The sequence below is a fragment of the Eucalyptus grandis genome, chromosome 8 (assembly GCF_016545825.1).
Source record: "Eucalyptus grandis isolate ANBG69807.140 chromosome 8, ASM1654582v1, whole genome shotgun sequence".
NCBI lineage: Eukaryota > Viridiplantae > Streptophyta > Magnoliopsida > Myrtales > Myrtaceae > Eucalyptus > Eucalyptus grandis.
In genome coordinates, this window is record NC_052619.1 from 16,786,930 (window position 1) to 16,931,108 (window position 144,179).

The 144,179-nt window shown below is 40.2% G+C and overlaps 6 protein-coding genes and 2 pseudogenes across 7 annotated transcripts; 5 read left to right on the forward strand and 3 right to left on the reverse strand.

The window, feature by feature from the left end:
• Positions 1 to 11,643: 11,643 nt before the first annotated feature.
• LOC104457071 (autophagy-related protein 18g) lies at positions 11,644 to 19,059 on the reverse strand. Of its 2 annotated transcripts, none has more exons than XM_018861569.2 (9): positions 18,870 to 19,059; positions 16,687 to 17,127; positions 15,891 to 16,325; positions 15,005 to 15,250; positions 14,061 to 14,900; positions 13,818 to 13,975; positions 13,033 to 13,166; positions 12,279 to 12,848; positions 11,644 to 12,136 (listed from the first exon to the last, which is right to left on the reverse strand). In XM_018861569.2, the coding sequence occupies exons 1-9, from the start codon at positions 19,041 to 19,043 to the stop codon at positions 12,132 to 12,134; spliced, it is 3,003 nt and encodes a 1,000-aa protein (XP_018717114.2). In that variant the 5' UTR covers positions 19,044 to 19,059; the 3' UTR covers positions 11,644 to 12,131. The 2 variants fall into 2 exon arrangements, with proteins under 2 accessions (XP_018717114.2, XP_010070318.2); XM_010072016.3 differs by having other exon boundaries at positions 11,644 to 12,187.
• Positions 19,060 to 24,293: 5,234 nt separating this feature from the next.
• LOC104457070 (receptor-like cytosolic serine/threonine-protein kinase RBK2) lies at positions 24,294 to 27,769 on the reverse strand. The gene is made up of 9 exons (XM_010072013.3): positions 27,478 to 27,769; positions 26,965 to 27,038; positions 26,417 to 26,860; positions 26,065 to 26,316; positions 25,823 to 25,977; positions 25,555 to 25,634; positions 25,324 to 25,459; positions 25,040 to 25,189; positions 24,294 to 24,882 (listed from the first exon to the last, which is right to left on the reverse strand). The coding sequence occupies exons 3-9, from the start codon at positions 26,754 to 26,756 to the stop codon at positions 24,742 to 24,744; spliced, it is 1,254 nt and encodes a 417-aa protein (XP_010070315.2). The 5' UTR covers positions 26,757 to 26,860; positions 26,965 to 27,038; positions 27,478 to 27,769; the 3' UTR covers positions 24,294 to 24,741.
• Positions 27,770 to 38,742: 10,973 nt separating this feature from the next.
• Positions 38,743 to 41,550, forward strand: LOC104457069 (probable LRR receptor-like serine/threonine-protein kinase RKF3). Its single transcript, XM_010072012.3, has one exon. The coding sequence runs from the start codon at positions 39,020 to 39,022 to the stop codon at positions 40,943 to 40,945; it is 1,926 nt and encodes a 641-aa protein (XP_010070314.2). The 5' UTR covers positions 38,743 to 39,019; the 3' UTR covers positions 40,946 to 41,550.
• A 6,812-nt stretch (positions 41,551 to 48,362) lies between these two features.
• LOC104457068 (sugar transporter ERD6-like 7) lies at positions 48,363 to 53,527 on the forward strand. Its single transcript, XM_039301015.1, is given in 19 exon segments — positions 48,363 to 49,072; positions 49,186 to 49,248; positions 49,795 to 49,884; positions 50,021 to 50,080; positions 50,190 to 50,255; positions 50,361 to 50,426; positions 50,585 to 50,660; positions 50,758 to 50,822; positions 50,918 to 51,010; positions 51,107 to 51,187; positions 51,349 to 51,376; positions 51,379 to 51,432; positions 51,707 to 51,750; positions 51,828 to 51,890; positions 52,022 to 52,081; positions 52,164 to 52,217; positions 52,321 to 52,380; positions 52,503 to 52,617; positions 53,047 to 53,527. Coding segments are annotated over 19 exon segments (1,440 nt in total). The 5' UTR covers positions 48,363 to 48,889; the 3' UTR covers positions 53,166 to 53,527.
• Positions 53,528 to 54,523: 996 nt separating this feature from the next.
• LOC104416600 lies at positions 54,524 to 56,819 on the forward strand. Its single transcript, XM_039301016.1, has 2 exons — positions 54,524 to 55,344; positions 56,623 to 56,819. Exons 1-2 carry the CDS (start codon positions 54,573 to 54,575, stop codon positions 56,736 to 56,738), a joined length of 888 nt encoding a protein of 295 aa, XP_039156950.1. The 5' UTR covers positions 54,524 to 54,572; the 3' UTR covers positions 56,739 to 56,819.
• LOC120287017 lies at positions 56,797 to 57,951 on the forward strand (annotated as a pseudogene).
• Positions 57,952 to 80,879: 22,928 nt separating this feature from the next.
• On the forward strand, positions 80,880 to 83,709 carry LOC120287018 (rust resistance kinase Lr10-like). The gene is made up of 3 exons (XM_039299656.1): positions 80,880 to 81,687; positions 82,346 to 82,417; positions 82,541 to 83,709. Exons 1-3 carry the CDS (start codon positions 80,880 to 80,882, stop codon positions 83,707 to 83,709), a joined length of 2,049 nt encoding a protein of 682 aa, XP_039155590.1.
• Positions 83,710 to 90,369: 6,660 nt separating this feature from the next.
• LOC104416596 lies at positions 90,370 to 97,316 on the reverse strand (annotated as a pseudogene).
• Between the last annotated feature and the right edge of the window lie 46,863 nt (positions 97,317 to 144,179).

The window sequence follows — 144,179 nt, forward strand, 5'->3', positions numbered from 1 at the left end:
GCAAAAAAAAATATTGTAATTCTCCTTCAATAATACTTATTCAAGAAAAAAACCAAAGCCTATTTAAAAAAATATAAAAATTGTCCACTAGATTCGTGAAAGTATTTTAGCAATACCATTCAAAAATCATAAAAAATAAGCATTTTTAAATTTAGTTAAATGGGTTGACTATGGATTGAGAATGGGTCGGATCAAGAATTTTGTATTACAATAAATGGGTCATAAACATGTTAAATGAGTCGATTTGAGTTGGACCCAACCCACCTGTTTGACTAATCTAGTGGTGAGTTTGGAGATAAGTTGTCCATTTTCGTACATCAATATGCACTTGCATACTCAACAAAAAAATTCATGTTCCACCATCAAGAAAAGTCAAAGTTATGCACTTTCAAGGCCAGAAAACCAAGTAAAAACCAATAGACACTGAAAAAAAATGGCCTTTTGTCCGAGAAATCCTCGATGAACCTGTCCTTCCCACTAAAAGAATAGTCCACAGTATGAGGAATATTAGGTGAAACCGTGGCGAAACGGCGAAAACGGCGAAGAAAGGGTTCTGTTCGAGCGAGGAAGAAGGCGCGTGGATCCCACGCGCGCGCTGCGGTTGCAGGCGCGTGGAATACACGCGCCACGCGCTCTCACGCGCGCGGCAGTTGACAGGCGCGTGCGTTGCACGCGCCCGCGCGGATTCTGGCGCGTGCCGAGCACGCGCCTGTGCGCTGAACGCGCACGTGCTCGGCACGCGCCCGTCGTCTCCCACCTGCGGCTTCTTTTTGCACTTTTGCCCCAAATTTTTCATGTTTTTGCAATCTTGCCCTTGGCCAATTTATTTATTTACTGTTCTGCCCTTTGATGTATTTATTTATTATGTTATTTTTTACATGAAATTAAATGTCCAATGGTCCATATATTTAATTAATTAGGAGTGGCCACAGCATCTTTAATTAATTAAATTATATATTAAAAGCCTCTAGATCATATTTAGAAATGGACATTGATTGTAATTAATTATATTAATATGATGAATTTTATCCCACAGAATTTTCATTATATAAATATGATTAATTAGGGATGAAATATCATATTATTTTTCTTAATTTACCCACAGGGATTAAGAAAATGCATATAATATGGTAGTTTCTTCATGAAGTAATTATGAATCTATTTAAATTAAAAACTTAGCCTACAGGTGTAGTTTTATGTTATGTGATTCATATTGTGACATGCTTACATTGGTAAAACATGATTTATTTATATTTGCCTCAAATTTTGTGACATAAGCATGATTATTTGATATGCAGCCGCAACCTGTGAATTTCTCCGAATTTAAGTTTGATGTTCCTATACCGAATGGTGAGAACTATAAAGTTTGGAAATGAGCCGTTCTTCTTCAATTGGGGTGGATGGACATTGACTATGCTATAAGGAAAGACGAACCACCGCTCCTACCGATTCGAGCACCTGTTTGAGATAACTCTTTATAACCAATGGGAGCCGGTCCAACCGCGTTTGTGCCATGTTTATAAGAGCTAAGATATCTCCTAGTATTCGTGGTTCGTTCTGCTCAAAGATAACAATGCTAAGGCTTTTATTGAAGCCATAGATGCGCAATTTGAAAGTCTCGAGAAGGCGCATGCTATGACCATAATTATGAAGTTTTCATCATTGAAGCTCATTAGTGTTAGAGGTGTGCGTGAGCACATCATGCAAATGAGGAACATTGCAGCTCAGCTTAAGAACCTTGAGGTTGAGATATCTGAATCATTCCTTGTGTATTATATTCGAACACTCTTCCACAACAAAAATGCACCTTTCAAGATCTCTTATAACACACATAAGAATAAATGGTCTATTAATGAACTCATGACCATGTGTGTTCAAGAGGAAGAAAGATTGGTTATGGAATTGGGAGAAAGTGCTCATTTGGCAACACAAGGAAAGAATAAGGGCTATGGCAAGCATAAGGGAAAAGGTAAAATACCTCCCCAAGCTGACATTAAGAAAGAATCCAAATGCTTCTTTTGTAAAATGTAGGGCATATAAGGAAGGATTGTGTCAAATTTAAGGCCCGTTTCGAGAAGAAAGGTAATCCAATCTCTTGTGTTTGTTATGAATCTAATATGACTGATGTAAGTCACAACACTTGGTGGATTGATTCTCGATCTACAATCCATATTTCGAACCCTTGTAGGGTTTTCAAAATCACCGAAGCCAAAGTGGGAAGTGAACAAAGCATCTATTCAGAAACAAGATGCATTCGCATGTGGAAGCTATTGGGACATATAGACTAGTTCTCAATAGTGGTTTTGTTTTAGATTTGGAAAAGACCTTTTATGTTCCTAGTTTTTCTAGAAACTTAATTTCAGTTTTAAGACTTGTACCTTGGGATACTTTTTAACTTTTCAGATTTAAACTTTTGTTTATCATTTAAATCTGAAATTGTTGGGAGTGGTATTTTGTCTGATGGTCTTTTTCGAATTAATTTACAAGACAATGCCTATTATGATGCGATGCATGTTCATGATAAAGCTGGTATGAAACGATGTGTTGTGAAAGAATATTCTTCTATGTTGTGGCATTGGAGATTGGGACATATCTCCATAGAAAGAATTAATCGATTTGTAAATGATGGAGTACTCGGTACTTTAGATTTTACTGATTGTGATACTTATGTGGACTGCATAAAGGGAAAGCAGACTAACAAGACAAAGAAAGGTGCCAAGAGGAGTACAGAAATATTAGAAATCATATACACGATATTTGTAGTCCTGGGATATGGACTCATGTGGTCGAAATACTTCATCTCCTTCATAGATGATTATTCACGTTATATGTATCTCTACTTGATTCATAATAAGTATGAAGCATTAGATGCCTTTAAGGTATTTAAGGCGGAAGTAGAGAAACAATGCGATAAGCAAATTAAGATCGTGAGATCGATAGAGGTGGAGAATTTATGGTAGATACATCAAGATGGACAAGCACGGTCCATTTGCAAGATTTCTTCAAGAGCATGGGATAGTTGCCCAATATACTATGCCCTGGTTCTCCGACCAAAATGGCGTAGCGGAAAGAAGAAATCGGACCTTATTAGACATGGTGCGTAGTATGCTTAACAGCTCCAAACTTCCTAAATTCTTATGGACTGAAGCACTGGAAGACGGCAAAGGTACATATTAAACCGAGTTCGACCAAGGCTGTCCCAAAGACACCTTTGAGTTATTTAAAGGTTGGAAACCGAGTTTGCATCATGTGCGCGTTTGGGGATGCCCGTCTCTAAGTGAGAGTTTATAATCCACAAGAAAAGAAGTTGGACCCAAGGACCATAAGTGGGTATTTCATTGGATATGCCGAAGGTCTAAGGGATACAGGTTTTATTGTCCATCTCACACCGCTAGATTGTGGAATCAAGAAATGCTAAATTTCTTGAAAATGACTTGATCAGTGGGAGCGATCGATCGAAGGACCTTGATCCTAAGAAAGATCATACAGATACTCAACCTTCCACCTCAAGTTTAAGATTGGTTGTTGCTTATAATGCCTTCAGCTCAGCCCGGCTATTGAACAACCAATCGTTGAAGTTCCACAACCTGCCGATATTGATCTAGTAGATCCAGTTGTTCAGCAATTGCCGTAAACCTGTTGAACAACCGGTTGAACAACACGCTCCTCAAGAGAATGTTGATGCAACATTGAGAAGATCTTCTAGAATAAAGAAATCGGCTATTCCTAGTGATTATATTGTGTATTTACAAGAGTCTGACTACAATATTGGAGCTGAGAATGATCCCGAAATGTTTTCACAAGCCATGGATAGTGATAAATCCAATTTGTGGTACAATGCCATGAAGGAAGAGATAAGTTCAATGGCATCTAATAAAGTCTGGGATTTGGTTGAGTTACCTAATGGTGCGAAGGCCATTGGTTGTAAATGGGTCTTCAAAACTAAGAAGGATTCATTAGGTAACATTGAAAGATATAAAGCTAGACTTGTTGCCAAAGGATTCACTCAAAAGGAAGGAATCGATTACACGGAGACTTTTCTCCGTATCCAAGAAAGATTCCTTCGTATTGTTTTGGCATTGGTTGCCCATTTTGATATGGAATTACATCGGATGGATGTGAAAACGGCGTTCCTCAATGGAGAACTAGAGGAGGAGGTTTACATGAAACAACCTGAAGGATTCTCCTCTAGTAAAGGTGAGCATTTGGTGTGCAAGCTTAAGAAGTCTATATATGGCTTGAAACAAGCATCCGCCAATGGTACTTAAGGTTCCATGAAGTCATATCTTCATTCGGTTTTGTAGAGAATGTCATGGATCAATGTATATATTTAAGGTTAGTGGGAGCAAAATTTGTTTCCTTGTCTTTGTATGTGGATGATATACTACTTGCAACCAATGATAGGGGTTGCTACATGAGGTGAAACAATTTCTCTCTAAGAGTTTTGATATGAAGGATATGGGTGAGGCATCTTATGTCATTGGCATTAAGATCCATAGAGATAGACCTCGAGGCATTTTAGGACTATCTCAAGAAACCTATATCAATAAAGTCCTAGAGAGATTTCGGATGAAAGATTGTTCACAAGTATAGCACCCATTGTGAAGGGTGACAGGTTCAATTTGAACCAATGCCCAAGAACAATCTAGAAAGGGAACAAATGTACAACATTCCATATGCTTCGCTGTTGGAAGCTTGATGTATGCTCATTTGCACTCGACCTGACATCGCTTTTGCTGTTGGAATGTTGGGAAGATATCAGAGTAATCCAGGTTTAGACCACTAGAGAGCTGCAAAGAAAGTGATGAGATACCTTCAAGGTACCAAAGACTATATGCTTATGTATAGACGGACTAACAACTTGGAAGTGGTCGGTTATTCAGATGCGGACTTCGCGGGTTGCGTTGATTCACGAAAATCAACATCTGGATACATTTTCATGTTAGCTGGCGGAGCCGTGTCATGGAGAAGTGCCAAACAGACTTTGACTGCTACTTCCACTATGGAGGCTGAGTTCGTTTCTTGTTTTGAGGCTACCTCGCATGGTGTATGGTTGAAGAGTTTCATTGCTGGGCTTAGAATTGTTGATTCTATTTCTAGGCCATTAAGAATATATTGTGACAATTCAGCTGCGGTTTTTATGGCTAAAAATGCCAAAAGTGGCAGTCGGAAGTAAGCATATCGACATTAAGTATTTAGCCATAAGGGAACGTGTTAAGGAGAATAAAGTGGTCATTGAACACGTTAGCACTGAATTGATGATAGCCGATCCTTTAACTAAAGGCATGCCACCAATGAAGTATAAGGATCATGTAACTAGTATGGGAATAGGTCCCATCATGTAATTTGTCGTCATATGAACGATTTTGTTGTATGAAACTCTTATTCAGTTGTAATGTTGATTCTCAATTTTTGTGTACACATTTTGTTGTTTATGAGAATAACATTTATCCTTGGTTTTGGAATAAACATGGGGTTTATTCATTAAGATATGTTGTCACATATAGGCTGACATTAAAGCAATAAGATGCATTGTGATACATGGAAGATATTACTCACTCTTAGAGGACATGTCGCCATGATTCATGTGTTTTGTTTCTTTTCTTTAAGCATAAAGTTTTCGTGGAATTAGTTGGACAATTCGTATGATGAAAATGATGGGATCAAGTGGGAGAATGTTATTTATTTTTTGTGATCCCACATTTTAGACCTGCATTTTCTCTTAAAGTTGGGATTCGTTCGATCCACGCCGTACCCTTTCGTGACAACCGCCCGTCTTGATGGGAGACGATGTTTAAATAGGAACGTACGTTCATTTCGACGGGTGATGACAAAGTCTAACTCAAACTCTCTCATTCGAATACACCATCGACGAGAGTGAATTGGGTAGTAGAGTGTCACCAATTTTGTTTGATTTCAGGTTTTCTGACGAACAAGAACAATGGCTGGAGGTTTGTCTTCGATTGATCCTGGCTTCTGCATATGAATTATTTTGTCTTACAACATCACCACAAGCCATCCCCTCTAAATAATAATTTTACGCCAGTTTTACCATGCTATTAAATGAGGAAACCACCTAAAAGTCGAGATAATTAGCTAGCGATCTCTGTGATTCCACCTTGCACAAGAATTTGCCCCCAAATAAAAACCAGAAACAAAGCAGAATCGCCCCCACAACTTCAACAGTCTGGAACAGAGAGCAGAGACTAGTCTGGCCATGATAAACGAACGGACCCTATGCCGCCGCAAAAAGCTCGATGACCACAGCCCCAAGAGCCAAAGCCAGACCTAAACCTCTCGCGAACCTGTCTCCGAAGCAACGCATCAACTGGTTCACTAAGTAAACCGGCGCAGCTTTAGCAAACAAGTGCTCAAAGCACAACACGAACAAGATCACGAACAAACAGCCGGCTGCCAAGTCCTTCCCTTCACCCAAGTACGAAAGCGACAGCACCAATCACCCATTATACTCAAAATGCACGTGGTCCACGGCGGCGTTCACGGTGATTCTCTTGTATAATGTAGAGATAATAACACAAATGTTTCATGAAATTTTTAATTTTTTCAATATAATCCATAAAATTTTAGTATATTAAATGTAGCCCTTAAACTATATGTAGTTATTCCACTAATTCAATATCAGGAATAACGTTGAACATTTTTATATAGTTTAGGAACTAATTGAATATATAACATAAATTCAAGACTACATTGAACAAATTAAAAATTCAGCGGCCACATTATATATTGAGCAAAAGTTGATGAATTATTCATACCATCATTATCTAAAATGGAATAAGATGAGTATAGTGAGTTTGAGGTTATAAGGGGGTACGAGGTACTTTACATGTCCCATCTATGCTATGTTCACGTCAATTGAGTTTCCATGCTAGTGCAATTCTTTTTTCTTTTATATTATTCGTCTGTGGTCCAATAGTCGCAAATGAAAAATAAGAAAGTCTATTTATATTGCTACCTGAGGAGTGAAGTTCATTTAAGGCCATTTGCAATAGGCGCAAATTACCGAAACATTTTCAGCAAATTAAACAGAAAAAGAAAACACACATACACACACAAATGTCAGATTGTTGTAGAGAAATGACATGAAAAATAAGGGAAGAGATAAAAGGGTAGAGAGAATATCATGCAATAATGACACTAAGATTGTTTATTCTTTGATGACACAATACTTCGTTCGGACTATGAATAAAATCCCTTTATCTACCTAGCAAGAACAATATCTGAATATTGCATTCAACAGGAATGTTCACAAAATATACTTTTATTTTTATATTTTTATAAATTAACTAAATTAATTGATAGTCGACGTGTATAATGTATGTCTAAAACAGGGTAACATACAGATAGTGAGTTAGAGGTTTTAGGGGTTTGAGGTATTTACATGTGCCTATGCTATGTTCACGTCTATTGAGTTTCCATGCTAGCGTAATTCTTTTGGATTGTATTTTATTCGTTTGTGGTGTTGAAGAGCAGGGGAACAGAACAGAGCAGAGCTTCAGTGACAAGGAGGAGCAATTACGGAGGCACAATCGGCGGAAAAACACAAATGTCGGTTTCTGATTACAGCCAAATCGGGAGCGATAGTTCTTCCAATCACGTGATTAATGTTGAAATGATGGAGAATGGCGGCGCAGTATCAGCCGATGAGATAAACATCAGCATCTTTAGACCGCCTCCATCCCTGTCAGAGCAATCAGATGGCGCACCAGCCCGACACGGTCCCCAGCCAGCTCCTACCACCATGGAAAGCCACAGTTTCAAAAAATTCAAGAGGCCGATTTTCAATCGATCTGCTCAGTCGAACAAACCAAAGAAGGGACAAGCTAAGGCACTTCGCCGAGGCTTTAAAACCAATGGAGGAGAAGATAAGAAGGTGTTATTCCGAAGCCTTAGTTTTCGATAGCGATGAGCTCATCAAGATGATGGTAGTGGATGGTTGCTTCATCATCGAGCTGTTCTGCAAGTACCACCAGCGATTGGCAGGTCACACTGATCCAGGGCATGACCCCTTATTGAGCAAGCCTTGGGTGTTCCCTTCACTCGCGCAGGATCTCACCAAACTCGAAAACCAGATTCCTTGGTTCGTTCTCAAGTTTCTGTTTGATATGATGCTGGGTTGCTAGAATGAGAGCCATCCTTCTCTATCCAATCCATTCTCGCCTTGAGTTTCTTCAACTACATGCTTCAAAGACCAGAAGATGTCTTGAGGAAGTATTCGGATTGGGAAGGAGAACATCTCCTTTATTTCCTCTGTATGACTAACATACCTGATTCTCCAGAAACAGAACAAAGACAAAGACAAATAAATCCCATCACCTGATCTGATCTGGTCCGCAACTAAGCTTTACCGAGCAAGCATTTACTTCAGGCTGACTCCTTGTGAAAGCTTCATGGACATCAAATTCAGCAACAGGGTCATGCAAATTCCAGTGATAAGATACAATCACTTCTTGGGTTCTTTGTTCCTCAATTTCGTTGCATTTGAGCAATGCCACAGGGGCTCCTCCAAGCATGCCTCAGCTTATGCCACTTTCATGACTTGTCTCCTTAACGGACCGGAAGATGCTAAGTTCCTGTGCGACTGCAACATCATATAAAAATATCTTGGGACGGATGAGAAAATTGTCCATTTGTTCGGCAGCATCGGGCAAGATGTCATGTTCAACTTCCATCGAAACCATTTAAGCAAGGTTTTCCAGGATGTAAACGCGTACAGCGAGGATGGGCGAGTGCATTGGGCCAGCATCAAGAACGCCTATTTCAGCAAATGGTGGTCTATCATATCAGCTGTAGCATCATTCAGATTTCTTGCTCTTGTGGCAATTCAGACTTTCTTTGCCGTGTATGCTTATTACCGAGATTCCAATCCATAGTGACGTGTAGTGTACGATCTTCATCTACTACTCATATAGATGTTGGTCATTAGTGCATATTTCCGACCTCCTTTTCAATCATTAGTAATGTTACCCTATATTTTTATTTTGATGTTTAAGAGGTGAAACTGTGTCTTGGCTTCTTAGAGTTTATGAGAGTAGAATGAGTTGCAGCTCAATAACATGCTTTTACATCACCAAGCAAAGTAAGCATGTAGTTCCTGGAATGAACAGCAGAATTTGAGTAATTACTTGAAGAATGAAAATCATAGCATTGGAAGAAGTATTATCACCCATCGTTCCAGCTGGATTTGATGCTATGAAAGTGATCAAAAACAGGCAATAACTCCTTCCTCTTTATTTCGATAAAAAACAGGCAGTATCCCATGTCACCCAAATTCATGATACCGGCAGCCAAATACCTACTAGATTCCATTGCATAGCGGGCCATCAAACTCCTGCTGCCTGGAGAAGTAGATGGACTAACACCAGGAGAAGTGAGATTTTGACGGCTTAAACGGCCTGTGCTTGACATTAGCAGACTATTGGAAGCATTAGGGGTGAGCATTGGTCTAGGGTCAATCCTGGACTGACCCCGGATCGGCGTGACCCTATCGATCTTGGTTTGGTTCCCAAGGAAACTCGATATCTTCTCAATTTAAATTTAGGCTTGTCAATACATGACTCAACAAATGTTTTATTTTTTCTTTTTTAACCCAATTAAGCGTAGGATTTATGCACTTCTAAAATATTTGGCATCACATCATGAAGACGATTTTCTCTCAACTCAAAATTAGCAGATTCGGATTTATTTTAATTGTATTTATGTAAAAAACCAAAAGTATGTTGATTTGATGTGGTGGTGCTTAGGACAGTTATTTCTTCCAACGTAGTTCAAGGGCCCCAAGGTGGCCTCTAACTTTGATGCGGTGGTTCGAGGACCCCATAGTGGATCTTAATAGTCACTTCTTTTGACACATATGTGTTGGCCGGATAGCCAGCACCAGCTAGTGTTTACATCAATGCTGACCGGCCAAAATTAGACGAATTAACTGAATTAATACCAATGTAAAAGACCGGCCAAAATTCACTTTTGCCCTACCTCTTGGCGTGGGACGAATTAACTGAATTAATACCAATGTAAAGAGATTTAGGTTCGAATTGGTTCAATTAAAATGTTTAGAACTTAATTGGTAATAATACAATAGATTTATGATACTTTTTGTACTTTTTTCTAAAATTGGGTCCACGACTGTTTTGATGCCAAAATCAATTTATATTTGCAATTTAATCTATATGCTTTGAAATCAATCTCATTTAACTACGCCAGATGGTATGTAGAATAATGTGCATTAGTATATTATACTCAATTTACGCTAATTTGATTCTCTATAAATTATATATATGTATATATATGTATGTTAGAGTTAGGACCTAACTATCAGATTTATTGTGAAAAAGGGGATATTACTAATGATAGAAATACAGACCGTTAAATTTCAAATAAATGCAATCTTTATATACATAAAAGAGAACAAGAGCATGACGAAAAATGCTTTTTTGCTCGTCATCTTCTTGATTGAGACTGAGAGGCAAATGAAACTTTCATAAATAACTAATTGATTCCTTTCCTAGTTTATTAATAACAAAACCGATTCTTCCAAGAAGAGGCCAGAGTATTCCTCCGTTGAGATTTAGCAGCCCAATCGGCTACTAAATTTGCGGACCTTCCAAGTCCATAAAGGTGCAAATTCTCTACCTTCCCTTTCCAATAACACATAATACCATATTTTAATGGCTGTTTGGCATGTAGCTGTAGGATATTGAGGCTTTTTGAGGGTGAGTGGCGTCCGTGATTTGCGAATGCAATGGCTGTTTGGCATTTAGCTGTTCGCCGTAAATTATTGCGTAACTTATTATCAAATCTCGAAAGCTACCTTATACCCCTAAAACCTCAAACTCACCATCCACATATTACCCCCATTTCAGATAGTATTTAGCATAATTTTCTGTGACCGTTACAGTAATATTAGTTGGATTAATATGCTCTGAATTTCATGTTTCATGATATTCAAGTTTCAAATTTACTGAATTGAGATTTTTCTGATTTTGATATCTTTCATCGACGATTTTGGTAATTCAAAATATTTTTAGACTCACCAATGTCTAGAATGAATATTGTTTCATTAATTTTTCCCGATATTGATTCTTTTTTTAATGTGGTATAGTTCAGAGAAAGAAAGCACTGGAAAAATAATCTAGCCTCGGCCGATGTGTTAGGACACTCACTGATCTTAGGGAAAAGGTCCATTGTCTCTCTCTATTGAGGATGCATGAATCGCCGGGACGGCAACGATATGCTGGGCAAGGGGCGATGCTGCTTAGAATTAGTACCACCATCCTTACATTAAGATATGTGTCAATCCATGGCGGACCAATATACTCATGGACCTCTCTTAGGACTCTTTCACGGAAATGCAAGGGAGGAAGGAGAATAGAGGACTGGAACTGTGCTATGTGGTGGGACAAGCCCCCAATCATCAGATTTCAAATGCCAAAAGGTATCGGAAACTGTACTAAGTAAAGAGCTTAAGAAGCATACCTGAAATGTAAAGGCTGGAGGAAACATTCTGCGCTAAGTTTAGGCCGCCACCACTAGATACTTTTCGTTTTTAACAAAGGGTGTCTGAACTCTAAGGTATTGCCAATTGTTATTCTCAGCATCAAATCAAAAGACGAGAAAACATAATTGATCACAATATCTTTTTCCACTTAGATGTCATTCCTTTCCATCGTTGCAAGAAGACAATACATAATTATACAGCTTGCAAAAGAACACTTGTTCAAACCCAATTATCTGTACAGGGAGCCTTTGTACAAAGCTACACGCAGGGAAAGCAGCCCCAACTACTCCTCGCGAGAGCTTTTTTAACTCATCCCTTGCCCCAAAGCAACCACCCCTCATAAATTTAAGAATTTCATCTGCACAAAATGTACATAACAAAGATTTCACTATCCCTTCAAACCAATTATCTCGTCTTTTTTTCCTTCACTTTTATCTGTTGGGGTCGTAGAGCAAGAGACATACTGTGGCAGAATGCTTAAGCCACCAAGGTGGACTCTAACCGTGAGCATTAGGATCAGAATACATACTGCTTGATCTAAAGCAAGTCCTTAACGAGATAATCCACTACTCCCTGACTCACTGAATTCATGTGGAATCATGGGAAAGCGAAGTCAACTACTCCCTGACTCACTGAATTCATGTGGAATCATGGGAAAGCGAAGTCAACCTGCAGAACCAAAGGATTGATTGCTGATTAAGCTAAAGCAAATTGAAAGAATCGAGTCATGTAGAGACTTCCACAAAGACAATGAACTTACCATCTTCAGAAAAGGCAAATACACCACCAAGCATTTCATCCTCTTCTCCATCTGCAAGTTTGTCCTTCTCATGGTGGCTACTGCTGTCAACATCATCAGATACAACTTCAGTTAACCCGTGGCATCCATCAAGCTCTAAAGCCTCACAATATCCCTCTTCAAATAACTGCCCAAGCTCTACGTGATCATTTGTGGATCCAGGTACAACTGCCTCCTTAAGGATGTCATTAGCTGAACCCAAACTAGCAGAGCTAGTTGCAGAAACCTCGCTTACAATTACAGTGTTTGAACTTGAAGAGGCTGGACCATCTGATGTTTTCTCCATTGAAGGAATATTATTCTTTAAAAAGGGCTCAAGGTGTGCGCCATACTTATTCATGTGTTCCCTGGATCTTTTTACATTTTCAGCTGCAACAAGTACAGCAGACTCTTTCAGCATGGAGGGCTCAACAAAGCAGTTTTCCCTTCTTTCTGGGTAAAACTCATCCATAGACTGACAAGTTGTTAAATAATGCTTCTCAGTATTCACTTGATCCAAATCAGGTAAATTTTCAATCCTCCTTGATGAACCTGAGAATAATTGAAAGAGACCAGGTAAATTCAATCAGTACAGAAGCTCTCCAGATGTTGTAATGGAATGAAAAGCACATGAGAGATTGCTGGATCTACAAGAGACACATGTAGACAATAGTACCATGACATTGTTTTTTAACTGCAAAAAGAATCAAGATCTATAACACTTGCAAAATCTTACCACCATCTGAGCTTTCTGTAGAACTAAGAGATGACGGTTTTGAGTGGCATATAACAGTCTCTTCAGCAGGCTTGAGTTTGACTTGGTGCAGATCTGAAGATGCAAAACTAGAATATCTTCCCATAGTCGAAGCTCTGCAGAAAACAGTAAAACAAATGAGCAGAAATAACATATCCAATAAATAAAAGAAGTTCCTTCACAGATGCGCATGCGAGAGAGAGAGAGAGAGAGAGAGAGAGAGAGAGAGAGAGTCTTAATAAAAAACCACTATGTTGCATCTAGACAATGAAATGATCTACAATGGGGCATTTAAAATCAGTGGCTCTATTTCAAGCCAAATCATAGAACCTGTGGGTTGTATGAGAAAGTATATGGTGAGGTAATCACAATGACTTTCAAAAAGAAATCAATCAAAAGAGGTGATATCTCAACTAGAAACAATAATATTCAAGGCTCAAGTTGACAAAGTAAAGTTTACCACTTAATTCAAAGACCAAATATAACACTCATTTGCATGCAGCCATGAACACATGGTGTTGAAACTAACCAAATTTATGGCAACATGGAAAAACAGAAAGCAGAAGAACACCGGATAAAATGACATCAATAGCAGTAGCAACTAAGTAAGCTATACATCAGAACAGATTAGGGATTGATTAAGTACAAGCTTTAAATAAATATGAGAAGACTTGCATTTACATCTGAAGTAATACAATTCAAGAAAAATCTTAACCTAACGGGAATTTGAAGAATAAAAATCATAGCATCAGAAGAAGTGTTATCACCTATCATTCCAGCTGGATTTGGTGCTATGAAAGTGATCAAAAACAGGCAATAACTCCTTCCTCTTTATTTCAATTTCATGAATTGGCAACTTCTCAATTTCAAGCTCTCCAGCCAAGCGAGCACTAATCGATGGGGAACCCATTGTATGGAGACATATCTAACCAAGAGAAGAAAAGGAACAAATGAATAGCAAGCTGATGAGTCATAGATAACCAACATATCCGTATTTTGAATTAATTTACCTCTGGTTTGTGCCAGACTGGCAACCTTCTAGAACTTACTTGCACTTCTGCATTAGATAGGTACCAATGAGACCTCTCATGGGACTTTGTTATGCCACCCTTCAAAGGCTTCTTACCACCAACGATTCTAATCATGTCCGGACAATCCACTTCACAATTGCTTTCATTATCTAATACGTTAACACTCAACTTTATAGCATCTTGTTTTTCAGAAGTGATAGAGATGCTGCATTCATCTCTTTCTGGCCAATCTAACCGCCTACATACGTCCCACCATTGAACAGGTTCAACTTTTACTCTAAGCTCATCCTCCTGTATTTGCAAAAAGGAACCAGGCCGAGGCTTAGAACCAGCATCCCCAGTTTCCACTCCAAGTGAAGGGAGAAGTTTGTGCTGGATTACATGCCCTGATGGAGTGTAGACTAACAAATGTTCAAGTGGATTGATCCTAGAATTGGCATGCTGAAGACTGTGAGACATTGAATTGTGAAAAACAGCAGCAACAGCTCCAGATGGCACAAAGACCTTCCCCGTAGCAGAAGCAGCAGCATTGCTAACAGTAGTAAGCCATCCAGAATCATTGTATTTTATCCTGCTTACCACCGAAAGAGTAACAGGTGGAGGCGGTGGGAAACATTGTTGGTTACTCAAAGATGATGGATTACTCCACCAAGGGATAGAATGAACTGAAAAAACAGAAGCTTCTTGACTCTGAGAACTGTGATTCTGGAATCCCGGGTCCCCACCGAAAGGGGATAGAACAAAAACATGGCAAGTTCCCTTGGATGAGACAATACCGACCCATTGACTATAAGGACTAAAGCATATGTCTTGGATAATCTGCCGAAAACGCACACAGAAGGAGCAGCCATAAGAGAAATGGATGAACATCAAATTCATACACAAAATTGACAAGAAGTCTGAGAAAACAAAATAATACTCACTGCTGAGGTTATTCCGCGATGCAGCCTGTAAAGATGCACATGGGCAGAACTCCAACTATAAGCTTGACTATCTGATCCACCTCGTGTGCAAGATGGCATGATACGAAATACATTGATTGTGTTGCCATAGACTGAGGCAGTGACCAGAAGAGTTCCACTAGGATCAAAACATAACGCAGAGATTGGACTTGTGTGGGCTTTGAATTGTGATATAACAACTCGAGAAACAAAATCCTTGATTACAACCTGAAATTACCAATAGGTTTTTGGCGTCAAGGAATTTCAAATTCTACATTTGTGATGATCACCAAATGTCTAGGAAGAAGTGATTTGTAACTGTTTAATGATGGGACAAACTAGCTATTAGTCAACTCAAAACATGCAAATCCTTCAGACTTCTACCCATTTCACTAGGATATCGTCTTGAATTCATAACTCTCAACACTTACATGTGATAGTACATGAAAGATAAGACCTTCCTTCACAACTCCATCATAAACATGTGAAGAACAGAAGTTTGTCACTGGGGACAATATTGCCAATACGAGGTCAATCACTTAGAAAGATCTAAATTAGATAACAAATAAAATTTATAACTCTCGACCTATATGTAATAGTATACTATAGATAAGACCTTCACTGCTCCATCATGAACACGTGAAGAAACGAAGTTCGCAGCTGGGGACCATATTGACGATATGAGGTCAATCAATTAGAAAGATCTAAATTAGGTAATAAATAAACCACATATTTGCTGAACCACAAAAGTAGAATTATATAAACAAAAATGAAAAATCCCGTAACTTTCAGTGAATGCCAATGCAATCGCAGGATTTCTGCAGCAATGTTTTTGACAACCATTTTTGAGGTTTAATACAATACTAACCATCCCAGCATTATCTGATTCTGATCCCGTAGCCCTACCAACCTTCCAACCTGAATTTGAAGATACAGGAGAGTTGGATCCATCTGGAAGCAGCTCCTGACAGTATTTTGACAAGGTTTTGTATCCCATGTCACCCAAATTCACGATACCGGCAGCCAAATGTCTACTAGATTCCATTGCATAGCGTGCCATCAAACTGCTGCTGCCTGGAGAAGTAGATGGACTAACACCAGGAGAACTGAGATTTTGAGGGCTTAAACGGCCTGTGTTTGACATTAGCGGACTATTGGAAGCATATGCCAACCACCTTGGCCCAACAGCCATTGGGCCATAACCAAAGTTAACCCCAATCGGCCCTTGCCCTACCAGCTGAGGAACAGGATATGTGAGAACGCTGAACTTGGTCTCAAGCGTGACCGCGTCAAAGCAGTAGATCTGCCATTACATTGTTGGTGTCAGTCTAGTCCCTCAGTAAAACGTGTTACCACTTGATAACCAAATCATGCAACAAGTCAAATCACCAACTTTCAGTCAAAACACTAGAGGGAATAAAATGATTAAGAGTTCCTACTATTTAAATCAGTTAAACTGAAAACTTTCTTGCAAGGTAAAACAAAAACTGTAAGAGAAAACATAGTCAACCAGCCACTCTGCATGAAATCAATCTCAAGTTGAAATGGCATGGCTTTCCATGCTCCACATGCACATTTTCAATGTTAAAAACGTTCCATCTTAATATCATTTAACTGCCTGCTCATAAAGTCATGCAATTGCTAAAGAATTAGCTAGTGCTTACTTGAGCAGCAAGACCCACAGCTACAACCCGAGGACTGCATCTAACCATACAGACTGCCGATCTAAACCGCAAAACATGTACATAACAGTGAGTCTTTAGCGAATAAAACTGAACAGCTGTTGGAGAGTGTACAAATTGCCCAGAATCAGACTCCATATGACCATCTTGACTGTGTACAGGGTTTGGGCTTTTGGCATTTTCCCCAGAAACAACCAGCAGCAGAGGGTGTGATGCCCTGAATCCTTGAGGACCATTACAGTCTATTGGAAATGGCTGCATTTGCAAGAATGTAACTGGACCGTCACGCTTTGAGACTAGCTCAGTAAAGTTAGAAGCATCCTCCACGTCAAGAACTTGAAAACCATTCTGATAGCCAAGTAAGAGAACATGCTTGATGATGGATGGACCAAGCTCAAGTCTGTCAAATCCAGCCCAGGTAACCTACAGACAACCGGAACTTAGATATGTGCCTATGCAATTGACATTTACAATGTCTAGAAACCAACAAGAAGTTCCATGGTAGGCTTCAAAGCTAAGGAAGGGAAGAGCCACTGTATGAAGCACATTAAAGTACAAAAGCAACATATGTATATTGGCAGATGCAGTGGACGGGACATATAAAGACAATATACAATACAACCCAACAAAGTGTAAACAGCAACAGGAAGCACATACTTCAAAGTTCAGCTGGCGACTTGGATAACTTCATTGGTGATGATTGACAGAAGACAAGATTGCAAGTACAAATGATAGAAGAGCAACAAAAGCAAAATGAATGGATAGAAAGAAGGGTTCGTCAAGAAGTGGCAAAAATCAGGGTGCTAATGCAATGTATATTTATTGGTGGATGCAGGTGATGAGAGATAAAAAGACAAACAATAACATGACCAAACAAGGCCAGCATATACTTCAAAAAGTTAAGCCGACTTTGATAACTTCATCGATGATGATTAACAAAAAAGCAACTTACAGCAAGTACCTTTGATGAAAGAGCAACAAAAGCAATAAGACAGGATAGAAATAGGGTCTATTCCAACTAGAAGAGGTAAGCAACACTTCATGGAGCATGATACAGAGGCTTTAAAGCGAAACGATACTAATTGAGATTTGCCCTGGCCAAATCAATCCAATGTCACAAAAAATTGTTGAAAAAATTCTCCACCGTCCACTGCATACTCTCCCATGTTACCAAATACTATAAATAACCATACTTTCTTTTTCAAATAAGAAGTTCTGACTCCTCTTTGGATTAAGCCTAGAAGCCAATTAAGACCCTCTAACCAAGTTTTGATCTTTAATGTGGCGTTCTAAGTAACATATAGTATGAGTTGATATATGGCAATGTAGCACAAAAGTCCCCTGAAAAATGATGCCCTCTCAGGTAAGTCTAGTGATTAATCAAATAACAATATTTATTTGCATAAAATTCTCCAAATCAAATGAAAATAGATGTCAAACTTGAAAAGGTTTTTAGCATTAATGACCTGCTTTGGTTTGTGTAAAAAACATGCCCATATAAATTACGAATTCAAAGAAATTCACGTTTTTAGAAAGTTTTAAAACTTGCATCACGACGACCAATCTGGAAAAATTAAGCAAGACTTGCGCACGTCTGATATTCCATATACCTGGAACTGCAAATTAGGCTTCTTAAAAAACAAGGAAAAAAGAAAAAAGGAACTTTGCACGGCATTGAACCTATTTTTTACAGCACTCATCCTACTAACAAAATCTACAGAGCTCTCAACACAACTAGCTCAACTTGAAGCAAAGTTACTGCGATGATGCTGGTGGAAGTACAATCAAGTTCACTACTTCACCCCACACAGCAAAACTAGAAGCTACTTCATTAGAGCAATGTCCATGAACTACGGGAGATACACTTGTATTGCGTCAGAAATCACTAGAGCAACTTGGCCATCTAAACATTAGGGACAGCAAAGCAGACACGGCCACGGAAGTATAATCAAAACAGCCTGCGGTCATGAACCCACAGAAATACACCTCCTACGATATAAGGAAAACTCTTGGCGCGCCTTCCAAAATCCAAAATTTCACATCTTAGAAAGCTTCCCCAAACGAAAAGATCGCCGACTCGACAAAAAACAACTAATCCGCAGACGCCAGCTTTTACAAAGCCAAGAAAACAGTACGCGCGCGCCCGAAGAGAGAGAGAGAAAAACCTGATCCTTGTGCTCCTCGGACGAAGCGGAGATCGAGGCCGCGACCGACGCGCCGGCGGAGCGGACGGTGGTCGCGACGGTGCTGGCGTTGGAGGACACGGTCTTGAGACAGGAAGAGATGATCCTGAGAGAATTCGGCAGCAACCCATTGTTCCTCCCCTTGCTCTTCTTCATTCCTCCCCTCCTTCCTCCCTCCCTCCCCCTCCCTCCCACTCAATCTCCGCCTCCACCGCCGCCGCCGACCTCACCACCGAAGCGATTCCCCCACCGCCACCCCTCGCCGGCGCCACCGGCACCGCGACCGCCTCCGCGCCCGAGGAACATCTCCGATCACCGCCGATCGGAAATATCATCCGATTGCGCGATCCCCCCGAGCTAAGCAACAACGACAACAACACCCACTTCAATCCTCCACACGGAAGAGCTTCAGCAACAAGCTCGTGCTCGTGCTCGTGCTCGTGCTCGAGCTTTGACTCCCGAAGGCCTTCGCGACAAGGCCCCAAAAGCTACCCTTTCTGCTCTTCTCCTCTTCTCCACCCTCTACTCTCTCTCTCCCACCTCCATCATCAACTCCATCATCATCTTTCTCTCTCTCTCTCTCTCTCTCGTTCTCTCGCTATCTGTCGCTCTCCCTCTCTTTCAAGGCCTCTCTCTCTCTCTGCTGAACATATATATATATATATATATATATATATATATATATATATATATATATATATATTTTTTTTTTTAATGCTTTTTTTTTATTATTGTTATTATTATTGTTGTTATTATTATTATTTCTATTTTTGAGTTGGGCTCTGCTGCTCTCGCCATTTGAAAAATATATTTTAATTCGATGAATGGTTTATTTAGAAAATTGAAATGGTGGGCGTGTGTTTATCTTTCGGTGAGGGAGCGGCGGATCAGCTGTGGGCCGCGGGGTACTGGATGATTGGACTTTTATAAACAATGCGCAAATTGAAATTAAATTTCGAAATTGAATTTTTTCTTTTTTTTTTTTGGGGAGCGGTGGAGAGAATATCTTAATGCGATCCCTCTGTGCTAAGTTTTAAATTATTGATTTCCTCTCACTGATGTAACCATCCATTTCCCATTAATCTCCCTGGTTTTTTTTTTTTTTACTAAATCCCAATTCTGCCCTTGGGGACATGACCATTCTATGTCTGGGCCCCTTTAGAATTAAATTTTTCTGTCGCTCGTGCATTTGATTTTCTTTAAAAATGGGCCTACGGCTGTGGATTATTGAGGACGTTTAGGTTTTTGCTGTTGGTGAAGGTTTAGGCCGTGATTGGGACGTGCTAAAGAGGGCTTTGTCGTCAAAAGCCCGATTCAATTTCACCCTCGGATTGTTTAATCTTATTTAGCATATAAATCTCGCATAAACCGACTATAATTTCGCATCTTGATTAAATGAAATCTTCAATTATCTACCATGGTCTCTTTAGGTCAAATGATAACCATCTATATATTTTGTTGTCAATTTTCTGTCTCGACATGAATGACTTGTCTTTAGTTGGATCAAAAAAGGTTGGATTCAAGTCATAAGCTATGTTGTTGATTCAGCAAACTTGTACCCATTTCAACCTCAATCTTTCAAAGGAAAATTCCATAAAAACCCTTGCGTGTTATCATAGATACCCTAGGACCTTACATAATTCATTGCAAACGTGTTCCCACTATAATAATTCTAATGAGCGTATTTATCAAATACGTCATGCCAAATCATTAGTAATTTTAGCATACTTCCTCCTCCTTTATCATCATCATATTATATTTCTTTTGAAATTTATGGATTTCAAATCATGATCGAAGAACACTTTCTTTTTAGTTGGAGAACACCTTGAAGTGCATCAATATGGCTTTTTTTATGGACACATCATATTATTGAATTAATATTTTCCTTGAAGTCGTTTGCACCATAGCAAGAAAATAATTATCTTGAAAAAAGATTCTTGAGAGCACATTGTCTCAATCGAAATTTCTCCTATTTCTTCTTCCAATTCGATCTTCTTCGTTTTCTACTTTAATTTCAATCCACATTTCGAATTCATAGCCTCATCACACAACAAAAGTATTTGAGATTAGGCACATGAGCTGCATCAAACGAGTATAATGAAGCTTGAGCTTGAGCTCGAGCTCTATTCTAGGAAGAATTGAATTGAGTTTGTGTGACTAAGGGCGTGTTTGGTAACAATTATGTTCTCGGAAACAATTTTTGATTAGAAATAATTTTTTTTTATTCCACTCTCGAAAACAATTTTTAAGAAAAAGAATATGCTTGGTAACTGTCCAGAATTTCTATTTTCAAGGTAGAAATGTGTTTAATAGGATTATTATTATTTTTTGTTTCTTTTAAATTTTTAATACATTTACTATTTTTCTTACATTTTTCTTTTTTCTTTCTCTTCTTCTTCCTCCTTCTTGCCAGCCAGTCGTCAGCCATGAAGCGAGGTCTCGCGAGCTCGCCGGTGGCCATCGGCGAGGCTCGACCTCACTCAGGTAGTGCGAGGTCAACCTCACCTTAGCCTGGCGAGGCCAAGCCTTGCGTCGACTAGTGAAGCCGAGCCTTGTTGTGGTCGTGCGAGGGTCGACCTCCCCTACTCGACCTCCCCTTGGCCAAGTGAGGTCAACCTCGCCCAGATTTGGCAAGGCCGAGCTCCCCTAGCCACCAACGAGACTCCCTCACTAGATCTAGGCGAGGTCGACCTCACCTAGCCACGACGAGACTCAAGCCGATGAGCCTCGCCATGGCTCAGTGTTGTAGTGGGCTGGCGATGCTTCGGCAAGATCGTCGGCCTCAGAAGAAGAAGAATAAAAGAAAAGAGAAGAAGAGAAGAAAAAATTACAATTGTTTTTAGAAATTATTCCCGAGAATAAGAAACAACTTTTTAAAACTTTTTGATTATATTCCAAATTTATTCTGGGAACAAAAAAATTAATTTTTGTTTCTAGAAACAAAAAAATTTACTAAACAAATTTCTAATCTTTTTTTACTCTCGGGAACAGCAAAATAATAAAATCAGTTGTTCCCGGGAGTATTACCAAACATGTCCTAATTAGCCTATCGAACTCCAACTAACAAGACTTGTTTGCAACCATCAAGTCAATGGCAGCAACTATGTTATAGTTTGAAATTTTTGTGTGGATGGATGGCAAACCAAGGATAATTATCAAAATGTCTTTTTGTATGAATATCAAATTAGCCTTAAACTTTTTAATTTGTCAATTTAATCCTAAACTTTTTGTTGATTTGCAAATATAATCCTTCAAACCATTTTTTGTCAAAAATTGCTGATGTATATGTCAAATGTCCTATGTGATACGATCAACATTGACATGACAATTTATATATATATATATATATATTTTTTTTTTTTTTTTTTTTTTCTTTTTCTTTTTCTTTTTCTTAAAGGAAAATTATAGAGACGAAAAAATTATCCACGTTAGCGTTGGTCGTGTCACATAAGATGGCCAATGTCTACATTAATGATTTCTAGGGAAAATTAATCAAGAGAACTAAGTTAGCAAATCATCAAAGGAAAATTGATAAAAAGTTAAAAATTCATGACTAAACTGACGTTCATCCAATAGGTTTTGAATTTATATCTTATAATTTTTCCTCGCGAACTGTGATTGAAGCTTTGTCTATTAATTACAATCTCTACGATGTTTCACTGGATCTGGAGGTGGATCCAATCACGAATTTGAAAGCTGGCCCGGATTATCAAGTGTGGCAACAAAAACAAAAGTTTTCTTCTTCCAACTTTTGGTGTGAACCTCTCTAATCTACATATGGGCACATCATTAATGGGTGCCTCCAGGCACTTGCTAAGTATACTTGATTGAGCATAATTCAATTTTCAAGACAGGGATTATGATAACATCAAAGCATTCGTTGTATTGAAAACTGTAAAATTTCCTTAATTGATTACTTAAGAAGGGCATTTAGGAACTACTTAACAGACTTCTGTCAATGTATATCCACCCTTAAAAATGTAGTACTTAGGCGCTAATTAGGTTTTTCTTCCCATGTTAATTAGGTTTTTCTTTCCTTGTGGTTTTAGCCCGTTTATTGATTAAAAATACAACTCTCCATAGCTATAAGAAGATAGCTAAAGTTTCTCTCTCATAAACCTTTTGGTCCGTTTAAATTGACTTTTACTTATTCCTACTCTTTAGCTCGGTCAAATTTTTGCAGCTCATGGACTTCACCATTCGCGAAATTCGAAACATTTTAAATGTCCGTGAAATGCAAATACTAACACTTAGCTTCACATATACTACTTTATTAATATTTTGAAATTTTAAGTACCAATTAAAATTTTAGTGGGAAAGCAAAAGATATAAAAATCTGTGTATATATATTTTGCTTGAATTTAAGCTGAAACTGGCCAAAACTTCTTGTCTACGAGGAAACATTCTTTTCTTTTTCTTTGGGCCACCCTTGACATGTTATTTCTGGGATTTTTTCTTATTGGTTTACAAAAACGTTGATGGGAAATTTGGTCAATACGGAGGCACCTGGCTTTTACTTGTTGGGGAAAGAATCTCGTTCCGGGTCAAATGAGTCGTCTGGAAAACTGGCTTGGTCGCCCACGTTTTTATCGATGAGATTGAAATCATCCCTTTATCTTCTCTTACTCCCAAATGAGATGGAACTCTTATCTATCCTCTCTGGAGAGTTAACATAATCCTCCCTCTCATCGTTCATCTTTTATAATTTCCTAGACCTAAATAGACTGGATCTAGAGTTGTTCATCTTACTTAGATTTTAAAAGGTCGACGGAGGGTTTCAAAAGAGCCGAGATGAATACGATAATTAAAGTCGTTTCAAGGCCCCGACGGAGATCTTGTCATTTGAAGTTTTTAAATAAGTACCATTGGAGTACATAATCCATGTACACGTTACCTAGAAGTGCCATACACTCCGATCAATCGAGCAACACTCAAAGATTATGCGGGCCTCCTAGTGCCCTATACTCCGTTTATCAGGTGCTACCCGAGATTGAACCTCGGAGAAGCCACGTGATCATTTGACCACAAGGTGGATTGGGGTTTCAATTCAGTAAAGAGAAAGAATAATGACTGGAAGTACATAGCAACTTAAAGTAGAATGGAAAATGGCATTGTGAAATGCAAGAATATCAGGCAACCCTTCAAAAGAAAATCACTTACAATGACTCTCTCTCTCGTCCGCAATTGCTTCAAGGACTTGTTATGTGGCAAGAAAATTAATGAAATCAGTGATATAGAGAAATGATTTGGGAATTCCTTAAAGACCGATCAGGCATGCTATGACGATTACTACTTGACTCTAATGAATTGGAAATTTGGGCACGATTCTCGAGTAAGAAAATCAAATCTAATTTGCTGCGATTCGACAATGAACAATCAATAAAAGTTCAGGGACCAACGACGTCATTTTCACCAAAATATAACTTTAATTTGGAACGGGACAGCTTCACCTGTATAAAGACATATGCCATATGATATGATGAAAAGAACAAAAAGAATGAACAATGGCACCTAAAATACTGCAAAAGATGGTGCTTTAATGAGGCAAAGCTAACTTTACTTTGCTCCTCCTACTCCTTATGTAGAATAGATCCCCCAAAAACGCCCTATTCCCTATTTCCTAGGATTCTTCCTTTTTCCTATTCCATACGATTCTATGTACATAGCTTTAGAGGGCCATTACCTTCTTCCCTCCTACTGCAAAATCCTGCTCGCCTGTGATGTTCACATCAAAAAACAACTTTTGATACTAGATTAAGGTGAGACAGCAGCTTTATACAAACCAATCTTTGAATAGCTTTTATTCGCCTCGCTCGTATCGCAGGAGACAAGACGTACTTTGCGAAGCTCATCTTCAAGCCAAGGCATGCCTCGGACTGTCGCGATCTTTGATCGGGCTGTAGCATTCTTCCACGAAAGCTTTGCGGAAGAATGGCGTCCGGATCTTCCTCATGGACTTCAGACAGCTAAGGTCGCCATTCAGAATTTGCGCTACCTGCAAAGATGTTGTTCAAGATGGACGTTGTGATTCGCAAATGAGGACTAAATGTGGTATAAATTCGAGCGACTGGCGGTAGCTGTTCTACTTCGGATATCAGTAGCATTTCCTGACATATGGTGAATCAGTACGTAGCAGTTTTTCAAGGACTTGCCTGGCTTATGCTGGGCCGTCGAATTGAAGACTGATGTACACAAATCGAAGCAGCCAAGAGCACCAGATTGATCTGCCTGGCGTCGTAGTTGCTGCCCAGAGCAGGATCCAAGAGCTCTCTGACGTTATTCTTCCTGAGCAAAGGTTTTGCCTGAAAAGTTTGCACAAATTCTCAATCCTTATTCCTCAGCTGTTCAACTATAAGTAGTTTAGTTTCGTAAATGTGCTCGTGCATATATCCCACATTAAAACGAAGTGACAGGAAAAAAAAAATCAGTTTCGTACCCAAAGGACGAGGCTTTGCTGCGCATAATCCAGTGCTCGGCGGCCGGTGACTAGTTCCAACAGAAGCACACCAAATGCAAACACGTCGGTCTTCTCGTCCACAATGCCGTGCATCAAGTACTCCGGAGCAAGATAGCTGTGACCAACAGCATTTGGGAAACTTGAAGTTGCATAGATGACTTTTAACCATGGCTTTAAAAGTAAGTAGAGTTCGAAGCAGGAAGAACGAACCCGAATGTGCCTTCGAATTTCGACACCGTGTGGTGGGTCCATTTCTCCGGAAGCCATTTGGCAAGTCCAAAGTCGCAGATCTGCACCAAATTCTACCGATGTAAGGACGCCGAAGAAACATGCAAAACCAAACCTCTTCTTCTGGTGTGGTTTTGGTGTACAAACTTGGCAAGATTTCATTAAGTTTTGAACCATAAAAACACATTTGATGTGCTGCATCGAAATGGATTCATCAAATCTCTATTTCAAACATTGAACAGCATAGCACCTGAGGCTCAAAGTCCTCAGTGAGCAAAATATTCGCCGCCTTTATGTCTCTATGGATGATTCGCCTCTGACAACCTTCGTGAAGATACAATAAACCCTCGGCAGTTCCTAACGCAATCTTATATCGCAGCTGCCACTCCAGCGTTTCTTTTGCACCTGCATATATTCAGGGTGAGATCTCAATAGGCTTGTAATGAAATAATAATTGATCAAACAATTGTTTGCTCAGATATGCGAACTAACTATATAGCACAGAGGCTAGGCTTCCATGAGGCGACAACTCAAGGACCAGATGCATTCCGCCTTCGACCCCATAACCAACCAACTTGGCAGTGTTCCGGTGATTGACATGGGCCATGATCCCAAGCTCGGAAAGGAAATCACCAATTATCTCGTCTAGTGTCCCTCGCATGAGACGTTTAATTGCCACGAGTTGCCCGTTCCTCAGCTGCCCCTTGTAAACCTCAGCATAGCCACCCTTCCCAATTTGGCGTTCTGAAGAAACAATGAAAAAGAGAAGTCCCAAGTCATACCACGGCCAGTTTGAACAGAACAGAACCGGAAGGTCCAAGTGTTTTGCTCGGATTCCACTAACCGGGGCTGAAATTGTTAGTCGCGGCTTGGAGCTCGGGGAGGGTGAAATATTTCCAAGGGGTCTTGCTAAGTTCATCGGCTCTCGACAGGAAACACGGCGCAAAGGCGATCATCTCCCTCATGCTGCTGCTTCTTCTGAATGGGGGCTTTAGGCTGTCGAATGGATGCATCGGGGGCGATTGTTTCCTCGACCTTGTCCTCAACAAGCGGATGAGCCTGCGCCAGCGGGAACAGGGCCTCCCATCATTCCGGGCTTCGGAGTCCGAGGTGGTCGAATTAGTGTCTGACTCGCTGCTCCTCAGAAAGTCCTCCAGAACTCCAACAGGGGAGCTATTGTCCATCTTATGTTTCTCCTTTAACCAGATTGCCGTAGAATATTATCCCGAAGGCTAACCCAGAAAAATCTCAATATACATCCTCGGATTGGACAAATTCGCCAAATATTCTGTTCGGAAAAACGTAAGACTTTGAGAGTTGCTAATTGCAATGGCAAGCACAGAACAGAAGCACCGGATTCATTTATTAGTCTGGAGGAGATTGCTTGTTTACCTGACGATTCTGTTTCTCGTTTCTCACTGCAAATTATTGCCAGATTCCGGCAGATATGGAAACCGAACGAATGCCTGCAAAAAAGAAAGCAAGGAAACACAAAAGCAAATCCTCAATAAGAGAACCAATAATCAAACGAAAACTAATAGAGGAATCACGCCGGTACAGCTGATTCGAGCTCGATTGACTATTTCCACCTCAGTTCCAATCTAAACGAAACAGCCTTCAACGTTTCTTTACAGCATGCAAAAATTGCGTGACATGTCCAACAGAAACTCAAACGGACGAGCTGAATTCCTCTCGCACATCGCCCAGACAAAGAGGCAAGAAAGTCCAGGGGCAAGCCACGAAGAAACCGGTAATAAACATCTCACGGTCAAACACACCGTTATGCTAAAGGCGGCAGTTCTAACACGAATAAACTAATCATCCCGAATCAGAAAGAACGAGCTCCGGCCAAGAAAAATCCAAAACAAGAACACCCAGAAGAAGAGAAGAAGGGAGAGGACGTACGGCGCAAGACTAAGAGATGACCATGAACAGTGGATAACGAAAACAGGGGAGGGTGTAAAAATGCAGGCTTTTTTTCCTTTCTCTCTCTCTGTTTCCTTTTTCCCACCAGAAAACAGGGGAGGGGGAAGGAGGAGGAGGATGAGGAGGAGAGAGAGACAACGGTTGTGGAGGAGTGAGGTGAGACGTTGATATAGGCTTGCCGACTAAGAAAGGAGCGAACGAGCTTCCCGAGTCCTGTGCTTCGATAATGATTAAAGAAGGAGAGGTGGCCTTGCAGAGGATTTCGTCGCTGTCCGAAGCCCATCATCATCAATGCCGGGAGAGGAAGCTTGGCCAGTCAGAGACGGCCTCTAAACTTCTGTTACACCCGCACTCGCAACTCGCGACTCGCAGCCTCGGTCTCTCGTTTCGGTTGCGGTGCGGGGGGATGGCACGTGCGCTGGTGGGGGCACCTTTGCGTTGATGGGATGTTGTCGGTCAAAGCGGTCCTCGACATGTAAGGGCGAGGGGAGTCCCCCGGTAGGTTCGAGTTAAATTAAGGTTTGAGAGTGCACTGAAGGAGCTGCCAAGGTCGGTGGCCCGCTTCGCGATGGATTGCCGACATCGTATCAGATCACATTTGGGACTCTATTTGTTTCACGAGAAATGAGTAATTTGAAAATTATCTTTCTCAAAATGATAGCTTGTATTAATTGAAATAATTCATTGACGGAAAATGTTTCAATTATCAATAAATCTGAACGTTTTCGTGAACGGCGAAGATGCGATTATTTTTAAGATAATGTTTGTCCAAATTATTCATTTTTCGTGAAATAAAAGGTACATTAATTGTTGAGCGATTATGAAAGAAAAGTATAATTGAGAATGATGTATTGATATGACAAGCGGCGCCTATCAATAATTTAAAATTGATGCATCATTGTTAAGACATGCGTGTCAAATTGAAATTGATGTGAAATACCATGGAACTTAATGGAATTGTAACTCAAGTCTAATGCGAGATAAAGAAATTATCAAAAAAAGCCAATGAGAAACAATAAGAGAATATTAGATATTTATGTGATTTGATCTAAAAATTGATAGCGCTTCATATAGAGAGGCGACTACAAAGAGATCTACCATGAATTTGAAGAATTTGAGAGTTGTAATTACGTAATGCTCTAAGTGTTGCACAGCCCTTACTACACCTAAAGCAAATACATGTGTTATTTTACAATTTTTCATAAAAGGACTCACCAAGAAAACTCGTGGAGAGTTTCAACCAAAAAAATAGTAGAGAGTAAACCCCCAACATTCCTCTTATGTCTTATCTACTCAAAATCCATCTCTTATATAAATGATAAGTACATTGGAAATTCTATAACTTGTCACAAAGTACAATTGACTCTTAAAACCCTAGACAAATGCAATTAAGTCATAAAATTTATCAAATTCGTGCAATTAAATCATTCAGTTAATTATATCTAACTTGACTAAAGGAAAACGTTGATATGAGTTTTTCATCATTATTTTCTCTCTTCAATATGGTATTGATGTGGCTAAAACACAAAGGACAACACTAAAATGATGTTGTCTTCCAAATCTAATTATTTTTAATATAAACTTTATATAAATTAGACAATTATAAAAAGGAGGAAAAATGGCAAAACTGACGAGGACATATAACACCAGAGTGATCACGGGACGAGGGACAATCAGGATTGCTTGGCCCTAGTCACTGATCAACGACTCTAGCCGACCATAAGCGAGGGCATATCAACTCTCGTGAATGAGGATTGCTGCCTTCTCCCACATCTGCGAGGATTGTCGGGCCTCTCGCCCAAATCTGGTCGAGCACCACCACTGGTGGGGTGGGGCAAGCGACCCCATCCCTTATCATGAAAAAAAAATGTGGATTAATTGCTGGTGCCTTGAGAATGTGAAGGATGTTGATGACGAGAGCTCACAATACATTATTTAAAAAAAAAAATTCCTCGTAATCATTTCGACTGTAATTGGCACTAAACCCAAAACCCATCTGCAAGGAAACCCGCCCAGCTTTACTTGTGTGAAATGATTGCGTCGGAGACATTCTTCAACTGCAAATCAAGGGATGGTTTCGAAGCTCAGCCAAACTCGAAGCGTCCTCAATCATTATACTTTTATATCTGTACCAATCAAAGATCCCCTCTCTCTCTCTCTCTCTCTCTCTCTCTCTCTCTATATATATATATATATAGATGTATATATTATAAAATGGAGATGGCTTGCTTGTTACGCCTATTGCCATTTCCCGACTCTTGAAACAATACATGATGTACAATTATTGCTAGCGTAGTCATTCTTGGATGTGTTTGTTATTGAGATGGAATATTGAAGTGTCAACGTTGTCTTTCGATCTTAATGTTGGTTGTTGGGGCTTGTTTCAATCTGACGCCACACGGCTGATTTGGTCGGCAACATAGGTATTCCACAAAGTATGTATTATAATCCAAAAGTCATAAAGACCTGCACCAATGAAGAGAAATTGATTCTGAAAACGACAGAAAAATAAGGCCACAATCATGAAGGGGGAAGGCTGATCATGCGGAGCAGATTTTTAATGCAAATGAATGCGACGAAGGCCTAGAGAGACCATGGAGTATGTTGAAAGCCCATATGCACTTTTTGTCCTAGCAAGATTGGGTTTATCCTGGGCCGGCTTATGCGTCTAAGCATTCCCATTGGTTAAAGATAAGTCATCCACGCCATCACTAGAGAATTCGTTAGATTACTTCCTTTGCAGTCCGTCCGAAGCGATTGGCTCGAATTAAAAACGAACCTGAAATCTCACGCTTCTTGAAGCATTGATCTAATCATCTCTTTATTCCATCAACTCTTGGGATTGCCTGGTTAACGTATATATGAGCTTCAAATAAATGGTGTCCCTATTATTTGGTACTATTCTTCGTAGATTATAAAAATCTTGCTCGACTTAGCTAGGAGAGTTTCTCTAACCTCATCAGAAAAGGTAACATCCATTCCACTAAAGGGCTCATAATAATATATTCTCAATTCTCGGGTTATCATATATCTATATACTAGAAAAGAAGCATCCGAACTACTCGACCAAAAAACATAGAAGCACTAAAATTGCCAATATATATAGAAAAAAAATACTTTTTCCCCAAGATTCCATAGAGCTTGGAAAGATAAATTTTAATATGTTGTGAAATAGGAAATATAAACAAAATTTTAGAAAGTATGAGAGACTCAAGGAATCGCCTCGTACTTATTGAAATCATAGTACCGGTTGGGGCTTAATAATGAATGAGGAAGATGCATTTTAGAAGCTTGCGAAGGCTTGTATGAAAAGTTCTTGGGAAGGGCTATAATTCATCTCTAGGTTTATTATTTATGTAGTGGAGATTTTCGGGGGCATAAGACTTTATCATTCCGCCTTATTTGGGTCTTGAGATTATCGTTTCAACACAATTGTATTACATAAATATTTAAAATCGAACTATAGATCGATTAGGGAAATTTTAAAGTCGAAATGAAGCTTAATAATTTAATACTCGCCATGTCTTTTCTACATAGAAAGCACCTATTATAACCTCTATTTTATTGTAAAGTTGTTCTCGATCTAATACCAAAAGGATTTTTGTGAGCGATTTATTTGATTTTAAGCAGATAATTATAAGGACCATGCAGAAAATTCTAACTTATCAGCGTGATTAGTCGTTGGTTCATACACTGCGTTTGCCTATTTTCAAAGCACTAAAAAGAGGATTACCATAGCGTGATGGCAACTCCATGACCCCCAAGGAAAGAGCATGAATCCGAGGCTCTGGAAGTCGACTCCAAGAATGTCTTTGGACTCTCTGTACTGGGAATTGAATCTCCTTGTTCTTGTCCAAGTTGGTGGGCTTGAAGATTCTTTCTTTTTCACACCTTCACACCTTGTGATGATGGTAAGAAAAATTCGGGCCTCACAAACTTGTTGCGATCGGAGAAGCAAGAGGAAACGTGCTCTAACAGCTCAATTCCTCATATTTTTCAGTAATTTTATATTTTTCATTAGATTTCTCTCAAATGGTTGGGTGTTATAAAAAAGATCGCCCAAGAAAATTATCTCGCCAATGATACAGGTACTCTAGAAGTTTTGCCCTCCCAAATTCATTTTTTTTTTCTATTAGTGAGATGGTGGTAGGATGGTGCGTCATCGTAGAAGTTTCACACGCTGTACAGAACGTTGATCTGAGTCAATAGACACCGCTAGAAAGACAAAACTCGTGATCGGAACCCCTCCAATGCTCGACAACGTACGAATTGTCAATGCGTTGCGGAGCCCTCGGTAATTGGTTCGCTGTAATCCTTGTGCTTCTGGTCCGAGCAAGGCCCGAATTTCTGTCCGTGGGACTGGCGTTTCTTGTGATCCGTTTCAGCTATAGGTGGCAGCCCCGTCGACTTGTCCAAGAATGACGGCAACTCCACGACCTGCAAGGAAGGGGCAAGAATCTGAGACGCTGGCAGTCAAGTCCAAGAATGTCTATTAGACCGGTTAGACCCGGAGTTGAATCTCCCCATTTCTGTGTCCCTCTCGGTGGGCTCGAAAGAAAACTCCTCCTTTCTTAACCTTGTTCATTAGTTGTCACAAAAAAAAAATGGGCCTCATTGGTCTTGCAAGCCACGACACCAGATGTGATACTACCCCTTCCCTAGATTGGTTCTTATAAGGAAAATGGATGGAAAGAGGTGATAAGTGTCGGCAACCACTATTCGGACATTATTGTGGAAGTTTCACGAGCTCTGTGAAATGTTTGATTTGAGTCAATAGCCATTACTGTAAGGACAAACTTGCCAATGTAACCCCTCTGCAGACAATGTACGAAGCCAAAGGCTCACCATGGCCCATGTGTCATCCATAAAGTATTATGAATCCAGGATCAACGAGCAATTAGGGTTAGATGGAGGGATTGGTATTTGTTAATGACAGATCGCGTCTCGAGAAGCATAGCTGTGATTAGAGTTCCAGGGATCGCAACTTTTTCTAAAAGTAAATCCTACCCACACTAATCACATGGATGGCATTTGGACTGATCCATGATTGTTGTGGACGTAGTAAAAGTTGCTTTAGCTTTTGGAAAGTGTGCGGTAAATTTCTTCATAGTCAGGATAGCACCAAGGAAGTTACACTACTCAAAATTCAAAGATGCTCTAGCTATAAAAGATATGCACTCTTACCCAAACTGTGGTAGTATGAAAAGACTATGGTGCAGTTAACAGACTCGTATATAATGGCTCTTCGAGAAATTAATAATTTGACAAAAGTTAGTTACTAGTTTGATGGTATGATTTTGATTCCTCTAGTGATTGATTGATACAAGTAACAAGGATGGGAACCCCATTGCAATGTTTTCAAATAGAGCCAACCAAATATTTGCTATATCTCAATCATAGTGAGGTACGAATAAGCAAAAATGATGTAAGCGCTGTAAACATAAATGAATATTAGATCACTCGTTTCAATTTGTTACAGGTTAGGGAAAAAGTACAGAGAGACAAACGTCACATCGTCTTCTCGTGAATGAGTGGCGAGTCCGATTTCAATGTGCATTAATTGAATGGGGCAGCGTGTTTTCGAAGGTTCTCTATAGGTTTGACGACTGATTACAACAGCATAGTTAGAAATTGAATTTTGATCGATAAAGTCACCCACATGTTTGCAGGAGTGTCTAATAAACAAGTGAATCCGAGGTGTCTTAGCATGAACTACACGTCTCTAAAATGCATCGAGAACGATGCGAGTATGGGCACGACAAGATTGACCCAAGCCACGCGAGCGCCCTCAAGTTCAATGGACATGGACACTGATCCAAACTCCTCCGCTTTCACCCCCCCGCCCTCTCATCCTAAGAAATTTCACTTCACGTCGGTTGTTAGCACGTCCGAATACATCATGAGTAGGTGAAGAGGGCTGGATTTTGGTCTAAAACTATCGCGTAGAAATATGTATGTTTCCGTGGTTTGTCATGCCGAATTCGATGGGGTTGATAGCTTCTCCATAATTGGATTTCTGTAATCCGTGTGCTTCTCTGCTGGTGTTTTCTGCTCGTCAGGACATGGCGAGACGACATTTCTTGTGATCGGTTTGAAAAATCGGGTGCAGTCCTCATCAACTTGTCCAAGAATGACGACAACACCACCACACGCCAGGAAGGGGCATGAATCTGAGACTCGAGAAGTCAAGTCCAAGATTGTCTTTTGGACCGGTTGGACCGGTTGGACCAGTTGGACCAGGAGTTGAATCTCTCCATTTCTCAGTCCCACTTGGTGGGCTGGAAAGGAAACTCCTTCCTTACCTTGTTCATTGGTGGTCACAAAAAATTGGGCCTCTTTGGTCGTCGCCACATCGGATACCACTTCTTCCCCGGGTTTGTTCTTATTAGGAAAAGAAGGATGGAGAGGGGCGAAAAGTGTTGCAACCACTACCGGACGTCATCGTGGAAGTTTCGAGCAATCCGAGAAAATGTTTGATTTGAGTCGATAGCTACTACCAGAAGGACGACTTGTCGACGTGACCCCTTCGCAAGCTGAACCGCTCACAAAGTCGGAGGATCGCCGTGGCCCAAGTGTCCTCCTTAAAAGTCATCTAGATGTGATGGGATCGACTTGTAAGTAGGATTAGACGGAGGAATTGGTTGTCTGTAATTGACAAATTGTGTTTCGAGAAGCATGGCTATGATTTGAGTCATAGGGATGCAACTTTTCTTGAAAAGAAGTCCCGTCCCGCTGCTGTTGTAGTAAAAGTTACTTTAGCTTTTGCAAATTGTATGTTTAATTTTCCATAGTCACAATAGCACCGAAGTTAACGCACTCTTGCCCAATTGTGGTAGATGAGAAAGACTGCTATCGCACGGTGGTTCAGAGACCCTTATATAGTAACAGCTCATAGTAAAGTAAAGAGATTAGCCATTTAAATATCATGGTTTTGCTTCTTTTTTGTGATTAATTATTTGAATATAATTAACGTGCGTGGAAAACCCATTGCCATGTTATTAAAATAGAGCCAATCACTCACTAGCCATATCTTCGGGAAAGTGAGGTGCGAATACACACAAATATAATACAAGCGGTATAGAGATAGGTGGATATTAGATGACTCGTTTCATTTCATTATAGGTAAGGGAAAAGTGCAAAGAGGTAAGGACAAAATTACGTGACGCAGCAAGTGACGGAGGCCACTTTGTCTTCTTGTGCTTTGGATTGAGTGGCGAGTCCGATTGCAACCTGCATTTATCAAATGGGGCACCATTTTTCTAGGGTCTATTATTAGGTTTGACGATTGACTAATGATCTATGATGCAATTCGAGGTCATTTTCGGGAAGTTACTTATAAAAGAGGCCTTTACTATATACAAGCAGAAGTGTCCAAACAGAACAAGCGAATTTGAGAGGTATTGGCATGAGTAGAACGTGAGTAATATAGCAATGAGAAAGGTGCAATTTTTGGGCATGCCAAGATTGACCCAACGCACCCGCCATCCAAGTTCAATGTCCGAATACTACCTGAGTTTTCTAGGTGTACGCCATATACGGCGTCGTGCTCTGTTGCACCGAACTCAACGTGGTTGATAGTGTCTGCACGTGTGTTGTATTTTGCGTATGGACGTCAACTTACATACGAATTCAGCTCAAATTGAGATGGAAAATGTCTATATTTATAATTAACCAATCAAAGCGCTAGCAAGAATAGAGAAAATGCATGGTCGTTCTATAATATATAATTCTAGAGCCGCCGCCCTTATGGGGCGCTTTGAAAGGGTGACCCTGACAATATTTGAGTGAGATGTGAGCTTATAATGAAGCTACAGTCTTGAATCTGACCGTTGACTGAAAAATGGTAGGTAGAAATCATTCTTATGAAGTGAGTAAATAATAAGAAAAATATATATAAATGGCCTATGAATTTTGATTAAATATGTAATGTGATTCATGAGTTTTCAATTTGTTTAATGTTATATTTGAATTTTAATCCAATGAGTTATGTTATCTCTAAACTTTTAATTCTTTAAATATGATTCATGAACTTTTGTTATACGTTCAATTTAGTCCATAAATTATATGAAAATGTTTAATATTATTTTTTACTCTTTTGAACTTGAATGGATTGGATTAGATTGAATATTTACAAAAAAAATAAAGAGATATTATTGAACAAATTGAAATTTAGAGATAATATTATACATTAGATAAATTTCATAAATAACATTATATATCTATAGTGATTGTCCGACGTGTGTGGGACCTTGATGTGAAATTAATCGAGTGCTTAAAAAGCTCCCGACACCTCGTGGATATTCTTGAAAAACGGGTTCCTTTTTCAATTGCTCGGGGGAAAGCAGCTGACCGCACGAATCTCCAGGGGCCATTCAACTCTTCCATTACCTTTACCAATTTGGGATTACGATTGGATTCGGGGATGGGAGATTTGAGATATAGTCCCCGTTGCTAGCGATCTAGAATCCGACGTGTCGATGTCTGTCATCTGTCCAAGATAGGATCCGGAGCATCTTTTTGTCTGGGACGGTGTGATTAGTTCACATTGTGCGTATGATCGTGCTGGCTAAAAGCACCTTTGATTGGTTGACCATTCCCCTGTCCCTTTTCTAATAATTATAATTATTTTTTGCCATTATTCTGCCTTTTTTTTTTTAATAACACGACCAGTCAAAAGCTTCAGCCGGACTAATCTTCAGAATTATATATATGTATATATAATTTCCATCCACGTAAGATCCTATTTATAGAGTATGAGGGTGGACTTTTGAAGTTGGTTCGATTAAGTAGGGGTGAGCAATGGTCTAGGGTCGACCATGGACCGACTTCGGACCGGCCCAACCCCGCCGGGCCTTGGTCCGGTTCCCAAGGGACGGGGTCGGTCCTGGTCCTGAAGTCCAGGGGACCAACACCGCGCGGTTGGTCGCCGGCCCAGAAGTTTTGGGTGGTCATGGCCCAACCCCTGACCAACCCCGTATATTATATATAATTCTTTTATATATTCAAACCTAAGTAAAATGTCTGTTATATTATATTATATTGACATGTTCTATCAATAACACTAATAGTACTTTCAATTTAAAACTTTTGTTGAGTATTAATTATGTGTCGTTTGTTTTGTTTTCAGGTGTTTAGAAGTTCGAGTGAATTAACAAGATGTGAAGTTATATATTTATGGTTTATATTAAGTATTTTGAACTTTTTATGATTTAATTGTATTCTATTAATGAATTTCACCTGCACTTTGCTTTTTAATTTGTGTCAACTTGTAGAAGTTTTAAAGAATAAAGTAGTCATTCGATTCTTGCTACGGTGATTTCTTGTCAAGTGGTGTGAAGCTCATTTTTTGGTTGAGTGGACTCTACATGATCAAATGCTAGTCAAGTGGTGTGAAATTCATTTTTTTGGTTGAGTGGATTCTACATGATCAAATGTAGGAAAACGCTTTTGCATATAGTGTTATGAATATTAAAGATAGATGATTACAAGAATTTTCCATCTTGTCCCATATCTCAATGAGCGGTTAGCGGTATGAAATTTCTATTATTGCGTCATCTTAAATTTGCTAAATATATATTGGTATTTATAGTTTAGTTGCATAACGCCGCATTTTCGATGGATGTGTCATTTGAATTTGTGGGTTTGTTTTTTTAGGGAGTATAAAAATTAAGATGAAAAAAATTATCGATCGGCCATGGGTTGACCCTGGAACCGGACCGAACCCATCGGGTCGGTCCGGTCCTTGGTCCTAAGCTCAATAGGTCGGTCCTCGGCCCTAAAATTTGAGGACCGACACTGCACGGTTGGTCCAGGGTTAGGGGTGGCCGGACCAACCCGGACCATGCTCACCCCTACGATTAAGTGAGGATGCAGTGAATTTGATTACGAAAGCTTATTGCATTTTGAAATAAAGCACCTAATCACTTGGTTGACATTTCGTGTGTGTCTAGTTACGGACCATGCGCATGGGATCGGGTTTTCTATCGCTCTTTATGTGTAGGTAAAGTAGTGTGATAATCGGTAGTCCAATTTTAGAATCACAACTTGGCCCCAAAATATAAAAAAAGTGGAAGGAAAAAGCCTTTTCATTTGAGCCAGGCATGGGTTAGTTAAAATAGTCATCCATTCAAAGTTAAATTTGATATTGCTTGAAATCTGTTAGATTGATTCGATTCCAAATTCTTACATAGTTCGAGTCAATCTTTCAGTTTCCAAACCATGTTATTTCAATTCGATTTAGTTTTGTTTAAATCAAACCCAATTAAACCGTACTTATCTCTAATTATGAGGACAAAACCAAGTAGGGCCCACGCCATCTCTTTATGTGACACTTTGCCAAAAAAAAAAAAAACCCCGAAAGCTTCACTGCTCATGTCCTTTTTGGAGGTGTATTCTTATATTAGCAAGCATAACAATAATGAAAAGAGGAATAAATTATAGTCATTAAATTTGTCACCCAATTTTATAAATGTCTAAAAGAATTACATCTCCAAAATCTCACAATCTTTGAATATTACATTCAAACTCGGGGTGTGTACCTGCTACCATTGAGAAATTGAAAGTGATGTGGGTAAATTAAAAGACTCGATATTAAAATTAAAAGAAAAGAACTCTTGTACAAAAAAAAAAAAAAAAGCAGCATCTAGACCGTGTTTAAAGGTCTAAATCCCACCAAACCTAAAAAGAAAAAAATGAACTTTAATTTATTCTCTTGTACACGGTTGTTCAATTTGGTCAAATTTGTAATTTATTATATGAACTTTAATTTATTCAATATAATTTTTAAACTTTAGCTCAATATACAATATGATTTCTAAATTTTCAATTTATTTAATGTAATTCCCGAACTTTCAGTGTGTTCACTATAATCCCGAATTGTATAAAAATGTTAAATATATTCATTTCATTAATTGAAGACCGAGGACTGCATTAAATATTTTTATACAGTTTGGGGATTATATTGAACATAAAACAAATTAAAAGTTGAGGGATCATAGTTGAACAATCAAAAGCTTAGGAACCAAATTGTGCATTAAGCCAAAATTTAGAAATTATTTATGTCATTATCTTAATCCAAAAAAGAAAAAAATCAAAAATTTTAAAAAAAAAAAAAGAAAAGAAAAGAAGAACGTCCAAATTCCCTTGCTTTCCCGATCACACGTCAGCGAAATCCATTTTTCCCCTACAACGCATTACGAAACGCGTCGAAAGCAAAATTGAAAAAAAGAAAAGAAAAAGAAAGAAGAGTTGAAAAGGGGAAAAAACGAGGAAGAAGAAGAAGAAGAAGCCGCCGCCGGCGGCGACCGTTGACAGCCCACACCCACCCGCACTCCCCGCAACTACTCCCCGTCCCCCACCTTCTCCAGAACACGCATCGGTCTTCTTCCTCCTCCTCCTCGTTTTCCTCGAACAGCTCCACCACCTTTCCCCAGAACCAACCCAAAAAAAGTAAAAATAAAAATGGAGCTCCACCTCCTCCTCCTCTGCTCCGACCCGGATTCCTGAAACCAAGGCTCCCCCGATGTCGCCGCCGCTCCTCCGCCGCGCCCCCGCCGCGCTCGCCCTCCTCCTCGCCCTCCTCCTCCTCTGCCTCCCGCCGTCGCGGGCCCAGAACAACACCACGGCGGCCGCCACCACCGGCGCCGCCTGCCCCCTCAACTTCACCGTCCTCAGCGACCTCATCACCCCGTCCTCCCGCCCCCCGAGCGGCTCCTCCACCGCGTGCGGCTACATCCAACAGGGGCTCCGCCTCGTCCTGTCCAGCTACCTCCAGCTCACCGGCAACTTCCTCCCCCCGCTCAACTCCTCCGAGTCCTGCTGGGAGAATTACCAGACCCTCATCGACTCGTTCATCCCGGGCTTCGACATCCGCAGCTCCTGCGGCTTCCAGACCTCCTGGATCTCGGAGGGGTGCATGAACATCACCACCCTGTCCCAGTTCGATGCCGTCGTCCCCAGCTCCGCGCGGAGCGGCGTCGCCACCAGCTGCAACCAGTCGCTCGAGAACAGCTCCCCCTGCGCCGTCTGCACGGTGAGCTTGTCCAACATCGCGTCCTACTTGAACGGCTCCTCCGTCGGGAATGTCTCGGACTGCTCCGTCTACCCGACGATCTATGCGGCGGCGGTCGCGAATTACCTCGGGCCCACGGATATAGGTACTGCCAAGTGCCTGTTCTCCCTCGATTTCACGAATTCGGGGGGCAAGAGTAGGAGGAAGGTGGTGGTGATACTGGTGGTCTTGATTGGTTGTGGGTCGGGGGTGGTTGCGGTTTCGGTTGGGTTCTGGTTTTTCAGGAGGAAGCGTGGGAGGTTGAAGAGGAGGAGAAGAGAGATGGACAGGGGCGAGAGAGGGTTGGGGTTGCGGAGTTTTGAGGAGAGTACCACAGTGGTCAGGTTCGCATTTGAGGACATCAAGAAGGCTACTAGGAACTTCTCTAGGGATTACATCATAGGACGAGGTGGATATGGAAATGTTTACCGGGGTTTGTTGCAGGATGGCACTGAAGTCGCGTTGAAGAGGTTCAAAAATTGCTCTGCTGCAGGGGATGCAAACTTCGCTCATGAAGTCGAGGTCATTGCCAGCGTAAGGCACGTGAATCTGGTCGCTCTTCGAGGGTATTGTATTGCCACGACACAGTACGAGGGTCACCAGAGGATCATTGTGTGTGATCTGATGAGAAATGGAAGTTTGCATGACCATTTGTTTGGGTCGACCGAGATAAAGCTCAGTTGGCCTACTCGTCAAAGGGTTGCGCTCGGAACGGCCAGGGGGTTAGCTTATTTGCATTACGGGGCACAACCTGGAATCATACATAGGGATATTAAGGCAAGTAATATACTTTTGGATGAGAAGTTTGAGTCCAAGGTGGCTGATTTTGGTCTTGCAAAGTTTACAGAAGAGGGTATGACACATATGAGCACTAGGGTTGCCGGCACAATGGGGTATGTAGCACCCGAGTATGCATTGTATGGGCAGTTGACGGAGAGAAGTGATGTTTATAGCTTCGGTGTCGTGCTTCTTGAGCTTTTGAGTGGGAAAAAAGCACTCTCCGGTAATAATGATAGTCAACCTTCTCTCATCGCCGACTGGGCTTGGTCCTTAGTGAGGGAAGGGAGAGCTTTAGATGTTATTGAAGATAATATGCCGGAGTTAGGGTCACCAGAGCTTATGGAACAGTATGTATTGGTTGCAGTGCTTTGTTCTCATCCTCAACTATATGCTAGGCCGACAATGGATCAGGTTGTGAAGATGTTGGAAACAGAGTTATCAGTTCCTTCTATTCCGGAACGACCAATTCCTATAGTGGCAGATATGGATGACATTGAGAGATCATTCAGCAGTATGGGCTCGGGTCAGTTATCTACTCCCCGGGGCTTCCAGTCGTATAAAATGGAAAGTGAGTCCGCTTCTGACAATATAGGAACAAGTTCAAGTACCGGTAAATAAGTGCCAGTCCATACCTGCCTTCAAAACTGCATGCACTCCAGACCATAAGGAAGAAGGAACAAGTTCAAGCACCAGTAAATGAATGCCACGGTCTAAATCTCGATTTGAAATTGAATGATCCTCTAACCGTAAGGAAGAAGGAAAGCGTCCAGTAAATGAGGGCCAGAGTCTATATATCTTTCCACACTGGAGGATGATTGAGCCTTGCATAGAGATGACGCTCCGCTAAATTCATGAGCTCTTACTGACCTCTCTGTGAGTTGGATTGGTTCCCACATGTAGAGATAAGTAGATGAATGTCTTAGGCAGTTCCACACTCTCTTTTTGTGAGAAAAATAGAGAATAATTATTATTCTTTCTTCTTTCTTTAGTTTGTTCCACACTTCATTTGAAATTTTAGTACCTTGTACATTCTATTCCTGTCCATCGTTTTTTGGTTAAGAAATCCAAATTTAAGATTCAAGGCAGCTGGAATTCATGGTTCTGTGAAGTCGTTTTCCAATGGGAAGCACTGATGTTTGATTTAGTATCTAGAGAACCAGCTGGTGACACAATTGTACTATGCTTCTTTAACCATGTTTAAATAAAAAGTTCTGATTCATTCATATGCCAAATGGTCCTAACTCACGCCACCAGGCATTGGTTTTGTGGAACATGGATAAGCAAATGCTGTTGCAGGTGTTTGCCTGTGCAATTTACTGCCCACATAACCTATGGCTCAAAGAATGCTGTTACTTCGGGATTCTTTACTGGATGCCACAGAATGATCCCGTGAAATTTGATGTTAATATCAAGACCATCTAATACAAGAATTGACTATGCTCAAATTTCTATCAAGGTGCTAGTCTTCCATTGAGATGGAGCATAAATCCTTCTTTCAGTATGTCCAGATGGAGTTAGCTTTCGACTAATACTCTTCTGAGCTTAATTGTGGCTTCAGCTATCTCCAGAATCGAATATTCATTTAAAATAGAAAGTGAAAGCCATTACCTGTTTGCTTGGTGTTGATTGCTGATCCTGCTGCTACAAAATACAGGTATGCGCTTTCCCGATAGAAGCTTTGATCCAGAACACTTTATTTTCAGATCTTTCAGTGCACGTTGCGGTCATAGCTATTGGGAGCCTAGGCTGCGCTAGATTCTGTTTATGGGCCGTGACACTCTACGTTTGTATCATTTCACTCCTGCCTAGCTACACATATAGGATCTGTGTCTGTTTGCCCTTTGCAGGTGGATTGACCACTTAAGAGCGCTCCCAAGGCTTTGCTTCTCTCATGTGCTTCTGAAGTGTCTACGGATGCGCCTTGTGCTTTTGAGAATCTGTAAACATTCTATTTACTGTGTATGTTAACTACCTCTAGGTCCTGCAAAACCATTCAAAAGTAGTTACCTGATGCTGCCAATGAATTGGAACTTTCGGAAGGCAGGAGTGTCATGGTGCCTAGGTCGAAATTTTCTTTTGCTATCTGTGGGACACTGATGGCTATATCGTATTTATGCATCGAGTTTCCTATATGGTCCATGAACAAAGCAGAGTAATAAAATGTCATGCTTGAGGTATTCAGGAATCAGGTTGATGCAGACAATGACATAGTTTGATAGCAAATTGAGCGCCTTCCCTCTATGGTCACTTGCTCTGAGAGCTGGTGTTCTGCACCTGGTTCATTGTTTCCATCATCGTCTAGAATGTGCTTAAATCAATGGTCCTATGCAAATCTATCTCGAGTTCTTTTTCCCTTCTTTTTTTTTTCGGGAGGGGATGGGGTGAGGGTTACTAGAGACATTATGCAAGCCTTGCCTCATTGTAACTTGGGTAACTTGTCTTTCGGAAATTGAACTCGGTGGATGGTGGGTGTAGGTGTTGATTGTTTATACTTAACAGAGGTACCTGGATGTTGTTGCCCCATGGGCTTTTTACATGTTGAAAGCCCATTATAACATCTCAAGATGGAGAAGGGACATACCCTTTTGTTCTCTCGTTCACTGCCTTTGCAGGCTAAGAAAGTTTGTCTTTTTCTGGTGCTTGGTCTTACTGGTGCAAGGCCTTCTTGTACTGAACCTTGCATGGATGATGTTGGGCCAGGAAAGAATGGATCTATGTACCGTATATAGAGACTGGGTCGTTCTGTTTTTTCCTGCATTTTCTGCATGATTATCATATGAAATGACACTCATAGAAAAAATCCACTTAAAAAAACACTTGCAAATTCTAGTTTCTCCGTATTTTATTGGGCTGTGGCATTTCTATAGCCTGTCATTTTTGCCGAATCGATAGGTTGGACTGCTCAATTGAATTTACTCCTAATGTTTTTTCATATGAAACTCTTACTCGTAATAGAGCGCATGCGGTTGGCCATTCTGAAGAAGTTTTGAGCTATTATATAACTATGTGGATCATATCTTAAATGTCGACACATTAACAACGTATAACTAAATATGGAACCAAAAAATTTCCTGTTTCAGTGTTAATAATATGTTACTAATGGAGGACTTTGAATTTGATTGAAGCCATACCTTTTTCTTAGTTGAGGGGGCGAATTGCAAAAAGTTGATTAGGAGAAATTTGTGAAATCATTCTCAGGGTGTAGTAAATGATAGGAGAATTTATAGCAAATTTGGTTATTTTATTATTATTATTATTATTATTATTTTAACTTATTATATTTGTCTTTGACTTAAGTTTTGTTTATTATTATTATTATTATTCCAACCCTTATTATTATTATTATTATTATTATTATTATTATTATTATTATTATTATTATTATTATTATTATTATTATTATTATTATTATTATTATTATTATTATTATTAGTTTAACTCATTATATTTGTCTTTGACTATAGTAGACCGACAAAAAAAAAAAGTTTTGTTTGCTTCTCAAAAAGAGTGATTTGAAAAATAATTTTTTTCAAAAAAATAATTGCTTATATCATTTAAAAAATTAATGAACGGAAAATATTTGCACTATCCACGCAAATATCTAGTCACAAATTGTTGTTGGTAGTTGATAATGAAAGCAATTTTCATTGACTAGCAATCATTTTTACTAAAATGTTTTTTAATTCATTTATTTTCGACAAATTAATTGGAGCTTAAGAACTGACAAAAAAAAATGGAGCTTAAGAGATAAAATAGTGATAGCTTTTCCTCGATCTAAACAAGTCAAAGATATTATTCGATTCTTTTTTCTCTTATAATCATAATTCAATCAAAACTCTTCAAATTTCGTCCTTTACTAAAGACATTTGAAAGCTAGTGTTACTTTTATCTCGTGCACAAAACACGGGGCCTTTTTATATGATCAAGGCATGAATGACCTTAATTGAACGGACACGATCCGATGATGAACAGAGGTGTGCGACCAACCAGTCCAATGTCCTTGTAAATCAACGAATGTGGTCGCTAATGTTCTAAACCAGATCTCACGGTGTCGTGAGGTAGTGGAGTCGTGCGTGCGTTTTTGAGTGCTTTCGCACCTAATCACATATTTTAAGTTGCGCTTTGTTTTCTTCTTGTTGGTTCGTTGCTGAAGGAGATCCGGTTGAGCTGGTCGGGACGTGATGTTCATCTGCACTTTCGCTTTCAAAGTCTGCTTTCGTGATAGTATTAGTCATTGGCTGTCATTATAACGACTAATTATTACACCAACCTTTATCTATTTTTTAATGATAATTACTGTAATTGAAAAAGTAAAGTAGTGATATAATATAACTGATAAATTCGAAGTTTTTTAACTAATCATTACACCCACCTTTATCTGCACTTTCGTGTTCGTTACAATTTTTTATTTTATGGCGTTGTTCTGCACAATCAATTTGTTGTATCTATTGCTATTTTGTCATTCATTAATTATCATTAAAAGTTTTTCCTCCGATGAACTCAGGTGTAAACCATCACGGAATTGAAGAAAAAGCCCTTCAACACAGAGATTGATATCCTCGGTCCATTTAATTCCATTTCCCATCCGAATTCCATCTAATTTCTTTCTACCAAATGCAAGCACAAGCTCTTCAACCACAAGAGTCTAGACAGTGAGATCAAGGCAACAGTCCGTGGCTCAGAGAATATTCCCTGTTGCCATAAACAAATTGATTTGATTTATATACTCTGTGCAGAACCACAAAAGTCTGGAGGGGGCAAGTAGCTGTTTTATATACTCTATGTTGATATCTAGGGGAAAAAAAATTAATTATAGGTGGTTCACCCCTGCCATTCCATAAAATAAAAAAAATTGATAATCTCTATAAGACACATAGTAATATCATCTTTAGTTTCGAGCCCCAGCTCTTTCTTCTTTCTAAGAAAAATTAAAATTGTAATGGTACGTTGTATTCACTAGCAAAGATGTTGATTAATAATATAAGAACAAAATCTCTCAAATTAAGTGAAAGATGTTGTTTCATCCATATAGGCAAAATCGAAATCTCTAGATTTTCTTCCTCGAAATATATGCAATTTTTTCTTTGTTTCTTTTGTTGCACATAAAAAGTATCTGTTTGCGGGTGATTTTTCTTTTTTCTAGTTTCAATGGTATTAAAATAGTAATGGCCTTTCTTTACCAAAAAAAAATAAAAAAAATAGTAATGGCCAGGACATTTTTTTTTTTTTTTCATATCAAGCCTACATAGGAATTTATAAGTAACGAAAAAATATTTGTATTTTATGTAAAAGGTGCAGAGCAAATAATGAAGTCAAGTTGCATTTGTGGTGTCTTAGTATGCTGGTCCTTTAATAGTATATTCTGTTGGAGCTTATCTAATTATACATCTTTATACGTATGGCAGTTTGTCTTGTTCAGGTAAAATGTAAGAGCGGGATGAAAGACTAGTACCGAATTTTCGTTTCCTTCGCCATCGTACTCCTGAAAACAGGGAATTACATATCCTGCTGGATAAGATTGTCAACGCAGGATGTCTACTTAAAGAGAGGAAAAGCAGGCCTTGTTCAGTTCTCTGGACTTGGTCGAAATCTGATTCTTGTGCATCCTTGGATGTATCCTTATGGATGAAGCCATGTTCATTGAACAGGTTGGTGAAAACTTAGAGTAATGAATAATTGTATAATTATAATCCACAGTCATCAAAAACAGAAAAATTTCTTGTCCAAATAGAGATTTTTCATTTCTTTATTTATAGCAAAAGAAATATTGAGAATTTAAACTAAAATTATTTTACAATCTGGTTCATACATAAATTTCTTTCACAGCTCACCTCACCTAACCTCTCAGCTTTTTGTCAATTTCATTTTGGTAATAATCTGTCACTTTTCATTGTTTATTATTTTTGTTTTGTCAGTGCGAGGTCGGCAGAACAATTTTTCAAGTTCCTCTCGCTGATAGGATCATATTTTTCTACACAAATTGGAAGATTGGAGGGGAAATAAAAAGAAAAAAGAAAAAGAAAGAAAGGAGTCCGGATCTCTGAGATTAGATGCAATCATGCAAAATGAAAGTGGCATATGCTCTATTACATTTAATATATTATTTCTGCAATTAAGATATATCTGTTCTCTCAGGGAATCCAGACCTTCTCCATCAATCAAATCCATTCCATTCCAACAAGTGGATTGACCTTATCAGAAGAGGGACCCGCAAATGACTTATTTTAGTCCATATATAGTGAGGTGAGGCAAGTTGTATCGCGTCCACCTATTTTCCCTCTAAATTAGGGAAGGCTGCTTTGTCTTTGTCCTAGGTGTTTTAATCACGCTTGCCCAACCACCCTTCTTCAAGGTGATGATAAGAGTTCCTAAAACTTCTTATATTAAAAGGGTTGTGCTAAATAATGTTGCTGATTTTTATTGGATGCTTAAACGGAGCCACTAGCTTAAAACAACCGCTTATTGTTCGTAACTTTGTTTAGTAGGGGTTAAGCAAAAATGACTGAGAGCTTCTAAAACCTGAATCAGCCCGATTGATCTCTACTTAATCAGATGCTTACAATTACAAAACATTAGCTAAAGTAATTTTTTTTCTGTGTGCTTTTTATTATATTTTGTGGGATTTTGTGTCATGAATGGAAGAAGGATAATTAAGATATTGAGATAAGGACATCACGAGTGTCATAATTTTCATGCGATGCTCTCCTAAGTGCCATAACATTGTTTTTCGATTACTCGACTATCATGACTTTTTTTCTTTTAATTTTTTTTACTTGAATGCTATAACTTTTAATTGATAATTTGAGTGCTGTAACTTTTAAAGAACGTTCACCATAAATGCCATGTCATGTCGGATTTCCTTATTAATAAAAAATTTCAGCGCTTAAGTGATCGATTATGACATTTAAGTGATTGAATAAAAAGTTATGGTATTTAAGTGGTCGTTGTATAAAAGTTATAACATTTGCAGTGTCTTTTTTCTTCTAATACATTTGAAATTCAAATCTCACTATGTGCTTATAAGATTAGCATATTTGTTTTGTCTAAGTTTTTTGAGAAAAATATAACAAAATACACCTTATTTCTCACCCCATGACCACTTACCTCTTCTTTTGAAAATAACAAATATCTACACGAATTCTACCATTCAAAAATCACTTTTTCAGTCTACTCAAACCGTAAGGAAGATGTTAAAATGAGTTTACATGGAGGGGTAAATTAATGTTCTCAATGTGGGGTTTTTCTTGGAAGTATGTGAATGATATTTATCAAAATGAAAATATGTGAGTGGCTCTTAGATCAAGAGTAAGATATATTTTTGATATTTTCCCTTTCTCGAGCAGGCCGCAGCTATATATTCTTGTTGGATTTTGTTGCCCTATTCTGAATCGTTAAGTGAAAGAAGACGGAGATGCAGCAAATGTGGACCAATAAAGTAGTTGGAGAATGGTGGTTGGATATTTTTGGCCAATGTGCTCTGCAACTTTATGGTCCATTCCGTTGTGCCTGGTGACCTCTTTCCCGTCGGCTGGCTTCATGTTGGCTGAATTCTTTAGATTCTTGGGCCTCGGCAGTACATGACGTCCTTGGTAGAAAGTAAATTCTGTCCACCTCTTGCCGCTATAAATTGCCATTTTCCGCAAAATTGGCCACTATGGAAAGATGAAAAACATCCCTTTTTGAAACTCCAGCGATCTAGTCCTACCATTTGAGCAGACGTCAAAAGCGTCACTGACCACAAAGGAGGCTATATGCATGCTTTTTGTTCGCATGCAGTAGTTTTCTTAAAGGTAAAAAATGAAGATAATATGTCCCCAGAATTAGATCCGGCCGAAATTCTCTTGCGCTCATCGTCTAGTGGGAAAAAAGAGAGGGTTTTGGTCAAGAAAATTCCCAAAAGAAAAGTAATGTTCTAGCAGAGCAGTTCTTTTTCTTGATAGCTTCTTATTGCACCAAAGAGATAAGAAACTATTAATTGAGATCGTATCTTTCTGACACGATAAACGTGGGTTAACGTTGAAGATAACAATGCCTCCATGGAAATATGGACAGAACATAATTACTTTTCAGGCTAGAAAAACGCTCTCCAGTTTTCCTAGCCGGTGGTTGGCTGAAAAAGATAGAACTTTGTCTGTGGTTTACCGTTTGTCTTTATCCAGAGCCGTGTCACTAAGAAAGTCCAGTTCCGTGTTTTCAATTACTACCTGCACATAAAGAGCGACGCAGCCCTTCACATCTGTAATGCTGCTGTATTCGGAACTCCGTTCCATTAGTGATTCCGATACCATTAACGGGGGCGAGTCAGAAAAGCAAAGAATTGCTTGCCAGTTTGCAAGACTGAGGTCCACGACGAATTCCTAGAAACTGCGAGTATAAACCGATCGGAGAAGGGGTTTCCGTATTAGAACCTGGGGTTTCTCATTTCGTGTCATCCATATAGAGAAAGGAGAATAGCCACGTTGGAACGAGAACTTATCTTTTTGGAGCTTATAAATTTACTAGTTCCTTGTAAGTAGTCAGATAGAGAACGGACGAGCAATTTTGCAGAGCGAGCGAGCAAGCATGGCGATCAACGAGGACATCGAAAATCAAGAAACTAGGGAGAGAGGAGTACGAGAGCAGCTCCTTGTGCCGCAAGAGAAGGACCAAGCTGGCCAAGATGAAGGAACCGATAAGGGTCATCCGTGGATGGTCTATTTCAGCACATTTGTTGCGGTTTGCGGTTCATATGAATTTGGGACCTGTGTAAGTAGGAAACGCAATTTCTTTTTGAAAAGTCCGGGTCGAATGGTAATGGTTAAAGTGAAAAGGATGTGATTAGTTGAATCTAATGAAAAATTGTTTCATTGGATTTTCAGGCAGGTTATTCATCACCAACTCAGGATGCTATAGTGGAGGAACTTGGTCTATCCACAGCTGAGGTATGTCGAATTTACCTGCGAGTGTTGAGAAATACATGTCAAAATTATACCTGTCCGTTGCTTCGCTTCAATATTGGACTAGTCACTGAGCGCGCCCATATACAAGAAAGTCCAAGCAACGATCTGCTCTTATTCCGGGTCCATAATATGCATGAGTTATATGATCAAAAACTTTATAGGCAAGATTCTATAAAAATATTGAGGTCGGCTTTGAGGTAGAGATACCTTTTTCTCTAGACATCTTATTCTTTCTGCATCGTGATGAGTGAAATGTATACCAAATTTTTGCATGAGTTCCATTGTTGGACGCCTCAGTACAAGAACACCAAAAAATGGGTGTATGTATATCGGATCTCTTCAGCTGAATATCGCCACTGCATATCATTCGGATTACTGATTGAAGCGATAGGTTTCTTCAGAAAGCTTTCCACTGAGATTCTCAGACATTCGGTGACTTATAGCATTGTTAGCTAGATGGTAACTGAAGTTCCTGCTCTCATTGAACTCAAGCTGATTTGCAGTTACTCTTCATGTGTCTTTCAACAGTATTCAGTCTTCGGATCCATACTGACATTCGGTGCAATGATTGGTGCAATTACTGGAGGACCAATTGCTGATTTTGTCGGCCGTAAATGGGTAAGCAGCAAATAAGTGAGTCTTCTACAATGTAAAGCAGAACGGTGTTGTTCAGGACTCTTGCGAGTTTTAGCTTCGGGATTTAGTCATCATGCACGGAGGACGTGACAGCATAAACATTGAACTCAAAATGCAGACAATGAGAATGGCGAGCGCTTTTTGTGCAGCAGGATGGCTTGCTATTTACTTTGCTGAGGTGTGTCCATACCTTATTTTCAAGCCTTTTTTAAGATGAAGACCGATTAGTTGCATAAGAACTTCAAGTCTCATTAACTCTCTGTTCTGTTTAATTTCGAGTAAATAAGGGAGCACTTGCTCTGGATATCGGAAGGTTGGCCACGGGATATGGAATGGGAGTCTTTTCCTATGTGGTAAATCCTCACTTCTTACCACACAAATTCAATGTAGCGAGTTGTTGTACGACAACATGTTGGACTTGATTCACAGTTGTTAATCTTTTTCTAATTTATGTCCAGGTACCAATATTTATAGCTGAAATTACACCCAAAAATCTCCGTGGAGCTTTGACCGCTGTTAATCAGGCAAAGTTTTTGTATGAACATTCTTGATTGAAATAGCAAGCATAGAGCTATTGGCAAAAGGCCTTAGCTCGTAGATTCCCTTTTGCAAGTGCAAGATGGTATACATGTGTACATCCTGCAGAACCCACTGGGCCTAACATGTTCTCTTCTCTCCACAGCTTATGATCTGTGCCGGAGTGTCCGTTTCGTTCATAATTGGGATAATATTATCTTGGAGGGTTTTGGCATTAATTGGTAATACCGAAAAAGTAGCATAATTCGAGTTTAGTGCCAATGTTGTATAGAAAAGTCCAAGTCTGAAACCACCTTGAATATCTGCGGTTTTATGCAGGTCTAATCCCATGTGCAGTCTTACTGTTCGGCCTGTTTTTCATTCCAGAGTCTCCTAGATGGCTGGTAACAAATCAAGAGGAACACTAGACTCTTCTTCTCTGAATTTTTGAGAGGGATCCATAGTGTTGGAATGAATTTTAGGATTCTGCCAAATGCAGGCAAAAAGGGGCCGCAAAAAGGAGTTTGAAGCCGCGCTGCAGAAACTCCGTGGAAAGGATGCAGATATTTCTGAAGAGGCTGCTGAAATACAAGTAAAAGGCTTTAAGTCTATACCTGTTCCATCTTAAAGCCTCAACTTTCTAAGTACGAATAGCTGACGGAATGATTGAATTTGTTTTTCTTGACAGGAGTATATCGAAACTCTCCAACGGCTCCCAAAAGCCAGCGTGCTTGATTTATTTCAGAGAAGATATCTGAGCTCCGTCATCGTAATCTTCTTTCTGTATTTATTGCTATGTATCCGATAAATTCCCTCCTTCCTTGCTTTCCTGGAATGCCCTGTGGATCAGGAATATGCAGTAGTTGTACTTTTGGCGATATTTCCCATTGTTGTTTTTTTTCGCCGATAAATTTGTTAAATTTTGGCCAGATTGGTGTTGGATTGATGGTCGTCCAGCAGTTGGAGGGATAAATGGCGTCTGTTTCTATACAAGCAATATTTTCGAGGAAGCAGGTATGAAGGTCATATCAAGAAGCTCTTGGGCACCACAAAAATGAAGCTCTGCATTGCATTTTATGATTCCAGAATAAAAAACTAAATGAAAAGCAAAGCAGGGGTTCCGATTTATATAATCCAGTTAATAGTCAAATGGGTTAGTAAAATTTGCAATGTCGAATGCTTTTGACTTAATTATCACTGAATGAGCTGTTCACATAATTTAGGTGTTGAATCTCAAAAGCAATTTATAATTCTCACCTTTTCAATCGCTTTTGTACAATCTCCTCAGGTTTCTCCTCCAGTGTTGGAACCATAACTTACGCAATCCTCCAGGTCTGTAATTCTCGCCCTTTCCTCTTTGCTGGGGATCTATTTTTATACTCATCACGCTCAAGAGTAAATTTTTGCAGGTCATTGTCACGGCTATCGGCGCTGCGCTGGTCGATCGAGCTGGAAGAAAGCCCCTTCTCTTGGTAAAATAGATGAAAGTCGCTAAGAAATCATGTCTATAGTAACAAAGCTTTTCTGGTTCTGCCCCTTTCGCGAGTTCTGCAACTTGAACCATAATCTTCTCTCTCTCTCTCTCTCTCTCTCTCAATCACAGATCTCGGGGGCAGGATTGGTCCTAGGATGCATAGTAACTGGCCTTTCATTCTTTCTAAAGGTAAATACTATCAGTCCTAGTATCTTCCTTCTGCTTTGCAATGCTTGTCAACCAGTAACTTTTTGAGAATCTTCTGAGCCAGGTTCATGATCTGGCAGCTGATGCTGTCCCAATACTTGCTGTCACCGGCATTCTGGTAATAATCTCGCCTTCCTTGATCTCTTTCTGGCTCTATCTGGTTGGCCGCCACAACAACTCTCCACTATTAATTTTTCTGTTCTGTTTTTTCCAATGCTCAGCTATACATAGCAGCATTTTCCGCTGGAATGGGCGCGGTTCCTTGGGTCGTGATGTCCGAGGTAATCCTAAACATCCCCCGAACTTTCATGCTTATCAAATTAAAGGGCCGTTTCCGTAACTGGTGTTGTTACGAGTGTTTCAAAATTTTTCGCCAATCATGTAATGGGTTGCTGGTGTTCAGATTTTCCCCATCAATATCAAAGGAGTAGCTGGAGGGTTTGCAACACTAGTAAACTGGTTCGGCGCTTGGGCAGTTTCCTACACTTTCAACTACTTAATGAGCTGGAGCTCCTATGGTACGACTCTGCTGAAAACGCTCTTTGAACTGTTGCTCTGGCAGGAGCACGATAAACATTTGTCACATTGGAACATGAGTTGTTGCGCGAATTCAATCAAACTATAGACTTGAGACTTAGCTTTTCCTGAAAACTTCAATCCTATTTGGAGCTGGAGGTGTCTGTCACTCTGTTCTGCACGGTCTCGAATGCATATTCAGTCCATTTACTTCAATCAATGTGTTTACAGCAACTTCTACCTAGATTCGAATATCACGAAAATTGAGTCGACGTGTCCTTTAGAAAAGAAAATAAGTGAATTGGGTCTTTCTGCAGAATGATTAATAGACAGGTAGCATATATCAAAGCATTCTTCCCATGAGAAAAATGTCAGAATATGCTTCCGCAAAACTTGTCGAAAGCAAATAACTCTGCTGGCTTGCTTCACAGGTACCTTCCTTCTTTATGCGGGGATTAACGCCGCAGGGATGGTGTTCGTGATCACGGTGGTCCCTGAAACGAAAGGGAGGAGTCTTGAGCAGATTCAAGCAGCTATCAACAGAGAATGAAAATGCCTGCACTCTTCCATGTAGTCCCATTTGAGCTCACATGGCACTCGCAATACCACACATTCGAAGATGGAAAATGATTATGAAACAGGCAACAACATCCTTCATAAAACGACGTTATTGTTGAGATCTATCAGTTCATTCGTAGAGTGGTTTTATTGTAGGAAAGAGATATGGTTATTTTATAGGAGAATGATTGATTGATCTACGAGAATAATATTTCAATTGCTAGTGAAAAAGCGTGTATTGCTTTATTTTTGTGAATGCGAACATTACACCTATAGTCTTCGTGCGCGTCGGGCAATGACGAAGCAAGTGACTTTCAAATCGAGGCTCGCGTCCATCTATTGTTGGTTGAGAAATTATTGTATGGCCTTATTCTTTTCTTGTAATGTGCAACGATAGTCTTTGGTGCTGTTATTAATCTTTTCAGTTACAAACTTCATTTTTGTCAAAAATGAAAAATCTTAACTGCGAAATACATTATCATTTTTTATAGTAAAATATGGCGCTGAATGAATCGATTCTTTTTTTTTTTATGGTACTAAGAAAAGTCAATGTAGAAACTGCAGAAGTTTCTTTTTTAATCAACGTGAAAGTTCCAATAAAAAAAAAATCAACGTAAAAGCTATGCATAAATAATTCCAACACCGTGTCTTGTCACCTTGACTGCAAGGGCTGCAATTTCCACATGACACCCACTTTTTCTTCGCTAGACTTTGTGTTGATGGTTGACTTGGAAATCCGCATCTATACTCTTTGCGTGACGACGAAGCTAGTGAGGTTCTTGTCAAGGCGTGTCGGTACGCCACTAGAAATTATCATATTGCTTTCTTTCTTTCATAACGTGTTACACCATCCAAGAAGCACTTATTTCTTATTTTCCTTTTACTTTTGCCAAAAGCGACATTATACAAGTTAATATTCTTGTTCATAGTCTATTTTTGTTACCAATTTCTGTTTTTTTTTTTGTCAAAAATAAAAAGCTTAGATGATGAAATACGACATCTTTTTCCTTTTCATCTTCATAATTTAACGAATGGACACTCGTTGACACCTAAATTTTGACGATCCAATCATTTATTTATTGCATAAAAATTAGGATTAATTTTTCCCCAAAAAATATTAGAATTAAATTGCGTAGTATATAGTTTTAGGAGCATTTTTTAATCAATGTGAAAACTATGCATAACTAATTCCAACTTTGTGTTTTGTCACCATAAATGCAAGGGCCGCAATCTTCGTTAGACTTTGTTTTATTGGTTGACTTGGAAATTTGCATCACCGACGACTCCCGACTCTTTTCATTCATATAACTGGGCCTCCTTCACATTGCCAATTAGCAAAAACTTCCATTGCATCAGATCAAACGATAGAGAGACCATTAAGTCTTTGAGCTCCACGAGCATGTTCCGTGTTTTGCTTTTCATATTGCATGTCCTGCTGTTACTGGGGATGAGTTGCGGTGCGAAGAAGAATCACTTGTGCCCTGCTTCATCTTGCGGTGAGATCCATGACATACACTATCCCTTTCGATTGAAAAGCGACCCAAAACACTGCGGCCGCTCTGAGAATGAGCTAGTTTGTGAAAATAATTGTACTTTTCTATATCTATATGCCGGTCGATATTATGTGAAGTCAATTAACTATTCTAATTTAGTTGATTCATTTTTCGGTATAATCACGGTGGTTGACGATGGATTGCAAAAAGGTAATTGCTCATCCCTCCCTCGTCAATCATTGGCGAGGTCCAACTTTAGTGCTCATGATCCATACCGTGGTGGTCTTTTTCCCTCAGCTGATCCGGTGGTCTTCATGAAGTGCTCACAGCCCGTTGTTTCTGCTTTGTATATCAATACTGAACCATGTATTGAGGAAGCATCCCTTTCTGATACACCCCCTAATTTTTCCCAAATGAAGGCATACTCATACGCTTTGTATGGGTCTGATCTACTAATACGGGACATCAAGGATTCTTGCAACATAACCATGATCACTCTCTTATCGAGCCAGGAAGTGGATTGGTATAAACGTGTGAGCCCACTGTATACGGACCTCCACAACATGATGGCTGAAGGATTCGATCTCTTATATTCTGAACCTTATTCGTCGGAAATATTCCAGATTTGCGCGATAAGTTTCAGATACCGAATGGCGTGGTGCAACCCATATGACTCCTGTAAGCTGACTTTCCCTAAAGCTTTTCCTTCTTTACTCTCTTACTTTGTTTCTTCTTCTTCATCTTCATCCTTTTCTTAAATGTTAACTCTACTGAAGGATCTTTTCAAAATTTACTTGGTGATGTCGCATGTTTCAATTGGATATTGCAATACGTTTGGTTCAATTTATTGAGTCGTCACTTTTCTTTAATACCCAATTTAAAAAAATTGCCACATTCGTTTAGTGAAAAAGTTCAGAAATTTTTTTAGTAGATTGGGCGTGCATTGCCCCTTTATTTTACAACTATGGAGCTTTTCCGGAAGTGACACTATTTCTGTATTTTTTTTTTTTGGGCCTTATTCACTAAAAAAAAAAACCCAACTTTAAATTTAGTCCTGATTATGTTTCGAACTTTTTTTATCAGAAAAACCTAAACTTAGGTCTAGTCCAAATTTGCCTCAATCTTTTCTTTGTCCGGAAAAAAACCTCAATCTTGAGGCCTAATCCCAAATCTACCTCGAACTTTTTTTGTCTAAAAGAAAAAACACCAATTTTTACTCTAATCCCAATCTACCCATTAGCCCTCTGTTCAAAAATCACCGTTAGCTGTCCCTAATTTTCATATCTTAGAATAGCTTCATTTGAAAGTAATTTTCCATGTCACCTTACTAAAGTGGATTTGTTATTGATGAGGAAATGCCACATCAAGTTGGGACTCGACCGTGGGGGTAGGTTTGGGAATATATTAAAAGTTGGTGATTTTTTAAAACAAAACAAAATTTGAGGTAAATTTGGGATTGTACCTAAAGTTTAGGGTTTTTTTTTTAGACAAAAAAGTTCAGGCTGAAATTGGACTAGTTATAAAGGGTTTTTCAGGGAATTAGGTCTTTTTTTGGGGAAAATTGTTCGATTTAATAATATCTCATGTCCCTTCAATCGCTGTTAATGTTACGGGGAACTTGTGAACATTTGGTACATTTAGGAGAACAAAAGCAAAAACGTGTTTCTTCAAAAGAAAAGATCATGCAACATTAACATGGATTTCATGAGTGAATAGGATAACGTCAGATCTGGGCGCTATCTAGAAAAGTGAAACTCGTTCACTCTTTTTTTATTCTAGACTTCTCCACTTGCAAATTTCAATGAACAAAAGTGTGGCTTTGCACTTTGCAGTGATTGCATGAATTTATCTTTCACTAGGGGTATATCTTAGCGTGAATTGCTTCTTCACTGATTGGTCTTTAATTCTAATTAACCATTTTTAGTAATTTCTCACGAATTCTCTTACTATCTACAGCTGATGACATGCGCCTTTTTGCGCTCCGTCTTGTGCCTGTCGCAGTATTGAATCTCTTCTTTTTCTTGGGTATGATAAGTCCTTTTTCTCTTCACACCTATGAAGCTCTCATTTAGCACTTTGACAAACAAAAATTGTATGTGTAAATTTTTTTTTTTGACACTATGCTAATCAATGGCCAAATTTCTCTGTAGTCCACTTCCGGCAGCAAAATTCATACTTGGAGCTCCGTGTGTGTTGATACTTCTAATCTTGAAGTGGATGAGAAGGCATCAGGCGGCCGATGCAAATATCGAAGAATTCCTACTAGCTCACAACAACTTTTTGCCAATAAGGTACTCTTACTCGGATATAAAGAAGATCACAAAAAATTTCAAATGCAAGTTAGGTGAAGGGGGATATGGTTCTGTATATAGAGGAATACTTAGAAGTGGCAATAAAGTCGCAGTTAAGATTTTGAACAAATCAAAATCTAATGGCCAGGATTTTATAAGCGAAGTGGCCACAATTGGAAGGATCCACCACATTAATGTGGTGCAACTTGTTGGGTTTTGCTTCGATTACTCCAAACAAGCTCTTGTCTATGATTTCATGCCGAATGGATCTTTGGATAAACACATTTCCTATAAGGATGGTGATGATCCTCTTAATTCTAAGAAAATGTATGAGATCTCTCTTGGCATAGCTAGAGGGATAGAGTATCTACATCGGAGATGTGATATGCAAATTCTACATTTTGACATCAAGCCTCACAACATTCTTCTAGACCGAAGTTTTACTCCGAAAGTTTCTGACTTTGGACTTGCAAGACTTTATCCCACTGATCGCAATATAGTATCGCTGACTGCAGCAAGATGAACCTTGGGTTATATGGCTCCTGAGCTATTCTATAAAGACATTGGTGGCATTTCTTACAAAGCCGATGTTTATAGTTTTGGGATGTTATTAATGGAAATGGCTGGTAGAAGGAGAAATCTAAATGCACATGCAGAGCGTTTGAGTCAAATTTACTTTCCTTTGTGGGTTTATGATCAACTCGGTAAAGAAAAGGAACTTGAAAGGGTAGATGTCATAGAAGAGGAAAGAGAAACAACGAGGAAGATGATAATCGTTGCATTGTGGTGTATACAATTGAGCCCTAATGATTGGCCGTCGATGAGGAAAGTCCTAGATATGCTTGAAGGAGATATGGATAGATTGCAACTGCCTCCAAAACCACTTTTGTATCCAATGGAGGCACCGGTTGATGATGTTGACGCTGAGATAGAACTTGAAACAGTCTCATCTTCGTCAAGTACTCCGATAGTTTCTAGTGGTTATCAATTTTAGCATGACCATGAGTTTATGAAATCATGTTTTTGTGATTGTTCCTTATAATGAGATGTAAAAATTATAAATAGTACTATCAACATGTATCATCATTTAAAATGTAATTTGCAAAACTTTTACATATTTTTCTTATGGCACTAGTTTTTTTATCAGTCGAGTTATGTCCATATTTTATAAATGACGATGAATGTTGTATGGCATTCATTCAATTTTTGTTTCATGTGAATCCTCTTGGTATAATAAGGTAATTTTTTATTTGTGTCAATGTTTGCATTTTGAGCAACAAATCTCTCATTTCCATCAAAACCTCTCATCCCCACCCTTTGACCTAGGGGTGAGCGTGGTTCCCAGGTAGAACCGGGAACCGGAGAACAGAACCGGAGGTTCCGGTTCGGTTCCCGGTTCTAAGGGGACCGGTTCCGGTTCTCATAGGAACCGGAACCTGAGGAACCGGAACCGGAACCCGAGGAACCGGAACCGGCCAAGTTAAAAAAAAAAAAACCCTAATCCCTTCCACGTGATTTTCCCCATTTCCCTTTCTTTCTCTCTCTCTCTCTCTCTCTCTCTTCTCCCCTTTTTCCTCCTCACGTCACTTCCTGCCCCCACTTTTTTTCTTTTCTCTCTCTCTCTCTCTCTCTCTTTTCTCTTTCCCCCTCTCGGCCGAACCCCCTCTTCTTCTTCTTCTTCTTCCTTCCTCTCGCCGGCTGTTGCTTCACCCACCACCACACCGCCGCCCCACGCCCTACTCACCACCACCTCTTGGCCACCGAACCCCACCACCCACTACTCGCTCGACGAGCTGTCTCGCCGTTGAGCCCGACGAGTTGTCTCGCTGTCCGCGCCGACGTGAGGCACCGCCGCCGTCCCCAAGTCACCGTCACCACCTCTTGCTGCCGCTTGCTCGGCCGTCCGGGCCGTCGTTGCTCCAAACTGTCACCACCTCTACCCGAACTGAGCTCTTCCCCCTTGGCCGTGTGTTGAGCCGCGACCGTCGCCGTCTTCGGTGCGCCGTTCATGCTGCCGTTGGTGCCATGAGACTCGTGCCTTCGTCGTCGCCGCACCACCGTCGCCGCGTGCTCGCCGTTGCAGATCAAGAAGAAGCTGGCGAAGAAGATGAGGCAGAATAGGCCCATCCCTCACCGGATTCGCATGCGGACTGACAACACCATCATGTTCATATCCAATTCCGTCACGTTTTGTCCCAAAAAGCTGTCTTTTTATTTTTATTTTTTTTGTGGCCTAATTTTTGTCGCCGAAATCGTTCAGGTACAACACGAAGCGCAGGCACTGGCGCCGCACCAAGCTAGGGTTCTGAGGTGTTTTCATGGGAGGAGGTGCTTTTGCTTCGGGTTAGAGCTTTTTAGTTGTTGCGAAAGAGAGCTCTCGATGCTTTTCTGATTATTGCTTTTAAGCGAATTGAAGACTTTTAAGGAAGCAAATAGCTGCTTAGATACAGTGCTGCTTTGTTACTCTCGAGCACGAGCATTTTTTATATCTGATGATCTGCGAATTGTGGTAGTTTCTGTTGCTTCATGTGGTTTTGATAGTATCAAGGATGGGATTTTAGTGAATTTTAATGTTGCTTCAACTTTATGTCTTGTTAAGCTTGTCGCTGTTACAACACATTGTGTTCAACGTTCAGCGCCTTTGATTGGTTCTGCTAATGATTGGCCTTATCTTCTTATTTAGATGAGACTTATAGGCTTGTGTTGGACCTGCTTTTCCTGTTAAGTGCTTGTTGAGGTCACGGTGCTTGTTCTCATAGTGTGGTAGTGATTATTAGTGGTCGTCCTTCCAGACATAGGGGAGCTTTTAGTTGTGTCAATTCTGAGGAATTTCAACTTATGTGGTATGTATGCAGTAGTGATGTAAGTGCCCAATTTCGCCTACTAGCTGGTTTGCTATCTGCAATGTCTAAATGAGAGTAATCATCAGTTTATTGGGCATCTTCAGTAGCTTCAAGTCGGTTTAGCATGTGACGTGTGTTCTAGCATCAGGTTGTAGGATTCATGGCTATGTTGTTATTATTGTTGCATTCATTTCCAATTTTTTTTAACTAAAAATGAAAAAAAATAAAATAAAGAACCTGTTGGAACTTGGAATCGACCCCGGAACCTGTGACAGGGTAGGTTCCAGGTTCTTAGTTTTGACGGGTAGGTTCAAGGTTCAAAAAAATGAGGAACCTGTACCCGATGGTAGGTTCTAGGTTCTAAGCGGAACCCGTAAGGAACCGGGAACTGCTCACCCCTACTTTGACCTCTATTTGATCACCTACGTTGAAGATAGCTACCTGCTCAAGCTATCTCCAACTTGGACCTCATGTCACGGGATGGGTCCAAGCCTAACCGATGAGCGATTAGCACTTGTCAAAGAGTAAAGACAAAGTAGGCTGACAATTTTGCCTTTACGTTGAATGGAAATTGAACACGTGATGTTATGTTAGAGCATATGATGTATTACAAAAGCTCAATCCCTAAATGCAGTAAGAACTTGTGCATTCACTTGATGATATGACATGAGATGGTGCCATACATTATTTAGAACAAGCATTACATTCCTCATTGTTGTTCCTTGCACAAGAGTTTTTCCACTAAGCAAACATCCCTCGAGACACCAATGTTGATAAGGAACGCGTGATCTCCACTTCGTTTAGAGATCGCAAACGGAGAAGTATAAATTTTAATTTTTATTATTATCAAAATAAAGCAAAAATAAAAAAAATATTCTAAATAAGTAGAAAATGCAAAAATTAACAAACCTAATCTCTTTAGTGGTCATGAAATTCCACATGAGAATGGTCCTCCATTCTCTGTGAGTGTGCACATGGAAAAGGAGTTTGGGAAAATGAATTCTTCTTTTTAATATGGAGTTTTTTTTTTTGGCAACCCAGGAACCGCCGTACAGTTGGCAGCCGGCGACGTAAACCCGGGGGAGCACTAGGACGGGGACCCACCACCCACGGCACCCCACTTAAGTTGCGCAACGTGACGAGTTGGGGAATCGAACCCTAGCCTTTCGTGTGGCCAGTGTGTGCCCTAACCAACTCGCTCACCATGGGGTGGGTTATGGAGTTAATATCATGAAAAAACCCCAAACTTATACACAGTGACAAATTTATCCCTAACTAAATTTTGGGTCATATACACACGTGACACATTTACCCTCCATTAGCTTCCGTAAAATTTTATCATATTATTGAGTTGAATGATATAGACAGTTAACGTGGCAAATTCACATGGAAATCCATAGGGTTAATACAATGAAAAATCACAAACTAGTACATATGTAACAAATTTACTAAAAATTAGTTTTTGAATCACCAAAAACGCAAACTGGTACACACATAACACATTTACCCTTCGTTAGTTTTCATCAAATTTTACCATGAAATTTATGAGTTAACCAAATTGAGCTCGATAAACATTTTGTCACATTGGAACGTGAGTTTTTGCACGGATTCAACCAAACTTCAGACTCGAGACTTAGCTTTTCCTGAACTCTTCAATCCTATTTGGAGGTATAGGTGTTTATCACTCCGTTCTTCACGCTCTCGAATGCATATTCGGTCCATTTATTGCAATCAACATGTTTACAGCAACTTCTACCTACATTCGAATATCACGAAATTTGTTCGAAGTGTCATTTAGAAAAGAAAAGTGCGTTTTTCTGCAAAATGATTAATAGACGGGTAGTATATAATAGAGCATTCTTCCCATGAGAAAAACATTGATATGCATCCGAAAATCTTGTCAAAAGACAATAACTCTGCTGGCTTTGCTTCACAGGTACCTTCCTTCTTTATGCAGCGATTAACGCCGTGGGGATGGTGTTCCTGAAACGAAATGGAGGAGTCTTGAGCACATTCAAGCAGCCATCAACAGAGAATGAAAATGGTGGCACTCCAAGTTATTTACTCATTGCTCTTCCTTGTAGTCTCAATTGAGCTTATTTGACACTTCCAATGCCACACATTCGGAGATGGAAAATGATTTTGAAGCAGGCAACAGCATCTTTCGTTCAATAAAATGACGTTATTATCAAGATTTGTCAGTTCTTTCATAGAGCAATCTTACTGCGGGAAAGAGATGAGATTATTGTACTGGAGAGTGATTGATTGGTCCGTGAGAATAATATTTCAATTGCGTCGGTCTATATCTGATTGAGAAATCATCATGTGGCCCTCTTTCTTTTCCCGTAATGTGTTGCATTGCCCAAGCAGCAAGAAGCACCTACTCCTTATTTTTCTTTTTATTTTCATGAAAGGCAACATAAATTACTTCCATATTTTTTTGGAGGTTAGGACGTACGATAATAGTCTTCAGGTGTTGTTATTTATCTTTTCATTATCCAATTTTATTTTTGTCAAAATTGAAAAACGTTACACTGCAAAATGCATTATCATTTTTTTTATAGTATTATATGGTGCTGAATGGACCTATAGTTGATACATCAATTTGCATAATGTATGTCCAAATGTTTTGGAATACGTGCAAGAGATAATTTAGGATACTTTGACCAAGAGATTTTCCGCTTAAAAATTTGACTAATCATTGCTGAATATTTAATGACGATATAGAAAGCAACTAAGGTAATATCGCGTGTGGAGATGCTCGCACAACAAACCAATTTTTAGAAAGGGGAATATGAAAAATGTAATCAGTAATAATATTACTATAAAAAAATTAAACATGTGCAGTTAAAACGTCATTGGATGCGTCAATTAAAATGAACTTGGTTGTACTATATGGAAAATCCATTTCAATCTCTTCAATTATATATAATGGTACCCATTAGCTTGAGAAAAAAAATATGGTAAGTGCTAATTACAATTATTCGAAAGCGCGTCTGTATCGTTGAAAAGAATTTCTATGAATATATTTTCCAAACCTTCCACTATTATGTTCATAGTGGTAAATCAGCTGATCATCTCATTTAAAAATGCATGACATCTCTAATTCCACACATTCAAAGATGAAAGATGATTATGAAGTAGGTGTCATGACCTACCCTTCGGTAGTAAAGAAATTAGGTTTAGGGGTATTGCCTAAAAGATAGGCTTACGACCCTAGTTTTAAATGTGAGCTCTCCTAAACTCATACATCGCATCACATTGGTTATTCAAATTGATGCTATGAGAATTTTTCAATGAAGAGTTGCTATTAGCCTACTGGGTCGACTAAAAATCAAGTAAAACATATGGGTATGCTTCACTTCCTACGTAACCAGAGAATTTAGGGTTGAGAACTTAATTACACTAATTCATCAAATGCCATTTTGGTATCTAATCTATTTCATTTCACAAAAAAAAAAAAAATTGTCAGACAGCTTGGATTGATTTTAAACCTATCCACTAACATATGAGATAATCATGTGGGTGTGCAATTATTAAAATAACAATCAACAATCAAGGAAAGCATTAAATAAATTGCATAGGAACACAAAGATCTAATATTACCAAATAAGGAGCATGCAATCTCTAACTAAGCTAAAGGGAGCCCATAGTCAACATTGAAAGTGCGTAATCAAGGGCATTTATTTTTTAGGACAATCGAATCTTATGGTAAAGCGGTAAGGAATTATTCAATTCTTGAGCACAATTTTCTTATCAAGGACTTTAACACATTTTAAGAGTATTTACTAAAAAAAACTAACTCTTAAGCGTTTTCCTAATTTTTAGAAAAAAAATAAGTTTTCTCTTAAATTTTTTTACAAAATTAATTCCGAAAATAGGGACTCGGGCTGGGCCCCAAGGTCCGGTGAGAACATGGGTTGCGATGGGCTTTGCGGGCTTGGACCGGGAACATGAATTGGGCTCTATTAAAACAGACCTCCATTTTAGTAATGGACTCTCAAAGACCCACTTCATGAAAATTTAAACCCAGCCCAAAAATTCACAAATTAAGCCCAGCCCAAGTCCGCCCAACTTAAACCAAACCTAAATCTACTGAAACAAAACCTCAAGCCCATCTTCCCATCCTCTTTCCTCGAACGTCTGCACCAGGCCTATTTTCGTGATTTTCTTTTATTCTCTCTCAGCCTTTCAACGTCTTCTTCTTCTTCGTGCCAACTCCACTGTTACGTCCTTTACCGAAGCCTCCCACACCGACGAACTCCACACTGGAATTTCGCCGGACGGACCCACGGCAGAACTTTAAATGGAACGACGACAACACCCAACGTCGCCGGCCGTCACCAAGCCATCTTGGCTCACCACCGCAAAACCAAATTTGCTGCCAACGTCTACCATCACGTAGGCCGCCGCCACCACTCATCAAGTTCAATGAAAAATACACAGCATGTCACGAACGAAATGCAGAGATGCATTGACTTCGTTGCTCGTGAAAATCGAGCTTAACAAGTAATGACCCCGGACGAACTGCATCAAGTGGTACCTTGGCATTCGAGCGAAAATAGAAGCCATTTCTTAAACAATTCTCTCAGAAACATTTCATCGAGCAAGTCTTAGGCGTTCGACTAAAAATGACATAGCATACCGATTAACCTCCACTTTGCTGTCGAGCTCGTCCTACGACATCTCAAGTCGATGAAAATATATCAAACAGATCCATGGTATGCTTTCACGGAGACAAACAAAACCTCGTCTCATTTTTAGAATAACACTAACTGAGGCATTATATCGGGCATGCGATGAGCACGGATTATGGAGAGGTCGTAAACCCATTCTAGACTCTAGCTCGTGTCCGGACTCAAAAGAGAACAGCAAGTGACACTCAATCTCGACAAAAGGGACTGCTCGTTCAAACCGGGCATGCTCGTGGACGAGGGAAACGAGACCCAGCTATCGTTTCGGTTCCGTTTTAAATAAAACTGTTGGGAATAACGGATCCCCGAAAAACCGGATTCGACACTAAATCGAACCCTTAAATCAATGCGGAAGCGAAACCCGGGAAAAACAACACGTATCACCGATCCTAAAGCACACCACGGATTCGAGCGTACCTTTTAAGCCACAGATTAGACACCGGCGCCGATAGAGGAACAGAAACTTGGTCCTGTTGATCCGGTGAAGCAAAATCGCCTACGCGCCTCACTGTTTGCCTTTTTGGGAGAGAAAGCGAGAGAGAGAGAAGCGGGGAGGCGTACGTACGTTTTCTGTTTTTCCAAACGGTACATACTCTCTCTCTCTCCTCCCTTTTATATGTTCCCCCATCCACGGGCCGTATTCCCGTGGGCCGGGCTTTTTGGGCCCAACTTGGGCGGACGGGCCTTGAGCCCATTGCATATAAACCATCATCTCCTACTCGCACGTGGTGGGCCGAACAGGATTCTCTTTACCTCTCTTCAACATTCATACCGGTGAATAATCCGTGCAATCAGCATACTTTGAGAGCTCGTTGCTATACATCTGTTAGGAATATATAGCAGCTCATAATAGGCGTCACACTCCGAGTAGACTTAGTATGCAGTACCCTAAATTGATCGATCACATTTATATCTCTCTTGATCTCCTTTAAACAGTGATATATATATATATATATATATATATATATATATATTGTATTCACAATTATAATTATCACAAAGACAGTCATAATTGGTCGACCAGTGAATACAAAAACTACAATGTGATTCCCAATATCGATCTTCCTCTTTCATTCAAACTCTCAATTTCAGTTCAGCTTGCTTTTCTAGAAATGCCCCATTAGATCGAATCAACTCATGACCATTGGCAACATCCTAAGATAGCAAACACTAAATAGAAACCTTGAGAATAAGTAAAAGTCATAAGGGCACTAAAATTGAGGAACTCTTTTCCTCAAGAGTCTCAAACGTCATAAAAGTTGAGATCAAACTTTTTGCCACTCTTATTGGTCGGCTCATGCATACGTAGTATGAAATACGTATTACGGTATTAACTCCTTTCCCATGGAGCGTATGTCTACACCTTTCAATACCGTACAGATGATAGTTCAGACATACCCAATGTCTAACTTGAGTTCACGTATCTACTCATTTACAAAATTCATTAGAACTCACATCTGGCATCTTAGACAGATAAAGTAAAATATGTGGGGTATTTTACTTTCAGACATCATGAGTATTATGTTCTCATCTTAACACTTAGTTAAGGCGACATGCGTATTTTAAGCTTGAGCTCTCGATTATCACCTAGATAATAAACTTAAAAACAGTCTCATCTCTATTTATCACACAGTAAATAGAGGCGATTACCCGTGTGAGTGGGCTAATCTTTTATCTGTCCGACATACTTCCTCAACTTATAATAATACACTGAGTATTAAGATGCATAAAGATCATACAAAGATTCATAGGCATTAATAATGAAACAACACTAGTTCATAAATATGAACAACTCAGGGAAATTACAATCCAGTACATCAGACTCTATGCAATCCTAGAGATTTTACATGACCACAAAACACATCTCTAGGTATTGGCTTTGTCATAGGATCTGCTACCATTCTGTGCGTAGATATGTACTGTAAGTTCACATCCTTTCGTGCAACCATATCTTTTACAAAGTTATACTTGGTATTTATATGTTTGGTCTTGCCATGATATTTTGGATCTTTGGTGTACGCTATAGCTGCTTAGCTATCACAGTTAACCAACAATGGGTTTGCAGCTTTCTCAATAACACCTAAATGATCCAAGAATCTCTTAAGCCAAACTGCTTCTTGTACTGCTGCTGATAATGCCACGAACTCAGCTTCCATCGTGGATAAGGCTATGCACGTTTGCTTCTTACTACTCCATGATATGGCGCCATTGCTCAGTAAGAAAGCAAATCCTGAGATAGATTTCCTTTCATCTAAATCTCCTCCCCAATCAGCATTTGAATAGCCTTTAAGTCGCAGATCCTTTCCTTGGTAATTCAACTTGTAATCAGCAGTTCCCTTCAGATACCTCAGTATTCTCTTAACGACCTTCCAATGTGCTGGACCTGGATTGGATTGGTATCTACTCACCATTCCAACTGCAAAACATATGTCGGGTCTTGTACACAGCATAGCGTACATCAAGCTCCCAACAGCACTAGCATAAGGAACATGTTTCATTTGTTACTTCTCTTGTGGAGTCCTTGGACACAGTCTATGGCTCAATCCTTCACCTTTCACAAAATGAGTGCCTATGGGTTTACAATCTTGCATACGAAACCGTTCAAGAACTTTGTTTATATAAGTTTCTTGCGAAAGAGACAACGATCTCTTTGAACGATCTCTTGAAATCTTAACTCCAAGAATGTATGCAGCCTCACTCATATCCTTCATTTCAAAGTTGGAAGACAACCAACTCTTGACAGTCTTAACAAACTCCATATTACTTCCGGCAATTAGTATATCATCAACATATAATGATATGATCACAAATTGATCCTTGGATCTTTTGATATATACACAATGATCCTCATCAATCATCGTAAAATCATATGCCATTATGGCATTATGAAAACGTATATACCATTGTCTTGATGACTGCTTAAGACCATATATCGACCTCAAAAGTCGACATACTTTTTCTTCTTGGCCTTTCACTATGAAACCAGCAGGTTGTTCCATATATATTTCTTCCTCTAATTCTCCATTGAGGAAAGCAGTCTTTACATCCATTTGATGTAACTCAAGATCCAGACTAGTCACTATTGCCAGAATAATGCGAATCGAGGTAATAATCACTACAGGAGAAAATGTATCTTCATAATCAATTCCTTCCTGTTGATTATACCCCTTCGCCACAAGGCGAGCCTTATGCCTTTCTATCGAGCCATCAGCCTTTCGCTTTATTTTGAGAACCCACTTGTTCCCAATAGCTCCGCGTCCTTTTGGAAGATCAATCAGTTCCCAGACTTGGTTTGATTTCATTGACTCCATTTCCTCTTCCATTGCATTAATCCATTTTTCCTTACTAGGGCAATTGAGCCTCATTAATATTTCTTGGCTCATCCTCATCTTGTGGAGCAACCATAAAAGTTTCCCCTTCAATGTCAAAACGTCGACGGGGAATACTTTGGCGACTTGTTCGCCGTATGGGTGATTGTACACTTTGCACATTATTCCCCATCATGCTCTCACTTGGATTAGGTAATGATGATGTCGTCTCATCATGTGGTTGCAATTGAGAATGAGTTGAATTCAATTCATCACTTCTCATATTACTCCCACTTGGACGAACTCCACTAACATCATTATCCTGATCCAAGGTCTTAAATAGGGAACAATCTTCCCCTATTTCGCCCTTCTTAGGAAATTCATCCTCTAAGAATGTGACATCTCGTGATTCAAACTCAGTTATACTCCCACTTTCCTGCTCACCTATGAACACATATCCTTTCGAGTGTTCTGAGTACCTTATGAAAATACTCTTCTTTCCTCTGGGACCCAATTTCCCAAATTTGTGAGAGGACTCATGTGTATAGGCAACACAATCCCATGGCTTAAGAAAACTTAAGTCCGGTTTTCTACCTGTCCATAACTCATATGGAGTGGAAGTAACTGATTTGGAAGGCACACGGTTACGTATATAGGCAGCGATTAACAACGCATCACTCCAAAAGGTAATAGGTAAGTTAGCATGCGCTATCATGGACCTAACCATTTCCGGTAGGGTTCGTTTCTTCTCTCCGCAACACCATTTTGTTGAGGAGTATATGGAATAGACAACTGTCTTTCAATTCCTTTTTCATCACATAATTTTCTGAACTCATCAGATAAATATTCTCGACCTCGATCGGATCTCAATGCTTTTATTTTCTTGTCTAATTGATTTTCTACCAGGTTCATAAACCTTTTAAAACAACTTATTGCTTCAGATTTATGAGAAATCAAATAGACATCCGAATCGAGTATAATCATCAATAAAAGTGATGAAATAAATAGCCCCATGCCTTCCTTTCACATTCATTGGACCACAGACATCAGAATGGATTAAATGCAGAGGAAATTCAGCTCTTTTTCCTTTTCCAAATGGTTTCCTTGTCATTTTCCCTTCTAGGCAATGCTTACATATGGACAAATCGACTTTTTCAATATCGCCCAACAAGCCCTCTTTGGCTAGTCTATTCATACGCTGTTGGCCAATGTGACCAAGTCTAGCATGCCACACATTCACATCATTATCATATTTATTAGGAGACGTGAGAAGGGAATAACAAACATTAGCATTAACATAATCAATATCTAATACAATAAAACCATCCAGAAAATAACCACAACCATAGTAATTTGTATCCAAAAACAAATTCACACCTCTACTATAGAAGTTCATATTAAAACCTAATTTAACCAACACTAATACGGACACTAAATTCGACGAATCTCGGAGCATACAACACATCATGAAGGAACAAAGTGCGTCCACCACGCATATTCGGTTGGCATGTGCCAATTCCTTTCACTTCAGCTGCGGGAGTTGTTTCCACATAGATCCACTTAGTTCCGGTTGGCACTCGTCGGAATTCCACGAAGGATCCTCTATCCTTCGCTAGATGGTCCGTCGCTCATGAATCCACAGTCCATAAAGGATTAGACTCGGTTAAGAACACAGAACTCGACACAAAAGCAAAGTTCTGAAAAGTACAAGGGGTGCATACCTTCTTTGGCTCACGATAGTCGCGAGCATAGTGACCATTCTTGTCACAGTTGTAGCATTTCACCCTTGCAAGCTTTTTCATGCGAGGACGCTTCCCTCTTTCATGTTGGTTAAACTTGGGTTTCTTCTCTGAAGGACCTGCTTCTTCCTTGCCTTTCCCCTTATCAAACCAGTTAGGGCGCTTGCGCTTGGAGCTCGAAGCTCCATTTGAGCTAGAACTAGCATGATAGAGTTCAGCATCCGGCTTAGCCGCCAAGAGGCGGTCCTCTTCCAGCTCAAGATGACGCATTGCATCCTCAAAGGTTTTGATATTTTCATTATGAGTCAAGTGCACCTTCATATGCTCCCAACTCTGAGGCAAGGAACGAATCACTGCTTGCACTTGCTGCTCATTTGTGAGGACATGGCCAGCATCTTTCAGCTCAGTTATCATGTTTGACATCTTTCTAAGATGTTGCTTCATGGTCGACCATGAGGCTTCTTATAAGAGTCAAACCCGATAGTGAGCTGCCGCCTAGTCACCGAAGTATGACCAAATCTAGCGCCAATGCCTCCCACATTTCCTTGGCATTGCCAAAACGCCGAAACTCTCGCATGACGTCATTTTCCATGCTGCTCAGCAACGTGATGCGAGCTAGAGAGTTCTTTCTTTTCCACGCAGAAAAAGCTTCTTTGTCTCTTTTGTGCTGTGCAGTGGTTGTGACATCCCAAATTTTCAACCCTGTCTTCTACTGAATAAATTAGGCATTTCATTGACGTGTCTATAGGGTTGTTCTCGGAGCGATCACTCTCGAGATAACTAGACTAGTGGGTATGCCATTAAAGAATATTAAGGCAATAGACTTGAGAATTCGACCAGGGAAGCGGCTTCTCGACCGTGTTCATCTTTAGAGGTCATTCTTGCACGTTAAAGATCGAATTGAGATCGAAATAGGTCGGTTCGGCGAGATGTGTGGCCGATCGTGGGTGACTCCACTAAATTGGAAAATTCTCGTCGACCGGCACTAATTTGATTTTTTTGTCATTTTGGTACCCTGTGTTGGTAGTCGAGCCCTCGAGATTTTCACGACAATTGAGAGTCGCCAATGTGTCGAGTGGGTTCATTGTGGCTCGAAGAAAATCGACCACGAGTCAATTGCCCTAAAAGTTTGAAAACTACCCGGTAGTCTAGGTCACACTAAAAGCACGCCGGGAGTGAAATTAACCGTCGATTTGAGTCGATTTCAGAAATCGAAAGTTCGGTGATGTCACAAGCTATTTTAGGAGCATCGACTCGTCTCGAAGATTTTTGGAGATTCGGGAAATTTTGCGGAAATTGGGTTCGGACGTCGCGGAAATTTGGCGAAGTTCGGATTGGCTAAATTAATGGGAAATTTGACTTTCGGGTTGAGCCGTGTGTGTCGAGATTTATAGAAAATTTCTTGGGATTTTTCTACGTCGAAATTGGACCTCAATTTGGGAATTTATTGGAGAAATTGAAGTTCAAATGGTGAAATTCGTATCATCCCCTCCCCAGCCCAAAATTGACAAAATTGAGAAGTTGTGAGAGTTGTGGGTGTGGCCTAATGAAGGTCAAGGGTTAATGCTTGGCCTAGATTGATTGTGGGCTGTGGGGAGACCAAGCATTTAATTTTTTGGCTAAGGGTTTAAGACTTTTGCTCCCCCTTAGCTGGCTTCTCCAACTACGTACGCCTCCCCCCTCCTTCGGACGTCTTCTCTTCACTCATCCGCACGAAGCAGCCTCATCCAATCTCTCTCCTCTTCGCTTCATTTTGTGCGACGACTGAAGCTGAAGAAGACCGAGCGAAATTCCACCGCCAGCAGTTGCAACTCCTTTCATCCGCGCGTCCCTCAGCCTCCACGCATCCGACTTGCTCCGTGGGTCAAACTCCAGCAACAAGCTTCGGTTTGTTGACCGAAGACCCCACAACGCCAACGAAGAAGCCCAGCAACCTTCTTCTTCAGCCACGCGGCCAAGCTGCAGCTTCCACGGTCAACTCCAGCAAGAACCGTCCCACTTTGTTGATCTCGTGAAGCTGCCACGTCGGTGCTAATGCACTCCATGAAGACCCCAAGCTGCTCCCTCGTCCATTGATGTCCATGAAGACCGAAGCTCCTTGGTTGACTCCCTACTGCCAGCGAACTGCCTCCATCCGTGTCTCCCCTCCGTCTCCGCCACGTCCCGATCAACCGAAGCCGCTCCCTCCGCTGATTTGTTGACCAGCAACATCCACTGAGCGAGCAACACCACCGAAGAGAAGCCGCACGCATCCACCGAATTTTGCCGTTCGTCCGTGCTTCCCCTCCCCACGCGTCCGAGCCCCAACTCATTTGGTCCATCATCTTGCCGTGAAGCTGCAAGACCCACCGAGTTACCAACCGTTGCCAGCGTCTTCGGTCTCCACAGCCAACGAATCCAGCTGCGTGAAGCCCAGCAAAGCCTGCAGTAGTCCACAAATACTGCAGCTTCGGCCTTCTTTTGCTCGTGGGCCAACCACAGCGAGCCCATTCCGATTTTCAGTGGCCCAACTTCAGCTCTTTGGAAGCCTGTGAACAAGCAGCCCTCAAGCCCAGTTCAGTTCAACAACAGCCCAGGCCAGCAATTCGTTTCAGCCCTCTTGAAGCCCAACCCAATGAAGCCCAGCAAGTTTTAGTTTCAGCTTTGGGCCAGACAATTTTCAGCAATTGTCGTCTTCAAGCCCAGCTTTTGAAGCCCAATCGCAGCTAGGCCCAAGTCCAAGAGCAAGCCCATTCCAGTGCAAGAACAAATCTCAATTGGGCTGAGATTTGTTGGGCCTAAGCTTAAGGCCCGGTCCAAGTCCGCCGGTGTCGTCGAAAGTCCGATTTCGGCCGCCATCGCGTCGCCGTTGCGGTGATTCGATCCCCGCTTTTGATCAAGTGAGTTTTACTCACTAATGCTTTATTAGTTTGCTAATTATGCCTTAGGGTTGGTTAGATTTAATTACATGCACTTAGGTGGTTAGATTAGGTTAGAACAATTAATTTAGTGACTTGAGGATGCATGTTAGGTGGTTAGACCTAGCTATTAGCAAGTAGAAATGTTTGGTTATTTATTGAATGTATCTCGGGATTTTTCCCGACCCGTTTCGGGCTCCAATAAGGCAATATGGGCCTAAATTGGATTTTTTATGTTTATTTATTTATTTTCGAAATTTATTTATTTAATTAATTATTTTTCCGGAAATTCAACCGGGATGGCTGGTGACCGGAATTTCGTGCCGATTGTCATGGTGCAGACCGTTTATTTATTTGAGCTCTAGGTTGTGTGGAATTGAATTTATTGTGGAATTTTAGGAATTGCCCAAAATTGTTTGTTATTGAATATTTGATTGGTTGTTGGCCGAATATGGGTATATAGCGCCGATACGTTGATGGGCTATATAGTAGGGAGAACGGTGAGAGCTAACGAGAATGTTATTGGCTGAGACCAATCGGTACGATGTTATTGGACATACGTGGTTCGGTGATTGGAAGTATCACTTTGGCGAAAACGGCGCCTTAAGGAACGCACGTAAATGACTTATAGACAAACGTGGTTCGGTGGTTATGGGAATATCACTGGTGAAAACGGCGCCTTAAAGAACTCACGATGTTGTCTATAGTCGATGTCACCTTGGCGAAAACGGCGCCCTTGAAAGGACACGTGGTTCGGTGATCAAGGTTATCACGGTGAAAACGGCGCCTTAAAGAACGCACGGTGTCGGTGATCGGTATGTCATTGGCGAAAACGACGCCCGAGAAACACATGTGATTTGGTGAATGAGTACACCACTTTGGGAAATCGTGGTATGAGTGGGAATGACTTAGAAAGGGTCAGGTGACATGTAATCGACTTAGTCGATTGACCAAAGGCTTGATCGGATGTCGTGAATTGTTTGAATATCTGTGTTTAACCTTGAATTGTAGGTTGGAACCGAGGCTAAGGTAAGTCCTCGACTCGTGTTGTGCTTAGGCAATCGTATGGCATATTAGTTTACTAATCGAGTCGTAGGGGTAGGACTCGCTGAGACGTGGTCTCATTGGTTATTGAATAACCATTTCAGGACCCTGAGGAAAAGCTGAGGAGGAAGAACCTGAAGGGGAGAAAGTATTTTGAAGTAGAAGATGATCCAGAGAGGGATCTTGAATATAACCCAGATGTGGATTGAGATCCCATCCCTTTTGTGAGCCTTGCTTTAGTGTAGATAGGTGTGAGACTTTTATGCTGTAAATAGTATTGTAAATATACTATGAGTGGTGATGTTAATGAAAGTGTGGTTGTGAATTTCAATATGAAAAATATGGCCTACTTTCCTATCCCATTGTTTTATTGTCTGGGGATTTTTAACTGCTTCCGCATGTGCTTAAATAATAGAAAGGGTCGGCGATACATAGTCCTGGGATATCGCAATATTTAAATCGACCAAGTAGAAGGATGTGCGCGCGTCCGAGGATCGGGGCGTGACAGTGGTTCCCTCTTCAGGTTCTACCATGGTTAGGTTAAGAGCCTCAAGTGCTTCTTGCTCTTCCAGCACATACTGGATTTTCATTTGCCAAATTTCATAGTTATCACCATTGAGCTTTTCACCTTTGTTCGGCTCGGCAACTATGCTCTTTGTGGTGAAGCCATTGATCTCGAACAAATCGACAAATATGCACGAATTATTAATGCCTATCATTTATGCATCCCTATTTACATAGACCCATCATATTAATGAATAATTTCAAGTAAGGCTTCAGAATCAAAAGGTCACTATGTTTCCAATCATCCTCCAAAATCCTAACTTAAAACTATCATCAATATAATTGTCTTATGCAAAATCAATTCTATGAAGCTACAAAAACTTCGAAAACTACCCATGACTAATTACCCACAAAGAACCAAGTAATAACAGAAAGCAACATATAATAGACATCCAATAAAACAATAATGCTTTCAATTAACATAATTAGGTAGTAAACAATACATAAGATGTCCACAAAGCACACTTAACTAAGATCAGCCAATACAACTAACACCAAGTCAGCACACGAACTGGGAAGGATCCTCTTTTGTTCAATTTCTTGATCTTTTCCTTTGTAACTATACAGTAATATTCATTTACAAAATCCATCACAATTTTCTTATATGAAGCAGCTCCGTTGACATCCCATATGCGATTCAACACATCTTGCCATTCAGGTGGAAGAGTGTTTATGAAAAATCGCACCATCTCTCGATGTGACATAGGACGACCATTCCATATGACCTGTTGAATCTTCCCGTTGACTTCAAGGACGTGATCAATTAAGTCACCACTCTCCCATCGATGATCAGTTAGCTCAGCTATCAACTTAGACAGCCTATCCTTTTGTTCATCGGTAATTGCGCGAATATGTGTGCGCAATCTCAGAGGAGGCATTGTTCCTGCAACAAATGCAGAACAAATAAGGGATCGCATTATAATCCACATAGACTTAATTGAAAAGAAACACATTCTTTTTTTTTTTTGGGGTCAACGGTCAACGGTTAACGGTCAACGGCCGTCAACGGTCAACGGTGGTCAACGGTCAACGGTCGTCGGACCAGTCGGACCGGTCGGACTAGTGGGGCCGGCTCGGGCGAACCGACGGCACGTGCCGCGCTGCGTGCGCTGGCGACGTCACGTAGACGTCAGCCGGCCGTTCCGCGCGCGTGCCGGGTCTCGAGCGGGTCGGGTCGGGTCGCCGGTCGGGTCGTCGGCCGGTGATCACCCAGTGAAACGTCGTCGTGCTGACGTCATCGATGACGTCACCCTAGCGGTTACCGACCGTTGGGTGACGTCGGCACGCTGCATCGGTTCGCCGACCGGCGCGTGCCGGTTCGCTGCCGGCGGTGCGCACGCGCCGGTTCGGCCGACCGGCGCGTGTCTTTGCCGGGCGAGCCAGCGCTTCCCGGCGCGTCGCGCCCACGCGCAGCGGCCGGCCGCGCGTGTGGGCGCGTGCTTGTCGCCTCGGGCGGCGCACGACGTATCGCCATACTCGTCTCGACGTCGCCTTTCTCCCAATGTGTTCAGAAAACGATTTCGACTTAGGAAAACTCAGAAAAATGGCCGAAGAACGCTCGGGTGTCGAGATTTCTCGCCCCGATCCGTACGGCGGAATTGCTTTTGCGAAAAATCAATCAAAAATTGTCAAACAAGTCGGGAAAACGTGAACTAGGGCTCTGATACCAATGTTGGGAATAACGGATCCTCGAAAAACCGGATTTGACACTAAATCGAACCCCTAAATCAATGCGGAAGCGAAGCTCGGGAAAAACAACACGTATCACCGATCCTAAAGCACACCACGGATTCGAGCGTACCTTTTAAGCCACAGATTAGACACCGACGCCGATAGAGGAAGAGAAACTTGGTCCTGTTGATCCGGTGAAGCAAAATCGCCTACGCGCCTCACTGTTTGCCTTTTTGGGAGAGAAAGCGAGAGAGAGAGAAGCGGGGAGGCGTACATACGTTTTCTGTTTTTCCAAACGGTACATACTCTCTCTCTCTCTCCTCCCTTTTATATGTTCCCCCATCCACGGGCTGTATTCCCGTGGGCCGGGCTTTTTGGGCCCAACTTGGGCGGACGGGCCTTGAGCCCATTACATATAAACCATCAAAAACCAAGCAACGAAGCTCCCAGAGAGAAGTGTTCGACTGTAAATATCCCCACTCGGCTCGGCAACGATGGCCAGAAGGCGAGCCTGAAGCGAAACGAGCTATGGTCATCAGCCTCGATATTGCACTGAGCCAGGATGATCGGGATAAAAGTGGATCAAACCTAAAGAAAACTCACCGGGAATTCGGGCGGCGAGGAATAAGGGAGCCGCGTGCTCGAGGGTGTTGGTTGAAGATCGCCGGTTTATGTTGGGGATGGCGGGTAACGCTTGTCCGAGGATGAAGTTCGGCCTGGGTCTCGCTTTCTCTCAGTCCATCCCTTCGCTCACTCTCGGTTCTCATTCCACTTCACCCTTTGCTCACTCTCTCCGATCTCACTCTCTCTGTTGCTCTCGCTTTCTCCAGCCTCCCGCGAAGAACTCGAGAACGCAGTCACCTCTCTCTCCCGCTCTCCCTCGCTATCCACCATCTCGGTCTCCCCTCTCGAGCAGCTCCGGCCCTCCTTGGTTCTCAGCAGCAATCTTCCAGAAGCAGCCACCCTGGAGCTTCCTCTCTTCTCTGGCTCGCTCCTTCTCTCTCTCGAGCTCGCCTTCTCACTCTCACCCGCTCTCTCTCTCTCTCTTGGTTGCTCTTCCTCGGCCGAACAAACCCAAAAAAACTAGAGAGAGCCCCCCTCCCTTTGCTGCCTTTCTCACCAATTTATCTCGTTTCTCTCTCTTTCTTCAAGGACGAGACCGGCTGGCTTCGTACCGCACGACATTCCTGGACGAACATCGCGCGCAGCCTCGCATCCTTGCGTCCTTCGGCCAGCGACCATCTCTCTGTTTTGTCCTGAAGCTAGCGCGTCCAAGCGAGGGAAGGAGGAGGAAGAAGGAAGAACAGCGAGCTGGGCCGCGGAAGAAGAAAGGTGGGCCTCGCGAGGGGAAAATGAAAAGGGAAAAGCCCGTCCCGGCTGCGGTTTTATTTTTTGTTAATTTTTTAGTACTAGTAATGTAAGTGTTCCTAATGAAAATTAGGAACATGATGCAATTTAATGAAAACGCAATGCATTTTAATGAAAATTATTTACTTTTATTTATTTATTTTAGAGACTAATCCTTAATTTTCTATATGATTAAGTCCTAAATAAGAATGGAAGAATTTAGGTGTCAACAATAAGCAAGAACATTCTTTTTCATTTGATAGAACAAGAGTAATCAATTAGTTCACTGTTAAGTGGTTCTATTATGGGAAGAGAAGACAATATTGTTCATAGATCTAGCACGATTACGGAAGAGAGATCGCAATACCGAAGTTGATAGTGGTTAAGTAAACGCTTTTTTTTTTTTTTTTTGGTGAACTCAAACATTGCATGTATAGTCATTGTGCAATGACAAAGTTGGTGAGGTTTTAGTCAATGTGTGTCGATTCCATTGCCAGAAATTATCGAATTGCTTTCTTTCTTTCATAACTTGTTACACCATTCAAGAAGCACTAACTCCTATTTTTTCCCTTTATTTTTGTAAAGAGTGACATTATTTTATACAAGTTAATGTTCCCTTTAATAGTCTATTTTCGTTACCAATCCCATTTTTTTGTCAGTGATGAAAAAGCTTATATGGTGAAATATGACATTTTTTTCATTTTCATCTTTGCAATTTATGGAAGTGACACTCGTGGAATATTGCCTTGAAAATAAAATTGAACACCAATGCCTCACTTGAAAGGATTTTGATTCAATTTAGAGTACATAACATTCCAATCGATTCTTTTTGTACGGAACTAAAATTGATTCCTAAAGAGTCAATTTGCCAAGAAAAGTCAAATCTAAAAATTGCAGAGAAGTTTCTTTTCTCCATAAATAATTCCAACACCGTGTTTTTGTCACCTTGACTGCAAGGGCTGCAATTTCCACGTGAGACCCACTTTTCCTTCGCTAGACTTTGTGTTAATGGTTGACTTGGAAATTTGCATCTATAGTCTTTGCATGATGACTAAGTTAGTGAGGTTCTAATCAAGGCGCGTTGGTCCATTGCTAGACATTATCATATTGTTTTCTTTCTTTCATAACTTGTTACACCATTCAAGAAGCACCGACTCCTATTTTTCCTTTTATTTTTGTAAAGAGTGACATTATTTTATACATGTTAATGTTCCCTTTAATAGTCTATTTTTGTTACCAATTCCGTTTTCTTTTTTTTTGGTCAATGATGAAAAGCTTATATGGTGAAATATGACATTTTTTCCCTTTTTGTCTTCGTAATCTATGGAAGTGACACTCGTGGAATATTGCCTTGAAAATAAATTTGAACACCAATGCCTCACTTGAAAGGATTTTGATTCAATTTAGAGTACATAACATTCCAATCGATTCTTTTTGTACGGAACTAAAATTGATTCCTAAAGAGTCAATTTGCCAAGAAAAGTCAAATCTGAAAATTGCAGAGAAGTTTCTTTTCTCCATAAATAATTCCAACACTGTGTTTTTGTCACCTTGACTGCAAGGGCTGCAATTTCCACGTGAGACCCACTTTTCCTTCGCTAGACTTTGTGTTAATGGTTGACTTGGAAATTTGCATCTATAGTCTTTGCATGATGACTAAGTTAGTGAGGTTCTAACCAAGGCGCGTTGGTCCATTGCCAGAAATTATTATATTGTTTTCTTTCTTTTATATAGTGTTACATCATCCAAGAAGCACTTACTCTTTATTTTCTTTTTACTTTTGCCAAAAGCGACATTATACAAATTAATATTCTTGTTAATAGTCTATTTTTGTTACCAATTTTTGTTTTTTGTCAGAAAAAAAAGCTTAGATAAGCTTAGATGATGAAATACGACATCTTTTCCCTTTTCGTCTTCATAATTTAACAAAGCAACACTTATGGAATATTAATCTTGAAAAGAAAATAGAACATCAATGCCTCACTCGAAAGGATTTTGATTCAATCTGAACACTGCAAAAAAGTTTAATTTTTAATCAATGCAAAAGCTAAGCATAAATAATTCAACACCGTGTTTTGACACCTTAACTGCATCCTCTTTTCTTCACTAGACTTTGCTTTACTGGCTGACTTGAACATATGAGCGACCGACGACACACAACACAACTCTTTTCATTCATATTACCGAGCCTCCGTCGCATTACCAATTAGCTAAAACTTTCATTATATCAGATCAAACGATAGAGAGACGATTCAGTCTTTGAGCTCCGTATGCATGTTCAGTGTTTTGCTTCTCGTATTGCATGTTCTGCTGCTACTGAGAACGAGTTATGACGCGAAGAAGAATTACTTGTGTGCCACTCCATCTTGCGACGACATTCGTCACATACGCTATCCCTTTCAATTGAAATGCAACCCAAAAAGATGTGGCCGCTCTAATTATAAGCTAGCTTGTGAAAATAACTGTATTGTTCTATATCTATATGCCAGCCAATGTTATATGAAATCGATTTACTACTGTTCTTATCTTAGCAATTTTTATTTGACGGCAAAATCACAGTGGTTAACGATGGACTGCAAAAAAGTAATTGCTCATCCCCCACCCCTCGTTACTCGTTGGCGCCCTCCTACTTTAGTGGTCATGATCCATACGGTTTGTCAGCTGTGGCAGTGGCCTTCATGAAGTGCGAGTAGCCCGTTACTTCTACTTCGTCAGTCAATACTGAACCATGTACTGAGGGAGCATATCCTTCCGATACGCCCCCTAATTTTTCCCAAATGAAGGTGTACTCATACATTGTACATAGGTTTGATCTCCGAGTAGGGGACATCAAGGATTCTTGCACCATAACCATGATGGCTTTAATACCGCATTATATCCCGGGGTAAGAGAAGGATCGGTATAATCGTGCAAGCTCAACGTATAAGTGCAGATTCTGTTAAAAAAAACGTATAAGTGCAGATTGGTTTAATTTTGTGCGTGTGAATATTACACCTTAATTTTGTGCATGTGAATATTACACCTATAGTCTTTGCACGTGTTGGGCAACGATGAAGCAAGTGAATTTCTAATTGCGACTGGCGTCGATTGATCGTTGGTTGAGAAATTATCGTATTGCCTTTTTTGTTGAGATTGGTCTATTCATTCATTAAGTGGCTCAATCATGGAAAAGAGATTGACAATCTTATCCATAAATCTAGTACAATCACAAGAGAGTGATTTTAATATATAAGCATAGTGAATAAGTAAACATCGCGTTATTTTTATGAATTCAAATGTTGCGTCTATAGTTCTTGCTGTGTCGATCCACCACAAAGCAATTCAGTTTCTAATTGAGATGTGTCGATCCCATTCCTAGTTGAGAATTTACTATATTGCTTTCTTTCTTTCATAAAGTTTCACATCATCCATGAGCAAGAAGTGCCCGCTCCTTATTTTCTTTCTAGTTTTGCCAAAAGCGACATTATATGAGTTAAAATCTATGTACCGGTTAATTAAGTTTAGGGTACAAAACGTTAAAACCGATTCTTTTTTACGATACTAAAATAAATTTCTAGAGAGAATTAATTTGCCAAGAAAAATGAATTCTGGAAAATGCAGAGAAATTTCCTCCCTAATGAATGTGAAAGCTATCCATCACTAATTCCGAAATCGTGTTTTTGCGGGCCATACTTTTTAAGTTTTTCTTCGCTAGACTTTGTTTTAGGGTTGACTTGGACATTTCGATGACCGATGACTCCCAACCCTTTATTAAGCATCCCTTGCATTACCAAGTGAGCTAAAACTTCCATTGCATCGGACCAAACGATAAAGAGATGATTATTTCTCGCAGCTCGATATTTATGCTCTGTGTTTTACTTCTCATATCGCATGTTCTGCTATTGTTAGGGACAAACTGCGATGCGAAGAAGAATCACTTGTGTGCCCCTTCATCTTGCAGTGAGATCCGTAACATAAGTTATCCTTTTCGATTGAAAGGCAATCTGAATGACTGCGGTAACTCTCAGTATGAGCTAGCTTATGAAAATAACCGCACTATTCTATATTTAAATGCTGGCCGATATTATGTGAAGTTGATTCATTACGATTTCTATATTGACCAAAATGACTTCACTGGTAATATCACGGTGGTTGATGATGGACTGCAGAAGGGTAATTGCTCATCCCTTCCTCGTTACCCATTGTCGTACTTCAATACGTCTAGTCCATTTGGTTTTTTATATGGAATTCCATATGGCAATGTCACTGTGGCCTTCATGAAGTGCTCACAACCTGTTACTTCTGCTTCTTATATTGATGCCAAACCATGTATTGAGGGCGCATACTCTGCCGACACAACTCCTTATTTTTCCCAAATGAAACTGTACTCATACGCTGTAGTCGGAGATCTACAAGTAGGGGATATCAAGGACTCTTGCAACGTAACCATGATGGCATTCCCATCGGATCAAATCTCATGGTGGAAAGGGGATCAAAATGGGAGCTTACCATACAAGGACCTCCACAACAAGATGGTCGAGGGATTCAATCTCTCCTATCCATTCTACATTTGGTCGACAAAAAAGTTTCCATGTTACTTCTTAAGTTTTGGATACCGAAGGGAGGATTGCGGCTATTATATCCGTAAGCAACGTTCCCTTAAGCTGTTCTTTCTTTTTCTCTTCTTCCTCTTCCTCCTTTCCTTAAATGCTAGCTTCACTAAGAGATCTGATCAAAATTTACTTACCAAGTGACGTGGCAGGTTTTAATTGGGTATTTTTAATAAAATCCACACATTAAGACACTAGTTTCTTTAAAAACATAATAGAAAAAATTGCCACATCACTTAAGTAGAAAAGTTTAAATAGATTTCTTAGTAGGGTCGGCATGCGCTGCTTTCGTTTATTTTACGAATCTTGGAGCTTTTCTGGATTTGACGTTGTTACTTCATTTTTGTTTGGGGAAAAATGGTTGATTTAATTGTTGCTCGTGTCCCTTGCATGGCTGTTATTGTTATGCGGTTGAATAAATGGCACGCGTATTGAATGACGTTTGTAAATTAGAATTACGCGGAGCGAGACGTGAACTTATGAATCATTTGGTATATATAGATGAACAAAAGCGAAATCGCTTTTCTTCAAGAGATAATATCATGCTACGATGACATGGATTCCCTAGGTGAATTGAATTAACTGTGATCTGAGCGCTGTCAAGGAGAGTAAATTATATTTATGTTTAACTGTTAAAATGATAAATTTAATTCTTCATTGATTGATCACCGACTCTAATTAATCTGTTGCAGGCACCCCTTATTCTGCGTGGGCCATGCATTGGTATGCGGCACCTGTAGGTCGGAGCCTCGCCTTTCCCTTGGGTATGACTGCTGGGCCTTTTCTCCTCACAACTATGATGATCTCAAGAAGCACTCTGGTTAAAAACAATTATGTTTACAATAACTTTATTGCACTGCGCTAATCTATGGACAATTTCTATGTAGCCAACTACGTCGCAGCAAAATTCATACTCGGAGCTCCATGTGTGTTGATACTTCTAATCTATAAGTGGATGAGAAGGCATTGGGCGATTGATGCAAACATCGAAGAATTCCTACAAGCTCACAACAACTTTTGCCCCATAAGGTACTCTTACTCGGATATCAAGAAGATTACAAAAAAATTCAAATGCAAATTAGGTGAGGGAGGATATGGTTCTGTGTACAGAGGAATCCTTAGAAGTGGCAATGAAGTTGCGGTTAAGATATTGAACAAACCAGAATCTAATGGCCAAGATTTTATTAGTGAAGTGGCCACAATTGGAAGGATCCACCACATCAATGTAGTGCAACTTGTTGGTTTTTGCTTCGATTACTCCAAACAAGCTCTGGTCTACAATTTCATGCCGAATGGCTCTTTGGATAAACACATTTCAAATAAGGATGGTGATGATCCTCTTGATTATAAGAAAATGCATGAGATCTCTCTTGGCATAGCTAGAGGGATAGAGTATCTACATCGGGGATGTGATATGCAAATTCTACACTTTGATATCAAGCCTCACAACATTCTCCTAGACCAAAGTTTCACTCCAAAAATTTCTGACTTTAGACTTGCAAGACTTTATCCCATCGGTCATAGCACAGTATCGTTGACTGCAGCAAGAGGAACCTTAGGTTATATGGCGCCTGAGCTGTTCTACAAAGACATTGGTGGCATTTCTTATAAAGCCGATGTTTACAGTTTTGGGATGATGTTGATGGAAATGGCTGGTAGAAGGAGAAATATAAATGCACATGCAGGGCATTCAAGTCAAATTTACTTTCCTTTGTGGGTTTATGATCAACTCAGCAAAGAAAAGGAGGTCGAAAGGGTAGAAGTCATAGAAGAGGAAAGAGAAACGAGGAAGATGATAATCGTTGCGCTATGGTGCATACAGCTGAGCCCTAATGATCGGCCGTCAATGAGGAAAGTTCTAGATATGCTTGAAGGAGATATCGATAAACTGCAACTACCTCCAAAACCGCTTTTGTATCCGATAGAGGCATCGACTGATGATGCCAACAATGAGATAGAACTTGAAATAGTCTCATTTTCGTCAAGTGCTTCGATAATTTCTGGCAGTTACCAATTTGACCACGACAATGAGTTTACGAAATCATGTATTGTGTGATTGTTCACTTCTTGTAGAAATGAGATGCGAAATATAATTAACACTATCAGCATGTACCATCATTGATAATGTAATCTGTGAAGCTTTTACATGTTTTTCATATAGCATTGGTGTTTTCTATTAGACTCATTATGTCCATATTTTATAAATGACAATGAATGTCATATGGCATTCGTTATAATTTCTGTTTCGTGTGAATCCTCTTGGCATGACAATGTAATTTTTTCTTCATGTTAATGTTTGCATTTTGAGCAACGAATCTCTCTCGTTTCCATCAAAAGCTCTCACCCACACCCTTCAACCCCCGCTCGATCAACCAGCTCGACATCAGCTACCTGCTCAAGCAATCTCTAACTTCGACCTCTTATTTCTAGATGGGTCCTAACCTACCCGATGAACGATTGGAACACGTGATGTCGTGTTAGAGGATGTGATGTATTACAAAAGCACAATATCTCAATGCATTAAGAATTTGTGCACTCACTCGATGATAAGTCATGAGGTGGTGCCTTACATTCTTCCGAACAAGTACTACATTTCTCACTGTTGTCCCCTGCACATGAGTTTTCTTGCTTAGCAAACATTCCTCCAGACACCGATGTTGATAAGGAACGTGCGATATCCACTACACTCAGAAATTGCAGACAGAGAACCCTGACTTGATGCCGAATTAGGAAGGTACTCTTGAATGGAAGCTACAAACAACGCCATTCATCAGGAGTAAGAATACATAGAGAAGTGGCAAAAGTGCATGCTGCTACTTAAACTTGGGTCGCCTCGCCAAGTACAACAGCAATTAACTTTTTCCGCATGGTCTTTTTCAATTACTTTAGATGGTTTTTAAAGTATCTAGTGAGATAGCTAGTATAAGCACCTAGATGGGGTGAATAGGTGCACAAACAATTTCTCGAGATACGGAAACGATTCTAGGCAAACGATAGAAATGAAGTTCTCTTCTGATTAATAAAATACGATCAAAGTAAAGTAAAGAATAGGGAAGAGAAAATTGAACACAAGGTTTATAGTTGTTCGACTTATTCCAAGCTTACGTCCACTCTTTCGCACTGACAGTCCACCGGCTGGATTTCACTATGAACAAAAGAGAAGTTACAGCACAGCTTTTCCTTGATTCCACAGTGTAGATGTTCTACCACACTTCCTCAAGGTTTCTCATGAATATAGACTCTCCTTTGTTTACAAGATTTCGCTCAACAAATGAATTGACTAAGAACAAGGAGCTTCAGACTTTGGAATTCTTCTATCGTGCACCTCTCTCGAACAACTGGAACGTCTTCCTTATATACTCCTTCATGCCATCATACCTGTTGGCATTTACCAAAGGAATTCCTCCAATCTACCCGTTGGACGGAATCAATTAGGAAGATCATTCGAACTATTAAAAGAACATGTCGATAGCCCATCAATCCTGTTCGCCCATACAATCAGGATCTCGGTTTCCATAAGTAGAACCTTCCAAGTATACTTTGCCAATCATCGGATCCTTAATCTTCGAATCAATTATGATCAAATAAAGGATTCCATCATGTCATATCCAGCCAAGAGATCTTCTCCAGTCGATAAGGTCGCATCCTTAATGAAACATCCAGTTTTGGATAGCCTTTCTTCAACGGATTAGAAACTGTCAATGGTGATAGACTTTGAGTCTTGAGTCTGGCTGTCCGGAGGTCTTCAGACTTTAAATAGCAGAGTCTGCAAGCCTTCAGACTAGACTGATGGAAACGTTTTGTCAACTTCAAAACACTTCAAGAGGATTTCTCCAACATCTAGAAACAGATCAAGCAGGAAGGACCTTCCTAGTACAAGGTCAGAAATTGAAGGCTTTCAATGACTCTGAACAAGTCTCGGTTTGGAGAACACGAAATTGTTCGAGATCACTGCTGAAAGCTGACTCTCAAATAGCATATTAAAAGCTTTTTTCAGATTTGTTGCACATGAGTCGAATGCACTGATGGACAAAAGAACAGAACCGCCATGTCTATACAACTATGCTGACAAGTAATATTCCAAGCCAAACCTTTACATGAAGAAATTCGCCAGTAGGTAGTCCAAACCAAGTAAGATCGACGACGCAGAATGTCGAGCTAAGTGTTAAATATCATAAATACCTTCAGAGAAAGTAAGGGATAGGGTATGAATCCAAGTGGCTCAAGCTTCGAGCCATTAAAAGTTTGATGGTTGGAAAGGTCCCCTGAAGTTTGCAGCCCAGTGGCCGTCGGCAATGAGGTTCGAGAGATGAGAAATTGTTGCATGTGCAGCGTCTAATGCAGCATTTATTCCCATTCCTTGTCCTTCCAATGAAGGACAAGCAAGATTACCGCCAGGTACAAGATGTGGAGCAGACCTTACCACCTCTTCTGATCCAACAAAACCGACAGGAATGGCCAGTAGCTTGTCAGATTCAGCTCTGTTCATCAACATTTTAGAACCACAAGTGCGAGCACAGTTAGCATCACAACTCAAAGTTGAAACTACGTTGTTCGACTAGAATGCACGCTGCAACTATCATGTTGTTATTGGTAGTATGTTCTACCAATGGTAGCAATTATGATCATCTAAACAGACGATTCCTATCAAAAGAATATTCAGGTCCTCTGAAGCGACACTTTTGACGAGGCAAAAAAACAATTACGCCATGCCTCAGGCCATAAGCCATCAAAGGCACTTGCGCTCTCGAATGATGCATGTATTTAAACTAGCGCAGATGACAGAATTCGCCAAGTAAGATAGTGTGCACAAGCAGGTAATTTATATTAAGAATCCTATAAATGTAGGTGAGTAGCTTTCAGATTGAAATGAAAAGTTAAGCTAATCACTAGAGTAGGTACTATGTTAGACGCAATGGAGAAAAAGTAAACGATATGAGACAGAAACATCTCAAGAATCGAGTTTCTTACTTATTCCTGCAGTTCATCACGCTCATTGGAAAATCGTCCTGATGAGAAAGACCATTCATTGTGACTGGAGGCTGTGGAACTGTCTCTTCCAATTCCTTTGACATTTGCTGCTCTTCTGCACCATGAAAGGAAGGCGAGAACAATTGAAGCCTCACATAAGTGTTCGAAGTACGACAACAGGACCCGTCTAGTGTACAGCAAAATTCATAGGCTGAACTTCAAGGTCTCCATAAATCGACTTCCAGAAGCAAACGATCATATACAGATGGCCTCACTTAGAAGAGCCCTCGATAACAGGCTCGAGGAGCTGGAAGAGATTCATGGAAAACCGTCCCCAAGTGAAAGGTGAATAGAGGACAATTCAGGCGTAAATTGCGTATCAATTCCACTTGTGGAAGAACTGATTATTGATACGGCGATGCACTTAAGTTGAGGTCATGTGGCGCGGATTGCTCCCGGCCATTGTGAACTTCATATAGGTGCAAATTCTATGCAATGTCCCTTTGTTTCACTCTATATCGTGCAAGCTTACAGTGCTAGATACGAAGAATCTTTGCTTATTCTTTAATTCTGCAACATTTTCACATCTACTCCGAGGACCAAAAAGCAGTTCTCGGTGGAGTTTTCATGGTCATGCCATGTCTAGAGCTTCGGGATTCTCTTCTTGCTCCTTGTGTTTTCTTACATAGTTCTGTAGCTATTCAAGTAAAGACAGTGTTAAATTGATGTTGATTCGACATTTTCCATGTTTAGCATACTAACAGGCGAAGAACTACACAAGTGCTTTTAAATATCGTTGCTCATCCTGACCGTTTACTCATGACCATTACAATTTTCAGTTTGCCAGTGAGCCGAGATGAAAACTTTTCTCTACAAATGCCACTTGAGAATTTATTGAAAGACAATGGAACGACATGCTTGGCAAACGATAAAAAATGGTTACTAACTAACCTTCTTAGTGGTTTGTTTATGATATCATGTTTAGCATATAAGAAGACCAGCTGAAACATGTCTCCAAACTATCTGTTGCAGCAACGCTATGTGATTGGACACAAGTCATAAAGTGTGAACTTTATACTAGATATTGCATCTCTTTTGGAGATTTAAGTTCTTTAGATAAGTTTGGGACTTTGCCCTGTTTAAACTATGATCAGAATCACGATGGAAGAGAGATGCTAGTTAGTCATGAGAAAATTACCAGAAAAAACTCAATGTACTTTTACCAATTTGGTCATTAATCTTTCAGTCATGCCAATTGAATTTTAAACATTTTCACATTTTGCCAATTGAGTTCATCTGGCAAATTTTATTAGGAAATCGCTGATGTGGACACCGGTTATCTTACGTGGCACAACCGGCACTAATGTGGAGAATTTTTAAAATATTTTAAATGTTGTAAAATATTGCGTTGCGAATATATAATAGCGAAGAGATTGAGAAGAGAAAGCAAGTAAACACCAGAAATAGTAGAGAAAGCAAGAGGAGGGAATATTATTTCTAGTATCTCACTATTGTGTTTCTATTGTACATCAAAACTAAACAAAACTCCTATTTATAGGAGAACAAGAATGTACTTATCATTAATATCAATGTATTGAATGATACATGTACTAGATAGGGAGAAGAACGTTCATTGTATAGAAAGATGTACTTAGAATGTATGATACAAATGTACCATAATAAGTACATTAGATAAGATGAATATAATGAATATTCATTCATGTATTTCATAACATTAAACATTTTTTTTTTGAATTTTTATGAACCTTTTTCTCTTCTTTTTCCATTTTTTCTTTTCTTCTCTTTTCCTCCTTTACTTTTTTTTGGCCATGTCTAGCGAGGGTCACTAAGTCTTCGCTAGTAGTTGCAAGGATCTGACGACTCTCACAAGCCACGGTAAAATAGAAAAAGAAAAAGAATTAAAAAATTCCATTTAAAAAAAAATTATAAGAATTTGCCAACATTAGTATCGACCGTCCTACGTAAGACGGCTGTCATTCACATCAGTGATTTTTTCTTAAAATTGGCCCAATAAACTCAGTTGGCAAAATGTGAAAATGTTTATGATTCAATTGACGTAATTAAAAGATTTATGACTTAATTGGCTAAAGTGCAATAGATTTATGACATTTTTGGAAATTTTCTCATTATTCATGATATCCACAAACAATACCTCTGATTTAACACAATTCCAGCAATTAAGAGACTAATTCATTTTAAGTGTTCACTTAAGAGGGCTTGATCGATGATGGTTACTCCTGGTCATTGCAAGTCGAACAGTTACAAAAAGAATTACCATCCAAAGGCAATGGGACACTTACAAAATCAGTGACAAAGAGAGAGCCAATCTTGTACCCTAAAATACAATAATGTATGTCTAGATCTTCGGCATACGCACGCGAGACAATTTAGCATACTTTTCGTCAAGAGATTTTTCTGTTTAATGATTTGTCCAGTCATCACTTAATAATTTATTCATGATATAGAAAACAACTAAAGGTATCAACACGTGTTGAATAGAGCAATTATTTCGACGAAAACATTTTGTGCTCATGTTCGTGTTCATGATTTATAGAAGGGGAAATTTGCAACAAAAAGGGAAAAAAATACAACATTTTAATAACTGACTATATCACTATAGAAAAAAAAAATGAACATGTGCAGTGAAAACGTCTTTGGATGTGCCATGTGACCTACTAGCATAGCCCTTAAACAGATGTGCCATGTGACCTACTAGCATAGCCCCTAAACAAACGGCAGAAGTATCAAATATTTATGATTAATTATCTTTCTGTCTCATTAAAAAACTGTTTTTAAATTTATTTTTATTTTTAATGTCATATATTAGTGATGTCCCGAGTAGCAGACCTGCAAGGTCGCAAGTACCGGGATTCTTACCGGTCAACGATATTGACGCAATGTCTTAATTGTTTTTTTTTTTTTTTTAAATTCCTCTTGTTGTTATCTGAGCTTTAGATCCCATGATTTTTAAATTGAGATCCCAAGCAAAATCAAAATAAATAATTCAATTGATATAAATTACATCAAGGAGGATCAATTGAAGAGTATACGCCAATTGAGAGATACTTGCGTCCTCTACTATGCTGATGAAAGGGGCGCATTTTGCCAACCATTATAAGGGAGAGGCAGTTTTTTATTCATAAGCTAATTAGCATGATACATCAGCCAACAATGTCTATTATATAGAAAATCTATTTCTTTCTCTTTTCATTACACTTTTACTTATAATGCTCAGTAAGGCTCCATTTAGAGATCACAGAAGGTATTTGTTAAGGTGTCGAAGTAGATTGCACTAACTTACCATTTTTCTTCTTTCCAATGCTAATTTCAAAACCGGAGAAAAAAGAATGAAGACATTGACTACTGTCACAAATGTTTATAATTCATAATTACTAGACTTCGCAGCTTTTTTTTTTTTTTTTTCCTTATTTGCTTTTTAAAGGTATTTCATTTGAAATCTTTTGGTGTTTGATCAATCACTTGATGTCCAACTTAACAAAAGAATTCAATTTTTGAAATTTGCAATTTTATTCCAAGGACTTTTAATCTAAAACGTTTCAACTTTCGGTTAAATCTAAAGATACAAGATCGCATTCTCTAACCGCAACCTCAGCAAAGTCAACTTGTGATGTCGCCCTCGACAAAACTAATCTAAATCTTGCAGTTAAGATTACAAGCGGAAAGAAAAGGCATAAAATACTGAAAATGAGCTTGGCAGGACCGCTTAGCTCCAATGCCTAGTTGAAACGGAAGAATTCACTTCTGTCGTGTCGAAATCTATACAGATGTGAGGAAGCCATCACACCAGAACCCTCCCCTCTTCAACTCTAAACTGAAGAAAAAACAAACAGAGAAAACAAGATGCACAAAACAATCGAAGATTTACAGAGAGATTGATGAAGACAGCATGCCCAAGATCACTCAACAGCAGCAACAGGAGCAGCAGCTGAGAAAAGAGTGGAAAGAAAAGGGAGATATAAATGTAATGTCATTCGACTTTGCTTAATGTGTTCGTTGTCCATATACCCTTTGAAGGAGGAGCTGTGCCTGAGATCTTTACAACGGCCTGGTGCTTGCGCTGTCGTCGCCTTTTCTTGGTAATTTTATTGTTGTTGCCATTGCTTTCATGGGGAGGGTTGTTTTCGCATTTCGTTACGTCAACCTTTACGATGTGGTGATCCGATGTCCCTTTCGATGACAGGACCGAATACGACTCCGGAATGAACTTGTATGGGCAATCTGGCGACACCAGTAGGTAGTCCACCCTCGTTCCATATTTGCACGTCCCTTGCACACCTTCAATAGAATAAACAGTTTCAAATTGCATAATCAGACAATAATCACTCGAAAAAAAAGACTTTGGACTTCAATTTTTATACCACGGATTTTCACATCAAAGGTGGATATCGACAAAGTGATGATAACATGATCATCATGCTTCAAATGTTGTGAATTTCCGTCCATTCAAGCCAATCATGTGATCATCGAGCAAGAGGAGCATCGTGCTTGAAAAGCACCTTAGATTAGCCATTTGATAGAGCGAAAAAGAGAAATAGAAAGATTGGAAAGCGAACAAGTGAGTTCTTACTTTGTCCTTTGGCAATGACGACCACGGACTCGCATTCTCCGGCAAAGTCCTTAGCATCCGCGTACTGCTTGCTCTTCAGAAACCTCATGACTTCAACCTTTGGGGTTGGTTTTCCCATCTCTTCATAGTACTGTAACAAACACGGGTGCCCATGATTACAAAATCGCCGTAGCTTAAGCTATTTAGTAATCGAGTTTGACATGCTAACGAATATCACATCAAACATGATGACAGAAATGTACATACCTTGACGATGTCGGTCCACCGCTTTTGCGAGTAATCGGTCTCATCGAGAGAGTTGAGGCCACCAGCCAAGATGTGGGGAGAGTCGCTGGATTGGATGATGGCGCCGACTTGCTTCATCCGCCAGTTCTCGTCGAGATGATCCAGGTGGGTGCACTGGAAGTTCACTTCCCCAACATGGGGCACTTCTATTGTTGCCTTTAGAACATTCCTGTGTAACAAATCATATCGAGTTTACAGCCACTTTGATTCCTAGTCAATTTAATATGTCGATCGATTATATTTCAATCCACCATTTTCTTTTTCTTTTCTTTTTTTTTTTTCTGAATTTTCGCACGCAACGAAAGCACATAATCCCTTCACTATCTAAGGCGCGGCTTAATTAATCGAACGCAAAAGTCTTGGAAATTGTGACATCCTGATTTTCGAGTCTGATTTCGATGAGATGAAATAGACTTTTCATCCACGCACTTATGGCCTTATTCTCTGAGAGGGCCCCTCACGAGACAACTAGCCCATCGGGTGAAACCATTAAGGGATTTTAATTCAATAAACTTGAGAATTCGACTAGGAATCGACTGCTTGATCGAGTTGATCTGCAAGGGTCATTACAGCATTGTCAGAAATCGATTAGAAACAGGAGATAAGTCGATTCGATTGAGATATGTGATTAGAGTGTGGGTGATTCCACCTGATTGCAAAATACTCGTCGATCGGCACTAGACTGATTTTTCTATCGTTTTGGTACTCGGTGCCCGTAATTGATACCTCGAGATTTTCACGACAATCATGAGTCGCCAATGTGTCGAAAATGTACATTGTGACTCGAGATAAATCGATCACGGGTCAATTGCACCAAAAATTCCTAAAAGTTATCCGATAGACTAGGTCACGCTAAAAGTACGCCGGATTAAAAATAACTGCAAATTTGAACCTGATTTCAGAAATTGAAAGTTTTGCAGTGTCACGAGCTATTTTAAAAACATCGACCCATCCTCCGAAGATTTTTAAGAGATTCTAGGATTTTTATAGAAAATTGATTCTAATGTCGCAGAAAATTAACGGAAATTCAGATGGGCTAAGTTCATGAAAATTTGGACTTTCAAGCCGAGCCTTTGAGCATCGGGGAAACATAGAAAATTGTTCGGGATTTTTCTACATCGAAATCGGACTTCAATTTGGGAAATTGAGTAAAGAAATTGAAATTAAATTGGTGAAATTCGAATTTAAGAATGGGGTGGAAAATTTGGACTTCAATTTGGATATTATTGTGAGATTTAAATTGTGGAAAGAATTAGGGGGACAATGCATTTAATTGAGAGGATGAAGCTTGGACTATTGGGGCATTTTAATCATTCCTTTGACCAATTGGCCTTATCTCTTCATTTCTTCAGCCATCTTCATTCAGTCCTGCCTGCTCTTTATTTTCCCTCCATCCGCGGCGTCCAAAGCGAAGACCGAAGCAGCCTCTGTCACTTGCTTCTATTCCCATCTTCCTCTGTATTTTCATCCACGAACCAAGTCCACCGAAGCCACTATTTCTTCATCCAGCTGCTCTTTCGCGACTGAACCTGCTGCCTCTTGCCTACACGTCCGTGCGCCTGCCATCTTCATTTCTCCCAGCTGCCATCACCCACCGAAGCCCCTCTTGGTTGACTGTGAAGTTCTCTAGCCCAGCATCGACGAGCGAGCAGCTTCCCATGAACCGAAGCCACGCGTTGATGCCAGCTTCTTCGACATCTGCAAGCTGCCATTCGGTCCAACGCCATCAAACATCCCCGAAGCTACTTCTCTCCCTCAGCTCAATTCGGCAGCCCATCTCACGGGCCCAGCATCACCGAAACAAGCAGCCCACGCGAGCAATAGAAACCCACGCCATCTGAAGCCGAAGCCCATCTCCACCTTTGTCCAGTTTTGAGCCCACGCTGCAGCCCAAGAAGCAGCTCCTTTGAGCCCATTTTGTTCAGCCCATCAGCAGTCCAGTCCAACTTTGAAGCCCAGCAAGTTGTCTTTTTCAGTAGCCCAGTCAATTGAAGCCCAACCCAAGTTGAAAACAAATCTCAGATTTGGGCTGAGATTTGTTGGGCCTGTTTTAGGCCCGGCCCAAGTCCGCTGACGCAGCTGAAAATTCAGATTTCGGCCCCCGTCGCGCTGTCATTTCGGTGAACCGGTTTCCGCAATTAACCGGTGAGTTTATTTACTAAACTCTTCTTAGTAGGCTAATGACGTATAATGGGTGTTTAGATTTATTTAATTAGAAATTAGGTGATTAATTAGATTAATTTAGTGATTTAATTATGCAATTATGCATGTTAGGTGGTTAGATTAGATTAAATGAGGCTTAGATAAATTGTGTTATTTATCTAGAAGGGTTCGGGAATTTTCCGGGTTCGTATTGGTATTTAATTTAGTGATTTTGGCCTAGGTTGGCATTTCAGTATTTAAATTGATTTATTTAATTAATTTTAAAAATTATTTAATTATTAATTATTTTCCGGAAATTAGTTCGGGATAGCCGGTGACCGGAATTGCGTGCAGATTGCAATGGTGTGTTCAATTCCTATAATTGGATGTTGAATTGTGCAAATTGAGTGCTGATTGGAAATTTGAGTATTTAATTCCAAAATTTGTGAAATTCATTATTTATTTAGAAAATCCCAAGTGTCAGGTTTTAACACCAAAAATGGTTTTATGTACTATACAAACCGGTGGGATTTTAAATTGGAGGATATCAATTTTTCTAGTGTGAATTGATTGTGTACCCACACACGACTATATTATCGTGTATTTCTAATACGAAGAAAATAGGCCAGGTTCATTATTTTAATTGAGACATTTGAGTGTAATGCATAATGTCTTGGGCCGAGATTGATTGGTCGTGTGTTGATTAAGAGAAACCGTCCTGGGCTGTTAAGTTGGATGTTATCCATTCATTGGGACTCAGGTCACAGTAGATTCTGGACCTACGTCCCTTCGGGGAAGCCGTCTAATTGAGAGACGTCGCCGTGCTCATGGTGGGAGACAAAGCTTGGCTATGCCAGAAGACACCGAACTTATGAGTAGGTTGTACTTGGGTCGCAGTAGATTCTGGACCTACGCCTCTTCGAGGAAGCCGTCTAATCGAGAGACGTTGCTGTGCTCAAAGGAGGTGAGACGACGCCTGGCAATATCAGAAGACCGCCATATTTATAGTTGGCCGTACCCTTAGGGGTGTAATTAACAATTGGAACGCATGATGGTTGAGTTTGATGCACCTGATTATGAGACCAGAACTGTATGGCATGGAACGGGTTCCTGGTGATTACTTGAATTGATGAGGTGTTCCAGTTGTTATGTGCATTAATTATATGCATTGCGATATGAACTGTACTGACCTGCAGGAAGGAACTGAGGCGAGGTAAGTTCCCTATTTTAATTGTGTAGCTGTGTGACTAGAGCGCCCTAAAGCATATTTCCCTCATAATATGGGTTTAGTAGATGGACTTGCTGAGACTTTCTCTCACTGGTTATTGAATAACCATTTTTAGGTCCTTAAAGGTGGTTGTGGAAGACCAAGGTCTCGAAGTCTGAGGAGGAGGAGTATGGAAGATCGGTGGATATGTCCTATCAGTATGTCGTAGGACAACCTCTTGTGAGAGTCGACCTTTTTGTAGATTTTCGACTAAACTTGTTTTGTGCTTGAATCTCGTTGTTTATAAAGTGTGCTTTTATGAATTGATATCCTGCTTTTTTTTATCACGAGATGATTATTGTTAGGGGATTTATTTTTGCTTCCGCATGTGCTTAAAAATCAATGGGTTGGCGACTTGTGCTGGAAAGTCAAAATTTTATCGACCAGAGAGGGATAGACACGCGCTTGGAGTTCGGGGCGTGACAGAAATTGACTCCATGACAAGTAATTGAGTGGTGTCTCAAACAAGTTGATTCTATCTGGTCTGTCTCGCTTGAGAGAAACGTAGTTTTCCTTGAAGATGAGTAGTCCTTGTATAGGCTTCAGGTCAAGCATCTGATTTGGCAAATACATAAAATAAATCAAAAGCAAAATCCTCCCCACGTTACTGTCCTACCTACATACACCTTACCCTGCCCTCATTTAATGTACGCCATAGATATTATCCTTCGTTTATCTTCCAAACTCCTTATTTAAATACTAAAGCACAAAAAATATATATGTAATTTAGCGGGTTCCTAAGCATTCTCTTGACTATATCAGCAATTAATACAGAATGATCTTCAACACTGACTCTCATCAACCCACTAAATGCAACCAGAAATGAAAAAAAAAGGAGGAATGAAAGAAGTCCAAGACAGTCTTTCATCACACACACTCGTACGAATTTCGAATAGTTATAACCGAAGATATTATTATTATTATTATTATTATTATTATTATTATTATTATTATTGATAAATGAAAATTCTCTGGAGAACCCATATCTAAAATCATTGAAAGAAAAAAATGATTTTTTTATAAAATTTAATTTATATTTTAATTCTGACTGGCATTGCTCACAGCTGGTGCTGGGTGCTGGGATCCTTGGAAAGGCCCACCATTGTTGTTGCAGATAGCTTTCCGTAAACTGTACAAAGGCAAACAGGCTGTGGGAGAAAAGCCTTGGGGAATTCTTGAATTTTTGGCGGTAGGGTTCTCGTGAATAATATTCTAAATTCTTCCCATATCAGTTCTTGGACAACTCCATTCAGATAATTCCAAATAGAACAGTTTAAAAAGGGCAGGGAAAAAAAAAAAAGACAAAATATAAACCAAGTGACAGCAAGATTTTCATCCACAAAGTCTGATGGCGAGGCAAAAGCTTATGTTTTTGCTTTTATTTTTTGGTCTTGTGATTTTTTATTACATCCACCTTACCTTAATTCTAATGAAAATTTCAACTGTCCGAAGTGGATTTGCACTGTTGTAGATGGGTCTGCGAAATTAATCTTTTCACTTGGAAAAATGTAAGGAAAAATTATATAATATGTCCAGAGGGAATATTAATATATGACATATTATCAAACTTCGCTTTCAATGGTGGACGCCTCAATAAATAAATGAAAATATCTTTTAAATTTGAAATCGCCTAGGAAGACCACTTGCTCAATGAGAAAGAGAGCATATCATCGTCAACATAATAACGAAAATGATAGCAAGAATAACAGGTAAAAAAATGTATGGAAATTGATAAATTAATAAATAAAATAAAATAAAACGAAATGACGGACCTGAAATCGGTGTCGTCGAATATCTTTTGGACCTTCTAGTGCTTGATCGGCCACCGGGAGAGGACGGCGTTGCCGTACTCCGGCGCCCAGCTCTTGGTGAACGCGTAGCTCATCCCCAGCGCTGCCGCCAGCTCCGACAGCGGCTTCATCTCCCTCTCCTCCTCCGCCTTCACGTCCTGCAGCGCCACTATGTCCGCGTCCAGCTCCCGCAGCACCTCCACCACCGTCCTCGTGCTCCTGAACGCCTGCCGGCCGCCCCGGGGGTCGCCGCTGCTACCGCCGTTCTCGAGGCTCCCCCTCGCCGTCGCCGGAGCCTTCCCTTTGAAGATTCGACCGATTGACACTGAGGCCGAGGACGAAGAGTGGGGAGATGGAGAAGGAGAAGTTAGAGGTTCGGCGGCGGCGGCGGATGATTCGCTGAAGCTCAGGTTCCGCCGGCTGCGGAGGGGGGAGATTTCGTTGTCCGGCAGGTTGATGGAGACCCGGAGCTTCGATCTCGCGAACTTCTGCTGCTTCGTCAGGTGATCCTGGCCGTTGATCGGGTGCAGGGGAGACTGCTTGAGCATGCCTCTGGCTCTCTCTTTCTTATCTAGAATCATATAAAGAGCCTCCACCATCCTTCTCAGCCTCAGTGATCTCGCAGCGGGAAAAGTCAAATGAATGATCAGCTGAATTCATCACATGAAGACTTTCAGCATTCATACTGGCAGGAGAATCATAAAATTTGAAAGGAAATACAGACTCAGCCTTGCTTGATGTTTGTGAATTGGCAGATGGTGTGCTGCTGGCCGTAACTTCCGAATGACATTGCAATTTAGAAGTGTGCTAGCAGCCAGAAGTGCAATATATAGCATAGAAATGGCATTTAACAAAGCAAAGGAGGCAAGGAGCAAGGCCACCATGTTTATTTTGAGGCCAAAGAGATTAAACATGTTCTCCATCCAAAAATTTATATAGACGATGAAGATCGTCTTCTACGTTTCAAATCTCTCCCTTCTCATGGTGATAATCCTTTTCTTGTTCCATTTGTGGCTTTCGTTGGTACTTCCCCAAATATATCCAAAGGAATATTTTCTAGCACTGCCACCCCCAGAGCCTCCAGCTTTGGGTACATTATTTGATGCTTGAGAAAAACCAGAGGCTGAGGAAGACAAATTGTTTCTCACGCCTTCTGCTTCACAAGGGATTACAGGAGAATCTGCAGGTGGTCTGCTTGCCCCGTTTGAATTAGAAAAATCCCAGAACACTTCTGCTGCTGATACAAACAGAGGGCAAGGTTCTTTGGTGTAATATTTGCTCAAAATGTGAGTTGGTACTTTTTGCAACCAACGGAAGACATTGTATTGAAGGATACAAGCAGATATCTGAGAGTGCTAGTATGAACAAAATAAAGGAGTTAGGGAAGAGAATAAGAACACAGAAATTTATAGTGGTTCGGCTTAATCCAAGCCTACGTCCACTCTCCCACGATAACAGCCTTCTTGGCTGGATTCCACTATGCAATCAACAAGAGATTACAACTTCGAGTGCAAACACTTAGTAGTAGATCACACTATCTCACTAAGTCACTCTCTTGGTATCTCTCTCACGATTACAAACGTTTAAGCTCTCAAGAGACAAGTATATGATCTAAAGTCGCTTAGACTTTGGAATTATAAATTCTACGCTCCGTCTCTTACTTGCTCATCGGTCCATGATCTTCTTAAATACTCCTCCACTTCCAAACTACCGTTGGACAGCATCCCGGAGAATCGTCTTCCAATATACCCATTGGACAGCTCGTATCTTAGAAGATTTGGTAGCCGTTGAGTGACAAAGGTAAAATCCCAAATTGATTCCGATCGCCCATACAAACGAAATCTTGGTTTCCATAAGTAAAGCTTCTTCGTATAGAAAGATCTTGTCTTCAATCAAATCAATCTTGATGTGGAATCCAAACCGGATCACTAGCCGTTGTATGATTGGGCTTGAGTTACGATTCATCGAATCGGATGTAAAGTCCGAGTCTTGAGACTTTACGATATGAGTCTTGAGACTTTACAACCGGGTCTTTAGACTTTACAATCTGAGTCGCCAGACTTTACAATCGAGTCCGTACCGGTTCAGCTTCAGCATAGAGTCTGTCTTCGGACTTTGAGTCTTGAGTCGACGGTCTTCGGACTTTGAGTCTCGAGTCTCGCGTCTTCAGACTTTGATAATATCCTCTACATGTTCTATTATCTGCATGGTCTATTACTCAACCATCAAACATGTTAGTAGCCTTTGATTTATTTTGTCATCTTCAAAACATCATAAGGGATTTCCCTAACAATCTCCCCCTTTTTGATGATGACAAAACAATCTCTGAATATGCAGATTTAAAATTTAAATCAAAGGATATCAGAAGATAGAAAATAATTGCAGCTCAATATTATGCAATAAATAATATCAACCAATCAGCACATATGCATATTCATATCTTCTCCCCCTTTTTGTCATAATCAAAAAGCGATAATGGATTCACGTAGAGAATGATAACAATATCTTGCATGAATCACAATTTGAAAAATCAGCTTTTATCGAATATTAAAGATATGCAATATAGCTCACTTCGATTATATCAGTAAATATCCAATAAAAATCACGGATGCATCATAAAATTCACGTACCATTTTTGTCATAATAAAATGATAATATCAATATGAGATTTGTTAATGACAAAAGGTAATAAGAGATGCACTAACCGGATTTTGTAGAATAAATTCTGACACAATTACCTTTCCTTCCATCCATAATAAGATCACGATCAATCAAAAAAGATTTTTCCATAATTGATCAAAGCTCCCCCTCAATTTGTTGCCTTTTTGAGGTGATCACGATTCTTTTCCTTTTCTTTTGGATTCGATTTCTCCCCTTGATTTCCTCATCGGATTCTGAGTCTGGTTCTGAATCAGACTCTGATTCTGAGTCTCTGTCTGAGTTAGACTCAGATTCTGAATGTTCCATCAAGCATAAATTTTCTTGCTCATCATCTTCTTCTTTTTTGTTCTTTTCTGGCCATTCTGCTTGTATTTTCTTCCATCGAAATATGGTGGCCTTGTGTTGCTTTGCCCTTCCATAAGTCTGGTGTCAACATACTAGCCATAAAGAATCTTTAGCTCAAAAGTAAAAACACTTTTATAAACCGAGCACTTGGCTCTGATACCAATTGAGAGTGCTAGTATGAACAAAATAAAGGAGTTAGGGAAGAGAATAAGAACACAGAAATTTATAGTGGTTCGGCTTAATCCAAGCCTACGTCCACTCTCCCACGATAACAGCCTTCTTGGCTGGATTCCACTATGCAATCAACAAGAGATTACAACCCGAGTGCAAACACTTAGTAGTAGATCACACTATCTCACTAAGTCACTCTCTTGGTATCTCTCTCACGATTACAAACGTTTAAGCTCTCAAGAGACAAGTATATGATCTAAAGTCGCTTAGACTTTGGAATTATAAATTCTACGCTCCGTCTCTTACTTGCTCATCGGTCCATGATCTTCTTAAATACTCCTCCACTTCCAAACTACCGTTGGACAGCATCCCGGAGAATCGTCTTCCAATATACCCATTGGACAGCTCTGTATCTTAGAAGATTTGGTAGCCGTTGAGTGACAAAGGTAAAATCCCAAATTGATTCCGATCGCCCATACAAACGAAATCTTGGTTTCCATAAGTAAAGCTTCTTCGTATAGAAAGATCTTGTCTTCAATCAAATCAATCTTGATGTGGAATCCAAACCAGATCACTAGCCGTTGTATGATTGGGCTTGAGTTACGATTCATCGAATCTGGATGTAAAGTCCGAGTCTTGAGACTTTACGATATGAGTCTTGAGACTTTACAACCTGGGTCTTTAGACTTTACAATCCGAGTCGTAGACTTTACAATCCGAGTCTGTACCAGTTCGGCTTCAGCATAGAGTCTGTCTTCCAGACTTTGAGTCTTGAGTCGCGGTCTTCGAGACTTTGAGTCTCGAGTACGGCGTCTTGAGACTTTGATAATATCCTCTACATGTTCTATTATCTGCATGGTCTATTACTCAACCATCAAACATGTTAGTAGCCTTTGATTTATTTTGTCATCTTCAAAACATCATAAGGGATTTCCCTAACAATATCACCAGCACTTTTCCCCCTTAAACCCAATTCTAGACCCCAAAAGCCTGACCGAAATAACTCAAAACCCAAGAACTTGGCTAAACTAAAGTCATTCTGTCCAGGAAACATTCTGCTGGGCACCCCACATCGAAAGCGATATTCTGTCATCACTGAATTCCATCACCAGAATTCTGTATAAAGAAGGAATAACTTTGATGGGATTCGAGATGCTTTAGGTGAAAGGAACAAATGACAAGACCGAGCAGATAAAGGAAACCAAAGAGACTAATTGGTGACAATGATGCATAGAACTTTGATATACACACTATCTTGTCTTTGTACCAAATGAGGAAACTCTTAATAAATCCAAGTACTCCAAATTCCATAAGTTTGGAGTCATCAGATTGGATATACTTCCTCTGTCTCCTCTCGTAGCTGTAAAGCTGCATCACAATAATATTGCAATAGACTGCCGAATATTCTGCAATAGCGAAGCTTCTGAGTTGTAGGCCAAGTAAAAACTGAAGATCAATCAACCCTGACAACCACATCTCAAAGGTGGAGAAATTGCTCAAGCTGTATATGAAGATAAACACAGTGATTGCATATACTTTTAATGGAAACCAAAGGTGTCTTCTCATCCTTTCAATGGGCTGTCTTCCTATGATCCAACGTAGGAGGAGCAAAATGTAGCCACACGATATGTAATTGGGTGTCACCAAGTGAACTGTTAGGAGGATTGTCAAAAAATCAATGTATGTGCCACACGAGTGATGTACAGATAGAAACTTCTGGCCAGTTGCACCAAGAAACAATGCGATCCTCCTCTCCCGAAATTGAAAGGAAATTACATTTTAGAAATGCAAATTATAAATACCTGTTGTATAATTTAGAAAAGCAGTGAACAAAATCTTCCTCTAGAAACCTCTACAAATGAATCTAGCATGCTGAATAGTGCATAACTAGTCAAAAGTCCGCCGCCATATCTAAATAGATAAAGTCCAATCATTACTCGCATGCTATTAAACCAGTGAATAATGAATTTTCATGCAGAAACTCCAGGGGGGAATTTAAAGGGTGTGTCCCTGAAACGAAAGGGAGGAGTCTTGAGCATATTCAAGCAGCCATCAACAGAGAATGAAAATGGCAGCACTCCAAGTCATTTACTCAAAAGAAAGCAGCAAGTGACGACTCAAACTCGACCAAAGGGACGGCTTGTTCAAATCGAGCATGCTGATGGACTGGGGAAAATGAGACCCAGCTATTGTTTCAGTTCCTTCTTAAATAAAACCAAGCAACAGAGTTCCCAGAGAGAAGTGTACGACCACGAATATCCCTACCTGGCTCAGTGATGACGGCCAGAAGGTGAGCTTGAAGCGAAACGAGCTATGGTTAGCCGCCTCGACTTTGCACCAAGCCAGGATCATCGAGATAAAAGTGGATCGAACCCAAAGAAAACTCACCACATGCTCGAGGGTGTTGGCTGGAGATCGCCGGTTTATATTGGGGATGGCCAGGGAACGCTTGTCCGAGAACGAAGTTTGGCTCCTAGGTCTTGCTTTCTCTCAGTCCATCCCTTCGCTCACTCTCAGTTCTCTCTTCGCTTCACCCTTTGCTCACTCTCTCGTATCTCACTCTCTCTGTTGCTCTCACAGTCTCCAGCCTCCTCGAAAGAACTCGAGAACACAGTTGTTGGAAGATATGATTTAGCGTATCATGTCAATTGTAAATTGATATAGAATCGTTCTATTTTAGGATTAAAAATATAGGAGAATACTTATTTTCCTTTTATTGATTCATTCTCCGTAATTATATATACAGCCTTGTACAAGGAATTACATAATATACAGTGATACAAATTCCATCTTTTCACTTTGTTACATGGTATCAGAGCGTTCGGTTATGATTTTTCTTGCTTCCGCTCCGATTGCCTCATAAAGGAACTCTAATCTCCAAAAGAGTTGCCGTAGGAATCAAAAGCTTCGATTGCCTCCAGAGGAACTCCATCTACAAAAGAGTTGCCAAAGGAATCAATTTTTATTTATCATGACAAAGCCAAAAGACCTTACCTCAAATCCAGTCGACCAATTTGCCGGAGAAGCAACGCCACAAAATTTGGGCAGCCAAGACTCTTATGTCGTGATTTTTGAATCAGGGTAGCAGCAGGGCCAAATCACTCAACACGTGCAATGGCAGCAATTCTAGGCTCAGTCTAATCTGGGGCTGCCCTTCCCGGGCCATCCTTACCAATGGATACCTTATCCATGGTATCATGGGCTGGGCCTGCATCACTGTTGGGCTACCAGAGCAACGTGCGAGCTGATGGAGGGTCGCCAACCAATAACAGGGCATGTCACGCCTCGGATCCTTAGGCACGCGCACATCTCTTACCTTTGGTCGATTTTGAAAGCGATATCCCAAGACGTATCGCTGACCCTTTTCATTTTAATATGCACATGCAGAAGCAGTTATAAATCCCCAGACAATAAAGTAATGGGATAGAAAAGCAGGACCATATTTTTCATACTGAAATTCACAACTACTCTTTTATACAAGCCCTCATAGTATATAATGCAATACTATTCACAGGGGTCTGATCTAACACTTATCCACATATAATCAAGGTATGATAAAACAGGATGGGATCTCAGTCCTCATCTGGGTCGTACTCAGGATCCTCCTCATGGTCATCTTCTTCCCCAAAATCTTTCTTCTCATCTGGTTCCACATTAGGGTTCTCCTCTTCAGATTCCTCCTCCTCAAGCTCCTCATCAAGGTTCTGAAATGGTTATTTAATAACCATTGAGACCACGTCTCAACAACTTCTACCCTCTAAGACCCGATAGTAAACTAATATACCTTAGGGCTGCCTATGCATAACATGAGTCAGATGACTTACCTTGGCCTCAGATTCCACCTACATATTAGCACAGATCATATAGGCATCCAAGCAATCCCATCACTGATCAAAGCATCGATCAAATCGACCTAGTCGATTACACGCCAATAAGACCACTCACGGTCATTTCCATTCGATCAATCAATTCACAACAGCAGATCAAAGCAATGATCAATCAACCTAGTCGATTACATGTCAACAATGACCATTCCCCGGCCATTTCAATCAATATTACCTATAAGTCCGATCATACCCAGGACTGTTTATTATAAGCCAATAATAGGTAGTATAACTCACTAGAAACTGTCGCAATTATACTCATATAGTATACTATTGCTCACCAGAAGCTGCCAGCCATACTTTTATAGTATGCCGAAAATAATATATATATGCTCACTAGAAGCCGCTAGCCATACCTTTATAGTTTGCCAAAAATAATATATATGCTCACTGAGAAGTTTGCCAAATACCATACCTTTATAGTATGCCAAAAATAATATATATGCTCACTAGAAGCTGATAGCCATATTTTTATAGTATGCCGAAAATAATATATGCTCACCAGAAGCTGCCGGCCATACTTTTATAGTATTCCGAAAATTATCATTTAATCAAATTACCATTTTTATCATTCCTGATAAAATATTCGTAATGTGGGTACATGGTCAGCCCTTAGCCAAAATATTATAATTTCCTTTCGACAAATCCCACCATTATTTGTAGTCCATCAAAACACTTTTGGTGCTGTCAACCAACACCTAGTTATTTTTCAATAAATTATCCAAATTAATTAATTCAGGAAAATAATCTTATAATCACAAATAATTCATTTCAACAGAAAATAAAGCTCAATTAAATAAATGGACCGCGCCATGATAATCAGTATAAAATTCCAGTCACTGACCATCCCGGTTGAATTTCTGGAAAATAAATAATTAATTAATTAATTTCGAAATTTAAATAAATAAATATTAAAAATCCAATTTAGGGTCGCATTGCCTAATTGAAGCCCACTAAGGGACGGGAAAAATCCCGAGATGCATTCAATAAATATTAGCACATGTCTATTCGCTAATTGCACAATTCAATTGTCTAACATGCATCACAATTATCTAATAATCACTAATCTACTCTAATCTAACCACCTAATTGAACTTAATTAAATCTAATCAACCTTTAAGTATAATTAGCAAACTAATAAAGCATTAGTGAGTAAAACTCGCTTGGCAAACGAAGACCGAAACACTGCGATGACGACACAACGGCGGCCAAATCCCAAAATTTCGGTGGCGGCAATAGAAGCTCGGGCCGGGCCAAGAAACTTTGCAAACCCGCAGAAATTCTAGGCTTGGGCCTACTGAAATTCTTGGGCTGAGCCTGGTCTGGGCTTCAAGAATTTCGCTAGGCTTCACTGAACTCAACTGGGCTTGGGCTTCAAAGAGCTAGACCAAAATTCAAATGGGCTGAGATTTTTCGTGGGCTTCAAATACAAGCTTCAATAGACTGAGAATGGGCTGCATTCCACGTGGGCTGATTTTACCTGAGGATGGGCCGAAACTAGAACTTGCTGGGCTCGGATTCGTTGGGCTTCAAGAAGGACCGAACTGCTGACTTGTGGGCTGAAGACACAGGCCCAACTGTTGGGCCAAAACTCGTTGGAGAAGACCACGCCGAATGGAGCAGCTTTGGTTTCAATTGACTGAGCTGGGGAGAAACGCGCGGTAGCTGGGATGCAGTCTTCTTCACCGAATGTTGACCGAGTTTGGAGATGATCACGCGAGCGTGCGAGGCAGCTGGCGTGAAGAATTCGGTGCAGATGGGCTTCGCTGGATTGAAGCCGCGTGGAGCTTTGGTCTTCGAGCAGCAGCGTTGAAGGATTCAGACGAAGCAGGGGAGAGAGTATCGTGGACGATGGCAACACAGGACACGGCGCTGCTGAAGTTGAAGCAATTCGGTGGCTGGGGAGCTGCTCGGTCTTCAAGATCAGCAAGGCTTCGACTGTTTACTTGGGGATTTCGGTGGATGATGCTGCAAGAAGGTGGGGTTGAAGACGCAAGGCTGAGGGACGTGTGGCAGCTTGCTGGTGAGCTGGTGGAGAGATTCGGTTGAAGATGGAGGGCAGCAGGAGCGAGAGAAACTGCGGGCGTCTATGGACTTCCAGGAAAAAAATGAAAAACAAATGCTGGCTGAGGGAGAGTGACGTGGAGAGGGCAGCACCGAGGAAAATGAAAGAGAAACCGGTGGATGGGGGAAAAGTCAAGATAAATATCCCTTATTCATCATATCTTAGCCCTAATAGTCCACATAATTATCCTTTTATGTCTCCTAATTAAATCTTGCAATATAATCCACAAAAATATCTTCTAAATTCATCCTAGGCCAAGTATATTTTCCTTGGTTCAAAATCAGCCAACACCACTTGCTTTAGGACTCTTGAAATGGTCCAAAGAAACTAGGCCTAGGGGAGATACGAATTTGATTGCTTTGACTTCGATTGACTTCGATTCCTCGATTCTCTCTCAATTGACTCTCATAATTTGATTGATTTCATTTATCAAATTGATAGTTTCATCATCCAAAGAATCCTCATGCTTACCGATTTCACAATCGTAATTAATCCTATTTCTGTTTGAATGAAAATGGCCCTAAATTGACTTTTTCCCAAAAAGTCTTGGTTGTCGAGAAAAATCTTTCCGAGGCGAGTCGACGTTCCTAAAATTTATTGTGACAAGACCAAATCTTCAATTTCGAAATCGGACTCAGATTGGCAGTTAATTTCACTCGAGCGTGTTTTTAGTGTGACTTAGGCTACCAGGTAGTTTTCAGAACTTTTTAGGACAAATGACCCGTGGTCGATTTTCTTCGAGCCAATATGAACCCACTTGACCCATTGGCGATTCTCGGTTGTTGTGAAAATCTCAAGGGTTCAAATATGGACATAGGTACCAAAACAATAGTAAAATCCAATTAGTGTCGATCGACGAGAGTTTTCCAATTTAGCGGAGTCACCCGTAATTGGTCACACATCTCACTGAATCGACCTATCTACGACTTCAAATTGATTTTTAATTGTCTTTGTAATAATCTCTAAAGATGAGCACGATCGAGAAATCGATTTCTGGTCGAATTATCAAGTTTATTTGCCTTAAAGTTCTTAATAGCTTACCCAGCTAGTCTAGTTATCTCGTGAGTGGCCAACTCAGAGAAAGACACTATAGTCGCGTCAATGAAATGCCCAATTTATCTAATCGAAATCAGAACCCGAAAATCTGGATGTCACAAGGCAGGCCCAACCATCGGCCCGGAGTAGACAGTCGGATCGACTGGACCGGGTATGGGAACGAATCCCTACCCGAGTAGGCAAAATGCGGGGCCTGCAAACGAGTCGAGTGGCTCGGGTCAAGATGCAAATCCCTAACCGAGCTACACGCTCGGTTTTTTGCAGTATCAATTCCTCGCTGCCAGCGATTGGCCGGAACCTGACGACCTCCTTTATACAACAAACAGCGACGGACCAGAACTGAAAATCATCAGCCAATAGTTAACCGATGTCGAAAATTACTCGAGCTGGTCGTGTGAGTTCCAACGAGCACTGGTAACGAAAGAAGAGGTTTTCATTGACGGAACCTTTCCAATCCCGCCCGACGAGAAAATGGCACGGCTTTGGAAGAGATGCAACCAATTAGTCAGGACGTGGATTGGGAATTGCATCTCGCCCGAAGTCGTGGCCGGACTTCCCTCGATGGAAGACCCAAAAACGATGTGGGAAAACATAAAGGGGATGTATGGAAAACTCGACCAAGTGAAAATCTTTTATCTCACTCAACAGATCTCAGATCTGAGACAGGGAAATAACATGGTCGCAGGGGTTTATAATGAGCTTTCAGCTCTATGGAACGAATTGGAAGTAGCGGAAGAGAAATTCGAGTGGCTCGAACACATATAGCACCAGTACAAGAAAATGCAAGAAAGGGAGAAGGCAATAAGGTTCCTGCTCATCCTCAACGAAGCTTACCAGACATTTCGCTCCCAAATTCTAACCATGGAACCCATGCCGAGCCTCGGGCAGATCTACCAACTCGCCGTTCAGGAAGAAAGCCAGCAGTGGATAACGGACCATGGGAAGGGAGGAGACAAAATGATCTTGGCAGCAAGGAGCCATCTCCGCCCCTCACGAGGAGCACGGGCAGAGGCAAAGAGGAGGATCTAGGGTTCTTCGTCAAGAACCCTAGAAATATAAGGAGAGCCACCGACGATCTAGATTACATGCAGCAATTAGACGGCTCCCGCTTGCTTATGGGCTCGACTGGACCTGACAGCTCGCGAAGCTTCAACCTTGGTGGATCAGACGGTTCACACGGAGTGAACTTCCACGGGCTGGATGGCCTACGCGACGTTTTCTTGGGTGGGCCGGACAGCAGCTCGAACGGCCCAACTTCGGCTCAAGTTTTTCAGCCCACAAACAGACCTTCCTCAGCTGCAAGAAATGGTGGCCCAAAAGGAAAAGGTAAATTGTATTGTGATTATTGTAAGCGTCCACACCATACAATTGAAAACTGTTGGAAATTGCATGAGAAACCAGGAGAAAAAGAAAAGGGAAAGTTTTCGACAGTTTTTCAGGTATCGGGCCAACAAATGGGAAAATCAATTACCCATGATCAATATGAGGAGCTGATGGAAGCATTAAGGAAATTGGATGCTTATGATAAACCGGAAGCTTCATAGGTACATCCTATTGTTTGATGAACTCAATTTCATAGGATGCGTGGATTATTGATTCAGGTGCTAGTTGTTAGGGAAATCCCTTATGATGTTTTGAAGATGACAAAATAAATCAAAGGCTAATAACATGTTTGATGGTTGAGTAATAGACTATGCAGATGATAGAATGTGTAAAATATATTATCAAAGTCTATTCTTGGAAGAACCAGAAGATAGACTTTATGCTGAAGCTGAACCAGAAGACAGATTCTATGCTAAAGCAGAATATGTTCAGACTCAGATTGTAAAGTCTATTGCACTCAGACTCAGATTGTAAAGTCTATCGCTCTAAGACTTTATATTCAGATTCGACAGAACGTAACTCAAGCCCCGAAGATATAACAGCTAGTGATCTGGTTTGGATTCCACATCAAGATTGATTTGATTGACTCAATCTAATTGATTGACAATTGGATCTTGAAGACAAGAACTTTCTATACGAAGAAGCTTTACTTATGGAAACCAAGATTCCGTTTGTATGGGCGATCGGAATCAATTTGGGATTCTACCTTTATCATTCAACGGCTACCAAATCTTCTAGATACAGAGTTGTCTAATGGGTAGATTGGAAGACGATTCTCAGAGATACTGTCCAACGGCTAGTTTAGAAGTGGAGGAGTATTTAAGGAGATGAAGGACCGATGAGCAATACTAAAAGAGTGACTTAGTGATCGTGAGAGAAATACTAAAAGAGTGACTTAGTGAGATAGTGTGATCTACTAAGTGTTTGCACTCAAATTTGTAATCTCTTGTTGATTGCATAGTGGAATCCAGCTAAGAAGGCTGTTAGCGTGGAAGAGTGGACGTAGGCTTAGATTAAGCCGAACCACTATAAATCTTATGTTCTTATTCTCTTCCCTAACTCCTTTGTTTTACTCGAAGTTTATTTTATTCCGCATATATTTGCCAAGGCTTATTTTAAACACCTATTCACCCCCTCTAGGTGTTCATACTAGCACTCTTAATTGGTATTAAAGCCAAGTGCTCGGTTTATAAAAGTGTTTTTACTTTTGAGCTAAAGATCTTTTATGGCTAGTATCTTGGCACCAGGACTTATGGAGGGACAAAGCAACACAAGGCCACCATATTTTGATGGAAATGAATACGACGTGTGGAAGAACAAAACGAAAGCATTCCTAAGATCTAGAGATCCCTTGCAATGGGATGTTGTGGAAAGAGGAATCAATCCCACTGCTGCGTTTACATCAAATAAGAATGGCAAAGACAATGAAAGCAAACCCCCCGCTCCTATGTCCCGGACGGAGATGTCCAAAAGAGAAGCGCTTGGTGCAAAAGCCATTTATTCTTTATATTGCGCATTGTCTCCTGCTGAATATAATAGAATCTCTTTATGTGAAACAGCAAAAGAAGTTTGGGATAGACTTCATGTTACATATGAAGGGACTGATCGTGTAAAAGAGACAAAAGTAAACTTCTTACTCGGCAAATATGAATCTTTGCAGATGAAGCAATGAGAGTCGATTGGAGATATGTTTAGCCGTTTTATAGAAATTGTAAATGGTTTAGCATATCAAGGTCAGAAAATTTCTGCCCTAATGAAGGTCAACAAACTCTTGTGAGGTCTTTCAAAAGAATGGAACCATGTCAATACCTCAATCCGGGAGACTCAAAGGATTATGCCACTCTCCGTTGATGAATTGATCGGCACTCTTCAATCCTATGAAGTGGAACTCAATGATGAAGATCCCGAAGGTAAGAAGTCCATCGCTTTAATATCTAATGCTGTTTTTGATGAAACAGACTCGGAAAATGACTTGGACAACGAAGAACTTGCTTTTATGATCAAGAAATTAAAAAAGTTGAGTAGAAAATGAAGCAAATTCAGTGGAAGAAGACAATACCATCAGAATGAGCAGAAAAGAACAATGAAAGAAGATGATGAGTAAGGAAATATATGTTTGACGGCACATTCAGAATCTGAGTCTGACTCAGACACAAACTCAGAATCAGAGTCTAACTTAGATACAGACTCAGAATCCGATGAGGAAATCGAGGTAAGCCATTCAAAAATTCCTCTCAAAGTTTCAAAATATATAAATGAGCTCTGCTCAAATCTCAAATCTTTTCTTAAAAGGATCTCTGAACTTAAAAAGGAAAATTTTCAGCTTAGGCAACATGATCTTTTTCAAAAGAAAATTTTGAAATTTTGCAAAAAGATTTTCTACAAACAAAAGAAAGTCGAGATTTACTTGTCAAAGAAAATGATTCTTTGAAGAAAGAATTTTCAAATATTTCGACGAGATTTTCAAATAGATCAAAAACGTTAGAGCATATCATTTCTATACAAGTTCCTTACTATAATAAGTCAGGACTTGGTTTCAATAAGGAAAATGATTCTCTAATTGATTTTCCTAAAGTCAATGAGAGACTTAAACAAAGACCTCCAAAGACATTTTACAAAAATCATTTTCAAAAAGTGTTTGTAAAACCTGTTGGTCGAAATGCCCTAAAGTGTTCAAATTGTGGAGATTTGGAACACTTTGAGAAAGATTGTCCTAACTCTCATGTTTGTAAAGTCTGGAGACCTATTAAGAAAAATTGGATAAAAACAGCATATTTTACTAACTCTCATGGACTCAAGAAAAATGGGTACCAAAGAAAAGATGAGTTATTTTTGCAGGATATAAAGAAGAAAGAAGAAAGAGGATTTGGTAAGGAATTTTTATTCTCAATTTGATTTGGGCAATAATTTTCATTATACTTGATATTCAATATATCCTTAGTTGATCGAGATTTTATAATGATCATATTTTGCTTTATTGAAGAAAGAATCGTATGATTTGTTTTTGTGATTTGTGAGTTGAGATTTGATTTAGTACGTGTGATTATTTGAGATAATTCAGAATATTTTGTCTAATTTTATACTTCAGATTTAATCATATTTTGCAAAGTGAAAATCCGTTTTATGTGATGATGCAAGATATTCTTAAATATTCAAAGATTTTATTCTTTGTTTTTATTGTACTATGACTAAGTGATAATTTATTTTTCAAAATATCATTGTGCATAATATTCTTTCTTTGAATACTTTGTTATGATGAATTAAGAAAGAATATTTGGAGATTATATATTTTGCTCTAACGTCATGGAAGGATCCAAATTGATGGATACCAAAAGGAAAATGAGTTGATCGCAAGAAATTCTTTAAGGGATGAATGATCGCAAATCTATGCAAATCATGATGCAATCAGAAATGCATCTCATGTGAAGATTGGTAATGATTTTTTTAATGGTATATTTCAAACATATACCATGGGTAAGAGAATATTTTTATCATCCTGCCTTGCAAATCTCTACGTGCATTTTGGATGATTGTTTATTATATTGCAAATATCTTTTGTTATAAATATAAGGTATTGCAATTTTGGCACGTGACAAAAATATCTATTTTCCTTTTGCAAAATGCATATCTGAAATTTATGCTCAAGGAAATCTCTTTGATCTCGAAAGATATTATTGCATATTCATGGATATTCTTGCTATATTCTTAGAAGATATATTATATCTAGCAAGGTTGATCCGCAAATAGGAAGATATTATGTGACATTTTTGCAAAGATGATTATCTATTATACAAGATTTTCCAGGTGACAATAGAATCTTCCATATGAATATTGGAAAGCTTGATCAGAAATTTGTGAAGATTCTATACTATCTTCTGGAGGTTCAAAGATTCCATTCATTATGCAAAATTTTTGCAAATTGTTGAGGAAATCCCTTATGTATCGTACGGAAGGTTGAGTAGTTCTGAATTTTAATTTTACATATGATACTCAATTTATTTATTTGAAGAAAGGGTACTATATATTACGTGGATATTATTACAGCTTATTTGTGGAAAAATTTTATTAAGTTTATGCAGGTTGAATTCGAGATGAGTTTGGTTAAAGAAAATAAATTTTTGCCTCGAATTTCAAAATGCAAGTGATCGTTGCGGATGTTGTTGCTACAAAGGAAATACTAGTAAAATATTCTGTTTAATGTGCACAAGCAACAATTGTTTCTATTCGCAAATGTTGTCATGATCACAAGGGGAGAAAGCAAATCCAAGAAAAAGGAAAAAATCGTGATCATCTCAAAAAGGTAACAAATTGAGGGGGAGCATTGATCAATTATGGAAAAATCTTTTTGGATTGATTGTGATCTTATTATGAATGAAAGGAAAGGTAAATGTGTCAGAATTTGTTCTAAAAAATCAAGTTAATGCATCTTTTATTACCTTTTGTCATTAACAAATCTTTTATTGATTTTATTATGACAAAAAGGGTACGTGCAAATTATGATGCATCCGTGATTTTTATTGGATATTTGCTGATATATATGATCGAAGTGAGCTATATTGCATATTTTTAATATTCGATTTACTTTATAAAGCTGATTTTTGGAAATTGCGTTTCATGCAAGACATATTTATCATTTTATATTCTCTACGTGACTCTTTGTTATCGCTTTTTGATTAAGACAAAAAGGGGGAGAAGATATGAATATGCATATGTGTTGATTGGTTGATATTATTTATTGCATAATATTGAGCTGCGATTATTTTTTTTTATATATTGTTATGCTCAATCTATTTGCTATCTTCTGATATCCTTTGATTTAAATTAATATTTTTAAAAGCGTGTTTACAAATCTGCATATTCAGAGATTGTTTTGTCATCATCAAAAAGGGGGAGATTGTTAGGGAAATCCCTTATGATGTTTTGAAGATGACAAAATAAATCAAAGGCTACTAACATGTTTGATGGTTGAGTAATAGACTATGCAGATGATAGAATGTGTAAAAGATATTATTAAAGTCAATTCTTGGAAGAACCAGAAGACAGACTCTATGCTGAAGCTAAACCAGAAGACAGACTCTATGTTGAAGCAGAATATGTTCAGACTCAGATTGTAAAGTATATTGCTCTAAGACTTTATATCCAAATTTGACAAAACGTAACTCAAGCCCCGAAGATATAACGGCTAGTGATCTGGTTTGGATTCCACATCAAGATTGATTTGATTGACTCAATCTAATTGATTGACAATTGGATCTTGAAGACAAGAACTTTCTATACGAAGAAGTTTTACTTATGAAAACCAAGATTCCGTTTGTATGGGCGATCGGAATCAATTTGGGATTCTACCTTTATCACTCAACGGCTACCAAATTTAGATACAGAGCTGTCCAATGGGTAGATTGGAAGACGATCCTCGGAGATACTGTCCAACGGCTAGTTTGGAAGTGGATGAGTATTTAAGGGGATGAAGGATCGATGAGCAAGTAAGAGACGGAGCGTAGAATTTATAATTCCAAAGTCCGAGCGATCTTTGTTCATACACTTGTTTTTGGAGAGCTTAAACGTTTGTGATCGTGAGAGAAATACTAAAAGAGTGACTTAGTGAGATAGTGTGATCTACTAAATGTTTGCACTCGAAGTTGTAATCTCTTGTTGATTGTATAGTGGAATCCAGCTAAGAAGGCTGTTAGTGTGGGAGAGTGGACGTAGGCTTAGATTAAGCTGAACCACTATAAATCTTGTGTTCTTATTCTCTTCCCTAACTCCTTTGTTTTACTCGAAATTTATTTTATTCAGCATATATTTGCCAAGGTTTAGTTTAAATACCTATTCACCCCCCTTTAGATGTTCATACTAGCACTCTCACTAGTGACCTCATAGTTTGCAATAAAGCTTTTTTTTTTCCAACATTAAGAAGTTGTTTTACCCTATATCAATACAACTTCCAAATGGAACACCACTAAAGTCACCATGTCTGGAATTGTGAATCTTAGTTCTCTTATTACACTTCAAAGTGTACTTTATGTCCCTGATTTCCATTTCAACCTCATATCAGTTTCCCGATTTGGTGAAGAAAATTCTTGTCACATCCTATTCCATTCTGATAATTGCTTTTTTCAAACCCTTTCGACTGGCAAACTGATGGGCTTGGGTAGATTCGATCAAGGGTTGTAATTTTGGATGGATTTTCCACAATCTTTTAAATTACCTCCTGTTGAACTCAATAAATCATGGTGTAATGCTACTACCAATGATATGAATTTTCTTAATCATCAAAGATTGGGTCATAGTGCATCTTTTCCCTGTCCTCAGTGTCATATCTGTCCTATGGCGAAACAAACTCGTGCTCCTTTCCAAAGTAGTACTTCGCAAACAGATGATATTTTTTCTCTAATCCATGCTGATGTCTGGGGGCCCTATCATACCTTGAATCATGATGGGTCCTGGTTTTTTTCTCACAACCGTAGATGATTTCTCCCGTGCGACATGGATATTTCTCATGCAGTCTAAAAATCAGGTTCTTTCGCATCTAAGAACCTTCCTATCATTGTCAAAAACTCAATTTGGAAAGACAATCCGTCGGATTCAAACTGATAATGGTAGAGAATTCTTCAATAGTAAATGTGTTTTTTTTCCCCTGAATGGAATATTGCATGAGAGTTCCTGCACTTATACAGCCCAGCAAAATGGGGTTGTTGAAAGAAAGCATCGTCACCTCTTAGAAGTAGCACGTGCTCTTAAGTTTCAAGCATCTATTCCTGAGAAATTTTGGGGAGATTGTGTGGTTACGGCAGCATATCTTATCAATCACATGCCATCTCGCATTCTGAGAGAGAAGACACCTTTTGAGTTATTATATGGAAAGAAATCAGCTGAGTCATCTTAGAGTCTTCGGGTGTCTATGTTATGTGACTACAGTGGGGCATAAGGATAAAATGGCCCCTCATCCTCATCAATGCATATTTATGGGTTACCCAGCCTTAAAGAAAGGGTATCAGATTTACAAGCCATTTACAGGGGAATTCTTTGTAAGCAGGGATGTTGTCTTTCATGAGGATATTTTTCCTTTCCAAAACCTCACTTCTTCGTCTGGAGACGAGAAGACACCTAATAAAAGGTTCTTGGAAGAGGATTTTATCTCCTGGAGGAACATTTATTATTACTTCCCCTCCAAGACCAACTGATGTATCGCCTTCAATACCTACTGAAGCAAATATAGGTCATTCCATTGAAGAACCTCTTGAAGAACCAACTCAATTAATAGGTCATTCCATAGAAGAGCCAACTCAGTTGGCAGACACTTCAGAAACAAGCCCTACTGAAGAAGCGTCTCCAATACAACATGAGTTGCAAAGGCGTTCTAGTCGCATTACTCGTCCACCAACTTGGACCAAGAATTACATATGTGGTTCTTTAAGATCGTCAGGTACTCGTTATCCTATCTCATCCTATACTTCATTTGATAGGCTATCACTAGAACATTTATGTTGCATAAGTCGTATTTCTGAGGAACGAGAGCCTTATAGTTATAAGGAGGCAAGAGATGATCCTCATTGAAAAAAGACCATGGAGGTTGAATTACATGCCTTGATAGAGAATAACACTTAGGACGTTGTACCATTGCCTGCTGATCGCAAACCAATTTGGTGTAAATAGGTATATAAGATAAAATACAAGGCAAATGGTTCAGTAGAAAGATATAAAGTCCAATTGGTGGCCAAAGACTTTACACAACGAGAAGGTTTTGACTACCATGGAACTTTTTTGCCTGTTGCAAAGGATGTCATAGTTTGTTCTTTTCTATCGGTTGCTGCTTTTCGTGATTGGCCATTACATCAAATGGATGTCCACAATGCGTTTTTGCGCGGTGATCTGGAAGAAGAAATATACATGGATCTTCCACCAGGATTACAGAGACAAGGAGAGTCTAGGGTATGTCGTCTCCACAAATCTCTCTATAGATTGAAGTAGGCCTCTCAACAATGGTACGCCAAGTTCACAAATGCACTTATGGCTGCTGGATTCAAACAGTCCAAATATGATTATGCTCTATTCACTTGGGCAAGAGGTATGTCATCTATTTATTTGATGATTTACGTTGATGACATACTTATTATGGGAAATGACGATTCCGCTGTAAAGAAACTTAAAGAGTATCTACATTCCACCTTCCATATCAAAGATTTAGGGCCACCTAAATATTTTTTTGGAATTGAGATAGCTCGTTCAGATCAAGGAATCTCTCTCAGTCAGCGGAAATTCGTAATGGAGATCATATCAGAAGCAGGACTGTTATGTTGTAGACCAGCCATGTAGCACCCCGAACCCTTCGCAGGTCGCCACAAGCACTGATGTTACATCTTATTACCCTTTTGTTCTACACTTAGAAGAAGCGTCGTTATTCACAGGCATTTTTTTTTAAAGCGGTCCCAGCGCGACTCACTAGCGGAAGAAAAATAAAGCATAACCATCTCTCCCCCTACCAACCATGATACCAATACACACCACTAATCACCATAATTTTATAGACAAGCCACGACACTTTATCTACATATACTTTCAAGATGAGACTTCTTTTGGGTCGATACATAAAAAGGAAAAGCTAGGACTCAGCCATGTCCAGCCTAAAACCTCAAAAAGGAACCCTCGACCCTCTACATCACATGTGCACAACCCCCATCATAAGTGTCGGCTAACTATCCCAAAAAGATCCAGCTCTTACTCGTCACGCACGGGCCTCACACCCAGTCCGGTGCGTCATGCGGCGGCGGTGGCAGCATCCCTCTCATCACCCCATCGCAGCAAACGTGGACGGAGACAAACTCTTGGACAATCGGGCCCCTAGCCAGGCCTATGTCGTACGAGACAAAACAACGCATACGTATGTATGTCAGTCCAGGCATAGAAGGACAACTGTACTCCTCACACTCTACCTCGACGTCGGACGGTAACCCGTAAAATACACCCCCCGCGACGGCAGGAAGCGGCATACTGCTATCTGAAATGTTGGTCCCCAAAGGGGTGAGTACAACCACTCGGAGATAAGGAATCCAACAACCACTCAATGCATCATACAAGTCATACATGCATTGCGGCGTTACTTACTGAAGCCATGCGCATACTATCATGCATCATCATCACAAATTATAACACATACATGTATATCATCATCATGTCATACATGTCATCATCATTATGACATCACCACATCACACATGTCATCATTATCATGGCATCATCATATCATACATGTCATCATCATCATCTTCATGCATATCATCATGCATATCATCATGCTATATCATATATCATCATCATCATCATCATCATCATCATCATCATCATGCACATCATCATGCATATCATCATCATGCCATATCATATATCATCATCATCATCATCATCATCATGTCTATCACATCACAAATCTTCATCATGTCATATCACATCATGCATGGTTCAATTTCCACTTTTAATTTTTAATTTGATCACCACATCATCCTTCCTCGGATCATCAATTTCATCTCATATTATACCCTCGCATCCCATGCGAGAAAAACCTCCGGCATTCAGCCATTCCAGGCCACCGGGCATCCGGCCCCCCACATTCTGGGCATCTTGAATCCCAACTGGCATCACGAGGCATTCCCCTCGGGCAGAAACCTCCGACAGGGCTTCCGGCATTTACACTCCCTGGCTGGGCATCTCGCACCCCAATCCTGGCATCGCGAGGCATTCCCTTTAGGCAAAAACCTTCGACAGGGCTTTCGGCCCCCCCACATTCCGGGCATCCTGAATCTCCCAGGGCAATCCGGCAATGCATCTCTATACATTTCGGGCATCATCCTCCACCACAACCACCTCCTCATTTACCATTATCCATGTTTACCAATTTTAGTCTTAATTTAGCATGGCATATGACGTGACATCAAACAGGTCATACTTGGCATAGAATTCATACATGCATCTCAATTAAATGTCATGCACACACCAAGACCTTATCATACATGCAACAATGTATAATTATTTATTAATAAATTTAATGGAATTTATGGCCAATAAAATAATCCATTTTATTTATTTATTTATTTTTAAATTTCAACTTTTGCCACTTTCATAAATATTAAATTTAATATCTATAAATTCCCAAAATTATAAAAATTAAAGCAATTATCAAACAAGCCAATAAGATGATAATTACATGCAAAATACATGGCCAAATAGAATTTTACACAATCTCACAATTTTCACAAAACATCATATGATTTTCGGATGAAACCAGAATGCACGGTTTCCAAATAAATTCGATTAAAATATCCATACGGTCTCCAAAAATTACGAAATTTTACCGAGTGATAGCCAAGACATTTTCGCACAACTTTCATGAAGACTTCCAAACCAGATTATTTTTAGATTATTTTATACAGTCTCACGAAGCTTCTGGATCCATTACCGCATCGTCCAGTGCAAGCTTCTCCGAAATATTGAGTTTTAACCTACCTATTCTCTTTCGTTTCCTCTGAAATTTGGATATGTTATACATCACGATGTCCTATACAAGTTTCATGAAGAGATCTAAGTCAAATAACCAGATTATGATCGTCATATAGGTCCATGAAGTCTCGGGTGTCCCAAAATACATTTCCAGAATTACCGTCTTCAAGATCTAGTCGATTTACTAGGCTATACTTGTTAATTTCACTTAAAATTTGAGTATATAATAGTTTAAGATGTCCCCTACAACTTTCATGAAGAAATTGAAGAGAGATTCTTAACACAAACCAACATGCAACCACAAATCCAACAAAAGGTCAGTAAAATCTTTCCAGATCTGAGGTCTCCGTAGGATGAGACTTTAGCCCCTCAAATCTTCATCATTTTCCACGAAATTTTAGTATGTTATATTTCAAGATGTTAGATACAAAGTTCATGAAGAAATAGAAGCCAAAATCGGACTCTAAACGTGCATGCAAGCTCACACAACATCTTGACTCACACTGTTCGAGCGAAAACAGCCAAACCATTCAAACACAAACCATCCATACTTCGGTTTTTCTCACCTAAACACCCAAAAATTCAACATGCAAGTAACATACACACATGCAAGAGCAGCTAGAGGACTCCCACTTACCTCTAGACCGGTCGGTCGATGGCGTAAGGCGGCGAGCACGGCGGCACATGGCGGACGGACGGCGGTTCCTCCTCCTCTCTCTCGGCCGCTCCCCCTCTCTCTCGCACGATCACTCTCCCTCTCTCTCGCACGATCACTCTCCCTCTCTCTCTCACTCTCTTGGGCGAATGAAACCGGCCACTCTCTCTCCTCTCTCCTTCCCTTTTATTTTCCCTAATCCTCATCATTGATAATCATTGCATGCCACTTAAATTAGCCAATGCATGGCATCCTAGTCTAGGCCAATGCATGAAGACTTCTTGCCACTTGTCTTGATGGGCTTTTGGGCTTGGGCTTGGGCCATCTGGCCACTCTTGGGCCTCCCCTTGGGCTGGTCGACAGCCCCCTTTAGTGGGCCTAATTGGGCCGACTAGCTTGGCCCATCAAGGTTTCGGCCAATGGGCCTAAGGCCCAACCTAAAAATTGACTTTCCCCCCCCTTTTTTTTTGAATTTCTTCTATAAATATTTTTAATTTTTTAATTTTCAACATGGCCAAAGTCTTGTGACATTTTGTTTATTGAAATTTAATTTATAAAGTGCATGGCTAAGCATAGATTATTATCATAATCTATCAAATTCAAATTCTCACAAACATATGCACACATCATCTATTCTAAAAAAAGACTAATGGCTAAAACATAAACCTTAGGAAATTTTATCACCTAATTAAAGACTTTAACACACCTTATGGATTGACATTGAATTTTGAGATGCCACAGGCCATTATCCCTATCGAGCAAAATACCAAGCTGACCTCCGTCGACTATGATGCTGGTATATCTTCTTTTTCTGATGACCCATTATCAAAAGATTCGTTGGGATATCAGAGACTTGTGGGAAAACTTATATATCTCACCATGACTAGGCCAGACATCTGCTATGTAGTACAGACTCTTAGTTAGTTTATGCACAGTCCAAAACAATCTCACATGAATGCAACCTTGAAGATCGTGAGATACTTGAAGACATGTCCAGGTTTAGGGATACTTCTTTCTCGAAAGTGCAACATGGAAATGACGGCCTATTGTGATGCGGATTATGCCACATGCCCTATGAGTAGGAGATCTATTACTAGCTTCTGTATCAAATTTGGGGAATCATTGCTTTCATGGAAGACAAAGAAGCAATCTACCGTGTCTTTATCTTCAGCTGAAGCCGAATATCGATCTATGGCCAAGACTGTTTGTGAAATAGTTTGGTTAAGAGGTCTACTTCTGGATCTTGGGGCACAAGTTAAAGGACCACCTACACTCTTTTGTGACAATGATTTAGCACTCAAACTTGCAGCAAATCTTATACTGCATGAGAGGACAAAACATATAGAGGTCGATTGCCACTTTACTCGAGAAAAAATTCAAAAAGGAGTTATCGAGACAAGAGGGATTAGAACCTCAGAGCAACCCGTGGACATATTCACTAAACCGCTTTGTCAAAGACAACATGCATATCTTCTAAACAAGCTTGGCTTCTTGGACATATATAGACCATCAGCTTGAGTGGGAATGTTGGAAGATATGATTTAGCGTATCATGTCAATTGTAAATTGATATAGAATCGTTCTATTTTAGGATTAGAAATATAGGAGAATACTTATTTTCCTTTTATTGATTCATTCTCCGTAATTATATACACAACCTTGTACAAGGAATTACATAATATACAGTGATACAAATTCCATCTTTTCACTTTGTTACAACAGTCGCCTCTCTCTCCCGCTCTCCCTCGCTATCCACCTTCTCGGTCTCCCCTCTCGAGCAGCTCTAGCCTCTCCTTGGTTTCCAGTCGCACCCTTCTAGAAGCAACCACCCTTGAGCTCCCTCTCTTCTCTGGCTCACTCCTTCTCTCTCTCTCTCTCTCTCTCTCTCTCTCTCTCTCTCTCTATTGCTCTTCCTCGGCTGAACAAACCCAAAAAGACCGGAGACACCCCCCTTCCCTTTGCCGCCTTTCTCTCCCATTTATCTCGTTTCTGTCCCTTTCTTCAAGGACGAGACCAGCTGGCTTTGTTACCGCACGACATTCCTGGGCGAACATCGGGCGCAGCCTCGCATCCTTGCGTCCTTCGACCAGCGACTCGCTCTCTGTTTTGTCCTGGAGCTAATGTGCAAGCGAGGGAATGAGGAGGAAGGAGGAAGTGAGGTCAAAGCAACAATTCGTTGCTTAGAGAATATTCCATGTTGCCATAAACAAATTAAATTGATTTATATACGTTGTGCAGAACCACAAAAGACCAGAGGGGGCAAGTAGTTGTTTTATGTACTCTATGTTGATATCTAGGGGAAAAAAAATTAATTATAGGTGATTCACCCCTGCTCTTCCTTAAAATAAAGAATTTATAATCTATATTACATAAAAAGTAATACTATCTTTGGTTTCGAGCCCAAGCTCTTTATATGTCCATGAAAAAAGAAAATTGTAATATTATGTTGTATTCACAGGGAAAGATATTGATTAATAAGATAAGAACAAAAATCTCTCAAATTAAATAAAAGATGTTTCATCCATACAGGCAACATCGAAATCTCTAGATTTTCTTTCTCGAAATATATGCAAATCTTTTCTTTGTTTCTTTTGTTGCCCATAAAAAGTGTATGGTATTAAAATAGTAATGGCCAGGACAATTTTTTGTTTTCATCATATCAAGCCTACATAGGAATTTATAAGTAACGAAATATATATTTGTATTTTTATTTATAAGGTGCAGATCAAATAATGAACTCAAGTTGCATTTGTCATGTCTTAATAAGTCGATCCTTTAATAGTATATTCTCTTTGATCTTCTCTAAGTATATATCTTGTCGCGACCAAATTTTCGGGTGTGTCACCTAGGGTTTAACTAATGGATTACTAAGCCTAAACTTAGCTCGGGCTCTCCCAAGCCCATACCAATTCGCGACTTAGGTTCACATTCTTAACATGCAATTGATTTTTAATTAGGAGTCGCCATTAATCCGTTTATGGTAGGTCGATTAGACACCTAAGTAAAATAATGGGAGAATTATTTTACTCCTACGAACCAGAGATTATGAGTTCGGGAACTTGGTTACGCTAGATTTCTCTAACGCCCTTTCGGTACATTTCTCTTTTATTTTGAAAAATGTATGGCGAGTAGCTTGAATTGATTTTAATTTACTTTCTTAACATGTGAGGTGATCACACAGGTGCACAAACCACCAATTTAACACTCAAGAAAGCAAATGAATAAATTGCAAAACTTACCTTATAGCAACGAAAGCATCTGCGATGTTAAATCAGAATTCACATTGACAATTCTAGATATGAGTTCGGGAACTTGGTTATGAGTTCGGGAACTTGGTTACGCTAGATTTCTCTAACGCCCTTTCGGTACATTTCTCTTTTATTTTGAAAAATGTATGGCGAGTAGCTTGAATTGATTTTAATTTACTTTCTTAACATGTGAGATGATCACACAGGTGCACAAACCACCAATTTAACACTCAAGAAAGCAAATGAATAAATTGCAAAACTTACCTTATAGCAACGAAAGCATCTGCGATGTTAAATCAGAATTCACATTGACAATTCTAGATATGATTTCTAATTAACACGTAGTTACCCAATTTTTGTTTTCGCTTTTCTTAATGAGAATCTAATCTACATGCAATGCAATGTTACTAATCTAACATGTAATGATATGGTATGGCAATATGACTTAAACTATATGACATAAATAAAATGCAGTCTATCCTAAAGAATGAAATTGATTAATTCTAAGGCATTTTTTTTTTTTTGTATTTTCCATGAAATTCGAAATTAGAAAAATTCAAAGATTATCTAGTTAGATTAAGATTCTATTCAATTTGTATTAGGAATTAGGTTAAGCCAAATCCTAATTTAAACTAGAATCTTATCTTAACCAAGTAAACTCTAACTTAAAATGCAATCTATCTAAAAGGATCTATCTAAATAAAACTTTAACATGCAATCAACTTAACATGTAAAGACGTGCCAAGGATGCCCTAATTCTACATGATACATGCACGATGATTTTTTTTGTATTTTTCTTTGTAAAATTCGAAATTTAAAATTGCCAAATAATTAAACGTGCCATTTAAATTAAAGAAAACTAACATCCTAAATGAACGCATTTTTTGGGATATTTTTTATTCAAAAATTCGAAATAAGATTGCAATCCTAAACATGCAAGATAACCCTAAGACTAGGAATATTCTCAAACAAACCTAATTCTAATTCAATTTTTTTTTGGATTTTTTCTTTTACGGAAATAAAATTGACTCACCACCGGCCGTGGTGGCTCAGTTGGGTAGGCTCCTGTGATCCTTTTGCCTTGAGGAGAGGAGTTCGAAGCCCTTGCGAAGCAAGGGGGCTGACTGAGTTGCTTGGTGACTTACGCGTGACGTTGGGGTGGTGGGTCCTCCGCTAGCATCGCCCCAGGATTTACCTGGCCAGCTGCCGATTGTACAGGGTTCCCTGGGTACCAAAAAAAAAATAATAACAAATAAAAATAAAATTGACTCAAAACATCAAATCAAGCAAGACAAGATTGATATCCAAAAATTGGCGAACCATATCTCGTGCATGAGATCGAGTTGACCAATTTTAAAATTAAATCGTGAATCGAATATCGGGCATGAGATTGGATTGTCGATTTTTGCAAGAGATTGTGAGTCGGATTTCGAGCATGAAAATCAGACTGTCAATCCCTTATTTGTGGGGCACTTTTATGTTGGAATCTCAACCAAACATTTAAGAGGAACAATTCCACTAAACAAAACCAGATATAAAGGAAAAAAAAACTATAACTGTATAAGCAGTTATAATAAAATAAAAAATCTACCTAATTCCCTTTTCCTTTATTTTGTTTTTTCTTATTTCCTTTCCCACGTGTAACCGTGGGTCTCCAAGGGCAGCCGGTTGATTAGTCTGGCAAAGGGAACTCCGGCAGAGGTGAGCCAACGAACTAGCGACAGTAGAGGGATGCGGAGCACGGATCACATGAGGGCGGATGGCCATCGGTGTCAACTTTGTGGATGGCAACCGGCAGGCGCTCGGGCGGAGTGAACGCGGGTGGAGCAGGGGTAGAGCTCGGCGCGGCATGATGGGCTCGGGCGGAGAAAGACTCAGGTGTCTGGGACTCGGGGCGGCGTGGGGGTCGCGGCTGGCGGGGCGGCGGCGCGGGCGGGTCGGTAGGACGTCGGGAAGCGAGCAGCGCGGGTCGCTTGGCCGGGCGGAGCAGCGGTGGCGGGTCGGATTGAGCGGCGCGGGTCTACCTGGCTTGCGACCTGGGTCGCTGATCGGAGGTCACGGCGGTCGGATGGGCGGTGGTGCCTCGGCAACAGCAGCGGGTGTCGCGCGGTGGGCTTCGGCTGCTAGGCCACGTTGGTGCGGCGAATAGGCAAGGCGGAGCGACGACCGCTGGCGTTGTAAAGGGTAGGTGTCTTCGTCGGTCGGGCGGAGCAACGGTGCAAGCTCCGGAAGGCAGATGCGAGCGGTGAACACGGGGAGGAGAAGATGAACAGTGAACCGCTTTTCCTCCTTTCACACGTCTCTGTCTCTCTGCTTTTTGCTTTTTTACTTTGGTGTTTCTTCTCTCCTCAAAACCCACGGACGGCCAATCTCTCTTTTCACTTTTTCGGTCAAGGAAGCAAATTTTTTTACTTTTTCCTTTTCTTCCAAAACCGAGTGAAAAGAAGAAAAACCTCCCAAAAACCTACGCATACCCGCTTTTTATAGGTGAAGGACTGGGATTTTAATTTCTTATTTGAATCCAAATCCATAAAATTCATCCCATACTGATAAGGATTTGAGATTAAGATGAAATTTTTCTCTAAATCCAAATCTTTCAAAACCAAATCGCAATATTCTTTTACCCATCTACCCTATCAAAAAATTCATATCTCAAAAAAATTTTAAAAATTATATTCCCACGAGATAATTTTTAATTATTAAAAACATGGGCTTGGGCTAACTTGCTCGCTTCGTGGGCCCGATCCATCTAATTCGAACTCATCCGCCACCGGTCCAATAAAATGCAAAAAATACAAATAACAAAATAAATGCAACCTAAATCTATATGCTATGCAATTAATAAAATTAACCCCTAATTTCCTATGCAATAAATAAAAAAACTAAATCGCCAAAATTTAGGTGTCAACATATCTTTATACATATGGCAATCAGTCTTGTTTAGTAAAATATAAGAGCAGGATGAAAGAAGAGTACCAAATGTTCGTTTCCTTAGGCATCGTACTCTTGAAGATAGGGAATTACATGTCCTGGTGGATAAGATTGTCAACACAATCAAGATGTCTACCTAAAGAGAGGAAAACCAGGCCTTGTTTAGTTCTCTGGACTTGGTCGAAATCTAATTCTTGTGCATCCTGGGATGTATTTCATTGAACAGGTTTGTGAAAACTTATAGTAATGCATAATTGTATAATTATAATCCACAGTCATCAAGAAAAGGAAAATTTCTTGTCTAAATAGAGATTTTTCATTTCATAACGCATAGCAAAAGAAACATCGAGAATTTAGACTAAGGTTATTTTACAATCTGGTTCATACATAAATTTCTTTCACAGCTCACCTCACCTAACCTCTCAGCTTTTTGTCAGTTTCACTCTTTATTATTTTTGTTTCGCCAGTGCGAGGCCGTCAGAACGATTTTTCAAGTTCCTCTTGCTGAAAGGATCATATTTTTCTACACAAATTGGAAGATTGGAGGGGAAAGAAAGAAAGAAAGAAAGAAAGAAAGAAAGGAGTCCAGATATCTGAGATTAGATGCAATCATGCAAAATGAAAGCGGCATATGCTCTATTAGAATTAATATATTATTTCTGCAAATAGGATATATCCACTCCCTCAGGCAATCCAGACCTTCTCTATCAATCAAATTCATTCCATTCCAACAAGTGAATTGACCTTATCAGAAGAGGGATTTGCAAATGACTTATTTTAGTCCATGCCTTTGGGGTTATGTATGTATATACATACATAACCCCAAAGGCATGGACTAAAATACATATGTATATAGGAGGTGAGGCAAGTTGTATCGCGTCCACCTATTTTCCCTTTAAATTAGGGAAGGCTGCTTTGTCTTTGTCCTGGGTGTTTTAATCACGCTTGCGCACCTACCCTTCTTCAAGGTGATGATAAGAGTTCCTAAAACTTTAAGGGTTGTGCTAAATAATCTTGCTGATTTTTATTGGATGCTTAAACGGAGCCACTAGCTTAAAACAATCGCTTGTTGTTCGTAACTTTGTTTAGTAGGGTTTACGCAAAAATGAATGACACCCTCTAAAACCCGAATCAGCCTGATTAATCTTTACTTAATTAGACGGTTACAATTACGTAACATTAGCTAAAATAATTTTTTGTTCCGTCTGCTTTTTATTATATTTTATGGGATTTTGTGTCATAAATGGAAGAAGGATATTAAGATATTGAGATAAAGACACCACAAGTGTCATAACTTTCGTGCGGTGCTCGCCTAAGTGCCATTACATTGTTTTTTGATTACTTGAGTGTCATGACTTAAAAAAACATGAAAAAAACCTTTACTTGAGTGCCATAACTTTTAATAGATCATTGAGTGTTGTAACATTTAAAGAACGTTTACCATAAGTGCCATGTCACGTCGGATTTCCTTATTAATGAAAAATTACAGCACTTAAGTGATCGATTATGACATTTAAATGATTGAATAAAAAGTGCCATCTCTTTTATAGTGTCTTTTTCTTCTAATACATTTGAAATTCAAATCTCACTATGTGCTTATAGGATTATCATATTTGTTTTGTCTAAGTTTTTTGAGAAAAATATAACGAAATACACCTTATTTCTCATCCAATGACCACTTACCTCTTCTTTTGAAAATAACAAATATTTACATGAATTCTACCATTCAAAAATCACTTTTTCAGCCTGCTTAAACCGTAAGGAAGATGCTAAAATGCGTTTACATGGAGGAGCAAACTAATGTTCTCAATGTGGGGTTTTTCTTGGAAGTATGTGAATGATATTTATCAAAACGAAAATATGTGAGTGGCTATTAGATCAAGAGTAAGATATATTTTTGATATTTTCCCTTTCTTGAGCAGGCCTAAGCTGTCACGCCCTGAAACCCGAGCGCGTACCCATCCATCTCTGGTCGATAAAATTTTGTGACTTCCTAGGACTAGTCACTTACCATTTTTGTTTTATTGCACATGCGGAAGCGGATTAAAAATCCCCTGACAATAATCATCTCGGGATAGCAAAGCAGGACAATAGATTCACAAACAAACATGCTTTTATATATACACCGAGTCATGTACAAAAGTCTATGGCCAAAAGACTACAAAAGACTGGCCTTCCAAAAAGAAGCGGTCCTAACCGACCTATGCTTCCGATCACCTCCTCTTAGCTCCAGGTCCTCCACTCGACGACCCTAAAAATGTTGTCCCACAATGGGGTGAGATATAATCTCAGTGAGTCTAAGCTCTAAACCCCAATTAGGAGGGAAATACGCTCAGAAGTGTCCTAATCATGCAATCATACAATCACAAAGCCTTATCTTGGCCTCAGATTCACTCTGCAGGTTAGTACAGTTTATAACTCAGACATCATGAAAGCATGAGCAACAACTAAGCTCAATCAACTGGAATGCCATATCGAAATTCTCAATAAGCACAGGAGTCCTGATTATAGGGCCAAATCGTTATGACACGTCCCATACTGTGCCACACAATTTTGTCCTATAATCCGGCGCATTCAACTCAATTAAACATGCGTTCCTAGTTTTGATCTTGGCATATAGCATGGCCTACTCTATGTTCGGCAGTCTTCTAGCATTGCTAGGCTTCGTCTCACCCCATTGAGCACAGCACGTCTCTTTTAGACGGCTTTCCCGAAGGAGCATAGGGTCCAGAATCAACTACGACCGGCTTCCCGTTGTCCAGGGGGTATGCCAAATAGGGATAACGTCTAGCTTAACAGCCCGAGACGATTTCTCTTAACCAACACACGATCACTCAAATATAGCCCAGGGCACCGTGATTGCACTCAAATGCTTCAATTAAAATGGTGAGCCTGGCATTTTTCTTTGTATTAGAAATTCACATGAAATTACTCGTGTGTGGGTACATGGTCAACTTAACCCAGAAAAATTGATATTCTTCCTTTTTGAAATCCCACTATTTCATATAGTACTAAAAACTATTTTTGGTGTCAAAACCCGACACTCGGGATTTTCTGAATAAATATTGGAAATTCACAATTTTTGGAATTGAATACCAAAATCCAATCAGTACTCAATTTGCATAAATTAAAATTCAATTGCAGAAATTAACCACACCATTACAATTAGCACGAAATTCCGGTCACCAGCTATCCCGGCCTAATTTCCGGAAAATATTTAATAATTAAATAATTACTGAAATTAATTAAATAAATCAATTTAAATTCTAAAAATACTAACCTAGGCCATAATCATTAAATTAATAACCAATATGGACCGGAAAATTCTGAACCCTTCTAGATAAACGGTACAATTTATTTAAGCTTTAGCTAAGCCATGGTAACCACCTAACATGCTCAATTAAATAATTACATTTCTAATTTAATCTAACTAACCACCTAATTCCTAATAAAATAAATCTAAATACCCCTTAAACGTCATTAGCCTACTAAGCCGAGTTTAGAGTATAAACTCACCAGTTAATTGTGGAAACCGGTTCACTGCGACGACGGCGCGACGGCGGCTGAAATCCGAATTTTCGGCAGCGTCGGTGGACTTGGACCGGGCCTAAAACGGGCCCAACAAATCTCAGCTCAAATTTGAGATTTGTTTCCAACTTGGGCTGGGCTTCAATTGACTTGTTGGAATTGGGCTTTGCTGAATTGGGCTGAAGACTCAAATAATTGGACTGTTCTCTTGGGCTGCTGCACTTTAAAATTTCGTTGGGTTGAAGACACGGCCCAAGACTGAAGACGTTGGGCTGCTTGCTGCCAAGAAGGTGGGCCAGACGAACGGCAGCAGCTTGGGCTTCGATCGACACTGGCGCGGCAAGACCGAAGCAGAAACGGAGCTGGGAGACGCGCGGCTTCACTGAATTTGAGGCGTGCAGTCAACGATGGGGGCTGCTTCAGTGGGTTGTTGACCCACGCGTGAGACAAGCTACACAAACGGTGGAGATGCGGACAAGGAAGTAGCAGCTGCTTCGGTTGTTGGGCTGTTGCTTCGTGGATGGAAAAAGCTGAAGATGAGTTGGTCGTGCGGCAGTTTCGGTTGACTTGCTTCGTGCGGCAAAGGAGAGAAGACACGAAGACGGTGGAATGAAGCAGGAATTTTCGGTGGAGATGCAAGGCTATTCAGTGGGTTAAACTGCAGTGAAACGTGGCCTAAAGCAGAGAAGTCAACCTCGGTGGCCGCATGGGTTGGCTTGAAGACCGAGAGAGCAGATCGTGTTTCACGCCCCGATCCTCGGGCACGCACACTGTTGACACCTAAATTTTGGGGGTTAATTTTTGCTAAATAAAAATATAAATAAAAAATAAAAAAACACACATGGCATATAGTTTAGAAACATTTTATTTTCATTTTTGTTTTATTTAAGGCTGCCGGTGAAGGAAAGATTTTTCACATATTCCGTTCAAGCTTTTCATATTTTTAAGTAATATACACTAGGGGTGTATTTTGTGCAAAAAGGGCATTTTTTTCTGGATAGAATATGCGAGAAATACAAAAGGGAATATTGCGCGGAATATGTATGCTTCAACGACATATTTAGAGGTATCGTGCGCAAATAAAAAAGGAAAAAATACATGTCGTGAGGATACATTTTTGGGCCTATAAAATACACCGAGAAAAAAAGTAAAAGGGGGTCCATTCCGTCGAGTGAAAGAAAAAAAGAACACAAAAAGACAAAAGGTGAAAAAGAGCAGAGAGTAGACGTGAGGTGAGAGATCGAGAAAAAAAGAAAAGAAGTGACATGAGAAAAAAAAAAAAAAAAAAGAGGAAAAGAAAAGCCCCCACGCAACTATTCATCTTCCTCGTGGGGGGGTTCTCCGCCGGCGCCATCACCGTTCGCTCCCTTCGGCGTCCGACCGTGCCATCCCCGCTCGCCCGTGCCGGCATCCGAGCCCCGACGTCGTTAGCCACACGCCGCTCGCCGCCACCTCTCGCCGACTTCCACCGCGAGCCCCGGCGCTGGCTCGAGCCGCCCGACGCTCCACCGCCTCCACGAGCAGCACCGCCGCTCGCTGAAGCTCGCGCCGCCCGTCGCCGATCTGCAAAGCACCGGAGTCCCGGACCGCCACTCCGAACCTCCACCCACGAGCCGCGTCGATCCAAGCCCCCTGCTCCGTCGCGCTCCGCCTGTCGGTGACCCGACGCCACGGATCCCAGCGACCTAACAACCCGGGGTTGCTCTCCGTCCCGCTCGTGACCGACGCGGGAGATCCGAACCTCTGCTCCGCCCGCGACGCTGCTCGCCAATCTCTCCATGCCGCTGCGACGCTCCTCGCTGCCTCGCCGCCCGACACTGTCTTCACCACCGCCTCGGCCCGCGCTCGGAGTCCCTCGCCCGCGACGCCGCCCACCGGTTTCGCCGTGCCGGACCCCGCGACGCCGCCGCGCCGATTCCCAGCTCTTTGCCGTGCCGCCGTCGCGCCGCTCTCGGTGCCCTCGCCGGAACCCTAGCCGGCGATTTCCTCTCGCCGGACCGGCCACAGATTTATTTTTCTTTTTCTTTTCAGAAAAAAAAAAGAAAAAAAAAAAAGAGAAAAGCAAAAGAAAATTTAGGTATTTTCTTTATCTTATTTTTGTTTTATTATTTTTGCTATTTTATTTTATCTTTTTAGTGTAATTATTCCTTTAATGTGAAATTGAAATTCCATGATATGAAATTGCCTTGAAATTAGTGATTGTCGGTCCGATTTTGAGTTCGAAATCCGACTCGCAATTACTTAAAAAATTGCCAATCCGATCTCCCACTCGAGATTCGATTCGTGATTTATGTGAAATTGGCTAATCCGATCTCATGCTCGAGATATGGTTCGTCAATTTGAGTATCAATATGGCTTAATTTGCTGTGGTGTTACTTAAATTAGTTTTCTTTAAAAAAAAAATTAAAAATGTAGTTTTAGGGTTTGCATGTTCATAATAGGTATTTTATTTCGAATTTTCAAAAATAAAAAAAAATCAAATCAATTAACTTAGGTTGCTAGTTTTTTTAAAAAAACTTGGATTGCATATTTAATTATTTGGCAATTATTAATTTCGATTTAAAAAAAAAAGGAAAAACACAAAAAAAAGTCATTATGCATATGTCATGTAGAATTAGGGCATTCTTGGCACGTCATTGCATGTTAAGATTGCATATTATAGGTTTAGATAATTTCTCCTAAATAGATCGCATGCTTATTAGGAAAATAAAAATAATGTGCACGTCATATAGAATTAGTTTCATACAATGCACGTCATTTAGTGATTTTTGTTAGATGCATTTAATTAGAAATTGCCGTCATTAGAATTAAGTTATTAGATTAATTTAGATTGCATATTTAAGTGTTGCATTTCTTTAATTTCGAATCTCATGGAAAATACAAAAAAATTATTTTTAGAATAAATCTATCTCATGCTTCGGGATAGACTACATGCTTATTTATGTCATATCGCTTAGGTCATATAGCTAAGTCATGTTGCCATATCATATCATTTCATGTTAAATTAGTGACATGCATTGCATAAAGCACGATTCTCATTAATTAAATGAAAACAAAAAAGAAAAAAAGAAATTGCGTGTTAATTAGAAATCATATCTAGGATTGTTGATGTGAATTCGATCTAACAATGCGGATGCTTTCGTTGCTATGAGGTAAGTCCTGCAATTTATTCATTTTCTTTCTTGAGTGTTAAATTGGTGGTTTGCGCACCTGCATGGTCACCTCACATGTTAGAATTTAAAATCAATTCAAGCTGCCTGCAAAACCTTTTTTTTAAATAAAGAAATGGTACCGAAAGGGCGTTAGAGAAATCTAGCGTAATCAAGTCCCCGTACCCAAATCTCTGGTTCGTAGAAGTAAAGTAAAACTCCTATTATTTTACTTAGGTGTCTAATCGACCTACCATAAATTGATTAGTGGCGACTCATAATTGAAAATCAATTGCATGTTAAAAACTTGAATCTAAGTCACGAATTGGTATGGGCTTGGAAGAGCCCGCGTTAAGTCTAGGCTTAACAATCCATTAGCCAAACCTTAGGTGGTCCCAACCCGAAAATTTGGTTGCGACAGCTTGGCGACTTCGCTGGGGACTTGAGTTGAAATTCTTAGTGGACTTAGGCCAATTTTCTTTTTGAAAAATGCTTTTGTTTGGCAGCGAGGATTCCAGTACGTCCCTAACATTTAGGTGTTAAATGTTCTTGCAGATTGGGAGGTATAAGGGGAGTGTTTGCTAACCTTTGTTATGCAGGGAGGTGTAGGAATGTATGGTTTACTTTCATATATGAAATGTTGCTTGATATAAATTGTTATGCATGCCTTGCATTTATCACTACACTTTGCACACACAACCTGCCGCCGGACCTGGGCCGCATTAGATCATTTAGGATGGTATTGAGATGGATACCACTTCGACCACATGCTCGCGGTATGAGTCGCCCATCTCGGTCCCGAAGTTTCTTTCCGGTGTCAAGAGTACCCACCTCGGTGCATGCCCGCGACCCAGTCGACTCTTTGACCAAGCCGAGTCATGAGGACCCGACATAGTCCACAAGCCCGTGGCTAGTCTCGATCATTCTTGTGGCTCCACCTTGATAAGCCTTATAGAGTAGAAATTGAGCCACTTATCATGCGCATGTCTATGTGATTGTCAATCATTGGTAAAGTAAGTTCTCTAATTTTTGCCTTTGCAATTTACTTAATTTGTCACATTATTTTGTCGGTCCATGGCATTAGGATTGTCCCGAGCTTTGATTAATATACAATGGGGACACCGGACATTCGGATCATTCTCCCTCCAAAGGAAGAGCTTAGCACTTGGTGGGACAAGTTAGATCAAAATAGCCATCAATTCGTAGAGTCACATATTGGTCGATTGCTTCCACTGCTGCATATCAACATCCATGGCGGCCTTGTCCAAGCACTCGCCCACTGTTGGTGCCCCGAGACTTCTACCTTCATCTTCGGCGGTAAGCATGAACTCACTCCCACCTTGGAAGAATATAGCATCGCCATAGGGAAGTCCTTAAAAGCTGAATTGATTAGTCCGCCTATCGGAATAGATCATGTTATGGCCTTATATGATTTTCTGAGAATTAAAGAAGATGACATAAGAAAGGTTTTAAAGGCCTATCGTAATGCATGTCCTTTATCTTTTCTGAAAGAATGTTTTGAAAAAGGCACCTCATTTCAAATGCGTAGGATTTTCCTCTTAGCTTTCTTTGGGTTTATAGTATTTCCTTACTGCAAGAATGCTATTAACCCTTTGATTGCTCAATTTGTTAGGCAAGTGTTGGAAGAAATTTTTTTTGTAAACACTGTTTTAACTGAAACTTTTCTTTCTCTCACTCGTTTCAAAAGAGGTGGCGATAAGACTCTCCATTCCTCTCCTGAACTTTTACAAATCTGGTTCCTTTCTCATATAAAAGGATTTGGTGGTTCAATGACTATACATGATGTTAGTAATTCTAATCACCCCATTATGAGATTTGAGAACAATCAAAAGCATGCACCTGATTATCATTATTCTAGGTGGCTAGCTTTCATGAAAAAACCGACTCCCAAGGGTTTCCTATGGCATGCTAAATGGTTCCAAGTTCGGGTAGCGAGACTCTCGTGTAGAGGAGTTGGCCCAATCCCTCTATTGGGATTCACTGGAGCATTGGAGTACTATCCGACTAGAGTGACCCGTCAGTACCAAGTCGTGCAAGAGCTTCCCCCGGCGTTACAAGCAGAGCCGCTCCAAGTCAGTTTTGTTGATGGAAGCCGAGGCCATGAGGATTCCATTCTCGCTATCAAATCGATGTGGGACATGTGCCGTCCACGAAAGCTCAAATGGCCCGAAGAGGAGTTGAAGGGCAAATAAAGGAAATACTATGCTTCGATCAAGTATATCCAACAGCACAAGATTCCTGAAGAGCTGCTTCCAAAGATACCGGAGGCGCCGTTGAAGATCACCAATCGAGCTGAGAATAAACGCCTCAAAAGAGTTGCTGAAAAAGCTCAAGAGGAGAATAAACGATTGCGCCGAATGGTGTCCCGAGTGTATATTGATCAAGCCAAATGAAATGCTTGAATCAATCTTGCTATTTTCAGTTTTAGATTAGGAAGTTTGAGTCATTTACTTTCCTAGTTCATTTGTTTAGGACGTTTTGAATTTCTATTTCGATAGGTCTGTCAAAAGCTCCGTTGATGAATAAAGTTCTAGAATATTGCCATGGATCGACGTATTTTCATGTGAGAATGCTTATTTTTGTTCATTTCTTATATTAGGTTATAACGGATCCGTCACGTTCGCCCATCATCACGCGATTAAGAGCTAGAATGGCCGAACAAACCGAAATGCGTGATCGTGTCTCCGCTGTGGAGACTCAACTCCAACAAGTACTCGCCTCTTTACAACTTGTGACGGATCAACTCCAATTCCTCCAAGCGAATCCAACAGCTGCACTGCTCTTCCTGAAGTAGTTATCCCGAAGCAAGCAAACAAGGTTCAAACGATTGACGATGACATGCCCGAGCTGGAAGATGACCCAGTCATTGTTGGAAAGGCCAAGCTTGACGGCGTTCCCAAGACAGATCAAGATGAGCGTGTTGCGAAGCTGGAAGAGAAAATGAGACAGCTGCAGGAGTCACAAAGGTCCCTCCCGTTCGACCTTTCGGTCTATGAGAAGGTTAAAATGCCGAGCAAGTTCAAAATGCCAGAGTTTGAGAAGTATGATGGCACATCTTGCCCAAAATCTCATCTGCAGATGTACCACGTGCGCATGGCCCAGCACGTAAAAAACGAGCCCCTCATGATCCAATCACTCCATGCGAGTTTGACTGGACCCGCACTAAATTGGTATGTGATGAAGAATGTGAACCTCCTCGACACCTGGAACGAAGTGGCTGACGCGTTCCTCAAACAATACAAGTTCAACATGGACATCGCACCTTCCCGAGAAGACCTGGAGCGGATGGAAAAGAAAAGGAGCGAATCATTTAAAGAAAATGCTGTAAGATGGAGAAACTTGGCAGCTCAAATCACTCCTGAGCCTACCAACAAGGAGCTGATGAAGTTGTTTGTGAAGACCCTCCCATCTGAGTTTCGTAAGAATGGCGGTACATACGTCGAAAGCTTCAATCGGCTTATTCTGTAGGAGAACAAAACGAGATGGGGATAAGAGAAGGATGGTTTACGAGTCATCTAGTAAAAGATTCACTTTTGCCAAGAAGGAGAAGGAAATGGCTGTGGATGTGAATGTGGCTTATAGCCAAGAAAATGTCAAACGTGCCCCGGCCATCCAAATGAATCCAAGACAACCGCAAACCACGCCGCCAATCATTTGCCCAAGCAAATAATAGAAGGCAATTTTCTCCTCTCCCTGGGTCTCCATCCCAAGTGCTGACGATCCTCCGAAAGAAAGGTTTGCTTACTAATGAACCAAAGCGTCCCAATTGCGAAAGCATTCGCGGTTATGACCCGACAAAGAAGTGTGACTACCATAACGGTGAATTGGGGCATTCAACTGACGAATGTTTCACCCTTAAGCACAAGATCCAAAATCTCTTGGACACAAAGGCCTTCTCATTTCAAACTGCTCGGCCAAATGTTCAGAAGAATCCGCTACCGGAGCATGAGGGAACAGTGAATGCTATCTTAGAACCTGAAGTTAGACGGATCAAGAACTCGAAGACGGATCAAGAACTCGAAGGTGCATGTGGCAGATGCCTACAATGGACTAGTGAGAGCTGGTTACTATCCAGATCAAGAGGATGTTCCCTTATCGTTGATGAAGGAAAGAATTGCCAAAATGGTGGATGACGGCATCAACGTGTATGCTGACCATAACTGCGTAGTTTCCACCATTTCCCACATCATCATCGATTGGGAGGAGGAGCAGCTGCTCTCGATGATGGTAAGGAAGAAGTAGATCCGTCACTCATGAGATATGCCCCCGCTAGAAGATGCAAGCGATGAGGAGATTGTGATTGAAATACCTCAACCGTATGAGTATGTCAATAATAAAGCGGTGCCTTGGTCTTATGACCTAGATGTTGACCTCGTTACAAGGTCCGGTCGAACTTATGCTCAAAATAATGCTCAACTTGCAAAGCCCGTCACTGACGAAGAGGCTAAGGAATTTCTGGCTGTGATTAAAGCAAGTGAGTATAATATCGTCGATCAATTGTGAAAGATGCCCGCCGAGATCTCTTTGCTCGAGCTCATCCAAACCTCCCCGTGCACCAAAAGTCGCCGATGAAGGTGCTAAGCGAAATTCGTGTACCCGCTTGTTGAAGCGAGATAAGCTGGAGGATTTTGTGGGATCAGTCCTTCTCAAGGACATGATTGCTTTTTCTGATGAGGAATTCCCCCTTGAGGGTAGGGGGCATAATAAAGCACTCTACATATCTGTCAAGCACAAGGTTTCTCATGTGTCCCGAGTGCTCATTGATAATGGGTCTGCCCTAAACATATGTCCATTGGCCACTCTTCACCGCCTCAAGGTAGATCCGTCCAAGGTACATGCTGCGAAGACTTCTGTGAGAGCTTTTGATGGAACGAAAAAGGAGGTAATCGGGGAAATCCATCTTGACGTGCAAATAGGGCCAGCCGTCTTCAACATTCCCTTCCAGGTGCTGGATATCCCTACCGCATTCAATTTTCTGCTAGGTCGTCCATGGATACACACTGCTGGAGCAGTCCCTTCAACTCTACATCAAGCTGTGAAATTTGTGATCGAAAGGAAGCTGGTCACTGTGTATGGTGAGCAAGACCACCAGATTTATCACGAGACGGCTATCCCCTATGTAGAGCCGGATTCTGAGCTCGAATCAAGTTACCACTCATTTGAGTTAGTGTCTACCATACATGCTTCTCGAGGTTCATCGCCGCCCACTCCTGAGGTTTCAAATGCTGCCCTCATGGTAGGAAGAGTAATGGTTGGGAATGGTTTTGTCCCTGGCAATGGTTTGGGAAGAAATGGTCGGGTATTCGAAGCCCCATTGAAGCCCCTCGAGAGGTCCCGTCTGCTGGTTTAGGGTACCATGGAAGAGGTGGAGGAAGTTCCGGAAGACAGAGACAGGGAAGGCATAACTCGCCACCTGAGCAAGGGCGAAGGAGGCAAAATTTACCACCTCCAAACATTCATGAGACGTTCCCTGGTCCTCCTATTATGATGCAGCATGAAGCTGAAGTAATGGATACTCTCGGACAGCCAAGTGGGAAGTTCGACTATATGGTGAAGTATTTGGCTCCTCCCAGCTTTTACTTTGATGCCCGCAATATAGTTCCAAGTGAATGGGATGGCATGGATGATCTGACGCCTTCAAAGACGGAAAACTCTGATGACACCCTGGAAGGAATTTCAAGTTTGTTCGATGATTTCTCCATCGAAGCCATTGATGGAGAACCTCTGGAGGAAACGGGCCCTCGCCCACAAGAGTAACCCATTTATCACTTTTGCACATTCCCTGCGTGGGAATTTTTATTGCTTTCTAGGAATTGTTTTCGATTGCTTCTTTTTCACTTTCTTTTTAGGACTTGAATTGCATTTTCCATTCAATAAATTGTAATTGATTGATGAATCTCAATGAAATTACAAGTTTTATTTTGAGGGCATGATAAGGTACACCAAACCAGCCCGGTGATGATATCCAGCCGATAAAATAAAATTAAAATCCAAGGAGAATTTTGAGGCCTGGGCTTCATCATGATTTATCGTGTCAAAATGTTAAAAAAAAATGCTTTTGCAAAAAAAAAATTCAAAAAAAAAATTACAAAAGAAATAAAATATGATTAACCCTGTTTGTCTTTTTGATCCTTCTATTTCATGTTTCAGGGACGATCATATAACATGCAAAGGTATGGAAATGGTCCAATCCAATGCAACAAGTGCTGATAATGATCTTGGAGAGTCGATCAAGGATTCCATTGAAGATTCCATTGAGGTGCAGCAAAGCTGGGAACAACATGAGAAAGCCAAGACTCTCACATCCGAGCAAACCGTCACTATTAATTTAAGTGACATTGAAGAAGCCAAGGAGGTGAAAATAGGGGGCGAATCTCCCCAAAGACGAGGCTGAGCGCCTAATTCGATTCGAAGGAATATCGGGACATCTTCGCATGGACCTACGCCGACATGCCAGGTTAGACCAATCAATCGTGGAGCATTGTTTGCCTACTAACCCGGACGTGCCTCCTAAGAAGCAAATGTTGCGAAGAACTAAGCTTGAGCTCTTGAAGAAGATAGAGGAAGAGGTGATGAAACTTCTAAAAGTCGGATTTATTGAAGTCTCGCAATACCCTGAATGGGTAGCAAACATCGTGCCGGTGATGAAGAAGGATGGTCGAGTTTGAGTTTGTGTTGATTATCGGGATTTGAATAAGGCTAGCCCAAAAGATGACTTCCCACTACCTCACATAGATGTCCTTGTTGATAGTACTGCCGGATTTGAACTATTCTCATTTATGGATGGTTTTTCTAGATACAATCAGATAAAGATGAAGGAGGAAGACAAAGAGAAAACTGCATTTATCACTCCGTGGGGAACCTTTCATTATAAGGTCATGCCCTTTGGACTCAAGAATGCAGGGGCAACTTACCAGCGAGCTATGGTAGCACTATTTCATGACATGATGCATCAAGAGATCGAGGTCTATGTTGATGATATGATCGCTAAGACTCGACACAGGAAAAGCCACGTCGAAACCTTGAAGAAATTGTTTGATCGACTCCGTGAGTTCAGGCTTCGTCTAAACCCCACTAAATGCATGTTTGGAGCAACATCTGGTAAATTACTTGGGTTCATTGTGAGCAGTAAAGGGATTGAGATCGACCCGGCTAAAGCTAAGGCCATATGTGAGTTGCAACCTCCATCAACAGTGAAAGAAGTCCGGAGTCTTTTGGGGAGGTTGAATTACATTGCTCGATTCATTTCCCAACTTTCTGAAACCGCCAAGCCATTCTTCAAGCTCTTAAAGAAGAATGCACAAGTCAACTGGGATGATGAGTGTCAAAAAGCATTCGACAAGTTGAAACAGTACTTGATGAATCCACCAGTTCTTATCCCGCCATCGCCGGGGTATTCTTTGATTCTTTACCTCACCATTCATGGTGAGTCATTGGGTGCGATGTTGTCTCAGGAAAGTCCCGTCGATAAAAAAGAACGAGCCGTTTATTACTTGAGTAAAAAATTCACTGTGTCAGAGCTAAATTATTCTAATGTGGAAAAGACTTGTGCTGCATTAGTGTGGGTATTGCATAGATTGAGACAATACACACTTTGCATTACAGAACATTCCTCGTAATCGAGAACGATCCTATCAAGTATTTATTGAACCGGCCAGCGTTGGTGGGTAAGTTGGCTAAATGGCAAATTTTGATCTCGGAATTTGATGTGCAATTCATGCCACAAAAAGTCGGTTAAGGGTCGAGTAATTGCTGATCTATTGGCTGAGAATCCGAAGCCTCAAATAATGACGATCGTTCTTTGGATGATTGCATCTTGAGTGTAAATGAAGATTCATGGACAATGTTCTTTGATGGTCTTTGTGAACTTGTCTGGTTCAGGTACTGGGGCAGTTTTGATATCCCCAGACGGACAGCATCACCCAGTAGCTGCGAAATTGATATTCCCATGCACTAACAATATAGCCGAGTATGAAGCTTGCATCCTTGGGCTTCAAGCTGCAATCGAGATGGGTGTAGCCAAATTAAAAGTGTTCGGGGATTCCGCGCTGATCATACTACAGACTATAGGTGAATGGAAGACTAAGGATGCTAAGTTGCTCCCATATCATGAGTACTTAGAAGATTTGATCAAGAAATTCGATGAAGTTTCATTTGAATACTTATCGAGGTCTCACAATCAATTTGCGAGATGCACTCGCAACTTTATCATCTATGTTGCAAGTCACCGACGGATTAGAAGTTGAACCATTGAAGATAGAGATTCTTCCAAGGCCGGCTTATTGTATGGTAGTAATGAAGAGTCGACGGAAAACCATGGTATTACGATATCATGAACTACATCCAAAAACAAGGATTCCCCGAGGGAAGTACTCAGTGATAGGAAGTACATCATGAAGATGGCCTCAAAGTTCTTCGTTAGTGGTGAGAATTTATATAAGAGATCTTATGATTCAATCTTGTTGCGGTGTGTGGGTGCGGTGAGGCCACTCAAATCATGCAAGAAATTCACGAAGGAGTATGTGGCCCTCATATGAATGGACACATGATGGCTAAGAAGATCATGAGATTAGGCTATTATTGGCTCACGCTAGAAGGTGACTGTATACAGCATGTTCGAAGTTGTCATCGTTGCCAGGTCCATGGTGATAAGATAAATGTTCCTCCAACTGTGCTGCACCAGTTTTCCAAGCCATGGCCTTTCTCAATGTGGGGGATTGATGTGATCGGCCCAATAAACCCAAAGGCTTCCAATGGGCATAGATTCATTTTAGTGGCCATAGACTATTTTCAAAATGGATCGAAGCTACATCCTTTGCAAGTGTCCTTTCGCAATGTTGTGAAGTTCATCAAACGTGACATAATTGCTCGCTATGGTGTCCCTGAAACGATTATCACTGACAACGGGACAAATTTGAACAACAAGCTCATTGATGAGTTGTTCAGCGAGCTCAAGATCAAGCATCTGAATTCATCCCCTTATCGCCCTCAAATGAATGGGGCTATTGAAGCGGCCAATAAGAATATTAAGAAGATCTTGGCTAAGACAGCCGAGAATTATCGAGGCGGCATGACAGTTACCCTTCGCACCGATGGCGTATCGGACATCGATTTGTACTTCTACCGGGGCAACTCCTTTTGCTCTGGTATACGGCATGGAGGCAGTTTTGCCTATGGAAGTGGAGATTCCTTCCCTGAGAGTATTATCCCAAGTGAAATTATCGAGGCGAATGGTCGCAACAAAGACTTGAACAGTTGAACTTGATTGATGAGAAAAGATCGAAGGCTCTTGCCATGGCCAAGCATATCAACAGAGTAGCCGGATCTTTCAACCGAAAGGTGCGGCTGAGACATTTCGAGGTAAATGATCTTGTTTTAAGGAAGCTGTTGCCAATTTTTCCAGATCCTAGGGGAAGTTTGCTCCAAACTACAAAGTGGCCCATATGTGGTAAAGAAGGTACTTCATGGCGGTGCTTTGATTTTGGCAGAAATGGATGGTCGTGTGTTTTCTACTCCAGTTAATTCAGATGCTGTCAAGAAGTATTACCCATGATAGAATTTGCCATGTCATGTTTTGAATTGCAAACAATTTATGATGAATAAATTGCCTTAGTGAATTGAATTGTTCAAATTTGTCGCAAATATTGCATTTTTCTTCCTTGATGAATTGTGTGAGATAAATTGAATGTGTCAAATGGGATACTTTAGAATGATAAAAGGCAAACCCTATTCCATACACTGACCCCTAGTGAGTTGTGTGAAAAATTCCATGCCCACGAGGAAAATGGTGATCTCGCAAAGGATACGTCAACCAAGATGATGAGAGGCAGTTTCTTCTGCTACCCAAAACACTACAGGTATATCCATTGTTCAGCCTTTTGAGCCCACACACATGAAGAGCTTTTTAAACTATCCCTGTCAAGAGTCGTCCCATACTGGGACAAGATTTGAAATGAATGATAGGAATTTTCTTACTCACACTTGCATCAATCTTCGAGTATTGCTTTTACAATGTGACTTGTACGATAATTTAAAGTGCCTTAGGACGACAAAGAGCGGTTCTTTCTCTATCCTATACACTTTATCCATTGCATAGCCCCCTTGAGACTATGAATTCATTTCATTTTAAACCTAGTTGGTGATCATCCCCCACACTGGGGCAAGGAAAGAAAAATCAAACCACTCAAGTAGCATGATTTACAATGCTGCTAAAATGGAGACTTTATCCAAAAAAAAAAATTTGAGTGCAAAAATGGGGCATGAAAAAGCAGTGTACCTGGTAAAAGCAAGGCCAATGCCCAAAGAAAAAAATCAAACACTTGATGAAGTGAGTCGTATCTCCAACAAGGTGGTACCAAAAAAAAAAAGAAAAAAAAAACTCAAATGTTGAGATGTTGCAATCAGTGGAGTTGTGATGTGAAGAAAATCTTCGATGATAGGGAGGAAAATTGTTGGAAATATCAAGATGATCACCAACTTTAACCCTGTAAACACTTTTTGAGCCAAATGATCCTTTCGTTTCTCAACCCATGAACCCAACTTATGTTACGTCCCTTACAAAGTCTCTCCAGATTAGGGCACTTGAATTAACGTAAAAGTTCATATGTTTGAAAGCATCGCTTGAAGAAGTGCGAGTAAGATAATTTCTGCTTCATTTCTCATGTTTCTTGGCTTGTAAACCCCAAGATGATTGTGAAATATCACTCATTTTCAATAGCCTTGACTCAAAGAGTCTCCTTTGCTAAGCCATTGACCAAGCCCACATTACGGTCCCTCTTAAATACCTCTCAGATTGGTGAGATCATATCACTTGCGAGATTACTCAGACCCTTGTTTGGCATGACAATGGTGAGATAAAGTGATTGACAAAATCCTGCATCAAAGGTCAGGATAAAATGGCCATTTTAATGAGGATGAGAGAAAAGTCCTTTCAGACCAAAGGATCCCTCATTTGACACATTCATGACACCCGTGTGTTCATAATGGAAATTAGGTGATGCAAGATTAATGGAAATTATCACGAACCTCCATTAAATTGATGCATGTTTATGATTACCAATGCATGTTGCCTCTCCTACGACCATGTTTTGCAGGAGACATATCCTTGAAGATCAGAGATGTTACCAGGTAAGTATATCTCTATCCATACCTTGAATATTTGTCATTGCACAGATATTCCCTTTTAAGCATACCGACACTCAATTGAGTTGTCCCCCAAAGATTTCTCCCAAATTCAATCGATTAAGGCGCGAAGAATGGTTCGGGTCTGGTCGGATGATTTCGTCACAAGGCTGGGCGACCAGAAGAATGGTTCGGGTCCTAGCCAAGTAAAACCTCGCTTAGGCGATCGTAGAATGGTACGGGTCCTCGACAAAACCTATTTCCCTATTCAGGCGACCGTAGAATGGTACGGGTCCTGGAAGGTAAATCCCTATTTAGGCGACCGTAGAATGGTACGGGTCCTAGACAAAACCAATTTCCCTATTCAGGCGACTGTAGAATGGTACGAGTCCTGGAAGGTAAATCCCTGTTTAGGCGACCGTAGAATGGTACGGGTCCTAGACAAAACCTAAATCCCCGTTTAGGCGACCGTAGAATGGTACGGGTCCTAGACACAACCAAACACTGTCATACTGGGTGACTGTAGAATGGTACGGGTCCTAGGAAAGCAGTCTCTTTGCAAAGCCATGTTACTACTCTGGGCGACCGTAAAATGGTACGGGTCGTGGACATGTAACACCAACTATCTTGAATCATTCTACCCTCTTTGAAGGTAAGTTATTCCAGGTAAGTTCCTTTATCGTTTGCATTAGCATTGGCATGCATCATATAAGTTGCATAAAAAATGGAATTCATTTTCCAACAAAAATCA

What these genes read in the sequence shown, in the direction of transcription:
- LOC104457071 (XM_018861569.2), bottom strand. Translation starts at nt 19,043, where the DNA reads ATGAAGAAGAGCAAGGGGAGGAACAATGGGTTGCTGCCGAATTCTCTC. An exon ending in CTGTGGGTCTTGCTGCTCAA is followed by an intron (nt 16,326 to 16,686) that starts GTAAGCACTAGC and finishes ATGTAATGGCAG; the next exon opens with ATCTACTGCTTTGACGCGGT. An exon ending in AAATCCAGCTGGAATGATAG is followed by an intron (nt 13,167 to 13,817) that starts GTGATAACACTT and finishes TGTTTTCTGCAG; the next exon opens with AGCTTCGACTATGGGAAGAT.
- LOC104457069 (XM_010072012.3), top strand. Translation starts at nt 39,020, where the DNA reads ATGTCGCCGCCGCTCCTCCGCCGCGCCCCCGCCGCGCTCGCCCTCCTC.
- LOC104416600 (XM_039301016.1), top strand. Translation starts at nt 54,573, where the DNA reads ATGTTCCGTGTTTTGCTTTTCATATTGCATGTCCTGCTGTTACTGGGG. An exon ending in GTGCAACCCATATGACTCCT is followed by an intron (nt 55,345 to 56,622) that starts GTAAGCTGACTT and finishes TACTATCTACAG; the next exon opens with CTGATGACATGCGCCTTTTT.
- LOC120287018 (XM_039299656.1), top strand. Translation starts at nt 80,880, where the DNA reads ATGATTATTTCTCGCAGCTCGATATTTATGCTCTGTGTTTTACTTCTC. An exon ending in GGATTGCGGCTATTATATCC is followed by an intron (nt 81,688 to 82,345) that starts GTAAGCAACGTT and finishes AATCTGTTGCAG; the next exon opens with GCACCCCTTATTCTGCGTGG. An exon ending in GAGCCTCGCCTTTCCCTTGG is followed by an intron (nt 82,418 to 82,540) that starts GTATGACTGCTG and finishes ATTTCTATGTAG; the next exon opens with CCAACTACGTCGCAGCAAAA.
- LOC104457070 (XM_010072013.3), bottom strand. Translation starts at nt 26,756, where the DNA reads ATGGACAATAGCTCCCCTGTTGGAGTTCTGGAGGACTTTCTGAGGAGC. An exon ending in AGCAAAGCCTCGTCCTTTGG is followed by an intron (nt 25,190 to 25,323) that starts GTACGAAACTGA and finishes CAAACTTTTCAG; the next exon opens with GCAAAACCTTTGCTCAGGAA. An exon ending in GACGGCCCAGCATAAGCCAG is followed by an intron (nt 24,883 to 25,039) that starts GCAAGTCCTTGA and finishes ACATCTTTGCAG; the next exon opens with GTAGCGCAAATTCTGAATGG.